At 41.3% G+C, this 109,231-nt stretch overlaps 3 protein-coding genes and 1 non-coding gene across 10 annotated transcripts; 2 read left to right on the top strand and 2 right to left on the bottom strand.

Annotated features, from left to right (window-relative positions):
- Positions 1-2,516: 2,516 nt before the first annotated feature.
- On the bottom strand, positions 2,517-15,424 carry GFI1 (growth factor independent 1 transcriptional repressor). Its single transcript, XM_071564950.1, has 7 exons — positions 15,167-15,424; positions 13,301-13,558; positions 12,862-13,068; positions 7,816-8,231; positions 7,589-7,726; positions 5,836-6,001; positions 2,517-3,868 (listed from the first exon to the last, which is right to left on the bottom strand). Exons 2-7 carry the CDS (start codon positions 13,413-13,415, stop codon positions 3,690-3,692), a joined length of 1,221 nt encoding a protein of 406 aa, XP_071421051.1. The 5' UTR covers positions 13,416-13,558; positions 15,167-15,424; the 3' UTR covers positions 2,517-3,689.
- Positions 15,425-22,655: 7,231 nt separating this feature from the next.
- On the bottom strand, positions 22,656-101,897 carry EVI5 (ecotropic viral integration site 5). Of its 7 annotated transcripts, XM_071565811.1 has the most exons (21): positions 98,808-98,851; positions 86,439-86,490; positions 85,957-86,186; positions 81,187-81,376; positions 78,073-78,297; positions 77,096-77,170; positions 76,328-76,453; positions 75,405-75,548; positions 74,323-74,412; positions 74,113-74,210; positions 72,696-72,756; positions 70,774-70,827; positions 68,421-68,453; positions 67,728-67,874; positions 61,528-61,662; positions 59,266-59,406; positions 58,572-58,730; positions 56,876-57,022; positions 54,043-54,138; positions 42,771-42,866; positions 22,656-23,927 (listed from the first exon to the last, which is right to left on the bottom strand). In XM_071565811.1, exons 2-21 carry the CDS (start codon positions 86,445-86,447, stop codon positions 23,622-23,624), a joined length of 2,562 nt encoding a protein of 853 aa, XP_071421912.1. In that variant the 5' UTR covers positions 86,448-86,490; positions 98,808-98,851; the 3' UTR covers positions 22,656-23,621. The 7 variants fall into 7 exon arrangements, with proteins under 7 accessions (XP_071421912.1, XP_071421913.1, XP_071421918.1 ...); XM_071565812.1 differs by lacking the exons at positions 86,439-86,490; positions 98,808-98,851 and adding an exon at positions 101,725-101,897; XM_071565817.1 differs by lacking the exon at positions 86,439-86,490 and having other exon boundaries at positions 98,808-98,913.
- Positions 101,898-101,989: 92 nt separating this feature from the next.
- Positions 101,990-108,891, top strand: RPL5 (ribosomal protein L5). The gene is made up of 8 exons (XM_071565820.1): positions 101,990-102,117; positions 102,882-102,951; positions 103,050-103,165; positions 104,616-104,750; positions 105,336-105,538; positions 106,417-106,594; positions 108,015-108,103; positions 108,730-108,891. The coding sequence occupies exons 1-8, from the start codon at positions 102,115-102,117 to the stop codon at positions 108,827-108,829; spliced, it is 894 nt and encodes a 297-aa protein (XP_071421921.1). The 5' UTR covers positions 101,990-102,114; the 3' UTR covers positions 108,830-108,891.
- On the top strand, positions 106,144-106,240 carry LOC139676692 (small nucleolar RNA SNORD21). The gene has a single exon (XR_011698700.1). It is a non-coding gene; the product is annotated as a small nucleolar RNA SNORD21 (small nucleolar RNA).
- Positions 108,892-109,231: the final 340 nt, after the last annotated feature.

Below are 109,231 nucleotides of genomic sequence, written 5' to 3'. Positions count from 1 at the left end.
GTTTGCATATTTTAATTTTAAACATTTCTACTTGGCAAAAGGATGGAACCTAATAAGTTGCTTTGTTTCTGCCTCATGAATTAATTCAGCTTGCTAACTGATTTGGATAAAGCATTTTGATTCCAACTGCTAAGTTTTTTTCTGGGCAGGCAAAACAACTTTTAGAAGCAAAGTAACAAGTTCATTAGCTTACCAGAAGAACTTTTATAATATCTTTAAGGAATAGACCTTTTTTTTTCTATAACCCATTTGTTCCACCCATGTCTTTTAAATCAATCAGATAAATTCACCTTGTTTTTCAATGCCCTGAATTCTGATAGCTCTGCACACTTGATAGGTAATTTAATCATTGTTGGCGTGGATGAACACAAGCTCAAATTAGCTTCTGAAAGGCTTAGTCGTCCTGTAGATAGCTCTGCCTCTCCACTTTTATGCAGGAACTGAGCTTCACCAACTGGTTAGCTAGAGGTGTCATTAAAAATTTACAGAAAGAAACAAAGGTGTGCTCCAGCGTCTCTCCTTACCCTTTCTACTGTTACTCTGGCAAACAAAAGGTATGGAACCTGCTTCATGAATGTAATGTAATATGCATAATGCATTTTTAATGGCACGCAGTAATAACGTTGAGAGAGATATTTCCAATCTTCAGACTTGCACCGCAGCCTCTCAGTAGCCTGTTCTGATTCTCCCCAGATAAATCTTCTTCTCCTCTTCTTCATTTCAATTCCACACCTTGAAGCCATGACTTTTCCCCACAGGTAGCTGCATTGCAGCTAAACCAGCAGGGGCACTGCTGCAGGAGGGGCTGGGGGCCCATCCTGTGCAGCCACACACGGGCATTTTGGGGGTTTGTGCCTGAACCATGGCCCGGCACTGCTGCCCCGAGACACACCAGTGAGCTGGAGGACACACTGAAACCACGGAAAACACCGGCGGGTTTCTTCCCATGAAGAGTATCCTTGCCATGCGGGCTGTGTCCATGCTGCCCCCCCAGCTGCCCACCACAGCCACCAGGGCAGCACAGGCTCAGACCACACCAGTGGCCCTGTTGGAAATGGGACACCCCGGGGGACAGACACACACTGCTGCTGTGGTTGTAAAGGCAAGTGCCAGCAACTGAGCCTGCCCGGGGCCTGCTGGAGGAAGGCCTGCCATGGAGAGGGATGCTGTGCCTGGCAGGAAAGGCCATCCTGAAGGCAGAGGGGCTGGGACCAGCTTCTGCACCCAGGCCACCTGTGCCCAGAATCCCTGGCCAGCACTCACTCCATCCACAACAGCAGCTTCCCTGTAAAACAAATACTGAGCATCACCCTGGGGCAGCCCCAAGCATACCTGTGCCACCTGACTCCTTGGAGCCTCCCTTGGCCCTGGCAGGGCCCAGGGCATCACGGCTACTCCCAATCACCACTCAGTCTCCTACACTGACCTTCTGCATTAATTAATCCAGCATAATGGGCATAATGTTGTTGTCAGAGCACCTGACACCTCCTGCGGTGCCCATACCACAGCCTCTAATGCTGACTGCCCTGACAGGTCCATCACAGCTGGGTTTGTGAAGCCAAGGTGTGAGCAGTGCAGCCCTGTGGGGCAATGGAGCCCAGCCCAGTGTGGGGCAGTGCAGCCCCGTGTGGGCAGTGCAGCTCTGTGGGGCAGTGCAGCCCTGCATGGGACAGTGCAGCCCCGTGGGGCAGTGAAGCCCTGCCCACACAAGTTTGCCCTGCAGGGACTCACTGCAGTCACATTCTGCGACCACAACCTGTGGGGAAGCAGTTGAGGTTCTCAGGGATAGCAGAGGCACAGAGGGACCTGGGTGCCACCATGGCGGGTACAGTACCACAGCCCTTGGGTGGGCAGGGTGTTGTGGGACTTGGCCAGCCCTGCAGGGCACAGGTGTCCTCTGCTCATTGGGTTTGTCCAGAATAAAAGCACAAAGCTGAAAAGAGTATATACTCATGTAGGCCCACGAGACTACATGCACATGTAAAAGCCCAGGCTACCATGCTGTGCTCTGCTGGGAAAGGGACAAGGGCCCCCTCTGTCCTCCTCCTGCTTCTCTTTTGTATGGACTGCAACTGCCAGATGGAGCCAGCCCTGCTGACAAGGCAGGCAAAAGGCAGTGCTGTGTCCCAACAGGCTTAAGTATAAATGATGCACCTGCTGCTCAGGTGTCCCTGCAAACTCCCAGGCACAGACATTTAATCTTGCAGGAGGACATTCAAGTTCCTCCTGGGCTAAGCAGGGGCTTCTGGCAGTCCACATTTCTAAAACAGACACTTTTCTCCTGTTCTCCTCTGTATACCCATCTTCAAAAGTGTGAGTGTTTACCTGAAATCAGTGGGAGCTGGACAAATAAACAGGGCAGTGGTGTTCTTCAGTCACTACAGTCCTTGTGCAAATTCTGCTGTGCCTGTATTCCCTCCTCAGATGCTGCATCCCTGACAATCTCTGTGGTGTCTTGTTGTAATGGCTGACATTCACAAATGTGCTGAAGTTACATATTAAATAAAATCACTCTGGACCATCCTCAATACTTTATTAACTTAAAACATTGTTCCAATAAATATGTGCCAAGAAACATAAGACACTCCATAAAATCTAAATAAGGACATTTACAAACCTGTCAACAAAGTAAAAACAGCTTTTGTTTTTTCTTGAACTGAGGTACATGCAGGGTTGTTAAGGCAAATTAAGTCAATTATACTTTTATATTAAGTCCTGCCCACCTCAGAAAGTTTCCTTCTAAAAATTAAATAACCCCAAACAAATATACAAATGATGCTATTGAGTAGGTACTTTCGAGTTACTAGAACAAGCCCAGAGTGTAGAAGCCAGTAATGGCTCTGGACAGAAAGTTTGTGCCTCCCTCATGCTCCTGCCCTTCTCAGGCAGAATCACTTGTTGAATTAAGTTTCTAATTCTAAGGCATAATTCTGTGCTTTGGCTTTTCCACTGGTCTTTCACAAACTTCTTCTCCCTAGTGGATGTAGGAAGAAGTAATGCCCCATACCTCAAACACCCAGGCAGTCAGGCCTTGCACAGACAGAGAGACAGTTCTGGGAGGATAGAAAGGGCCTCTCTGTAACTGTTAATGCAGCTCCTGATTTGCACCAGAACAAGTGAGAGCAGACTCAGACCCAAGCTGGTACTTTTGTTTAAAAACCAGCAAGATGTCCAAGTGCACAGTGCTGAACCTTCACATTTTCCTGACAAGAAATCATGCAAGAGTGAACCCATTCAGCACTGAACTCAACCAAGGCAAGTGCTGATGGCTCTCTGCCATTGCACCAAGTAAACAGTGTTATACCCATGTTTCCCTACAAGGTGATTCAAGCTGCTGAAAACTTGAGGCGGTTCATCATGGCCATGGGAGAAATATTTTCCAGCTTAACAGATATTTGGTAGCTTATCCATCTTTAGAATATCAGGCTTCATATCTAAAAGGCTTATTTTCCAGTGTTATTTCAGAGACAGGAGAAAAGAAAGAGAAATGCCAGCCTTTAATTTCCACTTTCACAATCATTCAGGCTGAGCTGTCAATGCATAGCTGTGACCTCTTCTTTCCTCTTCAAGGTCCTGTTCGGAAAGGTAATGCCAGGCTTTGTGTCCAGGAAAGGGCTTGGGTCCAGCAGGGAGGCCAAGGGAGTCTATTCTCATAGTGTTGTAGGCGCTTTCCATATTGCAGCTGGGACTCATTTCAGGCCATGCTGTGTCTCCCGGTGTCTCCGCAAATCCACCTTTCGTTGGAAACCTTTGCCACATAGATCACAGCCAAAGGGCTTGAAACCTGTGTGCTTCCGACTGTGGGTGATGAGGTTGGAGCTCTGACTGAAGGCTTTTCCACACACCTGGCACTTGTGAGGCTTCTCACCTGCAAGTAGAAGGTGGGAAAGTGAGAGAGGCTGTGAAAGAGGCAACATGTTGCTTATGTGGGACCACAGCAAACAGCAAATGAATGCACACTGGGCCTTTACAGCTTATCAGAGATTCCTGTGTGATTACCTAAGAATTCATTCTTACAAACACTCAGTTGGAAGCCTCAAAGCATTAGCTGAGCCTACACTGCAGCTGAGCAGGCCTGGACTTGGCTGCACCTCCATCGCCCTGGTGCAGTCCTGAGCACAGTCTGAAGCACAGAGCCCTCTCAGGACACCACCCCTTGTGAATACATTTGGCTGCATGGGCTCTGTACAATTTAAACTCACTTTGTGTCCCAGGGAACTCCTGGAAAGTGATGAATGCCTGCCATCTATTACTATACCATGAGCATGGGGACAGGGGGAATAGGTAGGTGGAGGTTGTTCAGACAAACCCAGTGAGCTGGGATCTGTCCCCACGGGAGGTATTGCAGCCATTAAGTGAGCCCTGAAGGGCAAGGTTTATCCAGACATCTGTTCTTCTCTCTGTTCCCCACACTGAAATGCTAGCAGCCACAGCCTTGAAGTTCTCCTGCAGGCAAATAATGTAAATGGGAATAAATGCAGTCAGTGGCAAAACTCCACTGGCTTCTGTGAGGGCAGGATCTCAGTGTATTTTCATAGTGTTTATTATCAAATAACGAATAAAAGGGCACCCAACCACAACACCAAGCCGGATTTTCAGAGTGGCTTTGCACCTGCAGAGCCCACTGACTTCAGCTGGAGCAACAAACTCTCTGCCTGTTTGAAGATCAGATTCTTAGAATTATAAAATAACACAAAATTTGCTGAAGGCTCAGTTCACAAGTATATGCTGCATACAAAAAGAATCCCTGATTCAGTTAAGGAACTGGCTCTATAGTAGCAGTTTAAAAGCCCAGGCACAGTTTCTGATCTCACAACAAAATAATGGGTTTGACTGATTCAGAATATGGCTGAAATTGTACTTAGTCAAGTCTCTTTTGAAAAAGTTACTATAGAAACACTTGTATTTACTTTCTAAATAGTTCATTGTCATTCAGTAACCACCTGATGAAAAATCTTCATAAGTAACATTTATTGTTCACTGCCTTTTCACCTAGAAAAGTCATAGCCAAGCAGTGCTACATATAGTGATATCTTTCTACATATTTGCCATTTTTAGACTTCACCGTTGATATCTGCTCACGGTTACCATCAGGAAAAAAGGATTTTGGTTATCTGAACCTCGGGTTTGGCCAGTAGAGCTGTTATTTCATGTCTACAAATTCTTCTGTATCTCACACATCATTCATTTCCCTCTACCTCAAGTGAATGGTGCAGGTCTGAAAGGCAAGATTTTTTTCTTAGTGATTTCTGATAAACCTGCCTTCTCAGTCAATGGTATTTTTAAAACAATTTCCTTTGGTGATTCACCTGCACTTTATTAGTTTCCATGTTTATTACTAACAGTGAAACTTGAGAACTCCGCACCTCTCCTTCCATTCTGTATCAAACTGCAGCCATTTCTCAGAAAGTCCGGGTGGAAGTGCAATCTCTGAACAAATATTTAGACTAAGAGCTGGATCCTCAGTTTAGTGTTTGATCTAGAGAAGGAGACTCCTGTTGTTCCTATTGTAAATTGGTAGATCCTGCAAAAAGCAATGCTGCCCTCAAATTCACCTGTCATTTTCCAGGAACTCAGCTGTAAATCAAGGCTACACGAATATAATACTCTACAAATCATCTTACACAAAAGCTCTTTGAATAAACATTGGTGGATCCTATTAAGGGAACACTGATTGGATTGAGAGGATTTGGGTTATTTTGCAGCTGCTCTTCATTAAACCACATTCACAGGAGATGTGTGTGTGCTGTTCCAGCTGAGGAGGAATGGACTGTTGCAGAGAAAGCTCTGCCCTCACTCATGCTGGGGCTGAACACCAGCAGCTGCAGGGCTGACCTGTGTGAATGAAGGTGTGTTTCTTCATATCAGATTTCTGGTGGAACCGCTTCCCACAGTACTGGCATGGATAGGGTCGGGTGTCCGAGTGGATGAGCAGGTGGGTGGACAGAGTAGAAGATCTCTTAAAACTCTTGCCACAAATCTTACAATCAAAGCTGCGTTCCTGCAGAGAGATGAGCACAAACACACATTACAGCACACCAATTATCCCATTAGCAACAAACTGCCCCGCAGCACATCAGTGCTGCCCCGTCTGCCTTAGCACACACTTACACTTCTCCACAGAGCTGAACTGGCCTGCAGAGACACTAACACTGGCCTCATACCACCATGTAATAAAAAGTATAATACATCCTCTCCCAGTGCTGTGCCCTGCTCCTCACAGAAATTCAGTTGAACAGCTCTTCCTGCTGGCAGGAATGAATGGCCAGGTGGGAGCAGCCCTGATGGACCAGGCAGTCTGCCGGCACATTTCAACAGGGGCCCGAGATGCAATTACTGTACTGGGAAGCCCAACAGCTGCACTGCTTCCAGAGACCATCTCTTCACTGTACACAGGAAAGTAGGTGCTGAGGTCTGCTTGGCTCTCCCAGGAAATCTCTGTGGCAGACTAAGTTCTGCTGATAAGGCAACAACTATCTACTTATCTGTATTCCATTAAAATTCAAATGAAAGGTATGTAGAGCACCTGGGAAAAACAGCATTTGAGGTTACTACTTTAACATATAGAACCAAATGCATTAAGACCTTACTATCTCTCACCTATCCCTCTCACACTCCTTCCTCTCCACCACTTTTCTTCCACCACAAATCATCTCTTCTTTCCATCCCTTACCCTCCATTGCACCTTCTTCTTCTTTCTATGCTTTCACACAATCACTTTCTTTATTGGGCTTTTAGGGCACTCTCCCTGAAATCCTGTCACCTCTATGGACACAGTATGCAATGCTGCTCTTTTCACCATTGTTTAATGGATGATGAGGTATCTCCCTTCATTGTGTGCTCTGCTGGTTTCACACTCATGAAATTATAAATAAAACAGTTAGCAAAAAAAACATTGTTGTAACTCTATCCTCCAAAAGCCAGTCTGAAGAAGGAAGATTTGCCAGGTCAGGTGGGTGGGGAGGGGAAATATGGCATAGTATCAGCAGGTGGAAAATCTTACTAGTCCTCCTACCAAAATTAACTACCATATTCTTTTGGTGTGTGACTCAGAGCATGTCGAGACGGGTAAAGTCTGTGCCCTATACCTGACTGGTCATTCAGATGTTCCCTGCACAGACACAATGACTACAAACAAGGGAAACCTCCCTTCTTTGGGGGAGCGAAGAGAAAGAATGAGGAGAGCTGCATCCAAAGAAAGCATAGCTGTTGAAGGGAAGTCTACATCTGCATTACAGTTTCCAGCTCTGAGAATGAAAGTTTATTATCTGTTACCTCTGGAGTGACAAAAGCACCCATTGCTTAATACAGACACATGCAAGATCTGAGGAATGGAAGCCAGGCCTGTGTTCTTTAGTTTGCTGATTAGCTCCTTTGCTCACTAGCTGCCCACCCTTTCCTCTGCTTGTCACCATATTCTTCATCTACAACTGCCCAGCTGCAACCCTACCGTGTTCTTCTCGCCTCCTCAGTTTAGATCCCCACCTCCTGCCCTCCAACTGCCTTCCTGCCCTCCCCAGAGCCAGCTCCACAAAGCAGCTGGCCCTGGCCCCCAGCCCTCCACTCTGGCAGCCTGTCCCACTCTCACCTGCGAGTGCACGGCCTTGTGCTGCTCCAAGCTGACTGCATGGCCGAAGGTCTTGCCACACATGTCACAGGCAAAGGGCCTCGTGCCGCTGTGTGAGCGGCGCACGTGCACCTCAAGGCCATGCGGTGTGGAGAAGACCTGAGGGAAGAGGGTACACAGGGTCAGGCTCACCAGGCAGAAGGGTGTGGGAAAGAGTCATAACCAGTGGGGGAGGAAAGGATCCCTACCTTGCTGCACTTGACACACTTGTAAGAGCCAGTGCTGATGAGCAAGGGGCGGCACAAGAGGTCTGACTCTACTTTGATGCCACCTGGCCCCTTCTCCTGCTGCAGCCCAGGCTGTGTTTCGGCATAGAGTCCAGGAGCTGCTGCCGACGAGCGCTCGAACAGCCCCGTGCCTGCAGTGCTGAAGTCACCGTACAGTCCCAGGGCAGAGCTACACTCAGCACCATAGAGGGCAGGCTCGGAGCCTCGGTCACAGAAGAGACCCAGGGTCGAGCTGCGCTCCAGCGCTGGGCAGGGCCTGTAGCTTTGCACGAGGTGCCTCAGCTCGGAGCCACCCAGGCTGTTCCACATGTACGGTTTGAAGGGCACTGAGAAGGGGGATGCTTCATCCAGGGACGGGCACACAGATCTCTCCGAGGCTGTGGAAACACAAGGGCATGGGCATTAGTGTGGTTCACAATCCAAACATTATCACTGGGGAGAACAGTCTCAGCACTCAGCTGATGTCCAGAGCCAACCCCTGTACTGCACACTGAGGCTACACTTTCATCTCTAATGGGAGGAAATTTTATATTGCACATCAGGGTCTGAGCATCCAGTACTACCTACTTACTAGATGTCCCAGCCACATTATTTAAAGAAGACACCAATTTTCAGTGTCTCCCTCTCTGGGTGTCCAGGTGTATACACACTGACCTGACTGTTGAGACTCTGAACAACTCAGTCTGCAACTTCCTACAGTTTTATCTGCAGCTTCTCAGAAATGTGTATCTACTACGTCCCAAGAGGGACATCAAAGCTGACAGTCCACATTTAACCTCTGAGGGAGATCCTACACACCCACATAGCAAATATGACGTTACAGAGGTGCCAGAGAGGGCAAATGTGCTGAGATTTAAGTGTTCAACAAAATTAAAACCAGCTTGTTGCACAATTTTATGTGCAAAGATTGTCTCTCAAATCCATGCCACAACTGACCAGAACTATTCTAAAACATAAGTGAAATAAGTAACAGCTTCTAAGCCGCTTGCATATTATGCCTCACTTTTTCAGAAAAAAAACCTCAAACAACTAAAATCAAACTTCATCTGAAAGGAAACCATGGTTGTTTCAGATTGCTCTGAGGCTCTCCATGTAAAGAAACTGAGTCCACCCAAAACACAGAGCTTTGTAAAGTCATCAGGATAGACACAAAAACATTTTCCTAGCAGGCATAATCAAAGCAAACTTCCACCAAGACAAGCTCAGATGGCTTCAGTTGACTCTAACAGGCTCACCTTTGGCGAGGGCAACTGACCAAGGCTGTGGGCACCACAAAATGAATCACACTTGGAGGCCCATAGCAGAGTCTGATACAATGGCAGGAGCACAGCCTTTAAGATGAGGCACAAATGCTCAAGGAGCCTTGCATGGAGGAAAGCAGCTGGGCATGGCACATGAGGTACCAGACCCCAACCGTGTCTGCCAGAGATGCTGATTGATGCCAGAGATGCACTGTCTTCACTCCTCATCACAACAAGGAGCACCACTGGGACAGTCAAATGTCTCCACTGGACAAGCGTTTTAGTGAACCAAGGAAAAGATTAATCAATTAACTGCTGAAACACCAACGCCTTCATAGAGATAATGGCTACACTTACAGCTTGGGCTTCCAGAATAACCTCCCTTTAACCAAAAACTTGTCCACCCATAATTGCTCTCTTACTTTTCCCCCTCCTGTCAGCTTCACAGCTTCCATTCCTTTGGCAAACCAAAATAACCAGGGATGGACTAAGGAAGCAAGGCATGATGTATTAGGCTATCCATTTGGATAGGCAAATGGTTACAGAAGCGAGTGGGATATGAGGTGAAAATTGAGCTTCGACTGACTTGACTGTTTCCTATATTCTACGTAATTTCAGATGTTAACAGTATCAAATTCTTCCATTGAAATAAGCAGTCTTTAGGTTGGATGTATATGCACACATACCAACTGGAACATTTGAATACAGCAATGAAATCAAATTAGCTGACATGCTGCTGAGAATGATTTTTCCTGTTCTGCACTGACTGCAAAGCTGTGGTCAGTGTCACCTATCTTATGTCTTTGCAACCAGTTTCAGTGTTGCCATCTCTCACGATTTTATCACAGAATTTAACACTATCTTAAAGTCCCAGCTCTTAAAACTGCATGATTTCATCAGGCCCTCAGTTTTCCTTTTGTTTGCTTGTTCTTGTTTTAACTTCTTTTTTCTCCCCCCTTAGAGTCAATTCCTAGCCTGAGCTGTAAACTATGAAAATATAAACCCTCAATATCCTAACACTAGAACCAAATATCCATAAGGTATTACTTACAATCTTGATTTCTAAGCCTGTTCGTTGAGTGAGAGGAGAGGGAGGGTTGACCTGATTTTTGAGCCCTTGGAACGGGCAATACAGTACACGGTGAACACTGCACCACAGATCAGTTTGCGTGCAATTTTTCTTCCCTCACCTCACATGCTTTGGAGCCCTCCCAAGCACAAGAGCAGGAGAGTCACTCATGTTATACTGAAACCATCCAAGCCTTGTACCCAGGCAACCCAGCTCTGCCACCGTGCAGGGCACTTCTGTGTCTGCCTCTCCCCCACTCCACAGCATCTAGGGGGGACTGGGGAGGGAGAGAAAGATTCTCTCTCATTTTCCTAGAAATTCTGTGCAGCTTTTATACAGACTACTTCTGGGAGAAAAAAAATCAGTGCTCTTTTTTGAAGGCAAGACAAACTCAACCTTAAATGGTTGGGAACAGATTGATATGCACAGCAAAGAAAGATTTAAGTGTCCTCTTAAACAGACCATGAAACACCACACTCCCTGCACAACTCCATTTCACCCAATACAAGTCTCCTTCCAAGACTGCAGCATCGACAGCTCATCAGGAGACACTAATCCACTGCTGCACTGAGCTCCCATGCACCTTGTGTATATGCAAACGTGTGTGATTACAGACACACACAGAAAGTGAGGTTAAACAGCAAAGGGATTTGCACTGATAGAGTCAACAGTGTATTAGCGTGTTAAAAGGTAGTGTGTCTGTATGCTGTATACCCGCCTAGATCAGTGGCACAGCACTCAATAACAAAAGTGAAATATGGCTTTCACTGCATACTGAAGTCCAATCTGCACCTGTGCTCACTTCTAGAGATAAGGGGGTGATAGCACTAGTCACCACACCTGTCCTGAGCATGATTTAGAAACATCATTTCTCATCAGCTCTGCCTGGCAAAACACAAAAACTGTGCCTCATCCAAACACAATCACAGAAATACAGTCTCTCACCAGAGCATCTTGCAGAAGTGACCTAGACACGAATGTCAGCTTTCCACGGAATCTGACAATGCAGCTGGAAGGCAGAGGGCTATGGGGGGGAGCTGTGGGAGGAAGCCAAACTAACTAATCCTGCTCCTGCGACCTTCATTATTAACATAACAGCACCTCTCTCAATGCACTGAGATTCATTTAATAAAGCTCGTACAGTACTTGGGAGCTAGTTTCCTTCCCGGTCCTCTTGTGAATGGGATCAGACAATTCCAGAATTGCACCTCACCCACACCTCAAAAAAAACTGATTTGGGAAAAATCTTCATTTGGAGATGTCACTTTCATTTTGTAAAATTACCTTCCCTGCGTAATGAGCATCTGGATAGCTGGATGATTGCCTGGGAGCTAAGGAATCCCACAGTGAGGGAAGAAATTAGCAAGGAGGAGGAAGAGGCATTTTACATCTGCCTTTTTGACACCTCGTAAAACAGTCTGCTTCCTATGCAGAAATTCTAATTTTTTGGGAAAGGAGGAGCAGGACAATTCGTTAGAACAAAAATTAACACGTTGCTACACCTTGTGCAGAAATATTATCAGAAGAGAGACTGCTGCATTCCTGCATTTGGTCTGGTCTGTCATTTGCACAGACTAAAACTACCCTGTGGCTGGCTGTGATGGTGCTGGGCAGCAGTTTGAGTATTCCTTCAAAGGTGTTTAGGAGTCTTGAAAGAAGATGAAGCTTTAAAAATGCAAATACACATCATTACAATCAGCAGTGATATGCAAAGACACTATAAAGAAAATCGGTGGCGAACTGGGACTAAGTATTCGTTTGCTGGTGTCTGCTGTCAGTCGGTAAAACTGACACAATCTTTCCTTCATCGGGGCAGAAATAGCTCTTTTTTTCCAGCTGTCACTTTTTAATTGAGGCAATAAAAGGTGGTTTTATGTATATACATATTTTTGTTATAAAACTACAACACTGTATTTTTAAACGAGATAAGTATTTGCGCCAGGCTGGGGACACCATCTCCCACTGCTCCGACCACATCAAAGGCAGGACGAGGGAGCCAGAGACAGGCACTGCAGCCATAAGTGTGAGCTTCCTGGATTTGGGGTGTTTAAATCCGACCGTCATTATTTTCCTCTGGTTTTTTTTACAAATGCGTTTTTAGAAAAGAAAAACAAAGAAACAAAAAAAACCCCGACCCTCCCCAAAAAACAACGAAAGAGATGGGGGGCAGGAAGAGGGAGAGACAGATGATTTTTATAGGCAAGAGAAAAGAAATAACCTGAAAGGGAGTTGGGGAAAACGTCTAGTAGGTAGGACAAAACAAAAAAATCAACCCTGTTTACCACAGATATATACATTGTCTAGTAGAAATTTGTACAGTCTTAAAAAACTTATAAATTCCGTGTAGGCAGGACGCTGTAGGAAAATGCTGGGACCTCTTACACGTAACCAGCTTGGTTTTAACAATCACAAACCAAAAAATCAACACCCGATGTCATGACAACTTCCCTACAGCCTGTCACCCGCTGCTCCCTTAGCAGCGGGACACGGTTTGGAAAAACAACACAAAAGAGGTAACCCCAAAACGAGTACCAGATTCTGGCAAATCTGGCGAGGGGAATAGTAACAAAAAAAGGCAGATCTGTCCCTTCCACTCGTTTTCGGCGGCGGCGCCCAGTCATGAGACCCACGCTCCACTGCCCCACGGCGCGGACATGCAGCCAGACGCCCGCGGAGCGCCGCCCGCCCCGGTCCTACCTGGCGAGACAGAGGGCGAGGGAGGTCTCCAGAAATCCTCGAACTCGGACACCCTGTCACAGACGCTGCCCTCGCAGCTGGGCACTGACTCGGAGGTCCCATCGGCAGCCTCAGTAAGGTGGGATTCCGGGGAGAAGCGCCCCTGGGAAGTCTCAGGATCGGGCAGGGCGGTGCGGCACAGCTCCGTATCCTCGGGAATCTTGCTGTCTGCAGGGCAAAGGGAGCGAAGGGGGTCCTCAGTGGGGTCCGTGATGGGAGCCAGCCATCTCCTGCGGCGGCCCCGCTCCCACCAGCGTTTGATGCCGGACTCCCTCCAACCTCGCATCAGCCCCTCCGGCGTCCCGCGGGGGCTGCACAGCGACCGCCCGATGCGGGTGCCGCGAGCAATGCGGTGCGGACGGGCTGTGTCCGAGCGTGGCCGCGACCGAGGGACTCCTACCTGCACAGATCTGGGCTAGCACCGTCTCCAGGCGCAGGCTGTAGTCCTCGTCGGCAGAGCGGGGCTGGTGGTAGCTGTGCGCTTTCTTGCTCTTCACCAGGAAGGACCTCGGCATGGTGGGGTGCTGCCACGGCCCGCACGGCCGGACTCCCTCTCCAAGCGCCGGGCACGGCGGCGGCGGCGGCGGCGGCGGCGACGACGACGACGACGACGACCGTCACCCCCGAGTCTCCTGCGGGGCAGCGGCGGGGAGGCGACCTGCGGGGAGGCGCCGAGCTCGCCGGTGAGGGCCGGGGGCGCCGGCCGGGAGGGGCCGCTCGCCGGGGGCGGCGCGCCAGGTGGCAGCGCGCAGGTGGCTCCGGCCGCCGCCCCCGGCCCCGCTCGCCTCGCCCCCCCTTTTCGGAGCACAGCTAACTCAGCCTCCCACCGCCCCAGCCAACGCCTTTCCACCCTCCTCTTCCAGTGGCCTCGGGGGCCGCCCCGGCCACGCTCCGGCAACCAGACGGCCGCTGCCGGCTGGCGGGGCACAGGCAGCAGCCGCAGCCGGGCACCGCTCGTCGGCTGAGCGGGGCTGAGGGAGCTGCGGGCGCGGTCAGGGGGACCCCCGTCCCCGCGGGAGCGCGTCCGCACTGGGCGCACCGCGCTCCGTGCTGGGCCCCGCGCCGGCAGCCGCGGCGCCAACAGATTTCTCCCCCCGGAACAGCTTATCAGCCCCTGCCACCCTGAACGGGGCAGGTCGGCGCGGGTTGCTACCGGGACAAGCGGGAGGGACGTTACAAACCCGACAGCGTAAACCTGGCGCCTGAGAGGCTGTTGCTGTCGGAGGGACTGATTCACTCATCCCGCGCGAAGCACGCTAACGCGAAAACGAACAAAACGGAACCTCTCTTGCAGCCCGCAGCTGTCGGCGCCGCGACACCTTGCAGCTGTGGGCACTGAAAGCCGGGGCGGGAGAGGCGACGAGCTGGGAAACCTCTGGGGAACCCTGCCGGGAGTCGTGGGGTCGAGAGGGGCCGGGGACAGGCTTAAAGAGAGCTGCCCTGAGCCGGCTCCTCGGAGGAAGGCAGGAGAGGTTCACTCGAACCCGTCCAGTGCCGGGCCGTCTCTGCCTTTACATTTGACACCTTGCAAACAGCGACTTTAATCCACGTTCGTTTGGTTCTTAGGGGGATCTCGGGAGGCTGCGTCACTTTTTTTGCACCCTCTCATCACCGGCCTCGGGTTTGCGAACGGCGAAAAGAGGGAACGGAGCCAGCCCGTCGGAGGGGGCTCAAGAACTGCCCCGCAGGTGCCCGCCCTGACTGCGCCGCGAAGCACCGGCCTGTCCCTGCCCGGCGGGGGGAGGTACCGCCCACGGGCACGGCGCCTGCAGGCCCGGTGGGAGTATTGCTGCCCAGACCCACCTGCGCCTGGGTTCATCCTTGAGCCGGAGCTGGCAGCGAGCGGGCCTACGCAGAGGGGGGCGAGATATCAAAGCGGCCAGATAAAGTGTCGGGCCCCGCGACAGCAACCTTTGGGGGCTCCGGGCACCGGCGCCACCTCTGCCGAGTGTTTTCGTCCCCAGCGCGGCGCTTTTCCCTCCAAAAGCCACGCTGCGGAGGCGTCGCCGGCCTCCCAAGGCCGGAGCCGCCCAGGCAGGGGCCGGGCGCGGGCCCGTGGGAAGTCGAGTTCCGTAGCCCACCTGTCCGCCGCGGGCACCGACCCCCGTTTACCCCCGCTCCTGCTGGCCCGACGGTCGTGCCCGCCCGATGGCCGCCGCTGCGGGGGCCGGAGCGGCGCGGGCGTCCGGCCGAGAGGGGTCTCTGCTGCCCCGAACCGCCCCACCGGCGGCTGCCCACTGGAGGCAAGAGAAGCGAGAGCGCTTACCCATTTGGAGGGGCGAAGGAAGCTGGGCTGCGGGACGGGGTATGCGCGGCAGCCTGCTAGTTTGGGTGACTTTAAATTTAGCCTCCCTTTAAGGAGCAATGGTGCTTGAGCTGGGTTTTTTTCTATTCTGTCTCTCTCAACTCCTTCAGAGCTCGGCCCCCTAAACCACAAATTCCACTTCCTGAGCGTTAGTTAGGAGCTTCTGCAAAAAAAAAAAAAAAAGTTTTAAAAAAAGCCAGAGCCTCACAAATCAGTACTGTTCCCCTCCTCTCTTTCTCAGTTTTCCTTACATGAAAATGTCTTACCGTATTCCACCTCACATAGGGCTCGCTGAAGTGACATCGAAGTGTCTTTCTGGAATTGGACGTTTCATTTCTCTCGGGGTTCTGCTCTAGAAATTACACAAATCTATCTGAACTATTCTTGGATCCCCTTCGACTTCCGCAACGAGAACAAGTCACAGATTCAAAACACAGATTGACTCGGGCGGGCAGAGACAGAGGGCAGGAGACGGGGCAGCCGGCGCCCGCCCCGCCGAGCCCGCTCCTCTCCGCGTCCCTGCCCCGGTCCGGCAGCTGGGGACGCACCTCCCGTCGCCATCGGGACGCGTGTGGCGCTGTAATCGGGGTTAGGGCCGGGCCTTGGGCGACGGAGACCTCCCCTACACTAGAAATAACTTGTTGTGGAAAACTCTTTTGGGATAAATACGCCCAACGGCGCTGAAAATACCTTAAGACCCAAGCCTAGAGGTTTGCTCATTTCCCCTCGGATTTAGGTAATGGTTAAATATGGAAGGGGTAGGCGAGATCCCCTACCACCTCACCTCACCCCACCCCACCCTCCCCGCTACCGTTGCTTGACAGGGATTCAAACACGAAGGCGAAAGCGGAGTGGAGCCAGGCAGGAGGGAAGCGATTGCCCTCCTCGCCTGCGTGCCAGTGTTCAGGTGCTACCTCAGGGAGGATCCCTGGGCCAGGCACCGGCGGCAAGACAAAAAGGCTCGCCTTGCTTTACATACACACACACACACGATCCCAAAACATAGTTTTCTAGGTCTAGTCTCAGATTCTTAATGCAGCTAGGAAATCTAGCTCGGGTCTCCTGTATCTGCCTGTGGTGGTTCTGGGCTTCGCTATCAGACATCTCAAGCCACCAGCATCGTTTCGATGGCTATAGGGCCGCCCAGAGTGCGGCTCTGCAGTAAGCCAATCGAGGTTTAACACCATTTTCCGTTCAAAAACGACGGAGACTGAAGTCGGACATGACAGAAGCAAGCTTCAGCCTCCGTCATACCCTGGAGCATGCTGGCTTTGCGAGCAGATGTTTTTTTTCGCCACCACCCTCGAAGCATTCACTGAAAAATTAGTCATTTGATGTCACTGAGCCCGTGTGGAACATAGGATTAACCTGACTTCCCAAAATCTAACTAAGCAAGCAAACACCACTACGAGAAAAACTGTCCAATCTTTTGCTGATGCTTTAATGTGACACAAAAGGAAGCTGAACAACACGACTGACACATCGCTCTTAACATCTTCATTATTGCCGGAAAGTTCCTGGTGCTGGGCACAGCAGTTTTACTTGCGGTATCTGTTTACCGCGGTCTCCTTGATGCAGCTTTGGTTGATTACTCTGAAAATCATTCACGCCTCAACTTCAAAAATCAGTGCTGGAATCAGTAGAAATAACCAGATGAGAACAACTCGGTCTAATTTCGTGTATGCATCTTCGTTGACTCACTGTGACCTTTTGTGAAACAGTCTGTCTTTCTCGTTTGCCTCTGAAATGGGATGATAAACTCATACCCTTTTGCTAAGGTGCTTTGACTGGGTGTAATGAAAACAACAGAAAACATTCCGTTAGTATTAGCACTCGTAAATAATTGTGACCTGGTTACAAGAAGATACACAGTCGTCGTTAAACATGTAAAATCAGAATATATATAGGTGCTGCAGCGCGCTGTAAGGCGTGGTCATCTTCGTGCGGAAGGTGCTCGCAGCCTTGCGGGCAGCGGGATGGGCTGTCGAGCGCTGCGCTCGGGGCTGTTCTGCGGGAGGCACCGCGCTGAACACCTTCTGCTCGGCATACCTGCGGCCGGACCCTTTTTTATTTGGAAATAAAGAAACCAAACGAGCGAACCAAGCCAATGCTTCATCCAGCAACATCATCTCTCGTGTGAGCGTGGGTGCTGCACGGGCATAGGGAACGGACCTCTGGCTCCTGGGGCGTCAGCTTTCTCAAAGGATTAGTGGGGAAATGGTACAAACCCGGCTGTATGTAGTGATTTGTAAAACCAGTTCGTGCCTGAGATGCACCCGCCTTCCCGGGGTCCCGGCTGGACGGGCCACTTGTTTCAAACGCCGGTGAGGAGGGGAAAGCGGAACGCGGGCGCTGCCCACAGAGCGGTGCCGAGGATGACCTGCGACTGCCAGCGGAGTCGTCGGGAGGTGTGCGGGGCAGGAGCCTCGGCTGGTTCGCAGCAGGCTGCGGATCCCGGCGCGGGCCCGCAGTACCGGGGGCCGGGAGCACTCACACAATCCGCGGGTCCCGGTGGTACCGGGAACACTCGCACACCCGCACAGCCCGCGGGTCCCGGTGGTACCGGGAACACTCGCACACCCGCACAGCCCGCGGGTCCCGGTGGTACCGGGAACACTCGCACACCCGCACAGCCCGCGGGTCCCGGTGGTACCGGGAACACTCGCACACCCGCACAGCCCGCGGGTCCCGGTGGTACCGGGAACACTCGCACACCCGCACAGCCCGCGGGTCCCGGTGGTGCCGGGAACACTCGCACACCCGCACAGCCCGCGGGTCCGGCGGTTCCGAGCGCCGGACGCGCGGCCGCCTCGTGCGCGCGGGCCGCTGTGCCACGTGCCCGTGGGCGGCGGCGCGAGGCCGGGGAGGCCGGAGAGGCGGGAAGCGGCGGCGCGCGCTCAGCCCCGAGGGGAGCCCTGAGGGGAGCGCTGAGCGGAGCCCCCGCAGCCATCGTCCTCCACGGCGCTTCCTCCCCCGGCAGGAACTGCTCTCCGCAGTAACAGCACGCCGAGTTGTCAGGACGTCTTGACTTCACACGGACACCGAACAGAGGTGAAAGGGCTCAGCTCTTACTCTTGTTTTACGATATGATCTATGTGCTGCAGCTCAGTAATCTTTGAGATGGTCTTGGGTGTGCAGTGGTCATCATGTGACGTGCAAGAGCTCCGTGACAATGCCAGGTGTTCTGTGTCCCAGCGTGGAAAAGCCACCAGCCAGGCCTTGACTTGGTGGAGGGATGCAATTCATGGGAAGCAACGGAGCTACTCTCAGGCATCCCCCAAAGGGAGTGTGATATTCCAAGTCAAACATAAAAATTTGGTAAGATGTAGTTGAATGCAGTGGTAAGTTTAGGATTGCTGCTCGATAGTGGCAAAAGAGGGGGAGAAATCAATAAAAGGGGTTTAAAGTAGGGTGGGATTATGTTGCAGTCATGCTTAAGACTGAAGAGCTAGTCAGGGTAATTCACTGCGCTGTTCACAGGAGCTGCCTGGGGTCACCCACCGGCAGAGCGAAGACGTCAGATAAGGCACCAAACATGAAGGGCTGCAGAGCAGATCTTCGCCATCAGAAGTTATGAGACACTGCCACCGGAGGATTTGAAGAACAGGATTTGACAGGTTAGCTGCTTGGTACGTAGGGGAGGAGAAGAGAAGTAGTTTCTTGTGTGTGGAAGTCAGGATTGGCAGAAGGCAGCAAAGAGGGTGATACTGCAGGGAATTTATGCCTACCTTGAAGTGATAAAACTTAGCACAGTTACACAGAACAGTTGCACTATGAGAAGCTGCTAGAACTTGTAGCAGTTATTTCATTCTGTTGGAAAGTGTGGTTTTTTTAAACTTAGTAACATGATGCTTATTGTTTACTTTTTGCTTCCAGCATCTTGTCACTACCTTCTTTATGGTTCTCCTTGTGGCATAAACACATGCTGTAAATATGTAAGAAACCAATCAGTGATTTTGATTGCAATTCTTTGATTGCTGGGGAAATCAAAGTAACTCTCAGAGCAGATTAGAAAAATAATGATCACTGTGACTCCAGACTGGGGAGGGGAAGTGGGAGTATGCTGTGGTGTTGAAGGCTGGGATGAAAAGAGGGATTCTGGCTTTGGTAAGGAGTGGACCCAGAACTTAACTCCATTATAAGAAAGCTGAATCTGCGGGTTATAGAACATAGAGCATGCAAAATGGTCTCATAGGAATTACAGTTCTCCTAGTGAGACAGTAGAGATTTTAGTCACTTATGCAGTAGTATACAATCCTAAGAGTATGCCACACTGCTTTTCTTTTTCATAATTGTGAAATAAGGTATTAAGTCCTGGAAAGGCAGAGTGTTAAGCTGTTGTACCTTGGATCTAGCAGATGTATCTTAGTGTCCAGGGATGCATAGGTTAGCATGTTTCCACCACTTCGAAGCTGAAACTCCATGCTATATCAAAGTTATGTTGAAAGTCAATTTACTGGGTACTTTATTATTCAGAATTTCTGGTTCTTTTGCCTACTTACTGTGTAAATGTACTTCACTGATTTTTCTTATGTCTTGGAATAGTTTGTAAAAAAAACCCAACCAAAAGCAGACCCCACACCAAAAGACTCCATCATCAACCAAAACGCTCAGAGAACTACAGAAAATATATTGATGTAATTATAATGATAAAAGTTTTTCACAGAACAAAAATGCACTTAACTGAATCCAGAAATCTGCTGGTGATACATAGCTTTCCTCTTCTCTTTGAATACACAGTTAGTAGCTGGTGCATGACTGAACATAACACCGTAGTTTCCATGTAGATTGTCCTAACCTTTAGGTTGATTTTTCATTTTAGTGTCCAGGACTAGCCTAATGGCTTTGCTAGGAGATTTGCATTCTTCTCTACCTTACCCCAAAATAAGTTACATTATTTGGAGCCTCTACAGGTAAGGGCATTAGCAGCACATCCCATATAAAATGTGGATATTTTTATGCTAACGTATCTTTAGGTCATTCTAGCTTAAAATAGAAATATATGAGCATCAAGTTTCACAAAGTCACTAACATAGTCTCTGATACAGAACAGTGATTACAATAAATAGCCCAGAAGAACATGCAATTCCTCCTGTGCTGCAGTTTCGCAAAAGGGTTGAGCACCAATCCAGTTCAAGAGTACAGAATTTACAAAGTGGTTTTGTTAAATTTATGCAAACTCCTTTGTGAATGCTTCTTTTACTCACTTTCATAGCAATTTATGTTAGTTAATATAGGACATTGGAATTTAGTGGAAAACAGTACTTTGTGGATGTGTATGTAGATGGGGCCTGCGCTTTGTAAAACAGAAAGTGACCAGCATGAACAAAGAGTTGAGCCATGAGTGTGATATGCCACTTCTCATCTTCACAGATGTACTTTCTCCCAAATTGTCATTTCAAATGCTCCACAAATGTTACAAAACTTCTAACATATGAAATGACTTAAGTGAAAAAAGGTCTAACTGTGAATGCTGTTATGATCTGAAACATTTACTCCTCTAGCGTAGAGAAGTTAGAAAATGTCAATGCTGAGGCTTCTCTAATTAGTGAAGACATTTGATTATCAGATCAGAACCATTTTCACTCCCAAACATAACATGTAATTTACACAGAAAGCCCAGATATAGCAGGGCATCCCCCTTCCCTGTTTCACCTGTCTTCTCAGCTGCAGCCCTTACATAGTCAAGACTCTCGAGGTTTCATGTTCATGAGGGTTTTTTGACCATATCCTTTTAAGCATTCTCATTGAGCTTTTACAGTCTGCATTTAAGAACAAATCTGAGCAAACAGCAATGTTTATTAAAAGGTCATGCAAGCAAGGTCATGGTACATAGCACAATTAGTATGTTTTATTTATTGACTAATATTGTCTGTGCTGTTAATGACTTGACATTATTCTGATGCATATTCAGAATACATTCAGAATTATAATACACATAGCAAAGAGATTAGGGTCATTTTTTTGCTAGAAGAGTTGCAGAAAAAACAGGATGATCCTGAACAGCCTCTCTTGGGCTGTCTTCTGAGGATAATCTCTGTATGGCCAGGTCTTCTGAAACTGCAGCATGTCCAGTGACTCATTTTTATCAATATAAGACATGTAGCTAGTTGATTTTTGTGTTTTTCCTTGATATTTTTATTTATGCTGTTATTCAGTGTCACTATTTATTCTATTAGTATACTTTAAAACCACAAAAGTTCAGGAAATAACTCTTGCCCAACTAATCTAATTTGCTATCACCCGAACAGTAAGGCAGTTATTGCAAAATCATAACACTTCACTGTTCAAACAGAGAGGATTTTTATGGCTCTTCAGCTGAATTTTGTGCTTGCCACTATTACAGAACATTACCTTTAAGAGAGGTTTGCAGCTGGTATTGATGACAGGCAACAAGACATTTGTCACCTCTCCTCTCGGGCAACAATGATCCAGGTGCAAACATAAGCCAGCAGATGCTCATGGGAAGGAAAAAAGGCAATTATTACTCATTTATGAACAAAAGTGGTCCTGATTAGGTTTTGCATGAATGAAATTTTCAACAGGGATAAGAATCAGTCAGCTAATCCACGTCAGAGATGGCATTTTGCACAGACTACGTGGGAACTACATATTCACTGGGAGGATGTGGGGAAATTTTGCAGAAATAGTGATGCAAGTTAGGAGCTGCAGAAATCAGTAATTTGGAATTGGTCACTCACCTGCTTTAAGATTAAATTAGATTGCACCTGTGCAGATAATAGTGTTGAGAGGCCCAGAATGGGCTACTCCATTCAGCCTTCTCTCTCATTCTTTGAACATTTGTTACCTCCCCATTGTGCTGTTTCTTTCTGAAAGCACATTGAAAATAAAGGGAAAGGAAATGCCTGATGGGACCAGCAGATGCTTTCAGCAGTTTGCTTCCACACTTGCAATTTTAAACACTACACTGCCTCTCCTGGGCAGCAAGGCAGTGAACATACATGCTGCCTGTCAGTACCTACTTGTGCTTGGCTGGATTTTTACTGAATAGAACAGTTGCAAACATTGTTAAAAAGTCTTAAGGATTGCTTAATTACATAAGATGGCAGTATTAAGAATATTCTTGACTAGAAGGTGTCTGAGAGGGCAAGTAAGTGTTCGTATGACAATAGCAGAATAACTTGTTCTGTTCAAGAAGGTAAGGCCATTTTACTGGATCTCAGTTTTCAGGAGACTGGAGGCAGAACGCTCAGCTCACCTCTTACTGCTTTGCTCAATCACAGCTATTTGATGACAGCACCAACAGCTCATTTCCTACACAGGTCTGCAGTATGAACTGAACATACATACTATCACTGCATTGACCATATTTCATTGGAACTAAGATGAATAATTTTTCACCTTATTTGAACCCATCTACAGACTACAAGTAACTATGTGGTCACCAAGGACTGTACCTTGCAATTGACTAAACAGTAAATGCTGCAACCTTGTTAAATCATGAAAAATTTATTTTCATTACATATACATGAAGGTAAAAGATTTCAGTCAATAGTGTTTGGAACAAGCATTTCTGACATGAGCTTGTTAGTGTAGCTAGGCTGAAACTTAATGTAAAGTTAGTGTTTTGCCTTTATTTAGTAATTCACTTCTAGTGTGTATGTACAGAATTCATTTTCCTGTTAGAATACCAGAGACAGTAATATTGCAACATTTACATTCCTCTTATAAAATGGTGTAATGTACATTTTCAGCTTGGTGTAGATATATAAATATGTACAAAATAAACATTATTGTAATTAATATATTCGGACCAGTTATTATTTAGCAACATCAAAAGCAGATGCACACAGATTTAAGTGAAGATGGTGAAAAACACCTTTACAACATTAGTGACCATTATTTGCATATATGAAGTACTACAGATAAAGGCTTCTCTTTCCAGCCTTCTGTGGGCATCCAGTAACTTTAGTAAAAAAACAGAAGTAGTTGAGAAGCATAAGATAATTTTATATATATGTGTGTCATGATCAGACGGTTTACAAGGATCCATCTTGATCACAAAAGGATAACAATGTAAAACATACACTTTTGTTCAGAGCATAAAATATTGCACAAAAGCAATTTCTGTTGAGGAAAATAATTCCTGTGTGAACAGCAAAAATGGTTCTTATGCACTAAAGAAACAATATATTTGCAGTTTCTAAACCAAAGAACATTCAGTAATACTGTCAGAACTGTCATCCATCAGCTTCTTCTGAGCCTGCTTTATGGCAATGGTATGTCATTAACAAGATTTGGCAAAGAGAGAAGGCAGATAGACAGTATATTATGTGTTTGTCACAGGCCAGACCAGATCCAGTAGTTGCCTAAGCTAATGGGTCGATGGTTTCGGTTACTTGACAATTTCAGCCTTAAAGAAATATGAAATTTTCAGTGCTTGTCACAGTGATAATCACACAGTAGTAGAGTAAGATTCCATTCTTCTCTGCTTAGAAACCATCTTGTCCGAATTCCCAGTGGGAAGGGCACTTTCCTCAGTATCACTGTCACTGCTGTCTACAAGTGTGTGATCCAAAGCCATCTGACCAGTCCTCCTGGGTAGATGAAAGTTCACCCCACTCTCCTGTATGGAGTTAGTTATAAAATCTTCATCAGAAGAATGAAATGATTCATCGTCTCCTGTGAAATGGTTGACAATGTGAATCCCATCAAAAGTGGGTTGGTCTGAGAAGTCTCTCTGGCCTTTTAGACATTTGATCTGTTAGAAAAAGTGGGAGTTGACAGTTAATCAGAGATCAAGAGTCCAGTACTAAAAAACCCCAAACAACCAAAACCAAACCAAAACCCCAAGCACATTTTCAAGAAATGTATCCTTGAACTCTTAGCGGATAAAATTAAATTCTAGATCTGAAAGTAGCACATTTGATGATCACTTCAAGTACTACAGTTTTAAGGCTTAATAATCAAGGTACCTAGAATCAGTAATGACAGTTTCCTCTATTTCCTGCATCTTTAATATCCCCACAAGGATGTTTTCTATTTTCTAGAGTGGCCTCTTTGTTTTGACAGGACTTTTGGCTTCCACATCTTACTTTTACAGCTCCATTCTTTCCTGTATCATCTGACTTCTCACTTGAGACGAGAAAGTCTTTCTCCTTTTCCAAAGAGCAGGGTCACAAGTGAATAGTGCCAGTTTCACACAGGCACAGAAGAAAATCCCAGAGAATTTGTTTGGTTCTGTCTACATTGCAAGATTATCTTAATTATCTAGTTCAGATCCAATGCAATTTCAGATCAAGTAGTATGAGAGAAACATCTTTTTTACAGCACAAATAGATTGTAGTTGCAATTTTAAGAGAACATCAAACAAGACAAAAAGGATTGTCAGACCACAGACAGAAAATATTTTAATTCAATGCACTATTTGGGACACTATTACAACCATGCATCCAAGCTATTCAAAACTAAAACCTAAAGTGCTGAAGTCTGCTGTTAATTTAATAAAAAATAACTGCAGCTCAGGGAAGACATTCCAGAGGTGGGTTGGTTTTGTGGTGTTTTTGTTTGTTTTAGAATTTCACTTTTATTAGCTTCTAATAGCAACTATCTCAGGGTCAGTTTGACAGACTAAGAGTATTATGATAAAAAATCCTGAGGATGCAGAAAGGCATTAAAATGGATTACAGAACCTTCCTAATGTCACTCTAAAAGCTTAAAACAGCAGATGCACCAAGTGCTACTTTGTAAGCAACTTTTCACAGTAAGAGACCTGGAGAATAGGCAGAATAAAATGCCTGAAGAGTTTCTTTACAGAAATCTATTTGGTGTTTCAGAAATCTGAAGCAGTGTTCATTTTAGTAAATAACAAGTGCACGTGTGTCCTCAGTATTGACACCAATGGCGGATTTTTACCTGTCCATTTGGGCAAGAAGGAATCTCTGTACTTACCATGGGCTTGTGCAGAAGATGAGAAAGAGAAAGGAGTTGAAAAAAGATCACAAGAGTCATGATCATGCTAGAAGCCATTAAATCACATGTTAACAGCATGTAAAAGCTCCAGCTTTTCATGTTATATCAGAATATCCCTGTTAGGAATATGGGTGCATGCTATAGATCTAAATCTTGTTTACCTTGTGTACTAACATTAGTTTTTTGCATTTTCTTCACATACACATTGGCTGCAGTTGTTTCATGAGGATTTCACATGTGTAAAGGCAAACAAAACAGAGTTCCACACATGCACAGCATAACTCATAATGTAAGCAAAATCAGCTTATGCCAAATATTAGATACTGGACAGTAACATGTACATAATTTTTACTAGCTTATATACACCTCGATAGAGAAAACCTGATACAGACAATTCTTGTGTTACTTAGAAATATTATCCCTGAAAATATCCTGTAATATGATCAGATTAGCTGCCACATGAATTTTCCAAAACAGCTATCAATTTTAGTCACTAAGAAAATAAAACAGAGAAACCCAACAATTTCTCTCCACCCTCACCACAGGAAAAAAAAAAGATTCACTGTACAAGTGACTATAAACTTCATATTAGAGTAAGAAATTATATGCTTTTAGGTCTGCAGAGTTAAGCCATTGGTACACCTGAAATTATAAAGCCGATACTCAATGTTAGCTGTTTTGAACACTCAGAAAGCCAAGCCAATGACCTCAACTGTTTTCCTGGAGACTTAAACACGATACCTTTAGATGAATATTAGTTAGGTAACTTGACAAAATCATGGTTTCACAGGTTTAGGCAGTAACCTTTCCAAATGAGTCTGTGGCAAATGCTGTTGGTGAAAAAATTGTGAATAGACAAAGCCTTTGGCAGTTCCTAAAGGAAGCCTGGGAAAACATTGTTTTGTTATCTTTGTGCATCCTTTCATTAGAACAACAAATCTGTAACCTTCCAGAAACACTTCTCATCTACAGCTTTATACTTGCCTGCCTTTTCTCTCAAGTACTCCTCGCATCCAAGGAAAAACAGATTGTTAGGAAGAAACGTGAACATACTGCAGAGAATACACATGACATGTCTGTCAGGGGTCACAGAGTGCAGTAACTTCTGTCTGCTTGAGACAGGGCTGCCTAGCCAGAAGCACAAACACTGTAGAATTTGTTTGTATTATGAGGATCAACAGGCTGAAGAGCACCAGTGCTGCAGAGGGCACTGGCGGCCTGACAGACAGGAGGCTGAACATGAATCCACACTGTCCCTGGGCAGTGGGGAAGGCCAACAGCACACTGGGCTGCACTTCCAAGGGTACAGGCAGGGCCTCATGGGAATGGATTCGTATGTGGCTCTTGTTAGACTGCACGTGTCCTCTGCTGCACCTGCTGCCTTATGCCTTCCTCAGTACAAGACATTAATGATCGGCACAAAGACAGGTAAGGAGCAGAAGCTTGTACTTTAAGCTAACAGAGAGCTGGTTCTTCACTGAAATGCATGGTGGAAGAGGAGACATTGACCATAACACAAAACACAAAGTTGTGTTTGAATATGAAGGGAGAATATTTGCTACATGGCTAGCTAAGAATTAGAATAGGTTGTTTAGAGACTCTGGACTCTTCATGTCAGTAAGTTTCAACACCCAACTGACAAGGCCCTAAGCAACCTGCTTTGAATTCAGTGTTGGTCCTGTTTTGAGCAGGCAGTTGGACTGGAGACCTCCTGGGGTCCCTTCCAACCCAGTTCTGTGAGATGTGTGAAAAGCACAGGCAGTGGGATGGATATCACTGCTCCTTATGGCACCCATTTGAGCTTGAGAAGTTGAAATACTTTGTCCCTGTCAAAGTTGTTGCACTTCTTAAAGATCCAAATGCTGTCATTTGATTCCAAATGCTTTTATATTAAATGCCAGTACTAAATGTCTGTATTCATCACAAAACTTAGTCTTCAACAGAATCTTACTAATTAGAAGTATGTAATTTGCATCTTGAAAATACTTGAGTTGTTTTTCAATTGAAGGTAGAATCTGTTTTGCATTGACTTTTTTAAACTGCAGTGTTGATGAAAGCAACTCATCTTCAAGGAATTAAAGTTACACAACAGAATAGTTGAGAACAGCTGTGCACTATTTCCAACTTTGTGTAGTTTCAGAGTTGAAGATAGTTCAGGGGCACCTCAATCCAATATTGTTCAGGAGCATTTCTGAAGGAGCCTGATTATTTGCGATTTCTGTTGCAAGACTTCTCAAAGCATTTGAAACAACTTGCAGACAATGAGATTGCAGTGGTCAATGCCACCAGCATAACGCTCTAAAATGAAGTTTTGCTCTCTGATGTAACTTTACAGTCTGGCAAGTGAAGCTCTGGACTTCTAACAGAGAAAGCACTACCTTTTTTCAAGGCAGGAACATTACTGTCCTGTTGGTCCACCAGTCCAATATCGTATCTCCAACAGTGACAACAGGACTTTGATATTACCAAGCCCCCATCCACTTGTACAGAAGCAGTTGTAGCAAATACGAGTGCAATCTTTCTGGCTGGTTCAGCATATCCTTATAGACCAGATAGCTGTCCATGACTGATTATTTTATTTACTCTACCTCCACAGCTTCCTGTGGCAGTAAGTTCCAGAAATTCCTTTATTTGTTTTAAACTAATCTACTTGTTTTGGTAACTGCTCCCAAATTCTAATAATGTAGGAACAAATGGTGAAAAGCAGTTCTTTGGTCAGGATTCTGAAAGTCACATCACAATGCCTCCCTTATATCTCTGTCTAAAACAGATGAGTTCCAAACCTTTTTAGCCTTGTGAGCAGGCAGTGATCAAGACAACTGATCATTTCAGTTGCCTTTTAACTTCCCTGCAGACATTCTTTAAACTCTCTACATCCATCTAGAAACCCAGTGGCAATACAACCCCCTTTATTTGCTTTTTAATATACTTCCTATTGATGCCCAACATTGCCTAGTCCAATTGGTTGCTACTCTATGCTAAGCCAGTGCTGTCACAGGACTCTCAATACTAACTTGAAAATACCTTTCCCAGTTTGTAACTACCAATTTTGTGCTTGCCATTGTGTAGGTAATGGCTTTGATTTTGCAAGTGATGAACCACCTTATTCACACTGAAGCTCATCTGTCACTTTTCTAAGACAGACTTGAGATTCCTGCTGTCAGTGTTTCACTTGAACATGGAAAAAGAGCTTAAAGTAGGAACTGAAGCATTAAGCCAAGATTTGCCATTCCTGTAGCCAAGCATATCAAGACAATGTGAAATCCGACAAAGGACTTGGAATGCAGAATGTCTGGCCCTGACCTGAACATACACGCCCACACCCCGGTTCTACTCTGTCTTTTTCCCTGAAGGAAAAACAACCCTTTTTCTTGTAGCCATGTTGAACAGAGTATGGACTTATAACCCAGGGTCTGTTACTTCTGTTCTCTTTTGTACAAAGAGTCAAAATTGGTGTAAAGGCTTTCAGTTTTGGGTCTGGCCCTCCTTCATGTGAAGGGAATCACATCTCTGTCACTCCAATAAGTGACATTTAAACAAACTTGTTTCTTACTCTTTCAGTTTTGCAAGAATCTCAAATCTGATCACATCTATTAAAAAGGCAATCAATAAAAAACGAGGTCTGTTAAACCCATGTGTGTTGCTTTTAATTCTCAAATCCACATCATATTGTTGACTGCAGCTTCCAATCCAGTTTTCACTACAGCACATTCACATGGTCTTTAGGGGATTTCAAAGAGTTAATAACATTATGTGACCAAAATGTATGTCATCATTATCCCTTCAAAATCCAGCTCAATCAAGAACAGAATCTTAGTAATATGTGCATTTATATACCTTCTTGTGCCTAAAGAATTCAGCATTTCAAAGACAAACGTTAGTTGTACATACTCTTAACAGCTAACATTTGTATTTCCACAAATTCAGAAGAGCTGAAAAAAGGCTAACAATGAGATCCTTGAACCTCAGAATAAACTTTCTTACCTGATGCTGACTGCCTCATCAAGCCAGGCATGAAGGAGAAACAGTAGAGAGAAATTTAGAAGTTTTAAAACAATGCAAAAGGTCTTCTACATTATAGGATCGTAGTTTGTAGGGTGCTAGTCAGTTGCAAACAAGTTATACTTCTAAGTACCTTTGTTTTTTTTAACTAGAGAACATATGTCAGATTTTCAAGTGGGACTCTGTGAAAGAGGTCTACTTAAGCTCTGGAAGAGATTTTTATGTTATAACCTGCAAGGTTTTTTAAAGCTATGAGTTCAGCAGTGAAAACTCATCAAACTAGAATGCTACTGTCTGCTGTCTTTGAAAGGCTTCAGTAATAATTCTTGAAATTAACTCAATTCTGAAGTAGTAAAGACAAGGTTTAACAAAGCTTGCCAATACATATTTAATATAATCACAGCAGAATAACTAAGCAATACACAAGTGAGTTCAAAATAGCATAAAAATATGACCACTGCCTTGGGTGAATAAAATTGGGTTTGGCAGAAAGCAAGATGTTAAATTTTTATTTAAGAATAAAGATACTGAATTTTCAGTGATTTTACTTATAGCAAGAGGAATCTAAAATTCTTTATTTTTCTTTACCTTAGTAACGGTTGGAACTCTTCATAAGATTTCCTACTTAAAAACCAAACTTGATTCAAAAGAAAACTAGAATGTTGCTGAAACTATGTTCTAGCTGAAGAAAAAAGCGTCATAAGCATTTTCAAATATCTGTCCTATAATTCATAAAAACATTTGTCAACTTAGCAAGATGAAAATAGAGATTTGGAAGTCAAAACCTAATTACAAGCCAATAAAAAAAATTAAGTACTTAGAGCACCCTCAGCTGAATTAATGGAAAATAACTTGTCATTTGTGAAACATGCCAGTCCAGACAAGTAGCAGCACAGCAGGTACTACAATGCAGAAACATTTCTGCACATGCACACAAGGGAAATGAACAGTGTTATGGTTGCAGGCCTCTCCATGCTACTTTCTCACTTCCATGAACACAGGCAGCTCCTTAGATACCTTAAACTCTCTGAAGGCCATTTTTAAGCACATGGTTGAGCCACATTCATACTGAAACCATCACAACATGAACACTGCACAGTGGAGACAACGTGAGCTGAACGAAGGGTTGCAGAAACTAATACTAGCAATTGTCTAAAGCGATTCTTAACAAGTGGAATGGCTGTACAGCTACAGTGCAAATGGGACTTCTAAACTTTCCCAACACAATCAGCTTCCCTACACGAAATGGACTGCTAGGCATGTATTGTGACAGAATTGTATCAGAGCATTGTAATGAAAGCCACTGCTTATTGATCTTTGAATAGTCTTGATACTTAAAAAAAGATATTAAGTGTGGTTTAATCAGTCCTGCAAGAAAGAAAAAGTTTAAAGCAAAAACCAGACCAGCTTTAAAAGATACTCTTCGTTTTCCTCAACCGTGAGGCAGTTTTTCCCCAAACATACAGACTGTACACAAGAGACACAGGATAATCTTTTGAGAACTTCCTGACAATTTGTGTAGCTCCAGATTACATGTAAAATAAGATTATGGGTAAAAATCAACAACATACACTGCATAAAATACAATATTCTTTGTTTAGAAGTAGTGACACATTCTCTAACAAAAAACTTTTAAAAATTATGATAAATTAGCAATGTGTTATCTTAATAACAAAGACAAAGCTCAAAGTTGTGGCTTTTATTTCAGTGTCAGTGAGTTTCCTGTTTCACTTCAGTTAGCATTAAGGGCTTTTTTCTAAAGCCATCGCTATAAATGCAGCCATGATTAGGATTAACAGCTTCTAAATAACAGCCACGGTCAGTGCCAGACAAGGGTCATTCTTGGAAATTACTGATGATTCAAGAAGACCAAACCAACCAGATGGAGAATCCAGGAACTCCCATTTACTCTATTTGCTCCCACTACCCAATCACTGTTGTCCCTCCTGAGGAAGGGACACACCCTGGACTCATGGAAAGGTACCAGCTGGAAGGAAGTGTATGGGCTTCTCTTCCTTGATATTCATATGAAAGATGCAGTGATGGGCCTTCCCCACAGTCTCTCACCAAAGCCATTCTGGATTCTCCAATGCTGTATCTACCTCTAGAGATTTAAAAACTGAAATGTAGACCTCAAAATATGTTTGTAAGACCTGAAAATATATCCAGAGAATATGTTAAAAAGGAGGAGCAAGGGAAAGAGAAATCATGATGAATCCTTTTTTTCCTTTTGCTGTGAGGCAAACAAGTAAGATCAGCAACAATCTTAGTACAGAAATTCAGGAAATAGGTCACATCTTCATTTATTGCTTTCACATATTTGTCTTTTTATTTTCTTTTCAATTTAAAATATCTAAACTCTTCCAGAACAACTGAGTCTTCTCAGATTCCCTAAAGATGTTCTTCTTCATTGTAAAATCTGAATAATTTTGAAATTGCTACAATAGACAATTACATTCTCAAATAGGAAGTGTTACTACACAGTTCTCTTTACAGCTCCTTTCCTTAAGATTTATTTTGTATCAAAAGGTAAACAAAACTCGAGCAAATTAGCTAAATTTTGCTGAAATGAAGTTGTTCAACACACTCTAACGGATGTTGAAGAATCACGGACATAGGAGGAAAGTGAAGGCATTTCAAAAGGCATTTTAAAACTCTGGAAAACTATTTCAAGGAGGTTTTACAACACTGCTAACATGGACAAGAATACTTGTCCCCCTTGTAGTTCACCTAAACTAAAAATATTAAAGTTAGCCTGAAGTGTTTGTGGTGGGAGTTTGACATAAATTTGGGGTTTAGCGGACTGGAGCCACCACTACATAGTTCTATGGTTTGTCTTTGCTTTTGCTTTCCCCTCACCCCTAAAGGGTATTTGTAAGGCAGCACTGTTAAAAGTTAAACACCCTAAAGACTCTCTGGACTAACTTGGGGTTTTTTTCCATCTATTGTAGGCTTAAAGGCAACAGTCATGAGGTACTACAACATTAGATGGATCTGCCCCACTCGTCATTAACTCTCTGGAATCCAAGATTAGGTAAGTGATGAATTACTAGTGTCCTGTTTAAGGAAATTACCTTTGTTTTTGAAACTTGTACTTTTAAAAGGATGACCAGGAATAACCCACTGGTATACAACCTGAAATATTTATCTCAAAGGAGCTTTGCAGACCACATCACTAAACAGAGTTCAAACCACTGCAGTCTGTTCTAAGTGAAACACGTAAGAGCAGCAAAAAATTTCCAAGACTGAGTAATTTCAGGTTTCTGGTTTTTTTTTTTATAGCATTTAAATATTTGGCCTCTGTTTTAAATTGTCAGCTTCTGTAAGTCATATATAGTCTTACAGTAACACAATAAGCATTACAAAATCCCTAATGATGTCAGGAAGTTTAAATAAAGTCTATGAAACAGTTTTAATGCATTAAAAGAAAGCTCATCTCCAGTTTTCCAGCTGTTTATTTTATGGTGCTCTGAACGTACTCCTACATTCCTTAAGTTTTATAAAAAAGCACTTTTTCAACATTATCATTTGGAGAGCACTTGAGCCAAAAGGAAATATGATGTTAAATATATGTTGTATATCAGTTTTACCAGAGATGAGACTGCTGTATTGTAAACGTGACAAAGATTAAAAACCAGCAACAAGTGTTCAGACCAGAAGGTTTCCAGTGAATCAGAACAGGAAACCAGTAAAGCGATCAATGGGAGGTCACGACTTTTTGATCCCTGCACTGCATGGTTAAAGAATCTGGTTTTGATCTAGTGCTGTGTAATCAAGTTAAACTTTGAAGTTTAGTATCAAATATGCAACTGAAATAGCAACAGTGCTAAGGAATACCCAACTCTTACACTATTCTCAGAAGAAGTCAGTATTTGGTAACTGTAAGTCAGGTTTTATTTCTTGAGGGAATTTTTCTAAGATCCGACAGGTTTGTTGTAATGAGATTGCATGCAGTTCCAAAGAAAGTGCCAAGCTACAGGCCAACAAATTTTCCTTCCACCTACCAACTAGTTATTTATAGAAAGTTCCCAGAAACTCTTTCTACAAGAAGCTCTGACAGAAATGTTTATTTGGAGTGAGGACATGACGACAAAATATTTTAAAAGAGCAGTATAATCACAGTGAATGTGCAGCAATCATTATATCCAAGGAAATACTTAAGTCTCAATGTTCCTTTGCACTGTATGCATCTGTAAACACAAACAGTACTGAAACCTCAAGCATTAACTAGAATGGACTGGCTGATAGAGAGACTGAAAATATACCCATTCCAGGCAACAGTTACAGGAAATGATCATTTCACACTTTTACTCTGTCCTTTTAAAGCACAGGTTAAACTCAGAATTTTTAAATGTAGTAAGTAAAACTTTTGACACTACTTTCATCTGTGCTGACTGCCCCCACTTTTCCACTGCTTGCCCTACTTATATTCAGATAAGTTTACAGACACCTATTACAAAATAATACATAGCAGTCCTCTCCTGAACTTGTTTGTCACATAGCAGGCATCTCTGCATGGCTGCTAGCACTCAATATTTGCACTCAGATAAACCAGTAGAACCTTGATTCCTCCACTTTTCAATCCCCAAAACTTGATTTACAGGAAGAAACACACAACAGACCCTGACACAGCTCTAATTAGTACAGCAAGACAGGTCACAGAGCTTCAACAATCAAGAACAGTATTCCCAAGTCAATGATAACTGTATCTATAATCAGTTTACTTGCTTTGGCCATCCAGACAAACTCTAAAGAAGGACACAGGATAGCTAGTTATATTAATTTTTAATGCTGCAATCAAGAAATATTATATTGCTCAGCAAGACAGGTCTGAGTTTTGATACAGTTGAATACAGTTGGGGGAAAAATAGGGGGAAAATGTTTGTAAAAATAATCACCAATCTTCATTTTGTTAATCACTGAATCTGATCTGTCACCAGTGGCAGTGAAACAGTTAAGATTCATACCTAAAACCATTGCCCTCATCCAAGTAAACAAAGACATACCTGTTCCATTTGAGGACAGATTACATCACTGTCCTGGTTACACTCTTCACATTTAGAGATTTCCTTCACCCTCTCAAGAGATGAAAATTACTTTGTTGATGATGTTGTTACTGGTGGGGAAGGGAGAGGAATCAACCTTACCTGGTGCAAAAACGAAGATGGACTTTGTGGCCAGAGATTCATGGAATGAAGTACCATCATTAAGGAATCAAGCCTATGATTTTGGGCAAGTGTAACAGGTCTATGTTGATAACACTCTGACCATCCAAAGTTAATCAAATTAAACAAACAATGTTCATAAAATACACAGAGATTCCACTGTGCCTTCCTTCTGCCTGTTGATTGCTTTGTTTAACCAGACAGTTTCTAAAACTAGTTGCTTTATTAAGAGCAACTAAACTGGAGAAAGTTACTGGATAATTAAGACTCCCAATCTGATCAGTCTTCCACTTGTGTAACAATCTGGTCATTGTCAAGCCAGTTTAACATCTCTGACTCTTAAGGACAAGCTGAGCTAAAGGAATAAAGCAATTCACTTTTCTAAAGCATAGAGTATATATTTAACTATCCTTTGCAGACAAAGCTGCTACATTAGATTGGGTGTTTGCAAACCACATGACCTCACAAGCGCTATCTTATCACATCACAGGTTCCTCAGACTGACCACAACCACTTAAATCAGACCCTGTCAGCACGGAGGCTCTGTAACTTTGGCACATACTAGTACAGCAACTACATTTTTAGCTGTCCAGCAGCCTTGCAAGAACTTTACTTGTGGGGAGGGAAAAATCTGATCATCTCTTGTCCAACTGTGCTTGCAAGATATGGTAAAAGAAAAGCACATGATTTATTGTGCTATAAACCTCCACCACAAGTTGAAATGCTTACTCTGTAAATCTGAGGGCTAACATATTTCCTTTCAGGGACATTTCTCATCAAGAAAGAAAACATCTACAGAGAGCCATGTATTTTGAAAGCATTTGTCTAGCAAAACAAACTATTACAAGATGTTATTGTGATTCTGTTCTGTATTGAGAATCAAGTGCTTTGCAAGAGTTAATACATGACTTATAACCAACATTACAACTTTACTAAGAACTATGAAGGAAAAACAATGTAAAAATTAACTGAAATAAATCCCACAAAGCTTAGTTGGTTTTATGGAAGCAAACAAGTAAAATGACAATTTCCAAGAGACAAATATACATGTGCTTGTACTATATGAAAAGCAAATAGTACGCTCCTTCAAGAAAAAAGCAGGGGGAAAATAAGTTGTTAAGAGATTGAGTGAAAGAGCATTGTATCTAATAAAAATATTACAGGGAGATTACTAGGGCTTTTTGGTCTTGATATTCTTGCCTTAGTTCTAGTGAAAGAAACGTTACCTGTTTCTGAGGTACCTAAACAGTGATAAACCTGATCTCTTGTTCACTGATATGACCTGATCCACCACTATCCATCACCCTCTGTCTTCAGAGACCTTGAAAAAAATTCTAGTAGGCTGAACTTTAACTAGGATTCACTTTCCCCACTTAATCCTCCTACTCCCTTACTCAAAGCTATGTTATTCACCCCCAAGTTATTTACTGTGCTTCTGAATGCAGTCTAGTGGTGCATCAGGTAAGAGACTATATGATTGGTAAGCACTGGATTTGACTCAAAGAAGCTGAGGAATAAAATTAACAGAGAAAAGGAATAATGCTTCCCACTGGTATTTCATCATCAAGCTCAGATATTATTGCAAGAGAAATAAGAGCTAGGAATGCTGCTGCAAGTGGACATTCCATCTGGGGCTATTCCAGTGGGCCACAAGCAGCATCACAATTTTGTGCTCACCTATGACTGAGGCAGGAGTCATAATTTAGCTCCTTTTAAAGATATTCCCTCATCTCCTTAGTGGACAACCTGAACCAAACTGTGCTGGGGACCAGAACCACTCACTGTACCACACTGATTTAAGATAATTAGCGAATAATAAAACAAGGAGGACATAATTTGACAGCTCTGGAACACAGCCTGCCTACCATATACGTTTATGATATTTAAGATTAAAGGGACTGTTAATGTGGTTTAATCTTTTAACCTGTGTACTATAGTGCATTGCATTTCATTTAGGTATTTTATTATGTAGCCCATATAGATGTTTGGTTTTTTTAATCCTTCACACTGATGGGTTACAGTTGACTTTGCCATCTCCATTTTAGATTCAGCAGTGAAAGCCTAAAAAGCTAAAGCAAGTTGCAAGATATATCCTTAATTCAGCCATATTACCAAGTACTCCTTTGGTCACAACTTATGCATTATTTATCCTCAAAGTCATTACTTAAAGTGTCTTGAATTTTATTTACACAAGCGAAATCTTTTAAAAGCATAGTATTGAATCTCCAACTTTTATATCTCTTTTCATTAAGACAATCTTAAAATGTTAGCTCACCAGGAGCCAAGATCAGACCATGAGATAACACCTATATCAGAATCTTACTGACTGCATTAGGTTCTTAAAACATAATATCACATCCATTCCTAGATAAAACTATGTGTATGTGGGAATGGAAGAGTAGTAAACTAATGGTCACTACTACTTTGAACAGCCATCAAGTTTTCAGATATTGAAATAGGAAATAGCTTTAAAAATCCCCTTTCCTGCATTGTCAATATGCAAGAATTTAATCACTAGAATTTCACTTAAAGGTACAATTATAAAGCCTTCTAAATGCCTCAAAAATTATTTTGGCACCCCAGTCATTTGCCGTCTTTTCCATCAGGCATGCTGAAATATTGTTAACTGGACTAGTTGCAGAGGGTTTTCTAACTGTTGGAACAGCATGCCACACTAACATCAGTATTTCGTTTTTCATTCAAATACCAAACACACATGCATAAGATTTGCACATTAGAAAACAATCTCATCCCCCCTTCCTCTCAAAATATCACAACTAGTTATTTGTCAAGAGCGTATCTCAGTACAGAGAAATAGCTGGGAGAAAACTAGCTCTGTATTCTATCTCTGACATTGGTCAAAAGCAGATGCCTGCAGAAAAAAAAGGCAAGATACAAACTTTCCCAGAATGTTCTTCCCAAACTCCAGCAATTAGCTGTCACCCTGTGGGGTGGGAGGTGGAAGAGTCCCCACAGATGCCACAGTGTAATTGAAAAATGGGCTATCTTAAACACCCATATTCCTAAGTAAAAATGTGCAAAGTGAAGGAGGTGCTGTTTCTCTCCATAAAGCTGTCTCTGCCACAGGTGGCTGATACACAGATGAATCACAGCTCCGTGGAGTAAGGCTCTGCAATCTGCAGTGGTACAGGCTACTGCCTTTTGTGGACTTCAATACAAAAGCGAGGCAGAATTCAGCCTTTAATATGAAAACTGTCGTAAGCTTAAAACAAATCCATATTTGAAATACTGTAGTAGTATAAATAAAAGAAACTGCAATTCAACAGCAAAACAAACTCATTAAAGGATTGTGAGACACAAAAATCAGCTAACAGTATGACAAACTTTGTGAAGTTTCATGCTAAACAAACTTAAGCACTTCAGTCCTAAATCACAAAGTCTGAAAGACTGGAAACCACTTGCTTTTGTCTCCAAAGGTGTCTTGTGGTCTGCCAGTGTAGTTTGTGGGTAAGCACGTCAATTCTAATCTTTTGTACCACTCCTGTAATCTAGGTAACACACACAAGCCTTGCAACATCCAACAGGAAGCAGAGGCAGCTGCTGGTAATATATATAAAGTGACTGCACATATAGAGGGGTAGTGCATGAAATGCAGAACTTCAGTAGTTTATAAATCATTTAATTCCACTCAGTTTGAATTAAAATGAAAAAGTACAAACAAGCTCCTCCTTGTTTCCCCAGTATGTGATTTGTGTTGAAAAAAGTAACAACTTGTTCAAGATTCATCTTAGCTTTTCTGAAACCTTCTTAAACATTTACTTAATGGAAACTTATAACAGTCCAAACTTGCAATCTATTCATTTCCACACTGGTTAACAGCTTTACTCCAGTACTACCCACTGAGTGGGATACGCTCTTGAACAGTAAAAACGTTCCACAAAAGTTGCTTTCACTTACCATTTTGGTGTCTAATCAAAGGCAACTTGTGTGAACTACCAGCACTCCTTGTGCAGCCTGAGAGTTTATAACCACATTACAAATCTTGCAGCATCTGTATACTCATGCCATTTATGTTACATCAGTTAAAGCACATTAACTGGAAGGTCAAGTGACAGAATACAGAGCTCACTAGACCTTATTTCTCCTGTGCCAAAGACAGGGCAGCCAAGCTTCTGTACTTACTGACAAAAGTAACATAAGTTGCTTCACAGAAGCTGCAGCCTGTTGGGGCTGCACAATGGGAAAGCATTTTACTTTAAAATCCCATGAAGCCAGAAGTCAACAATACTGTAGAGACAGCTTTAAGCACAGAAGGGAAATGGAGGAAGAAAGAAAATGCAGGTGGAAGTATTTCAACTAACAAAAAGAACAAATGGCAATCGGACACAAATTTCTGAAAAGGCAAACAGGGTATCCAAGTCTAGTGCATACTAAAAACTCTCAAATAAGTTTACATCATGACTTCCTGTTTGTGATGATCCTCAGCATTTCAGGTTTTCACACTAGTTTCAGCCTTCAACAATAAAGTCATAAGTCACAACCACCTAACAACTTTGTGCCCAACAAAGCAAGAAAGGAAGTACAGCATTAAATATACACAACCTATCACAGGATTAGCTACTGGCTAACTAACATACTGCAGTCTGAGTATCCTTTCATTATGCATCAGCTGATCTTTGAATGTTGACAGGTTGTGTAAAAGATGAAAGGATAGCTGTCAGTAACTTTCTAGGGAATGAATATAAAACCTGATGTGTATTAACTAAAGTTAAAAATGCAAGTTAATAATAATTGATTTACATGTGTTTGATCTCTGAGGAAAGTTATGGTTTGAATTTAAGAATTAATTCACTATTTTACATAACATTGTAAATGACACTCAGTATTTAGATTCTAACCCATGTTTGGTTGTTCAAGTTACTGCAAATAAAGAGATGCACTAAGTAGATTGAGGATAATGTGCATGGAATCATGGAATTGTTAAGGTTGGAAAAGACCTCTAAGACTGGAGTCCAACTGTTACCCTAACACTGCTGCATTCACCACTAGCCCAGAAGCTTACAGGAGTCTAGAGTTCAGAGCACAAGTCTACAACAACTTGGTACAGTGTTCGCAAAGCTCCACGTTTTGCCTGTTTGCTCTTCTGAAGAGAAGGTCATAAAATACAAATTTAAGACCTACTGTGAAGTAGTCAATATACAATTCAGTGTACCATGCTACAGAAGTCCTCTGGTTAGGTATAAAAGGAATCAGGCAAGGCAGCTTGTTAGAACAAGTCAAAAATCCAATTTAGTAATTCCATTTATAGTTATTTTACTTTATTTGAAAGGTAAGAAAAAAGGCATAGTCTTTTTTTATTTGTTCTTTTTTATGTTGTACATTTAATAGCTCTGTGCCTCTTTGGTTCAGTTTTGGGTGCCATACTACCAATTTTCAGCATGTGCAGTTTAATTCAGTAACAGAAACACAACTTGAATTTAGTACAAATAAGTCTTCTTATATTATTTGAAGACTGACTGTACCATTACTATTCCTGGACAAGTAAAAAAAGCAGCTGAAACTTATCCTTTAGGCTGCAAGCTGCACTATATTTAAGACACATGCAAAATTTTGAGCTCAGAAAAAATGACCAAAAATAATTTTATTTTTAAAGAATTTTGTTTATACTTTTGAAAATGTCCAGCCCATTACCCTTTGTAATTTGAGTCCATTGATTAATCATCTGAACCTACATGCAGAGTTCCTATATGTAGCTGACACAGATTACCACTGGAACGGGTGAGAGAAACACCTGAACTCTGAACTTTGCCCTGTCCCTGGCTACTGCCCTGGCTTCACACACTGAGGAACAGCAAACCTTTCACCAGAACCCTGCAGTTAGGATGGATTGTGCTGTGGCCACATCTTGGTACCATTGCCATGAGATGGACCATATCACAGGGTAGAGTTAAAGTAATGTCGCTTCTCCAGGTTCCACTGACACAGAAACACACACATTCAGATTATACACAGACAGAATATGGACTCGGTCTGCAGTTATTTGAATTCAGTATAGGTTTGGTCATTATTTTGCTTCCTCCTTCAGATGGAGAACCTACAATTCTTCTGGTGTAAACATCTGTAAATACACAACACTAGAGAGAAAAAAAGAGGTTAAATAAGCAGAATCAACTCTGATGGCCATGCCGAGACATGTAATCTTGTTTCACATGTACCTGTCCAACTACTACCTTAAATTATAACTTTTGCATTAGTTAACATTTGCATTTATGTCCAGTTTATACACAGTTACAATATATTAGAGGGTAACCATACAGTCACCAAGAGCTCTGTTCCTTTTCCAGTGCCTTCTACATGCTAACCAGTTGGGAGGTTGTGGTCAGCATGTCACATACACCATCACCCTATCTTCAGGAAGATGAATTTGCAAACGTGTAACGTTTCTTTTAGCTTTTGCAGAAGTAGAATAAAAAATCAGCCAGCCAAAAAAGCAAAGAACATAGTCATTAATGAATGTATACATGAAGGCACTACAGTGCAATATACAGATTTTGCTTTTTAAGGAAACGCTGCAGGAAACACAACTTTCCCCTCTTAATTTTTTATTTAAAAACTAGACAAATAGATATATAACAGTAAGGGAGGAAGGAAAAAAAAGTCATTCATAAACAAAGGCTTACATAAGGCTTTAAGAAAGTCTGTGTAAGGAAACATTCAGAATGCTACCAGGGTAGAACATGTCTACTACATACAGAGTTTCATAAAATTGTGGAATCACTAAGGTCAGAAAAGACCTGCAAGATTATCAAGTCAGATAGTTTTTTCTTAATGTTTCTATGTATCCTAGAATGACTTTGTTCCTATAGTGTTTACCTAGTTTGGAAATCAAAAATTAAGCCACCCCCCCCCAAACATCTGGAAGAGAAGTGGTCTTTGACATGGAATTATTCAAACTCTGCTGTTGTTGAAATTCACGATCTTCATAGCTGGTATTTTCTTCCAGTCAAATTGAAATGCTAATAAAGATTTGTCTAGACTGAACTGTTTAAGAATCACTGGTAGGACTGAGAATTGTCATTGTTCTGTGAGCTAACAAACCCTGTCTTCATTCCAACTTGTTCACATTAACTGACACACATTAAACACGTACAATATTGTCTGCCGTCATGACAGTAGTTACTCAGACAGGCATGTAACAAATGATTGTATTGAGAAAATTATGCAACAGCTTTCCAACACCAATTCTACTTTCCCTCCAAAGCAGTTTGTCTTACCTTTTCAACCTACACTGAGCGGAGGAAAATGCCAGAACAGTGCCTTATTTATTCATAGTGCAAAAACACACTAAATAACGGGCTTTCTGTGAATTCTACAAACAACTTTCTTTCTCATAAGGAACAAAGCAAGCTAGTTAGAGTGCTTTAATGGAAAAAGCCAGGTTATTGATTTTTTAATCTGTTTTAAGGTGAGCTTAGTGATTGGTAAAGGTGCTGGACTGATGGCCTGAGAGACTAATCTTCAATCTATAGCACAGCAATCTGTAGCATATGACAGCATTCTAAGATCCTTGATTGTATTATAACTTCCAAGCATTGACCCTAAAAGGTTGAATGTACTAAGATTGTTATGAAAACACTATCTACACTTAAAGAAAGGATGTATTTATTTAACAAAAGCAAAAAGGTAACAAAAAAGTAATTAGGGGGAATTGCTCTGTGCTACTATGGTTTTAAGCAACACTCTCAGAGCTGTGTATTAAAAGACTATTGAAACAAAAGCAGACTATAATGCCAAGATGACTGGGCATTTTGCACACACTTGTATTAGGTAAAGACATTTCTTCACAATGCAGGATGAACTGAAATGAGCCAGTGAGCATGGCAGTTACATAAGCCATCTCAGTTTCAAGACCTTCTGATGTTTTTAACAGAAAGTTACTACAACTATTAGAGCAAGGAAGTTTGAAGACAGAAATTTCATAGGTTGAAGGTTTTGGCCGTTTAAAACTTAAAAATCTGTTAACTGATATTAAGCAAGCATCCCTTTTTTTTTTTTTTTAAGCAATCTCAGTATACTACCACATAAAATTCATCCTTGCAACAGCAAGAACTAGAAAATCTGCATATGGACTCTTCTACTTGAACAAATGCCATTTAGTTTCTAACTGTAGTAGTCTTAATAGTTGTAGCAAATAAAGACATAAAGGGGCAGTAGATGCAACACAAATATGATCGACTCATGAAATTAAGAAAAAATCCCAAGATGGAACATAAATGCTGATCTCATTTAATGGCAGATCATGTAACTAACCAGTTTTTTATTCTTTTACATCCCAGGATAAAGGAAAGATTCATGTATAAGGGTATTATTACATTAATTTAAAATAATGTACTTTGGCAAAATCAGGTACTGCAGATGTAATAACTATTAAATAAGCAAAACCTGCTACAGGTGAAAGGACAAAAGGTACAAGTGATCAGAGATTGCAGTACTTTATCACTTACCTCATGATGCAGCTCAGCTATCTGATCTTTCAGTTCTCTGATGTACTGGTTAGAATCAGATTTATTAAGCTGTCCTTGAAATTTTCCTTCTTCTTTCTGTTTTGGTTTAACAAAGGAATCATATTCAAATTATTCAGAGATACAGTATATTAAAAAATCTTAATTATCTGCATATTTTTGTCCAAACAGAAGCTAGTTCCTTGAAGAAAGCAAATAGTTAACTTCAACAACAGCCAAGTTGGAAATCATTTGCAAACAGAAGTTAAATATCTTTTAGAATGAAAGGTGTTAACTGTTCCTCAAATTCCAAGACAAAAAACTTTAGTTGAGAGGTTCCTTCAAAACACCCCTCTGAAATATCAACCCCAGGACAGAACTGTGAGGAGGGACAGTTTGCCGCCTTCCAAACTCTTTGGCTGAGTGAAGAGAACAACCCAGAGCACTCTTAGTGTTGACAATATTAAAGCAGTATCTCTATTTTCAGGCTTTGTTTTTCTTGCAGCAAGGTATGCATTACTATATTACTTGAAAAATAAGTTTTCCATATTCACTATTCACATAATCTGTAACAAGAATGCACAAGATCCTTTAACGCATAATTCCATATTGAGCCTAGTTTCCAAAGTAACCTATGGCCAAATTCACGCCCACACAATACTAATATTCACAATATTACTAAGAATTCCTGTCCTATATAATTAAAATTACTCTTTATTACTCTAAATTACTCTGACACCATATACTACAATATCAAAAAGCAAGAGTAAAGCGAGGTTTTAGCACATCTAGAACAAAGGTGTCATTGCCCTTCTAAAACAGAAGTGTAACAAACAGCTGAGCTTACACTGAAATGGGTGCACCGGGGACATGAAACAGGTGCTCCCAAGGTAAGGCAGTACAAACCAACAGCACGAGCAGCAACGAGCAGGTTGGGTTTGGCACTCCACAAACAGCTGCAAGCTGTCTGTGTAAACCATATGGGGGGGGGAATGACACACTTTTGTTACATTTAAGTGGTTTTATTGTTACTTTTTATTCCAAAAATAACACCGTAAAGTTTAATGCAGATATCACAGAATAATTTGACAAGTATATTTATTTGTTAATGAAGAACTGACTCTAGCTACAGTCAGTTGGAGCTGCACACAGGGCATAAACCTGGTTTGCAAGATCCCCATTTTTAGTGAAAGGCAAGTAAGTTTCAGTTTTCCTTTCAGAACTACAGATTTTGTAGAGCTGACAATTCATAAAAATGCATTTAGCACAAAAAAAAGGAACCCTGTAATGTGATTTTCTACAAAGATACTTTTAAAAAGGTCATGCTGTAACTTCCTCTTGCAGCATTCAAAATGCTAGAGATCAGAGGCTGATATTTTTAACTGGCTGCAACAGAAATCATATATTTCTAATTAAATAAGTTCATGTTCTAAAAGCTGCGAAGTCCATCTGCAGTGGATAAATTGGAAGGACAACATAGAAAAAAATTAAGGACAAGGTGTCAGAGTCTTCTTCACAGCTGCTGTTCATCTCTGAGCAATAGAAAAGATAGTCTTTTTTTTTTAAATAAACCAAGTTGATCCTGCCATTATCTTTTAAAGACAATCATGTAGGTGCAGTAGCAAACAACTGGAAAACATGCAGGGGTCAGACACTATAGCATTAAAACATATTTTCATTTTTAACCAAATCATCTAATTTAGAGAATAAATACCACGTAGACAGCTTTACGAAAGCTTACATATTTCAGATGAACAAAAAAAAATTAATTTTTTTCTGTCAGATTATGATTTTTAAGTTGTCCAACATACTTTAAAAGTGTGAAAAGAGATTAATATTTCTCATCAATACATACATTTCCATACAAGTACAAAGTACTACTATGATCTGATAAATTGTTTCACTTTCCAGTGAAATCAGAGGCAAATTTTAATGTGAGGAACTTAAATTTGGTGATAATATTGTTTAACAGTAGTTTCTCATTAGGGTGGCTTGACAAAATTCAAACAGTAGAATTGTTGGCAGGAAAAAACATGGCAGTTCCTTTTAATGTGACCAGAAGCAATTTTAACAGCTTTCCCTACTATCTGTTGGTGTGTGTCACAGAGACAGAAACCTTCCTCCCCAGAATTCTGCAGTTCTCGATTTGCTTCTCAAGCCACCCTAGATTGTACATTATCTATTACTTCCTGATTATCATAAAAACTTACTGCTTACATTTTTATCAAATGATATCATCCTAGAGTCTCTTTTAACGAGAGTGTGGTATCTGTTATGGTCAGTAGGTGTGCATCTTGAGATCATGAGGACTTCCACCAATGCAAAACAAACCCCATATTCTGTCCCCGTGCAGATTAGACTCGCACTCGTACGTCACAATTCGAGATGCCACTCGATTAGTGCCAAAACACAGCTAATACATCACTGTGAATGGTCAAAGCCCCCGCACAGCAGGCACACTCATGATCCAAACAATTATCTGCTCACATGGGAACTGTGCAAATAATTTTATGCTCATGTTTCAGGAGTAGCTTAAAGCTCAGGCAGCTTCAGGTTGGATTTTGCTGTTTCAAATATAACACCATGTTACATAATTCTTAACTCTTGAGACTGATCTAGACATGAGGCAACTGACACTAATGTTAGAGTTACCATTTGTTCTTTGTTCAGAATCCAAATTAAACTTGGCCAAGAAAGAGGGACATGGAGTTAGCTCGGTTGTAAGTGACATGAAAGCAGGACAGAACTGAGAAGTGAAACTGCAACAGGTACTGAATGGAACTGGAAAAAAAAATAAGGACCTTAGACAATAACACTGATGGATTCTTTCAGATTTCATCTTCAGCCCACTGTCTGCAGGATATGGCTGTTGGATTTATTTAGCTGATATACTGCAGGGCAACTAAGAAAATGATCTTCCAGGAATAACTACTAGCCTTCTGTTATTCATTTCCTTCTCTGAAGATGAGTGGTTTTCATTCTTCCCGTTCTACTGCTGCCATCATTTTGGAAACACTCTAAAGAACAGATAATTCATTTCTCCTCCTAAGGGTCCATCAGAATACGTTCAAAGGGTTGTAGGCTCAGCCAAGAAGAAATCAGACTTTTATGGATTAAGCCTTGTCCAGCCTCAGCCTAAGAACCAGCTATTGCAGATGGAAGCCCAACTTAGCAAGATCAAAGGATAACTTAAGTAAGGGAACAGAGGGCTACTTGCCCAAAGGACTCGCCATGGTACAACCCCAGCAGCTGGGAAGGACAGAGCCCAAATTCACAACATTTTTTAGAACCTTCTTTTTTGTCAATCCTAATATTATTATCACTAGTTTCTTGCTTCAAGTGTTAAGCCATGCAGACATTCTGGAAAACACATGCCATTAGGATGGATTCATTTGGCAAGTCTTTCACAGCTAAACTAAATTAATCTCAACTTTCTTAAATGATAAGGGTACTCAAGGGCATAAGACATAAACCCCATCTTCTGCAAAACCATCAAGACAGAAAGGGAGCTGACAGCCCTGCTAAAGGCTCTTTGATATTCTTAACCTGGCTTTAATTTGCAAATTTTTTTCTTAGTACCTAAAAATCAAAGTGTTTGTTTCCATTAAATTGCATTTTCTTATGTTCTGGCTCCAAACTGATCTGACTTCCTCACAATAGCATGGACTATTTCGGTTGGAAGGAACATACAGTGACCATCTAATCCAACAGCCTGACCAATTCAGGGCTGGTCAAGCTAAAGCCTGTTAGGGGCATTGTCCAAATGTCTCAAACACTGACAGGCTCGGGGCATCGACTAGCTCTAGACAGCCTGTTCCAGTGTTTGACCACACTCTCTGTAAAGAAATGCTTCCTAAAGTCCAGTCTGAACCTCTCGTGGTGCAACTTTGAACCATTCCCACATGTGCTATCACTGGATACCAGGGATAAGAGGTCAGCACTTCCCTCCACTCTTCCCCTCCTCAGGAAGTTATATTCGGCACTGAAGGCACCTCAGCCTCCTTTTCTCCATACTAAACAAGCCCAGCTTCCTCAGCCACTCCTCGCAGGACCTTCTTTCCAGCCCTTTCATCAGCTTTATTGCCCTTGCCTGGACACATTCAAGGGCCTTCATGTCCTTCTGAAACCGTGGGGCCCAGAACTGCACACAGTCTCAAGGTGAGGCCATACCACTAGTTACTAGACAGTCCCACCAACACAGGAAAAATTAAATTGACTTCCCGTGGCTTATTTTCATTTAATGCTTCCTATTGTAGCATTTAGTAGGAAGTGAACATTTCACTCTGCATTGCCTTTATACTGTACTTGAATAGTTTTGTACTACTGAGCAACTTTGTACTTCTGGGGAAATAACTCAGACCAACTGTACAGGTTCAAAACTTAATGTTAAGACTTCACTTACAATTTAGAAGTCTTTAAGGTATGAACATTGCACCTTCAGAGGAAATAGCATAAGCAGTAAAATTTTTTTCATGCTTTATTTTTTAAATCTAGAATTATGCACATAGGATGTGGGTTGCCGGTTTCGTTTGGGTTATTTTGAGAGGGAGCACTATTAGAGAAAATCTGTGGTAACTGGAGAGGCCATGACACAAAGAATAGCTGGTGTCTAGGCAATTAATAGCCATTTTACATCTAAAATTAATATATACAGAAAAAGTCAGATAAAATAGCAATAAGCAAAGTGTATTATCAGAATTGCAAAATAATGAAAGCTGGCCCATTCTAGAATCTAGGAATTTGATTAAAACACCCTGCAGTCACATGTGAACAAACCCCTCTACCTACACATCCCTGGGATGCTGCTTCTGCATATTGGCACAACTGCAGTGCCCATCTCCTCTTCCCAAAGGGTTTTAGAAAAGAAATGCTAATTGGTGTTACATTGTAATAAAGATGCTTCATTACAATTTCACTGCTTTTGAAGATTAAGGACTCCTCCCAGTCTTCGAGTCTCTCCAACAGAGCAGCTCCATCAGCAGTACCAGGGTTAGAAACCCCTGTAACAGGGAAACAAACAGCCTGGTGGCAAAGTATCACCTGCACTCAAGGGACTGGTGCCTGTAACAGTGCACACAGCCAGAACACGATCCAGTCCCCTGCCCCAGAGGTTGTGTGTGTACATTAGTGGGAGTAGCAAGGGCAGTGAAGCAGGAAATGAGCGCTATAGATCAAAAAAACCTGCTGCTAAACAGAACTCACTTAGGCCCCTTCACAGTTTTGGAAGCTCTCACCTCCCTTATCCTGCTGTGAAGTACTGGAGTGACTGTACTTCTGCACATACAAGAGTTACACTGAGAGTTCCTGAGAAGAAAAATCTATATCCCAAAAATTTGCTCATTAGAATGAGGAAAAATTCTGCCCATCAACAAGTATCAGCTGAGACTCATGGTTTTGATCTCATACTTCAGTCCTCCTTTGTCTGGCTTTCCAGGAGAAGAACATCTTCCAAAGCAGCCGCAGTCTCAGGAAACACCTGATGCCTACTGAGAACTACTGAGCACAAGGAGACTTTCAAACTCAATCCGCATCAGCCCAGGATGTCCAGCTGGCAACACAAGAGTGCAGGGACAGACTCCTTCACAGAATGCTGTTTTAAAATACCTGAAATCATCACTACTGTATAATGCCCTCCCCAAATCAGTTCAGTATTCACAATAAAAAAGGTTTTAGACAACAAACACTGGAGGCCTTAAGCCTGCTTTTGCTGCTCAACCAAAGATACAGAAGATCAGTGTAATCAAATTTCAATTGCAGGTGTTTCATCCCAAGAGGAGTACAAGCATAAAGTTTCCTAAAACACTAAATTATCACATCAGAGTAGGAAAAGAAATACACATCAACAAGAAAATAAGCCATTTTAAATAATAAGAAAACATCTAGGATTGTTTTCACTTTCGTAACTGTAAACCTAAAAACAAAAAACGGGTTTGTAGGCAGCCAAAATTCAGGCACACTAGAGAGTTGCTGTTCCTTAGATAACAGTGTATCATCTTTACTAAAATTGACTGAAGACAGGATGTTTCCCTGACATCCGTGATTTGATTTTTTCTGAACTTAGAAATATTTACTTGGTAACAACTTGTCTTAGCCTCTTTTCAGGGGAGACTTTAAAATTCTTACCCTGTGGCAAAAGATACTGCATTAAAAATGTAAATGAAGTATATTCAGAAGGGTAAATGTGGTAACTAGTGTCCTTTCAGTGACTTTACAGTGACTCATTCTAGACTTTCAAAAAACACATCACTAACATCACACACCACTATTGATAAGAGTGAAAAAAGGTTTCCTGTAATTTGAAAAAATGGAAACAATTTCTTTACTCAACAGTCAGTACTTGGAAAAGTTATTAAACAGAGGTCATAGAAAGGCTTCAGTCTAACGAAATAGTGCTAAAAGTTTAAACTGTGGGGGAGATTACTAGCACAATCATGGATTTCCTTTGCAGGTGCTCTCAAAGCAGCTTTGACATAGAGATAGGGTAAATGTGACAAAATTCTCTGAATATGCCAGGAAACACAGCAGGAGGAAGTGATGTTACTGCCTGTCCAGATCAACCTAACAAAAAGAAGAATGAATTCTTACGGATATTCTTTAATTTAAGAGTGCTCAGATACAAAACCAGTTTTTTATATTTACAAGTATGCTCTATACCTCCCAACCCAAACCAGCCACGGATAATTTTAAGAGGACAGTGCCAGCTACAAGCCTGAAAGGCAATGGGGGAAGAGGGATTAAGCTGCCAAGCAGAGACTACAGCTGCCCTGCTCTGCTCCCTCAGTCTGCCTACGCTTCCACTGGCCTAAGCGCTCCTTACCATAGCCAGCTGAGTGACTGTAGCTTGTGACTGATTGAACCTTGCCTGAAGTTTTCTATTCTTCTTTCAACTGCTCCAGGGAAAGCCTTAAAAACCAAACAAACAGAACAAGTGCAAACCCAAACCAACACCCGTGGACCAAGAGGACTGGCCATATTGCAATCAGAAGGAACACTTGCTAAGTAATAGGCCAGAAATATTTGCTTGCTGCAGTTTGAAGCTATCAGACCAGCTCAGCTGAAAACAAGACTAACTTCCTGAGGAAACAAACCTGAAGCTTCGCCGATTGACTAGTCAGAGACAATATCCATTCCTTAGCTCTGGCTGTTTACATCTTAGAAAAGGATGAGACAAATAGGATCAGAGTGCATGCAACCTGACCAGGAAAAGCCATTTAGTTACAGGGTGTGATGCTCTAACCTTTGAAGGAAAAGTGAGCCGAGCCTGCACCCTGAATACTGTATTCAGTTTTGGGATGCTCAATACAATACAGACATTGAGGTGCTGGAGCATGTCCACAGAAGGGCAGCAGAGCTAGTGAAGGGAGTGGAGTGTAAGTCTTATGAGGAGCAGCTGAGGGAGTTGGGGTTTAATCTGGAGAAAAGGAGGCTGGGGGGAGACCTTATTGCTCTCTACAAGTACCTGAAAGAAGGTTGTTGCAAGGTGGGGGTCAGAAAGCCAACCCTGTCCTTGGGCTGCATCAAAAGCTGCACGGGCAGCAGGTTGAGGGAAGGGATTCTGCCCCTCTACTCCACTCTGGTGAACCCCACCTGGGGTATCGTGTCCAGCTCTGGCGTCCCCAACACTGGAAGGACATCAAGTTGGTGTAGCAAATCCAGAGGAGGGTCACAAAGATGATCAGAGAGCAGGAGCACCTCTCCTGTGCAGACAGCCTGAAGGAGTTAGGGCTGTTCAGCCTGGAGAAGACTCCGGGGAGACCTTAGAGTCCTTTCCAGTTACAGGAGAGCTTTTGACAAGAGCATGTGGTGACAGGACAAGGGGGAATGGCTTTAAACTGAAAGGGAGTAGGTTCAGATTGGGTATTAGGAAGTTCTTTACTGAGGGTGGTGAAGTGACCTGGTTTAGGGGAGTGCGTCCCTGCCCACAGGAGTTTGGAAATAGATGATCATCAAGGTCCTTTCCCATTCAAGCCATTCTGTGATTCTGTTTTCTTCCCAAGGGTTTTATAAGCTGAACCAGCAAGAGAGAAAACCAGAGATGATAGAGGAACAAACAAATGCTGACAAAGTAAACCTTTGTTTCCACATAACATTTTTATTTGTTACTTCTGGGGCTTCGGTATGTGAACTGTAAGTTAAACTTCAGTTATGCTTCAATTACATGTTATTTCTGTGAAGGAATGATTCAGAATATCCGTCGTGCATTGGACAACTCATTGCACTTCAGTGTGCTTACACAGAAGTTTAAAAGCTCAGCATTGTGAACTGAATGCTGAACGAAGACAAACAGCATTTAGAATATATTAAAAAATAACTTCCTAACATCATAGGAAACTGACAACTTGCTGCAGAATTACATCTACTATGGAATGATAAGAATTCTCTTTCTCCTTCTCTATCATTATTACTAACCAAAACTAAGAGTGACCCAGAAACTGTGATTTAAATCTAGCATTTGTGTGTGTAATGTCAGATCAGTTCTTATGTGGGAGTAGTGATACTCTGTGTTGCAAATTTAACACCAGTGTCTTGCACCTACACCTACATGAACATTTAAAAGAAAACCACACAACTTAGGTTAAGCCTTGCTATGGACCATGTGGACCTGGCAATGAACCCCCAGAGCTTCTTAGAAAAGCCCTGTGCCCCTCAAAAAAACAGGGAAGGTTATGTGGTAGGTTTACTTCCTCCCTTCACTTTATCAGCTTTGAAATAACATGACAGACCTATACATGATGCTCTGTGCATCTGTACTTTAAGACTGACATCTATGCTCCAAAACTGGCATTTATGGTATTAAATATTGCATTTCAAGTCATTAAGGCAAGTCCTTATTAAAAGGCCTTCTGCTCCTCCCATCAGGTCACAACAATTGTAGCAACAAGCTGAACAGAATGAGAATGGGAAGCAGCTCTTCCTCCAATGAGGAAACAGTTAACTAGATTTGCAATTTCCTTAAAATTGGCTTTGTTTAAGCTCTTAGCAATTGCATGTTTATGGTTTACAAGCCTTGGGAGTTCAGGCTTTCCAACTCCATTATTACTTTTTTTGTTGCAGGTGTTTCAAAAGCTTTTGAGCATGAGCACCCAAAAAGGAAGTTTTGATTTGCTGGCAAAACACACTGGTCAAAAATATCTGCTTAGACTCCTAAAAAAAGTAAATCTATCACAGTCCAATAAAAGCATTTCAAGTCATGTCTACAGTGTCAAAAATGAGTAAATTAACATTAGAGGAACTTATTTCTACTACATCATTTTTGTTTTAAATATGATAAAGGTCACATTCAAAGGCCATATGTCACAACTGAAGAGGTTATCTTTCATGCTGCTGTAAGTTTGAGATCCATAGTTCACCAAAAACCTAACAGGGCAAGCTCATCAAATCAGAAACACGAACCCCAGCCACAGAATGACCTCATGCTCCGCACTGTGTGCAAAGAAAGCACAGCCACCCTCATTTGTGAAGAAAATCAAGAATTTAACTAAGATCAAGAAATCATTAACAGATGATAATCTGAGAACATCATAAAGACTAATACTTGAAATGCACTTTAGTAGGAAACAAAAAACCTACAATAATAAAAACATAACTAAAAATTGTGTCCTACAAAGTTGTAATTGTGAAAAGGAAGGAGAGATGATGCAGACAACCAACTGAACAGGAGGCAGTGCAATACCATGACAAAACAGGGACAGTGGGATCTTTGTATTTATTAGCCAGAACCATGAAACAGGTTACGTTCCTGCACCTCTTTATGTCTCATGGCAAGGTGGTGTGAAAATCTGCATGACATTCTTAAGCAGAAATATGGAAAGGGAATAGGAGAGATCTATAAAATGATGGAACATGGATGGTTTCATCAGTCAAACAACAGAAAACCAAGTTAGATGTATTTACATGAAAAAATGAATACCATTCAATTTGTGTGACAGCAACCAGAAAAAACCAACTGCTCATTAGGGGGTTCACCATTTGATAATGCTAATTGCTCCTGACTACTTTTTGGGAGACCTGTATCAGTCAAATAAGGGAAGCACAATGGCACTTGAAGTCTCTGCTGAAGTAAAACAATGCAAAATGACTGCTGACTTCTCACCTACAAAATCACATTGTTTGAAGCAACCTTCACACTTCCCCCTCTATTTTTGGTTTTTTTTTTTTAGTAAAATGTTAACATGAGTGGAAGATTGATCTAAACTCAGCTACTCTGGTTATCTTACAAGATGATAACTTACTGGTATCCAATGCTTACTGTACTTATCTAAGTATTTCTAATGTACTGATCACAGCATTATCTAAGCATTATATGATTAAAATAAATTATTGCTTTTTCCTTTACTAAATTTAGTGCCTGTTGCACTAGAAAAACACAACAAATATTCTTTACGCAAGCTCAATGAAAAGTATTTGTGCATTCCATATGTGAAGAGATGAAAGGTATGACTGGTTGAGAAATCATTGGACAAAGGTGGTTTGACATAATACAATAAAATCATGATCTCAAAGGAAAGATTTCAGAGGGAGGAAAGACAACAATACCAGTTTTTAAAAGAGTAAACTAGAGAGTAACTAGCTTATAACTTAGGAATAACCAAGAAAAGCCGTGCAGCAGAATTCAGACAGGACAACAGTATATGAGTACAGAAAGGTCAGACTACAGGAAGACAACATGACTTCTCCAAGCCAAGACAATACAAAGAACAGTAATTTCTGGTTTTCTTGTCAAGGGAGCAGCAAGTTCATGGGACAGTAAAGCTCCAAAAGGAACTGAAAGTGGAAGGAACAACAGAGAGGCCAAAGAATGCATCTTCAGATCCTACAGTGATGTGGTAGCAGTAAACATTTCCAGTTTCAAGATTTACATAAAGGGAATAAGAGTTTTACAATAAACCCTCCAATACTGGTCATAGCAGCAGAGTAAGCATGGGAAAAAAATAGTTGCTGGAAACAAAATGTAAGCATCTTTTTTTGAATACAGGATGTTTTCAATTTCATCTATTAATTAGTAAAAGTACCAATTCCAAGTCAGAGTTAAAACAGTGTTGTCCTTCGCATGGCACTCGTATAGAGGCAATTAACAGTTCACATATATGCACAAACAATAGATTTAAGGCTTTGCTTTTAAGGAATTCAACAAAATAGCATTGTCCCACTTGGCAAAGCAGTGCCTCGTATTCACAGTAGGTTAATAAGGAAAGGAAGCAGAGGAAGAAAAACCCCCATAAAGTACAGAAACCAATCAGTATCAAGTTACACATTTAATGCCATCACTTGTTACCTGGATTTCCAATTCAGCAATGTGCTGCTGGAGCTCTGCCACAGCTGCAATGCGGTCTGCCTCACGGAGACGGACTGCCATCACTTCTTCTTTGCTCTGAAAGAAGTCACAGATAGAAACTAACAAATACCAGTTTCAGCTGATTAACGACTGTGCACTGCTTTTACCCAAAACTGTAGAGAAATCTGCTCTGCACTGCTGTGCGAACCAACACTATCTCAAAGAACTCAAATTTCATTTTAACTCATAGAATTGTGTAATCATCTCAAGACTTCAGAGCACAGAACAATTAATATTATATTTTCACCAGCCTGGTACAACCACAGAGAGAAAGCAGTGCTAGATACTGAGTGAGCACTACCATCAGCTGGAGAGCAAATAACTGCGGAAGAGACAGACTAGGCTCAGGTACACCTACTTCTATGGGAGACTGGTGTAACTAAACTGCAGTTACTGTAAATCAGTTCCAGTATTTCAGTTATTTTAATGTGTGCTTCAAACTAACAATACTCAACCACTCTTCATTAGACAGTATGGCTGAGAACAAACTGAACATATCAAAGCCATTATACATTGTCTATAGTAGCTACTCAAAGGCATGCTGTTTGAGTGCCTTAAAAAGATTCCTGTAACTGAGGCATATCACCTACAGGATCCAATTAACAGTATTTATAATCAGGAGAGTCCATTTCAGAGAAATCCATCATGTGCTAGCCAAAGTTTAGCCATTCTTGCTAAATTCTGTTGCATGATTGCTCAAATGAAGGCAAACCGACAAGTCCACAGGATTGCATGTATTTAACTGAAAGCTGAAGGACAGACCGGCTTGGTCTGACTCTGGTATCCGAGATGAGTCAATAGTGTTGCTCTGGATGACACTGATGCTTTATCTCTGAAACAGAGCATGCTCTCAATTACCACAGAACTTGATATGGTAGGAAAGACACGGCTGGGATGGGGGCACAGATCTTAAGTTGTAAATTCTTTACCAAAACTGATTAGAAAGATCAGTGATGAGTTTCAAGGAACAATTTGAAATTGAGTGCTTGCTGTAGAAGCAGGAGTACGATAAGAAGGGAAAAACGTAACAATACACACCAGTGACAGAAAACAGTTGCCCTTACAGGTGGTATGAGATGCAACTTGCTACAAAAAATTTTAATTTCTGCTTATGCATTTCAAGTTATCTTCTGAAAGAAAAATACAAGCTCCTGAAACAATGTACCAGTTCTTGATACATAGAACAACTGGGGAGTTGCAAATCTAGATCTGTACTTTTTTGAGACACCTCCTGATGTAGAAATATCACTACCTAGCCAGGATGTACTGACACAAATAAAACTAGAGCATGATTTCAGAGTACTTGAAACAACAGGAAGAGGAAAAATAATCAAACATCAGCTACTAATGGAATTTGGAATAACAAACTTACTAGATTTAAGAATATGGGACATGGAACTTACAAAAATATTTAGTGCTACAAAAGCTTAATACTTGTCATATTGCTCCATGACATTATCTGAAATATTACTGAAACTTTCTTCATTGATTCTCAACAGGAAGTTGTTATATCAGCAACATATTAAATAGCTTTATTCCCTGTATTTGCACAGGAGTACTGTCATTTCAATTTGGGGTGTGTGTTATAATCTGCCTTCCACAAAATCCCCAAAGGGCTGGGGTTGGAAGGGACCTCTGGAGATCACCTAGTCCAAGCCCTGCTGGAGAAGGTTCACCTGGAGCAGGTTGCACAGAATTGCATCCTGGGGGGTTGTGAATATCTCCAGAGAAGGAGACCCCACAGCCTCTCTGGGCAGCTTGTATTTCAGGCCAGATCTAAGGTGGCAGCAATAATACCTTTAGTAAAGGTACAGATACTGAACCTACTTCTAGAAGAGCTGTAGGTACAAGTCTGCTGTTCCTGCTGGAGGCCAGCCCTTCACACCTGTGATACATTCCTTACATCATAGCCACAGGACACACCAGCCTCCTGCACACCTAGCTAGTATTAAAAAAAACAGTGATACTGCAAAGTTTTTGCCTGAGAAGCATAACTATGTTTCTCTTTCTACTTTAAAGTTCAGCTTTTTTTAACTTTTAATTCACTTTAACATCAAAATTTCATTTTTGTCACATAGTGAAATAACCCAAGCATGAATTGTCTTCATTCAGTGTGGTACACAAGTTTAATGAGCACCTTCAGTATCAAAACCCAATCAAAGGAAGAAGTTATGGGTTACAGGAAACAGACATATCACCAAGATTGTGAATATTAAAAAACCCCACAAAACAGTAAGCTTTAAAAAAATAGCACTTCAGAAACCAATGGTTACGGAGGAGACTAATGATTATGGCAGAGAAGAAAATTAACAGAAGCCATTTCTTCTTGTTAAGATTCGGTGGCTTTTTCCTAAAAGCTCATGATGGAGTTTGATGAGTCAGTAGAAGTAACCTCTTCACCACACTTTAGATTCAGGTTCCACTAACAAATTCCAGAAACAAATGAAACTGGCAAGAGAGCAAGAATAATGAAAACCTAAAAGAGTCTGTTGTATAAGAGTGTCTTTTTGTATTACACACAGACACTTTTCTGAGCAGAACCACACTTTAAAATTTATCTTTGTGGGACCACAAAGAAGCAGTTCTGTCAAAACCTCAAGCAATTTTTGTGAGATAGTAAATTCAAGATGATGTTGTCAATATCAGTAAGGGGAATTTTTGGTTTATGATTTATGTTTCTCAGTTAAGACACAATTCTATCCAACTACAGCAGACAAGACTATGATATACACATACATTAGCACCCAAGTAGTCTATCCAGGATGTTGCTTACCTTGCATTCAATCTCTGCTTGTCTACGTTTTGCTTCATTCAGCTGAGCCAGAAGTCCTTTGTTCTGCGCAGAAAGATACTGCACCTTCTCCTGTAGGTTGTTAACCTCTTGCTCTGCCCTTCGTAAATGATTACAGTTGATCTGATTCTGAAATTTATGGGAAAAAAAAAAAGGAAAGAAAATGCATGTTAAAGAAAGATTTTGGATGTTAATTTAACTCTCCAAAGTCTGACAAAACAGACTTACAGATCATTTACCATAAAACACTTTTGATGAAAAAGCATTCGGAGTTTTCTAAGTATAATCAGAAAAGTTTGCATGTTTATGACCAGGATATTCAAATTGCTCCTTAACTACAGATGACTCATTGTAAGAACATTATTTCAAAGCTCCTGTACATCTGTTTTTCCTGATTGCTTGCTTAGGTAAGGCAAGGATTTTGTGAACTTGTATCCCAAGTACAACATGTATCCAAGAAACATCAGGTATGTCAGAAATATGATGTGCACATTTCTCGGTCCAGTGAACTCCTGAAAGCAACACGGCACCTTAATGGAGGCCAGTGCAGCTGTACAAGTCACAGCATTTGTATGGGAAGCTGTGCAGAGCTGCACACAACAGGAGAAGTGCATTTCTCTCAACTGACAGCTAAACAGCATCAGCACATAGAGGGACTGAAATGAGAAGTACCTAAAAGAGATTGCGCCTTTAACACATGTAAGCCAGACAGCAGGATCCCTGTGCCCCCTGCTGACCAAAATACACAAATGGGGAAAAGGTGTCAACATAAAAGCTCATCAACTGTAGTGCAACACTACTAACACTTCAATGAAAATTGTAAAACTTAAGGCAAAAGGAAAATTTTATTTAGCTGGTATAGAAAAAGCAGTGTGTCTGTCAGAAATAAACCACCATGGGCCTTGCAGTTAGCTAATCTCTTTTCAATAGCACATCCTTACGTGCTCTCCTCATTTCTAGAATTATTTAACTTTGCCTTGTCAAGTAAAGCTATTGTTTGTTTAGCCTTTTGGATGCACAAGTCTCTTCAAAAAACCAGTAACATTCAGCAGGTATTTCATGGGAGGATTTCTCAAAAGTCTATTACGAATCCTCATCAACAGCACATTGTGCTTACTGGCTTGAGAGAATGTTCACTAATATCATATGAACTCAGCGCTTTCATTTCAGATTTGTCTCCTTACCAAGGTATTCCCTAGTTATATGAGAAGAATCTTAGCAGTCAAGCTATGCTTGTCGTTTCTGCACAAACCTCAGCAAGCGTAGCCCATGCTTTTCTGTTCTGGCACACAGAAGACAAAGTGTCTGCTAAAAAACCCTGACAAATGCACCCCTGCTTTGCTGAGGCCACAGCTTAGTAACCAGATTCATGACCTCAGCAGAAAATCTAGTATCACCAATTTCACCAGAAGAAAGCAAACACTGCCATTTAAACTATTAGAATTATTATTATCAGATTTGCCAATTAGACTTGTGAAATTTAAAACACCTTACTCATACTTTTTTGTTATACCAGTTACAATTTAATGAGTTTAGATTCACATGCATTCAGAGAAAGCATAAGTCTGGAAGACTAAACAGACATTAAAGCAAGCTGGACTGAACGCACCAGATTCTCCTATCCTAGTCCAACAGCAGCATCCAGCTCCATTCACACATACGAGTGTCCAAAACATACCTGTGTTTCCATCTCCATCATTCTTTGTTTGGTCTCTTTTAGCTCAGCTTGAGTTTCAGCTTCTCTCAACCGGACTGTCATCAGCTCATCCTGTAGCTCATTCACCGCATTTTTTTTGGGAGGATCTTTCCATCTTCCAGTGGTACGAGCCAGGTGGCGCTGGAAAAACAGCATGGTTTTGCTTAGAATGCCTGATCTTTCCTGGTGTTCCCACATTTCATGTAAGGTCTCAGAGTTACATGAGGACAAGTAGCTATAGTTCTGTTGGTCCTTAAAAGCTAGAAAACCATGGAAATTTACTGCTTTTAAGAGCTGAAGACAGTCATTCCCAAGTCAGTGGGAACTGCAAGTGTAAGTCAGTGAGTCAGTGAATTGCAAGTGTATCTTGAGACTTTTGTCTATTTCTAGACCTTATTGCCATGTAGAAAAGCAGTGGTACTGATCAGATACTTCCCTCCTACCACAATGGTTGGCTGAAACCATGGGCCCTTTGCCACCCATAATAACCAGGGACCAACTTCTATCACCCTTTCAAAGGTAAGTTTCTTGTGGCAGCTGCATATAAAGATTTTCTCACCTCATCGGCAGCTTGATCCACAATCATTAGTTTCTACTTCATCTCAAAATTTCATAGTCTTGCTTTATCATCATTCATTGAAAATAAAAATTAATAAAAGTGTATTGCTACCCATACCTGCCAGTGTTCCTCCAAATCTTTGACTTGCTGCCTTAGTTCTTTGAGACCCATTGAAGCTTCTGCTTCTCTTAATTTTACTGCAATCAGTTCTTCTTGTAGTCTGGCAACATTTTCCTCATCAGGGAGGGAGCTGTTCCTCTGCAACAAGGACCACCTTCTTATATATGTATTTGAATAAAATTGTGCTTGGTGAAACCCAACCCAAGAATATAGGCATGGAACAGTAACTCTTATTACTAACTAAGCTCTAAGTACATGTCCTTTGCAAAATAAAATCCCTCAAAAAAAAAAAAGAAAAAACCTCTAATTTTCTGGATATAGTGACTGTGTATAAATAAGAAATGAAAGAAATGAAAAGGCAGTAGTTTTAGGTATTCTGACTTCAAGATTTCCCTAGATGGTATCGCCCTAACAAAACATTATGTTTAAAATAGTTGAACACAGCTTCAAAAATATGGAGAGAAATCAAAGATTCTGCTAGTCAATAAAAAGTAAAGCAAAAAAGGAACTAAAACTACACCTTAAAGCTACAACTTTTACTTAGGTTTACAGGAAAAATAATAAATGGAAATATATTTTTATGAAGTAGGTCATCAACCTTTGTCAACATATCTGTTCTCGTTTTCAAAGGAATTATGCATTAATATTTATAAACAACAAGAAGTCAACAAGAGGTCTTAGAGATGAGAGTGCAAGACACATGAGGAAAAAAGACTAGAGAAAGCTGAACAGAACACAGGAAAACACTGGGGAAAGCAACAGAGATGAAATAATAATAATGGAAATCTGGGAAAAAAACAGAGATGAAGAAAACAGACTGTCTGTCCAGCTACACTATCCCTACAGCAAATTATTGGACACCAAGTATTCAAGGTTGAACTGTGCTTCATCACTCTCTACTGTATTTCTCAGAAGTCATTTTCAGCAAAATCCAGTGTTTTTGTAGATATGTAATACTGTGACAGTTGCCAGGTTTTCTTGAGAGATGAGAGTAAAGCACATGATTAACACTAACAGAACACAGCACAACAGCCATTGATTAGCATTTCATGTTTCAAAATCATGGGGTCTGAGTATTGGCAAATACAGGAAGTATGAGGGTGTGTCTGTGCATGTTTACAGCACTCAGAGTAGCCATGCAAGTCTCGGGTTATTCAGCAGAAGTCCTCCAGGTTACACGGCACATCACTAACAGCAGTAAAGAGCTGTCTGGTGGCAGTGTGAAGGAATTTGCTTCAGCCACTTTCTCATGTGCCTCTTATGTTCAATATAACTGACTGAAATACTGCTGTACATCTGAGTTTGCCTGGTACACTGGAATTGACTCCACTACTCCAGTTTTTCCTCACAGATAAGTTTTCAGTGCATGCTGTCTCCAAGTTAAGTAGTCTTCTTTTGAATTTTAAAAAATACCATATATTATGAATTCTTACCAATGGTCATTAAAGTCAAAACTACCACACACTACTAACCCATCAAGCCCCTCAGATAATTTAAAAAGTAAATCTTTACTCCAGTGTGTTAATCTGATTAGCTAATAAGTTCTGGACAAAATCTGGGTAAATAGCTCTTTAAAATTTCCTAAGGAAACTATTTCCAAGGCTAATACAGTAGGATCTGAAAAGCATGCTCTATGTCAGGTCAATTTATTGGTGTTTTTTAGTTTCCTTCTTTTTTATTTTGCTATTTTATCTTGCAGTTAAGTTTTGCTTCAAAGAAAGGTAATGTTTGACAGTTGGTTTGAGTACAGCTTGAGCTCTGGCATCAGTAAGTTCACAAGCTACCACGGCACCCAAAAAGCAGTAGAGATTTTGATACTCAGCAGTGAAGGGATTCTTTGCCTGCCCATAACAGGACAAAGTGAAAGATACTGAAGAGTTAGGAATGGTAATGAACTCTTTCCTCCTCCCCTTCCAAACTATTTGGTTTCATATCACCTCAAAGCTCACTCTTAGCCCACTGGTCTTGTTGCAGGATATAATTTCAAAATAATTGGCATTTCCTGTAAAGACTTCATCAGAATCCAAGTTTTCCACAACAGTAGACTTCAGGAACAGGAGAAAAGGGATCTGTTATTCACAAACCTTTCCCAGCGCAAACATGTCTTAGTTTCATTGCTGTTCTTTCAGGTTTGAAAAGCCTCTTGCAGTCATGAAAGCAAAGAAGAGAAAGTTCTAGAGCAGAGTTATGCAAAGAATTACAGGGACTTGTATTCTGTTTCTAGTGCTGTTCTATACAGAGGGTCCTAGTTTGATTTACCTTTTCCATCTCTAGAACTTTATCTTGCATCTCCTTCAGGGCACAATGGGATTCTGCTTCACTCAGCCTGGCTTGGACCAACTCTTTTTCCAGCTGTAGCACAAAGTCTTCACTGTATCGTGAACTGCATTTATGCTACAAAGTTTGCAGAAATATGTTTAGTATGAAGCACAGATGGTTTGAAAGGGCTTTTATATACCAGACCTGATGCGAAAAGTACATTCAAATGTGTAAGGTCAGGAATACTGCCTTCAGTGCTTACCTTATACAAGTCTATTAATGTGTCCGTCCAACTGCTGACAAAAATATCACTAATGCTCTGCCTCTCAAACAACTGCAAATGTGTCTGACTAAACTGAGACCCTTGTTAATACTGACAAGCAACAACTCACACTTTTGTCTCACTGTTAATCAGACTGAAAGAATCTCAAATAATGCAAGCATCTCTCAATTCCGCCTCAAACTCTTGATTCAACAGTATCCTTCTGTAATTCTGGATTTAAAACAAGGCCATGTATGCTTCAATATACAATGACTTTGGTTTGCTCCTTTTTTCACTCCAGCTCTTGGCTCTCATTTGCTTACAAAATGCATATTCCTTCTGAGATTCAGAAATAGCCAACTGAAGCATTTATATTCAAAAGCCTCACTTAACTTTTCCCCCCAGTCAATAGTTTAAAAAACACACTCTATTTCTTTCTTGGGTCACTTTAAAATGACTTGGCAGTTTGACAGATTGTCAGACTTGTCTAATAGGCAATGCCAACCTAAATCAGCATTTCAATTTCTGCTTTAGGAAAAAAGTGGGTGTTGACATCCTCAAAGCACAGTTGTTTAGTTCCTGTGTTTACACAGTTACCCTTAAAATTAAGTTTAGAGGAAAATAATTCAATACATTTTTTGCCTCACTAACTACATTAGGAAATATAAATACTATACTTGGATCAATACAGTAAGTTTTAATTAATTAAAAATTCAACACTAAAATCCACAGATTATTCATTATACTAAAGATACAACTGTGTCTTGTCTTATGTTTGCATCAAAAAATATAGTTTTCTGCATCTAGAAACAGTGACCCGATAAACAGAAGAGCCTTCAGTTCCACATGCTTTTGTTTGGGTGTGGCATTCCCTGACCTTCAATGCCCAAACCAAAGACGAACAGGACACAACAAGGATTTAGATGAAACTACACGGTCAGGGAAATTACTTTTTCACTTACTTTTATACTTCTGCATGCCAGCTAAGCCTTTTGTCATGACTTACAGTGCAATCCAAATTCAGAACCAGCACTAACCTTACTGTTACACTGTATTTTATTTCTTGTATAAATGTGCCTCCAGGAAGCTGGGACAGGGGGATTTATGCAAAGCATTACAAGGCAAGCAGAACTCAGGCAGTGTTTAGTGTCATCGAGACCATTCTCTTAAGTGCTCTGCCTGCCTTACTGTGCAGCTGAACACACATGGAACACATACATATTATGATCCTTGTACATTAATATTAATTGTCCCTTATACAATACTAATTTAATTCATATTATTTTCACCCCCACGGTGTCTTCACCTCAGCCAGCAGCCGAGGCAGACCTGACTGGAGTACAAGGAAAGGACGGGTGGACAATGCTGAGATTCATTTCTTCAATCACTTCACATGATGTAGGAACACAAATATCACAGGTAAACAACATGCAGATGGAGAGAAGAGGCAACAGCTCCTGCATATTCCCTGGCTGCTTGTACAAGTTCATCACATCCTACACAGCAACTGCGTTTCTTGTTCCAGATCCTGCTTATGGTTCATGAGGAACAAGAAGGACTGCAGTGTTCTTCCCTCAGGTAAAAAGTCCTCTTGCAGTTTCCAGGAGATTGTGAGAAAACATCAGAGCTGAATACATTTTTGCAATAATGTGTAAGTGCATTCTATAAAAATCTAATTGATATTTGTCAAATATTTAGTAATGGAAAGTGTCGGGAAAGTTATTAATCCAGTTTCAGGCACAAGTCATGCCTTCTTTGTATCAGTCTTTAGATTTTGCCTGCCTAAGGAATATGCTAAGAGTACTTATTTAGCCACAACAAACTTTAAATCTTAAAGTCTTGATAGGCTGGCAAAACCAGCCAAGAAGAGAACAGATTTTTAAAAAAGCAATATTCACCATTTTAAAGGTGTGATTTTTGCTCCTTAAAAACACAAAGCACAATTTCGATAATTTAGTATATGAAGGTAACACAAGTTTAGAGTCAAAACAATGTTTGAAAACTACTTTAAATGTAGCAAACCCACCCGTTTTTATATATTTGCCTTAAGCCATAGAATGTGACAAAAGCCGCAATGCAAATTCTGATTTCCAGGCACCAGCCAAACATTTTAACCACACTAACACTTTCTTGACTATGTTGAAAAGCCATATATAATATAAAGCACTAAAATTGTAGCTCTACAGCCACTTAATTCTGAAAGAAACAAATCCTTGCTTGGTTTCACACAACAGTATTTATTTCCCCCCAACTCTGCTTAAACACAACCATTCTTGATGTTGTTTTGGCTGGTGACAGGTAATTACAGAATGTTTCTCCAGTATGCTGCACTGAAGAGAAATTCACAGATTGTTCAGCAGCTGCCCAGCTAACTTTGTTTACACACCTAAAGCACTAACTATAGTGCTTCATTAAATACAGTATTTTTAATTTCTGCTTTGTGGTTGTAAATCAGTACACAGTATTAGAAAAGCCTTCCATAAGGTTCCAACATTCATTTACAAGTATATATTCACTATATCAATTATTATGCTTTTAAGTATTATCAATCATTTTAGAATGAGTTCCTGAAAGTATGATGTTGCTGTAACAATAACCAAATACATGGCTGTAAATTACCTTGCAAAATGCATATGCTTCCATCTGAATGCTTAGTCAATTAAAATTCTATCTTCCCATAATACAGTTGAAGACCCTATTTAAAAATAAGATGTGAACCACTTTTAGCTTGATCTGCCTCTTGCTTCTCAGATTCAATTTTAAAACATTCAGACTGATGAACTGGGTAATCACTGACAATTAGAGTATCACTCAGAAAGATGAGATTTGCATTCTGGAAGCATTTACATCCAGCAGAAGCCACCTTCTTCATTTAGAAACAAAAGGGGGGAAGCACAGAGAATAAAACCTGCAGCAGAATTACACAAAACAGGCTGATCACCCCTGCCTCTAACTCCTCAAGTACCACTGCTCTCAGCATGCCTCAAAAGAAAACTGTATTTGGTTGAAGTCAGGCACAACTTCCTCTCTGCAGTTGTTGATTTATCAGCAGTATGAGGAAGAAGCCACTTTCCTCTTAACTGTTTGATTACCCACCACAACTTGCCCTGGCCATTCACCAGTACAATTATAACAACCTCTTTAAGCAGACTCCACACTTCATAATGAAGTCATTCTAGTTCAACTGAAAACTCACTATAAATACTCCAGCACGGGAAGAAATAAACCTGTGTGTCATTTGGGCTTCTGGTGTTGGACTTTGGTCAAAAGAATAGTCCTCTACTCGAGTCTGCATTCAGAAGTGCTGCAGTGGACAACTTCTTTGTAGACACACACTTTCAGTAGCACCTTCAGTGCTTACCCTGAGACAATGCAACCTATGCTATGCAATCTCCCAGAGCAGACAGCATAAGCCCTCAGTAATACTGAAATACAAAACACAACCTTTTTACACATGGACATGTTAAACTTCTTAGAAACACTATGGTTTAGGCATTATTTTTGCTACCAACAAAACCACATTTTGTTGGGTTTTTTTAATCCCAGTGTTGTTCAGACAAGGCAGTTGCAAGTATCCTTCTTTTTATACATTCCCAATCAGAAATTCATATCCAAACATCACAGTCCCTGTCGTGCTGGAACAGACAATTCAAGACTGGAAAAGACGTAGATAATAAAATATGTAGGATCAATGCTGTTTCTTTAAATGAGCACAGATAAACTACGTGGCCATTTACAAGTTTACAGTGCAATCATTTCTGCCAATCATAAAGAAAGCTGAAATAATTGGAGGAAAAAACCCATTAAAGCAGATATTCACAAAACAATACTGAAAGGGAGTATTGCTGAGCACAAAGCCACTGCCACTAGCACGTGGCAAAATATTTCCTAGTGTAAAGTAAAATGCCAAAATTCCAAATAAAGCCACGCATTCCCACCAGGTGGCGGCCTAAACAAACGCAGCTGCTTATACGTTTGTTGTTCCCGTTTCCATGCTTGGAAACAAGTTAGAAGCCTGTTACAGTTCAAACGTTACTGATGCAGTACAACGTAGGGAGCTCCTACTTGAAGCCATTTTAGCCCTTTCCCCACTTGCCCAGTTCCGATGGTTCTCAAAACCACAGTACTATTCCTTACACTTCAGAATTAGCCAGCTATTAGGCACAAATCTGTGTATAATCACATGGATTTACAGTCTCAGTTCCACACACGGACTACTTCCTATAGTCATGCTCATGTTTAAGTGGAGGAAAACAATGCTGCAATCATGAAAAATACGAAGTATGGCTCTTAATTAAACTGCTCATTCTACTTTACTTGCTCTCCACTCCCACAGTACCTGTCCAGTCTTCTGCCCTTACAGATCCAATCCAGGAATTTTACAATCCTGTTACATACAGTTTTGCTCAGGATCAGTTCTCATGCCCAGCCAACCTGTCAGGCCTCCTCATTATTTCTACTCAATAAGGATCCCAGCATAATTAAAGGCATTAGCTTTAACAGTCATATTACCCATCAATTAACTAATAAATAAATATACTATCTTAGTTCCTTTTAATAACTTTTAACTGCATACAGGTCATTACTGTGGATGCCTCTAAAAAACACATTCCAAGGGCATGTGTACTACTTTAATCAGACAATAAACAGTCAGATACCTAAAAGTCTATAAACATTCCCCACTGCTTTTCATTTGAAAGATTACAATATATTTAATGGAGAGCATCACGAGATCATCCCCATCTTCCCAACTGTTCCTTCTTCATGGTTTTTCCTTCCCCCCTAAAGAAATTGCTCATGTATAAAAAAGCAGCATTTCACATGACAGGGTAACAGCTCATCAGTCACTCCTTGCAACTGTTCTAGAATACATACCTTATTTACATTGAAATGCATTAAACAGATAGAATAAATGCAACACTCTAGAACTAGTCTAAGTTATGATTTCCCATCAGTCTAATCATAAATCTCACCTTTTCCTTCCAATATGATATACAAGTATTTCTAGAGCTTTGATGGAAGATGTGCAAAACTAACTGCTGTGCTGACCTCCAGGGGCCTGGGAAGCAGCTGCAGTATGTCCTATGTTTAATGCCCAAGGCTCCAGACAAGTACTTGGATACCACCTTCTTCATACACTGTGAGGAGTCACACCAACACTAGTAGTGTGCAGTTTAGTCAGCAAGTGAAGATGCTGAAATGGCATCCCCTCACTCCCCAGGAGAAGATACCAAGCACTTCAAATGACTTAGAGGAGGTAACAACAGTCTGAAGTTCTGCACATTTTACTGCCTAAAACACAGGGTGCACACAAACCAGTACTATACAGGGCTGCTAAAAATTATTTTTCTTCTTCATATCCACATAAATCCACACTTTTTAATCAAGTCCTGTAGTTCCAAACTCAGGGACAACACCCTTCCACTTCAGCAAGCAGTAAATTTTAGCATACTAGGAAAAAAACAAATACAGATACACAGAAGAAATGTTAACATTAAAGAGACTGACTTGAATGATACACAAGATAACAGAATCAACTCAAGTGTGAGTATTCAGAGCGCTACGATTTGCAATGGCTATATTCTTAGCAGTAAGAGCTACCAAAGGTTGTAGGTGTGTATTTTGATAGTATTTCTTTGGTGGTGTGGGGAGGGGGGTTGGGGTTTTTATTGTTGTTGAGTTTTCTGCTTGGTGTGTTTCACTGTGGGTATGTTGGTTTGTTGGTTTTTTTTAATAAACCAATAACTAACATTATCCAGGATTATAGATCTCAGCTATCAGGAGAAACAGACCAAAACTTCATTTAGTCCAATCTGTGTAATTTTAAGAATGCAAATCAAAATGAACAAGGGTTTACAAGGACAGCACAGAGACCATGTCATGATGAGAAAAAATAAACACGAGTGAAGATGAGATGATGTGCTGTCAGGCTCCTTACCCATTGCTGCTGCTGTTGGAGCTCCCTGATGGTATTCTCAGCTTGCTCCAGTTTAGTAATGGCCTCATCACTCTGCTGTTTGATGGTGGCCAGCTCCCGTTTTATGAGGTAGTTTTCCTCAGCCTCCTGGGCCCTTGTCACTTGTCCCTTAGGACATAATTTATTTTTTTAAGTACTTGATGACAAATCCAAGCAAGACTGCCTTTGTGATGCTTAGCTGCTTATTTCATCAGATTGGTTTTGCAAACAGCACAGAGTACAATTGGTAGAAATTTTAGGACAAGGTAGTACTAAACAGCTGCTTTAGCACTTTATTACAGAGTCAGCATCCATTTAGCAAGCACAGTATTGTACTTGCATTCAATAAAATTCCTTTCATGCATTATTACTCAGTTGTACATGCACAGATTGAAGTTCACAATATTCAATTTCAGTGTTAATACAGTGTCACAGAATCCATTTGTCATAGGAATTACATTAGGTTAGGAAAATTACTATAACGTGCAAGCATTGGGTTTATATATTTTTAGTAAACAAAATTAAATAAGTTTCTAGCAAGATATTAGCTCTGTATTTATTCCAAATCAGCAAAGCAGGGAGAGAATACAGCATGCAAGTATGCATGCATTAAAGCAGTTGGGGCTTTTTAAGAATAGGAGGAAAGTTATACAGTAAAAGACTAAAAGACTATACCTGTATCAATCTATCTGCCAAGGAAGCACTTTCCTACAAAGGAAAAATTCAGATAGGAATAAGGAAAAGGAAAATCAAAAAACAAGGGGCTGATAATAGTGACAAAAAAGACCAAGAGCTAATAGAAAGAAAATGCCCAAATTCTACCCATTTTCTGTGCAAATCATTTTGCAAAATTAACAACTCTTCATATAAATTAAGGTATCAGCCTGAAAGTCCCAGGAAGCAGCCTTTTCTGCAACAGATTTAACACAGTCCACCTTTGATACAAGGTTTCAAAGCCAGATTTCCGTAACACTTAAAATTCACCTACAGGAGACTGAGTATTTTTATCGGAATGGCTTGCTTCCCTAATTAATAAAAGTTACTGATGCACTAACAGATATGATCTAGTAGATAGATGTAGGCCTGTGGTCCACCCACAACATGAAACAAAGGCATAATTTGAGCACAGAGGAAACTCCACTAAGCACCAAGGCACTCATGCAGAGCCACAGCTTCAAGTGAGATGAAGCAGGAAAATTACACGGTGCAAACTGACAGACAAGTAGGGAATGTCAACTATGACAGCCAGCAATTTGTTTTACTGAACTCCTGCAGTAACTCATCAAGCAGTTCAGATTCTCCTTCCTTGCCAAACTTCTGCAAGAAAGAAATGGTTTTTTTCTACACTGAAAAGCACCAGCCCCCAGCAGTTGCATTTAGTTAATTCCTACTTGATCACTCCTGAAAGCACTCAATTTTTTGCACATTCTACAACATAGAAACACATCTACATACAGACTTTCTTTGTCCTTTGAATTATTATTAAAGCTGAAGTTCAAACTAGTTGACAAAAGCTATTACTTTGAAGTTAAGATACACTAAAAAAATCACAACTAAATCATATGGGTTTCGATGAGGGAAAAAGTCTGTTTAAAGTAAGTTTTCAAGAGAGGAAATGAAAGTGTTTGTTCACATTTTGTGATCTATTTTTCAAATGTTGGGATGATAATGATTGTCAGAAATTCTTATTAAAAGATAGTATTTTCCCATTTTGAAATTCTTTAAATTCCAATCAGATTGGGATACTCTGAAAGTGAATTCTGAAATTCTAAGAACAGAATTTGCAAAAGCACCAGTATCTGGCAGTTCATCATGAACTTCATAATTTAAAAGATGATTTCAAACCTCTACAAGTTAAGTATAAAACAGGATTATTTACTATTTTATATTTGCCAAGGGCATTGAAATTGACCACTACAGCTTCAAGCTTCTTCAAGAGAGCCCTCTCTTTTCCATTAATTTTATGAATGCTTCAATATTAGAAACAAAAATACTCATGAAATTGTATTTTTGTTCACAACTTTCACAATGTGTCCTTATGTGCATTTTCCAAACTAAATTCAGAAATCAATTATGACACAGAAATCATAATGGATTTAACACTTGAAGTGTGACATCTTCCAATTATGTCACTCTGCACTGAAACTTTACCGTTTTTTTCCCTTTGAAACACAACTGTTTGCAACTCAGAAGAGCACTCAATTCCATTGGTTGAAAGATGGTCCCTGTTTGTGGTTAGGATGGACAAGAAGTTCTCATTGTAGAGCAGAGCAGCTGAGGTGCAATGTGCCACAGAAAGCACGACACAAGGGTACAGGAGGCCACTGGAGGACAATGCCTGCATATTGGCAAAGCATCCACAGCAGTTGCCACGCTTACTTTTGAAGTTTTATCCGGTTACAAAGAAGCCTAACAAAACTCTATACAGACTAAATCTATGAGCGATAAATCTTCAGGTATTTTCCCCACCATGTACCCCAAATTGCCACACAGATTAAAAGCTACACAGAACAAATTACTGGCAGTGTTCCTATGAATGCTGCAACAACACCCTCTACTGCTGTATTCTAGTAATGAAGTGATCTGTCTTCATCTCCATCTCTCTCATCACTGGTAGGTCTGTCATTTTGCTCCTACATAAAAACACCAAGCAACTTCAGGTTTTCAAAACTGAGGATTCTCTCACAATAATCTCTTTTCCACCCAAGCAGTCCACTATTTCATGCAGTCTTCTTGACTTTGAACAGATGCTTCTAATTCAGAAAGAAAACAGTACAACAGAGGTTGAGTATGTCAAAATGTTTGATTTGATAATCACTAAGAGTCAGGCATAACTTTACACATTTAAAGCAGTGACCCTAATTGCTTGGTTATTGCCATGCTATTTGGCTAAGAACTGTTAGTAAACACCACAGATTAGAAGGAAAACAGTAAACTATAAATCTGAAATTTGCCTTTCATAAAATAAAATTGCAATCAATTTAAGTATAAATCAACACAGATTAAATCTAATCCCCAACATACTTACTTTTTCTAGTGTTTCAATGCGCTGCTTTAGGAGTCTGTTTTCAGTTCGTAACCTCTGGAAGGCAAACAGTTCAGAAATGCATCTCTCTAGTTAGGAACTGAACATCTAATAAAAGCCAGGCAAGCTAACAACATTTTTATCTCATCACATCTACGAAAACCAATATAAATACAAAAATAATTAGTGACCTGAATTCCTTTAATGTGATGTACTAGCTCAAAAGAGGAGTTTAACAACTTGGTACAGCAAAGATGAGATGACATTTCATGTTGTTCAAAAGCGTCTGTGTTGCAGAGGTTGAAAGCAGCACGTCTGCAGGTGAGCCACAGGGCTCAACCCCACGCTAGACTTGACAGCCTCCCCTTCATAAACAGAGCCAAAGTCTTCATGGTTAAGGGACACAAAAGTGCACTCCCTGCACTAGGACAACCTAGTAAGATAGATGCAAGGTTTCCTTCCTTCCAATAGTTTGTGTTAATGTGTAAGGTTATACTGAGAATCGTTTACCTCAGATGCCACATAAGTAAGAAGGAATTGTACTGAATTATACACTTCACCAGTACACTTCCTGTGTCAGCATTCAGATAGAAGAGACCTGTATCCCTAGGAACAGAGCCCTGGGTATCAGTTCAGGTTTATTCTGCCAGGCTGAAAGACAAACTGAAAATGTGTTTGTTTTTCTACCTCCCTCAAATAGTCTCTTCCGCTAAGAAGCTCTGCTAAATCAGAAATTATTTACATAAGTCCCAAAGTAGGGCCTAGAAAGGGACAGCTTTGGATTGTTGGGGTTGGTTGGTTGGGTCTTTTTTGGTTTCTTTGTTGGGGTGAGGTTGTTGGTTTTTTGTTGGCTTTTTGCAGCAGGGAGCAGGGGGAGAAGCAGAGAAGGATTTGAAATTAGTTAAAATACTGCAACTTAAAGTTGCAGTTGTCTTTCATATGGCTTTATTCTGTCCTGTCCTGCAGAGAGCTGTCATTTGAGCCCTGCAAATCTCCCAGTTTCAGATGCAACTACAGTATTACACCATAATGCCTCACTGCCTGGTACAACAATAATAAACTGCCTGAAAAGGCTCAGACACCTTTGTGCTCCCAGGAGTGTGTCACAGTATTTTTCTGAAGAACTGATGCCTTCAAAGCTGATGTTGAGAAGCAAAATGACGAGCAGTGCACAGGAAGAAGGAATGCTGTGCCTCATTCCCCCTACTAAGCTTTATTTAATACATTAGTCCATTATTTCTCCCAGTGCCTTTTCTCACAGAACTGTCTAAAAACACAAGAAAGAAAACTCAGATCAAACAACATGCTGCGGAAAAAAAATGTGAAAAAGGAAGAAAAGCATCAAAAAGCCTATTTATGTCACAAAAGCAAAAAGATGCAGTGATTAAGTACATATAGGAAGTAGGTCAGCTAGTGAAAGGGAAAAATAAACTGCAGTTGCTGATTGGCTTCCCCCCCCAAGTCTGTATTAACTGCAAAAGCTCCAAAAGAAAAGGTGACTGCAGACAGAAGATACTCCATCTTGGGTCCAATGCATAAGAAAAATCAAGATCTCAAAATCAATGACAAACCACTCAAGTGCATTCTGACAACCTATCTGAACATGTGTGAAATACCTACATCTTAATCAGCATGTCTGGAATCCCTTATAAATGAGGCCATCTGTCATCAAGCTTTAGTCAGCAAGAAATAATAAAAAATACGTACAGCAGGTCTCCAAAGATTTTTTTTTCTTTTTAATGTCCACCAGAAGTCTCAATAATTTCACTGTAGGCATCCTTTATGAACAGACATCCCAAACAGAAATGCTACGAGAAAAGAATCTGGGGACCTTAACTACATGTCCTGCTACATATACAGATCAAACATGTAACCCCTCTAACTAGGAATTAAACTGATTCATAAATTTATTGAGGCTTTCTTACTTTAATTTCAACTTGCTCTTCCATTTCTTTTGTCTTTATTGTAGTGTATTCTTTTTCTAACCTAAAAATTAAAAAGAGTAAATTATTATTAGAAAAATTGTGAATAATTTACTTGTTGATCTAACAAATAACAGTAGAACAGAGATACAAATTGCAGATATTTCCTCTGAAATGCACTTCTGTAAATACTTAGCCTGGACATTAAATTTCAGCCCTGACTGGGTAGGTATGAGCAGACTGTGAGCCAGCACTCTGAAGTGCAGGAGGTTGCTTGTGTCCAGTGCAGTGGCTATGACCCGGAGCTACAGTGTAATACAGTAATCAAGACAATAAATTCAGCCAAAGGAAAACAGAGCTTGGAAAGCCTGGAAGAAAGATTCAAAGAGATTTTAGAAAAATATCTTAAATATGGAACAATTTTAGCCTCTCTCCAGCAAACCACAAAGTTGTCCCAATGAAACAGGGTGGCACAAAAACCCACAGGCTGAGATAACAAAGCCTCTGCAGAAGGCAGCCAAGGAAGTTTAGACTCAGAATGGTAGGATTTTCAACTACATACACTTGTACTGGTTTTCAGAGGAAATATTCTTCCTGAAAGCTTTGTTACTACTACTGCTTTAGAGAAGACTGATCACTCTACTGATCAGAGGCTGCTGACAGAAGGATCAGCAAATTCAACATGGAACACCCTGGCACAACCTGCAGTGCGACATCAGTGAATGTAGAGTACATTAACCAAAGGGTGAACCACCAAACTCAGCTCTGGCAAACCACAGTATGTGCAGCTTGGCTTATCCCAACACAATTTAGCAAAGGCAGGAGAAATATGCAACTAACCTTAACAACAACAACAACGAAAAGTAGTGGCATTCCCAAGACTTCAGAACCCAAATGGAAGTTATTTTACCATTATCAATGGTATTACAAGTTTTATTGTTATATTGTAAGCAGGAACTAATTGTGACCATACATACACTCTTTAGCACTGTGAATACTGTTCCAGCTCCTGAGAACTGAAGTCTTTGGGATTTAGGCCAAGATCATATCGTTTAATCTCCTTTCCCTGGCTCACCCTGACAAAAAGCAAACAATCCACCTCCCCTACAAAAGCACCCCTCAGCCAGCTTTCCCATTCAGTTCCTACTCACAGAAGTGCTGCAATTCCCCATAACCTGCAGTTTTCTTCAAAGCTTTGTTTGGTTATTTTTATAAATGAGATATAATTTTATCAAAATTAAGAAAAATAGGAAATACTGTTTTAAAATAATTTTCTTGCAGACAGAACTTCAGTTTTAATTATTTCTATAGGATAAAAAAAAGATGGAAAATTCAAAATTAAATACTGAATAATTGTTTTAAAGATAAACAGCAGCTCTTAGCAATGGTATAATCTATTTTCTCAAAATGTTATACCTACTTTTTCATCTTTTTTGCATTGTATTTGACTTGGTAAGATGCTTGGATTAATTTGTCTGGACCACTGTCAAACTGATGTGGAATGACCTTTTGAAAGTGCTAAAAGCAATCAGAGAACAAGATTACATATAATTAATAGCTGTGAGAAAATACATACAACACACACTACACATTTCAGACACATCTTAAAATTATTGCAACTGTAACTGACCTGTAACATTCCTTCCATGTCAAGCTGCAGTAATTCTGCCTGGTTCATCTGAAGTAGTGCTAAACCTACTCGAAATACTATCTCTAGACCCTGAAAATGTAAGTGAAAAAACAGCCAACAATTATTCATGGCATTGTCAATAGCACAGATTGATTCTACTCTTTACTAAAATGATGGAAATCTCACCCAGATTCTCAGGCAAGCAAAAAGGCTACAAAAAATAATGTCTCAACAACTGGTTCTGGATTTCTTTGTTGCAGGGACAAGCAGTCTGGCTGTTTGTCGTGATGTCAGACAACCCCCTCAGAGAGACTAATGATGAGGTAAAGACTCACAGGAGTTCTCTAGGTCAGCTCTGTCTAACATTTTAATTATATCTAGCAGAAAAACACCCAAGCAATTCTGGAAACCATTTTAATTTCAGCCATGGTACAATGCAGTTAAGCTACTGAAACAGACACAAGGAAATGTCTCACTGTACTATCTCGGACATTCTTGAGGTGAAGCTGCTGCAAGGACCCACCTCTTTGACTTACTACTTTCTACAAGCCTACTGCAGAGCATAAATGGACCACAGGCTCTGATTTGTTTCTAGTTACAGTGATGCAAAGCTCTAACCCTAAACACAAGACAACATAGGTGTCTTTGTGATAGTGACACTGAAAAATTCCATAAATTCCTTTGGTTACTGTTCAGTATCTGGACAATAAAAGTTACTCACACTCCCTCTTCTTGGCTTGCATATCCCCATGGAACCTGAACTTTGCCCTGAAAGCAGCATTAGTTTCCATTGTAAACACTTCCTAACTACTGAGAAACTGATGTCCCTGCTGCATGCAAGAACAGGTTTATAAGCCTTCAGCAGGCGTAGAGCACAAAGTTACACAGAGTATCCATGTTCAGAGACTTAGTTGCTCTTCCTTGACAAATTACTCAATACACAGACAATAAAATAACCTGATTGGCATAAGAACTGAAAAGCAAATGAAATTTGCCTATCATAATGGGATTGCTACCACTAGCTAAGTAACTGTTTTGAACAGCTAGTCTTAAAATACACCATGTGAGCATTCAGTAGTTACCTCAGACATAAAGATATCAAATATTCTCGTTGCAACTGGCAGTGGAAAAGTTGTTAGGAATATAGTTAAAAACCACGACGATGCATACATAGAAGTGTGAAAACTCTGAGACTGAAAGTGCACATAAAGCTCTGGAAGATGCTCCTGGAAAAGAAGACGAATCAAACACACAAGTACATTAAATCTCTGCTTGTAGTTTTAGTGCAGACAAGTTTTTGACAAATTTTGAATAAAAGAAGAAAATAATTGATATTTACTACAGACTGCACCTTAGCAATACAGGAATGATATTACTTATTATCAAGAACTATGCAGCAAAGTCCCAATACACTTCCAACCTGCCAAGCACAGGTTACAAAAGTACTTCCCCATCCTAATAGGAAGTCACAAGCTTGTAAATCCCTGAGCAACATCTAGACTGGAACAAAAGGAGTTGGAAATATCTAAGGCTATGTAATATCCCACCCCTGATCACCATGTTATAATCTGGATCCCAAAACACAAACCTATTTTTCTCCATCAACCTGACCAGGAAGAAAGTGCTTTGTGTTCCAACTCTGCAAACACATTTCAATTCTACATAATGAAGATATATCCCAATTTCCATCTTTTAAAATAGCTACAAATTGACTATGAAGACTTTGCCTTCCAGAGTATTCAATCCAAACAAAAATTAGACTTTCATAAGCCTAAATTGCAGCAATACAAATCCTCATGCTTTAGCGTTTAAAGCCAGTCACAGTCTGCCAAAGGTTAAAAAAACTAACCCACAGAACCACATGCATTTACTTCTGAAGTTCTGAAACTAGCTACTGTCAAGAGTGCAGCCTACTAGCCAACAGACATGCCTGCTCTAGAACTGTAATTCCCAAGCTTCTTATTGATGGTAACTGAAGAGAAGGTTTGATAGATTTTGTATGTACCTGTATCATGCATTCAAACTGGTACATACAAAGGCCCAGTTCAGCCATGCTTGGTTTAAAGAGTTCTCGTAGTCTGTAATCTTGCATTAATTTAACAAACACACAGAATGCCTCTTCTTCTGGCATCTATATTAAAAATAAAAAAGCACAGTAAAAACTCTGGACGATACATCAATGATACATCAGAGTAAGTGCCTGGAGGGCTTAGGGGTGGGGTTTGTGTGCAGTGGAGTTTTTTTGGTTGTTGGTTGGTTTGTTTGTTTGTTTCAAGGGTTTGGTTTTGTTTAAGGGATTTACAACAAGGTAGTCAAATGAACTTTGTATATACTAAATGCCAGCAAATTATTTTTAAACTGAAATGGAGGTGTACAAGTTTCTTACTGTGTACTGTACTTTGTCATAAAACAAACACCAATAATACAAATGCAGCTTTAAGATAATCAAATAAAGTGTGAAGTTCCATTTCAACTCTGAGGAGATTCAATGTAATAGAAGTGAAAGGAGAAGTTCATTAACAATTGAAACATCCCTCACCAAAGTAGCTTGCAAGCCTGCAGTCCTACCTTAGCTCTGAGAAATGAATGTATTCTCCCACTCCAATACTGTATCTTGGCGAACAGAACAACAAAAAGTAAATCTCATTTCATTTTCAGAGTAAATAGCTACCCTTCACAACTCCATTTTATCAAAATGATGAAGGAAGACTGTAGTAAAAATTCCCACTATGCATTCTAGCAGAGATTTTAAAGGTTCACATATTATGTTTACCTGCATTAGCAGTAATCCAACTATAAAAGCGCTTCCTTGACAGTATCCAACCTCTCGATCCACCAAAGAATAAGCCTGGGAAATAAAGTTAAGACTCAACAATTAAATCATCATTATCAATAAAAAGTAATCATAGTTCATCCTGCCATCTTGCTAATAACTCGCTCTTCCTCTCCCCAAATCCAGCAAGGTCAGACATTCTATTCAGAAGTTTTAGCTGGATATTGTAGTTGCCACCTGCTGCTACAAAGGGGTGTGAACAGCTGGCATACAAACCACACAGGGTTACTCTTCTATAACAGACAGACCAGACAAAGAAACAAGTTTTTCTTCAGAAAACATACGTGCTGCAGTTTTATTTATGGGTGGATGGAAGGTGGCCTCCATGCATGTGGCATCTTCACTTTAGAGCTAGGGAAGTTGCCATGACCTGGAAACCTGCTAACTTCTGTGTTGAAAATTTTTCAAAATTTAAGCCCTAGTACAGTGAAGACAAAATAATACAATCAATTTCCTGTTGGCATTTCTTCTTTTGTGTTTGGGCACTGGAACAACTGATCTGCCATTTGCTGCTACCACTTTCAGGTTCAGAAATACTTGAAAACTGAATACTAGTTCTGATTGCCAATGTTCTTGTCTTGGTCAGTGTTGTTTCCTTTCCTTCATGGCACACTCCATTCCATTATACTATCAGCAGTTTGCATGTGACTTTGCTTTAATGACAACTTAATGGTTTTACCTTACAAGAGATTTGACAAACTTATTATAACAGATTTAAAAAGCTTCGAGGAACACTGTTGGAAGCTCTCTTTGAAACTGGAATGTGATTTGTTAAACCATTCCAGTGTCAGTGGTTTAAAAGTGTAAGTTGAAAAAAAAAAGACATCAGACTGGTGTAAGTTCTCCATATACAAGGCAATCCAAACTTTTTGTGAGTTCTTGCTAATATATTTTCAAGGGCTGAAATGCTGACTCACCTTCATTACATTGAACAAGACCTCCTGCCCAAGGCTATCCTTTTCTTTGAAAAAATCATGTTCAGGATATGTTCTAGCAATGTCCCTTCTTATTAATTTTTCACAAGGAGATGTCATTTTCAAAAGCTCTGAATACTGATCCTTGATTGGCATGCTTTGAGCACTGCATAACAGCTGCCAGACAATTGCTCTGAAGTGATGAGGTATCCCTTTTCGAACCAGCTCCTAAAGCACAACAAGACAAATGAACTTTTATTTCCTGAAAATGTAAACATAAGCCTAAAGAACAAAACACTTCAAATTGAGTTCCTCATAACGTGAGAAAAAATTTACATCATGGCATAAACTAATCATACAGTTTATAACATGTAAATCTTAATTTTAGTGTGATAGATTATGTTGACAAAAGTAAGCAGTCTCTGAATCATTTTTAGTTGCTACATTAGCTAATGAAAGTAGCACCCTATCCATGGTAAGTTTCTCGAAAAACTGATTATTCAGATAATTTTATACAAGAACTTCCATTAACCAGAATTTAATAAAATTATTTCTGTATTTCACAAAAGATGACTAAACTTAACACCCTTACTAAAATTCGTAGTAATTGAGATTTACGCCAACTAAAAGTTACTTCCAAGATCGGTAAATGACAAACCCCGAAATTAACTGTAGCACAGCCAACTGCAACAATAAAATATGCAGAGAACAACTATCAGAACTCATTTAACAAACTTGACAAGTTGTTTCTAATTTCTCTGGTGTGCCAGTATTTCCAAGTTGTCTTCTAAGAAAATATTTAAACACAGTTTCAGGCACTGGACCAAGAAAATATTAATTTTCATCTATTAAATTAACTAATTTGCCTTATCTAAAAAAAAATCATCAGCTAGATACTATATAATTCAAACATGCCCAGATCAGTAGATCTAAGAACCTTGTGTTTTAAGAAATCACAAGGACAAGTTCTTGCTTGATCTGAAAAATGAGGAAGAATTATTATTCAGGAATTTTACAGACTGTCTTGGTCCTTTCTGCAACTAGAATCAGTCTGGTCTAAGAGATTGTCTCCAAGACTTTTGCTTTCGTCATTTTTGTACCTTAAGAACTGTTATCGAGCATTGTGACTCCTAAAGAATAATTTCTTTTACTGTTATTTATTCTAAAGCCAGAGTAATCTATTCTGCAAAGCTTCCTCTTCTTCCTGTTTGTTTCAGATACTTCTGCTACTTCTCCAACAATAACATTAATTAACGCAACAGTGATAGCTTTCAAAGAGACCCTTGCTTTCAAGTTTGGTTTTGTTAAGCTTGAACTCCACTTCAGGACTTCTGCATCACTGACTTCAGTTCTAATATCCCTAACTCTCCATCCATCCTTCTTCAGAACCAGCATGGTAATGCCACTATAACACCCCCCTGTGTTATTTCCTAAGAGATTTCCAATTCCAAGACAAGAACCTTAACAAATGAGCTTTACACACCTGTGTCCAGCTATCCTTTGTCAGCAATGCACTATCAGACTGTACCTCAGTCATCTGAAGCTTCAAGGGCTACTAATAAAGCAAGAAAATACTTGCTCATGTTTTGTTAAGTTACCATGTACCTGCTGGATGGAATAATAGGGTTAACCCTCCAGCTTTCCTAAAAGGAACAGCAGAAAACACACCTACGAGGCAGCACTGAAATGATGTTACTGTCCACAGTATTGTGTGAACTGAACAGCAGGACTTGAGCCATCCCTCAGAGTCCCCCAGAAACAGGAAGCGAGTTCTGAAGGGCATTGAGAGACGTTAAGGATGGAACACACCACCTATGCCTAAAACTTAAAACACTTACCAGATTTGTAACAACCTAAGACCAGCTTTTACAGCCAAGACAAAAAGACACCTATGTTGCTACCCGTGTACCTACCGGCACAATCAGGAAATAGGTATGGATGTTCTGATATTCCATCGTAAATGCAGACTGACAGAGTTTAGGCTGACTTTGGACAAAAAAATACTGAGAATTACTTAACCAGCAATGGAAAACTTGGCTAATTTTCAATATAATATTAACTAGCAATATAATTAAATATTCCCTGAAAGTTAGTCAAATGCTCCCCAAATTGTACTTGGCCAGCTGTAAAAACAAGTGAAACTTGTGACATTTGAAAGGGTTCAAACAAATTCTAACCAACCAGATCTACTTATTACCATCTCACTTCTCCTTTCTCTTGCCAGGTTCATGTGGCCTTCTTTTCATGGCCTTTTGGAACACCTTTCCAGAAACTGCCTTTCCTATGCAAGTAGGAAGTCCTCAGTTCATTTTCTTCCTTTGTTTCCTCTCTCAAGCCATGTTCACTCTTCACAACTGCTTCACATAAAAGATACTTTCCTTTAGCCCACTGTTCTGCCTTCCCACAATCTATTCATAGACACACATTTCAAACTGTTCAAAAGACCCTGACATTTGTATTCTGTACATAAAACTACAGACTACAGCCCAATGAAGAATTGAAGCAGAACAGGCATGCCTACAAACAAAATCCCACGCTGCTGTACTTGCTGCCCCTGAGACATGGATACATTCAAGTGCACTAGATGCTTTTTACCTTGAATTTAAACTGTAATTGAACTCCTGTGCATGCCCACAACAAACCCAGACTGGACACACTGATCAAAGTTTGCCCTGGGCTCAACATACTTGGCATGCACAAAAAAAACAAACTCATGGGAGCCTCATGCAGCAGAATTATGAGCTCTCCTCTTAAGAATGCTTTAAAAAGAGAGCTGCTCAGTGGGAAAATAATCACAGCATCAAGCTATCAGATGCCCTTAAGTTGATTTTTGGAAACATGAATCAGCTAATCATCCTTATACTCATGGAAATCTCTCTTTAGAGGTCACCTGAAAGCTTTAGCATTCCAAATACAGTAAATGCATTTCGTTTTCAGCAGGAGACATTTGCTGGGTGACAGTTATATAGTGAGCACTGAAGGCCTAGGGATGGAACAGATTCAACTGGAAGCTTCTATTATGTATTTATTTTTAAAAAATAAGCCCAACAGAAGATAAAACAGTCTCACTTATATCATATGACAAATATATCCAAAAAATCAGTGTCCAACCACTACCTTAACTTGCTTTTCTTTCTTCTTCCGTACATCTTCCCATTCGTTCACAATCCTCCCCCACAGGATCCATGAGTCTTCTTCAAGATGGCTGAGATTGCTAGAAGCTGATGAACTAGACACAAGAGAAGATCCACTATTTCTTCTTGACCCATTTACTGATCGTAAGGATTTGCTATCTGTTTCCAAGAGTCTGCAAAGAAAGGCACACACAAATACACAAAAATCAAGTTCTTCTAATCAAAGGATCATACTATTAATTGTTTATAAGTCAGTTCTACCAATCCCTCAACAAAGAATGCACCCAGAGGTTCAGTGGGTTGTACTAAATTTGAAGAGAACTGTTCCACATTAGTGTTTTCTCTTGACATCTCAAGTAACACTGCAGATAGAACAGCTCACACTGCAGCATTTTAAGAAAGGATACAGATGTCACGCACAGCTGTCATGCATCAGACTGACAAAGAACCCAAGGAGGTTAAACATCCTCAATGAGTGTCAAATGTCTAAGTACCTCAAAAAATACAGTAATTAGAAGGACAAAGAAAATTGGGCTCCTAAAATTCTACCTGATTACACTTTTTAAAAAACCGACTGTGTAAATACAGACAGAATAACTGAGACCTGAAGCCATTTTGAAATACCCAACACTTGCTGACAATTGTTCACAAATCAACATGGTGTTTTATAAAAGCAAGGGAGAAATCTCAGACCCAAAGACTGAGGACCAGACAACAGAAGTGATTAGTATAGCTAATGAATGTTTAATTAAAGCATGGAATTCAAGCACGAGAACCTCTGGGGTTATCAGGTAGCAGAGTATACATAAAGATGTGCCAAGTGCCAGACAAGTTCCTGAAGGGTTCCCAGTTGGCTGGTTGCTATGGCCATCAACCTGGCAAAGGGCTGGGATTCTGGGCAAAAAGACATGCTTTGTTTATCCTAAACTAATACTGAGCCCCACAAGCAGGGGGAGATTGTTTTAGACCACGTGCTAGGCAAGAGCAAGAATTCAGACTAACTTGGAAGTGTTTTGCTATAACCAAGAGTTTCAATTTTGCTTTAACTTCCAAAAATTCCAACATCAATATATCGGAGCCACATGATTGAATAATTTCTCAATGCACCTGCACAAAAGCTGTTCCCCCTCCCAGCATTTCAGCAAGGTCAGGTTACGTTTTAGATATTTAATAAATTATAACCTGAGGTATATTGTAGCTGAGATGGCACACAAAGCTCAGCATACCTACAATTTTTAAGCTCTCTGCTACAATAGAGATATTTATACTAGTTTTCTGAGTCTTCCCCTATGGGTCTTTATGAAGGTCAGGGAAAAATTTAATTTGATAATTTAATTTAAAAATTCAATTTAATTCATGAAGACAACAAGTACAGTTTGCAGCAGTATTTTGTTTGGAAAAGCATTAAAGGGTAACGTCTTCAGAAAAAAAAAAGCAAAGCCTTTTCAAGATGGACTTTTACTTAGTCTGTATTAATGGAATGAAAAAAACCTAGTTTTGAAGAAAATATTTTAAAAATCCATTTAAAATGTTTATAAACCTGGCTTACACTGATACATAATGAAAATTTAGTCTGGAACTCCTTCTCTCAATCCAAGACAATGCCTAAACATCACATTCAAAGTAATCAAAGAGGAAAAACAAGCACAGAATAAACACTGAGATTATTAAAACAAGGTTCTAGCAAGTGACTTCCAGTTTTCACAGCTTTCTATAGAAATTATCCGAAGTTTCTTTAATTTGACCTTACCTGGATAAACTCATTGTCCATAGATTTGAAAATGGTAAGTTCCTTTTACAGTAAGTAGCAAGTTCTGTTACATTTAGTCACTGTTTTCCTTCATTTAAAACTTTATAAATGATTTACTAATGCCAAGCAGCTCCACCAGGACTCTGGACTGAGCTACCTCGTTATTTGGAGGGGACTTGCAGTATAATTAGATTACAGAATGCTAGGAGACAGAGCTTGATACAATTTGAGTTCTTCCCTTTTCTAGCTGTTGAACTAATTTATATTCTTCTTATTGACATAAAAGCCAACAATGAAAAAAAACCTTGAAAAACACCCATCATCATCAGTTCTTCCAGCAAGCAGAAACAAGAATGGTTCCCTCTGAATGGAGTACAGTTCCTTGTCAACAAAGTGCCACTGTGCAAAACTGCAGATGCAAACTGTTCTGAAACAACAGTGAACCCAGCACAGGAGCATCACATTTCAGTATTAAAGGACAGTATCTCATGAGGAAAGGTACACTTGATAAGGTAGCCTCCAATTACAATTCACACACAAGAGTAGTGTGGGACTGAACAACAGGTCTCGCTAAAATGAAATAAAACCTGACAAGATTTGCTAGTTTATTTACCAAATTAAGAAAGCAGAGTTGAAAAAGAAAGCCCAAGCTCACATGCTTTTTTCAGCAAGCCAGCCAGTCCAACTGCGGGACTTAATGAGACAACTCTGGATGTAAAGGCATGACGCTTCAACACAGATAAGCAGTCCAAAGAACAGTTTGCTTTTCCAGTAAAAGACACTTTGCCATGAACAGTGTAGAAAGCCTCAGATTAAATGCAAATCAGCTTTCTTAAAAGCACTATTTAACTCTTTTTTACTTCTTTTGATAATTTTTCATTTGCACAGCAAAAATTACATATACTTCATCTTCAAAGAGAGAGAATCTCATAAACCAGATGGAAGACAGGATGAGGCAGTTCTAGAAGCTTCCTTTGATTCTCAATCAAGAACTAGACAGATATATCAAATTCCCTGCACACTGTACTGCTATTAGGCTGCAGAATAGCAACGTGAGAGAAGACTTGCCCCTCCTCCCCCCAGTCACTCCCTTCCTCCACTGGAAGTTACTGCTCTCGTAACTGAATCAGTGGACAAAAAAAAAACAACAAAAAAACCCCACACCAACCGAAAACAGGGTACCTGAACTGCCTCAGTGCAAAGACCAGCACGCTCACAGAAGCTGGAACAGAAGCCAGTTTGAGCTAATTTATCAAATCCTGTATTTCATTGCAGTACAGGGATAGCCATCCTCTGTAGGTACCAAAGCCCTGCAGACACCTGCTAAGTATAACATCTGTTTAGAGCTCACATTCTTTGCAGTCAACTTCTCAAAAACTACTGAAAAATATTTGTCAAATATAACCAAATTTTGCAAGAGGACAGATGGCTTGTGTTATACACCAGGTCAGTTATTACTGGGTCAGAACCAGCATGTGGGGTGAGTCTCTGTGAGTGTGTGCAGGGGAAGGGCTGGCTGGGCCTGCAGGCACATGGTAAGGCCTGCTGAGAGCACAGGGGCTGCAGCCACATGGCCATGGGAGCCACATGGCTGGGCTGGCAGGCAGGGAGGGCCTGCCTAGGAATGCACCCACAGCCCCTGGAGCCCCTGGCTGGCTGTGGCACCCCTTGCTTTGGTAAGGGGACAGCGAGTGGTCAGTGAACCAAAGGTCCCACTTGGAGGGGGCAGCCACAGTGGCCAGAGCAGATAAGCAGTGCAGGTTCTGGCCTGTTCTCTTCAAAGCAGTCAACATGTGACCTTCTGAGGGGTAACTATGTTCTTTCTCCCCTCTTTTTCTCTCTTTTCTCTTAATCCCTCTTCCTTTATTCTTTTCTTCCTCTTGTGGGTGACCTAACTAAGTTGCACAGAGTTTGTGTTTGCTGAGGGTAGCAAAGGTTTCTTACTATAGCAGTGCTTGCTAATCCTGGTAATTTGTTGTAATGCTTTACAAAGTTGCATGTTCATCTCTGTAAAACCCATTTTGCCAAAATGCGTATATTCTCAAAAATTAAAAGAAATCTCTTAGAGAAAAATGTGTTGTCTTTCTCCAGACATTAACTCGGTACCAAAGAACCAAGGGCTTTACAAGGGTTTGTGTAAGCAAAATCTCTTGAAGCCTCAAATTGAGATGTAACACCTGATAAAGTCCAACCAGGGTGTAACAACTGAGAAGTCCTGCTTCAAAATTGCAAAGGAGTACAAGTTCTAAAAATGCAGCATTAAAAATTACAGTCCAATCCCATTTTTTAGTGAGACTGAATCTGCAATCACTGTGAACATCAAGAGCAACTGACCAACCTGAAAGTTGTACCTTGAATTGTACACGGTGCAAATAAATATGCGTTTGTGGAAAGGCTGCAAAGAAAATGGTTACTCACTATAAAAAAAAAAGGCAAGATGAACAGAAAGGACTAATTAGGAATTTACTTTTTGTTAATTTAAGACATTATGCATCTGTCACCACTAGTGTAAAAGCAGGAGGGTAGCTGAACACTGTTCTATCTCTGTACATAGCAGGGTAGGTAGTTAAAAGCAAGAACTGGGTAAAATAGAAAAACAGAGAAAATGGAATTGAGAAATACTTAAGACTTCAAGAAGCTAATATAAATAATAGTTTTGACCTTAGAAGGTAAGGTTATATACAAGTCTCATCCCTGAGATACTCTGTTTTAAACTGGATACTGAAAATCACATAGACTCAGTGTAATTTCTTACTATTAAAAGCAGCTATAAATGCTCTTGTAAAACTAGGAGAGAAAAACACCTTTTAGAGTTCCATGAAAACAGAACATGTAAAAACATAACGCAAGCACACAAGTTCTTAAGCCTTGGTGCCTTCAAACTAAAGTGCTGTGCCACAAAGTTTTATCTAACCCCTCTTTCAGAGTCTCCATGCTGCAATTGCAATAGGACAATTTCAGTCTCACTGCTGTATTTTGGAGAGCAAAAAGTTTTCCATTCACCTGTTCTGTTCCTCAAGTTTTGCAAGTAGTTCCAGGTCGTCTGGGCTGAGCTGTGTGGGTGAGGATGGCGACAAGGCGGGCGTGGACAGCGTGGTGGAGGAGGAGGTGGTGTGCAGGGAGGCAGATGGACTCGCCACCTGACTGGCCATTTGACTGACGGTGTGCGACACGGTGTTCTTCACCCATGAGAGAGTAGAGCTCAGCTTTCCTGCAACCTTGTCTGTCGCCACCTGTTATGACAAAGAGAAGAGGATGCAAAAGTTGTCCTTTTTTTAATCCTTTTTTTCAGCAAACCTGCTGCACCAAACAAAGGAAGAAATATACAATATGCACAAAATGACACTGAGATTATTTCTGCAGAACCCCAAGGCTGTCAGAAGTCACACAAGCATCAACAGCAATACAATATTATAAAAATAACATGCAAGTAAGGCTGCTCATCCACAAAGACAGACTCAGAGAAATTCCTGATGCATACTCACAGAGCTCATCTCTGCAGTACAGAAATACCACAGGATCCAGGATCAGCTCCGACTTCCCATTACAAAAATAAATAGAAATAAAAGCTTATTTTAAAACATCTTGATAAACTAACATATCAACTAATAATGGCACAGAAATGGTAGAAAAATAGATATAGAAACAGTCAACTACTTTACTGAAAGACACTGAAGCAGTAGAAGTAAATCAGTGTAAACCCTCCAGGCCATCCACTGCTCACCTTCGCTAATCCCTGCAGCAGCAGGCACCACATTTCTAATCCACACCAAAGCAAAAGATCCTCTAACATCTGCCAGTGTGCAGAAAACAGTCATAAAGCATTTATGCCCATGAATCTACAACAGCTCCTGAATGTCTGACAGGAAGCCAGCTCTTCTCTTTCCTTGTTTTCTCTACAGGTCACCCCTCCACCAACTGTCCTTGATCCCAAATCCCACTGCAAGAACCTGGATGGGCCCAGGGTTTTGGAGGAAGAGCAAGAGGTCCTACTTGAGCAGTCAGGGAAACAGTGGGTCTGGGAAAGTGAAGGTTAACTGGCACAGATCATTAACTGCTGCTATTTCTTGGCCAGTGTTCTGGGGTAATGCAGCCCAAAAGAGCCACAGCTCACTTAGGAAGAAAGAACAGCAGCCCTTTGGGGTACTTTCTACTGAACCCCTCACTAGAACTTCTTTCAGCATCCAAAAATGTAAGAGGCTTTGACCTATAGTGACTCAGATTTTAATATTTCCCCAGTTCAGCTCAGAGAGAATTGAGATGCACCTCAGAGGAAGGACCAGCTGTCTAGCAAAGATTAAAAGTTGGCAAAATTGAGGCTGAAGAGGAACTGTCAAAGTGGTGCTGCTGGTAGCTCCTTATTTTGACCTTTGCTGATTTCCCCAAAACACTGAATTCCTCAGTGGTTGCCACAAACAATTCTGCAGTGCAGCCTATAAATAATTACTAAGATACTAAAGACACTGAGCTACAGGGAAAAACCCCCTCTCTTCTCAAGATCCTCCAACAGTCTAATTAAAGCAAAATTTCAGCTGGAACTCCATCTCATCACACTGTGCATTTCTCTGAAGCACAATATATAGACTGACTGACTGATTGCTAAAGCAGCAACTTTTATTTAGATGCAACACTACAAGGAACTTTTTTGTCAATTGAATCCAGCAGTATTTTATTTTCACTTGGTATCAAAAGGAAGACACACTGAATGCCTTCAGAAAACAAGACCATCACCAGAGGCCAAACAAACCAGTGGTACTCAACCTCCCCACTTCTCTCCACCAACACCATGACACTGAAGAGCTCCCCTAGAAGGCTGCAAAGGGGCTTCCCATTTCCATATGACCAGCATTCCTGCTGAAAATGGTATCACATTTGGCTAGAAACCTTAAGAGGCAGGAATGCAAACCACAGGTGGGAATAGTAAGGCCTCAATCAAAAAGGTTCTAGTTGGCTCTTAGGTCACTGTTGAACAGAAAACCTCAGGTATACCCAGTACAGGAAAAAAAACAAAACCCAAACACAAAAATTGCAACATAGATCATTTAAATATAATCTTGGAAAAAAGTTACTTTCAACACTAGCAATTGACACCATTTTTATACAAGAAGGAATAAAAATTACTAGATGTTTCAAAATCCTAACTTTAATACATTAATCTTTTATTCTCAGTCTACATCCTTTGTTCACTACTGCTATGAAATGATGAATTATTGCTGTTTCACTTTGATAAAATTGTGTTATAATGAAGGTAACTCATACATCTCACTTAAGAATGATTATTTTCTCAAAGGCTTTAAACTGCTTAAAATATCACAAGTAATGCAACTATTCCAAAAATAAATGCTGGCAGAAACAGGGCCAATCTTAACAACACAGCAAAACTGACTGCCATACACAGCAGGCTTTAACAGTCACCCATTCTAAGAGCCTTAGGTATAAAGATTAGGAAAGCAGTGATTTTGAGCAATACCCTGTCGTGCAAACAGGAAAGGAAAATACACATTCTATTTTTCTCTCTTCACAAAGTAACTGGGAAAACTTAAGTCAAAAAAGTAAATTTCAAGGTCAGTCTGGCTTATAAATATGAGGCTCACAGTGCCCAGCAGGAGAGCTGAGGTAGGGGGTGGCAGAGGGGACAGAAATCAAGAATCTTGCTAACACTCATTCACCAGCATTTCATCAGGCATTTAAAAAAATAAAAGGTTTGTAGAAGCCAATTATGTGAAGAATACCAAGAAACAGTATGGTCAAGAAAACCATACAGAACAGCAGTCAAATCAGTCAGAACAGTGTATCTAACACCATTCATTAGAAGGCATCAGAGAATTAGTACCCCCAAAACATTCCTAGCCTGCTGTACCAAAGCACTGACACACAGGGCAAGCAAAGTGCACAGTCTCCCAAAGCAAACATTAGAGATCAAAAGGCTCCCAGTGAAGTTTGCATCAAAAACACATGAAGAATTTGTTTGGGGAAAAACAACTATGGCAGTCATCTAGGGCCAAGCTAAATTAGGAAAAATACAGTTCTGGTATAACAGCTAACTGGTCACAACTACATCCTTTTTTACCCAGGGTTTCCTAAAAATCTAAAGCCAACACTTTTAAATTGTCAGCATCAGTGAAGGCTTCTGGACCAGGCATTTAACTATCAGTTCATTATCCATTTCCCTACATAGGACAGAGTAACAGGATTATTCATATTTCATCATTTCACCTGTGTTAATTTCAACATTTATAACAGTGGCAGATTTCATAGGATTATTCTTTGACAAGTGACTTAAGACCTTCCAGAAAATAGGTCACTGAAATTTGAAAATGAGAAAACCTTAGCTGTGTCCCAAGAAACCTGATCTGAACATATGGACACCTCACATCTATGATTCCAGTAAATTGCCTCCAGAACCCAATAAACATCAGAACAATAATTGTAAAATAAGACACATGCACAGTTTTTAACCTTCCTTTCAGCTGTGTGGTTTTACTCTAATCTGAAGACAGATCAGTATTTTGATGAGAAGTGGAAATAAAATACTCTGGTTTGGAATTACAACGTTCTGGAAGTCAGATTTAAAATACCAGGATTTTTGAAAGTGAGTATACATTGTAATTAGTAATTTTAGGGGTTTGGTTTTGCTCATTTCTTTTTAGTGTGTCTTTTCTTTTGATTCCCTTTAAATACTAACACGCAAATAGAACTTAGTCTAAATTGTAATAGAAAAATCATTGTCAATAAAGCAAATTATTTTCCTATTAATTTACTAGTGACATTGATCCTCTTCAGGAAAGCATTGAAATAGCAGTTATATTTGTTCAGCTGATTTTAGTGATGTGGAGAACACAGAATAGCAATGTTAACATGTAAAGATCCAGTTGCTTGAATTATTTTACCAAATTTAAGCTGCAAATCTATATAGTTTAATTATTTTTTTCCTCCTGTATGGAGCAACATACCAGCATTCCTATGGATTCACACTGAATGCTCCTGTACTTGCCTTTCCAACTCTTTACACTCCTCCTAAGGAAGACTGAAAAGCCCTACTACATGTCAGAAGCTTTCCAACTCCATGTACACCATTCCATCCAACAAGGTAGTTGTACTTGGCCATCACTAAACCACAAACCACTGCTACCTCCCACCCTTCTGCTGACAACCCCTGCAACAAGAACTCTGTGTCATTTTACTAAAATAATGCATATACACAGTACACAAGAGAATCCTACTGATTCCTAAGAGATCTGTCCCTCTTGTCTCTGACAGGAAAGAGCTAAAGGTTTCACTCTAGCCCTGTCCACGAAACTGGGGCTTCCTCAATTAAAAATCACAGTGACAGCAATGAGAATATATTCACCATGAATGGTTTCACTGGATATCATCAACTACAGGAAAGGCAGGAAAATCTGTATGAGCATTTCGTTTAACTTCCCACTTTAAAGATGTGGTTTTGCCTAACGCAGCATTCTAGAAAGACTCAAGAAAGCAAATCTCATTAAACCTTTAATCTTCGTATTTTTGGACAGCGTCCTCAGGCTTTCCTAAATAAATGTTTCTTTAAAAACCTGGTTATTGTTTAAAGTGACAGATCTCCAGGCCTGCAGCAGCGTCTCTCTTTTGCCGATAACAATGCTCGGCACTCCAGTTACAAACTGTCCTTCCCTTTGCTACTCAATTGCTGGGGAGAAGCGATCATAGTCACCTGCTCAGCTGTTTGTAGCAGTAATAAGGACAGCCAGATAACCACAGTGCCCGTCCTGAGATCTTGGCTGGGTCACAGTGACAAATCTAACTTGGCCAGACAGGGCCTGTGCCTTCGCCATCACCCTGTGGCACCTCAGTCCTGCCGCTCCCAGCCGGTGAAGCTGCTCCACCTGGTGCCCTCGGCAGCTACACAGGCTCAAACCCAGACTCTGCTCCCAGAGTCCCAACACCTCCCTAGGCAAGCTCCCCACCCCTACAGCTAAACCAGCCCAGCCTGGACACCCCCAGTTAACAGCATTCTTCACTCAACTCACTTCAGCCAGTTTTCCATCTTTGCAAGGAGAATTGGTTTCCTTGTTATTTCCACCCAGCATTTTTCAGATGCTGAAATTTAAGTTACATTTGAAGAGTCCAAAGGTAGCCTACATTGGCTGGGAAGCATGCCAAATCATCCAGAGCACCATCAGGATGCTCAAGCCATTATTAATTATTATTAATGTGTGATCAAAAGTAGGATCAACCCATTTTAAAAATGTGCTTCTTCCTCAGAGGGCTCACTCAAGACCCTGCCAATTTATCAGAGATCTTGAACACAAATGCCACGTCCAGTCTGCCCCTGAGGACACCAACACTTCCCACTGAAGACGGCTGGTCTGGAGACCAGCAGGCAGGGACACACCTGCACACGTGGAGCTCAGCAGGCATCACCCAGCTCCAAGGCAGGGTCACTCGTGCAGGCTCCAAGCCACACTGACAGCTACACCGCTCCTGCTTTGCCAACACACCCAGGAAGGCTCATTTGCATCTGCCTGCCTAAGGCCATGCAGACACCTCCCAAAGAAAGGTGTGAATTTTGAGTCTGAACATACTGATCTTTAAACAGATGGGGGCACAGGAGACTTAACTGCTAGACTTTGTACTCTGATGCAGTTTCCAGCGGGCAAAACAGAACTAGCAGAAATTCTCAGCCACCTGATCAATCAGGCAAGGCACAGTCCCGTCTGCTCCATCCTCTACGTTACTGCAACGATAATCAATGCTTACATTGATATCATACACAGATGCATATGATATGCAGCATATATATGCCAATTATACATAAAATTTAGTATCTCAACTTTATGTTTAGTATCTTTAATTATGTGATGATTACAGGGCTAGAGGAACTACAATACTGTGTTTGAGTTTCCAAGTTGCTCAAAGGAGTACTGCAGTGGAGCAGCATCCAAAATATTTTAAATAAGGTTAGCTGAAGGTAGACTGCAACATCCCACATTACATACAATTGTATAATCCTCTTTCACTATGAATCCTAAGGTAAAATGCAGAACCTTACAGTAAGCCCAAATGTGTTAGCACCATAGGTATTTGCAATGCTAGACATTTTTTTCTAAAAAAAGTCTATTTAGATTTAAAAAAACCACAAAAGTTTGTTCACTGTACACATCGAATTACCTTACTACCTATACCCTGCATTTCCCTGAAGAAAATTTGTATTAGAGAGTTACAGATATCCTGATTACCCCAAATCCTGTCTCAACTATTCTTATCACATGCCAAAGTAAAAATAACTGCATGCCTTACACAAACATTACTGTATATGTTATATGCTCTAAACTATTTCTTCTCTTCCTGAAAAGAGAAAGAAATGTGAACTTCCAGAATACAGGAACTAATCATCATACTAGTCTACATATAAAAAGAAGTCTGACATAATTGGGGCTGAAATTGTATATGTGGTTTTCAAGCCAATCATACAGCATTCCACATAACCAGTCTCCTCTCCTTGCTTCAAAGTTAACAGCATTCTAATATCTGAAGAATAAATTAAACTGACTTAGTCAATGACACATGCAGGTGAGGTAGCTGGTGAATCAGGCTGCTCTCATGCTCCCTGACAAGCTAAACCCCCAACTTAGGGCTCAAACATGGTTTCACTATAAGCATATTCTGTGTTTTTACACTATAAATTCATATAACTGATTTCTGCTGACAGGTGAGGAAGAAGTCCTGACTTACTGTCATATTCCTGATTTTTCTTGTAGTATCACCTAACAGCAGTCAGGAATATCACGGCTAGCATTCCCCAGTTTCCATTTCACTTGATACTCACTAACACTCCAAGTCCTTTTGATATAAAAAAATAAAGCAGTCTAACATTTTAGATGGTGTAAAACTTATGCTACCAGAATGCTTTGTCTAGCATCATTCTTTAAAAGGCATCACCAGACTAGTATGTCATGGGGTTTTGGGTAGCCCAGAGAAACTTAAAGTGGAAGTTCACAAACAAAACTAATACATGAGGTGTTTTAAGGAGGAACTTCATTAGAAATGTTGTAGCAACCCACTAAAAGTCGAAACCATTGCTCAAAGTCCCATGATTAACATTTCTATCACTGACCAAGTCAAACAATTCCCTTTATTTCCAAGAAAAATTTCAGGTTTTTAGTTACCTCTGAAGTCCAGCATGGTTTACAGTCTGTCAAGCATTGCCCCAGCATGCTGAGAAGAAAAACCACTGTTGTTGCAGACACCATCTCCTGTTCATCTAAAGATGGCCCTCTATCAAAAAGTTTCAACTCTGTATAGGGATGGAACAACCTCCTGAAAACCACAGAGCTCTTCTTTTCTTTCAAGGGGAAAAGAATTAAATACAGTGATTTTGTAGATACAATGGCTGAGAGCTCCTCAGAGCTGCAAGAAAAAGTACTGACTTGACTACAGTAAAAACTTTTAACGGGGAACTTCCTTTGTTCTCTTAGACCTCGGTCTGGAAAACTTCTTTACATTTGAGGCTCAGCATGCCAAGTGATGCACACATAGACTCAAAGGGCCATTCCCTTGGCTAACAAAACAGTAGGAAGAATCAGGTTAATCAGCTAAAATAAAGAACTGCAAAGTCAGGGTTTTTATGCACTAGATTGGAAGTTTTAGAGATTTTTTTTTCTTTTCAGCAAAATGCAACTTCATCATTTCACTGGCGTTCAAGTATCATCGGGCATTTACAAAACTGTAGCACACTCTGAAGGTCGCATGTTTATAATTGTAGGGTGATGGCCCTGATAAGGCCTGATGGGTTGAGGGAAATGCCTCAGCCCCCCTGGAGAGATGCTCCAAGCAGAGGACAAAGGGCTTTCAAACTGATAAGATTAACAAAAGATGGAGTGTTAAGACATAGCACGGCCTTCTTTTGTGATGTCTTCAAGGGCCCACCTCACCTCAGGGCATCACCATCAACCTCCCAATAGATTGACTTGGCCACACAAACCACATGGAAGAAAAAAATGGTATAAAAAGTGTTTGGAGAGATAATAGAAATTTACGTCACAATGTGCAGGTTAGAACCAAAATGCTCATCTTTCGTTTACCAAGTTGTGCACCGTTCCCTTTTGAAAGGGATGCATGAAAAGAGACTTGATGGAGAAACCAAAGAACATACACCCTGAGATTAGCTCAGTTGGTTAAAATTTGGTTGTAACAATGCCAAGGTCATGGGTTCAACCCTGTGTGGGCCATTGACTTAAGAGTTGGACTCGATGATCCTTGTGGGTCCCTTCCAACTCAGAATAGTCTGCGATAGGCATGGCCCTTATGCAATATGGTAACACTTAATTAATTACTTTAAACAAACCACATGACTGGTGAGAACCCACTTCAGGATATTACTCTTCTTTCCTTTAAATGATCAGCCAGAAGTCCAGCTTTCTATCAGTTACACTCAAATTCAAAACAGTAGAACAGTTTCCAAATGACTGAATGGTAACCAGCCTTTCTTGTGAACTACAACTCACTGCAACCTGCGGCTGCTGACAGCCAACGAGAAATGAAAAGCAAAGATTTTAGCAGAGAGAAGCATAACCAAGTTAGTAATTTCCACAGAGAAAAGTTGCCCAAGCTATGCAGTAAACAGAGCCGATATAAACACAGCTGCACTCATCAATAGTCAATTCTTTAACCACAATCCATGCCTACATTCATGGCCTTGCAGTAATATTGCATTTTGCCCACTAATTTTCTTAGCATAGCCACAACTTGCCTTCACAAGCACTGACAGTGTAACTTGAAACAAGTGTATTTTTGTGGCTATGCAAGGGTCTTCCTCCGTGCTATTCCAGTAACAGTGCTCCTGCAGCCTTCTATGAGCACAGCACTTAGAAATCTAATTTTCCTTAGATAATCAATAAAGAAAAGGGAAATGGCTCTTCACAGAAATGTGTATCTGCTCACCATCAAAGGAAGTTTGTTATTTTCTGATTAGCTGGCCACTGACTTTTGCACTTCCATTTGGAAGTAAGGGTCTATTTACTTCTTTCAAAATGGCCTACTAGGGGAAAAATGCAAGGAAGATCAATGAGAGAGATGATTTTTAAGTGTCAGTCTAACACCAAATAATTTATGTCAAAACCCCAAGCCCTTTTTAACATAATGTGTCTTATTATGGATTTTTAACTTGCTTTTGCAATTTTGTTTTCAGAAAGATCAATCACAATTCTTTTTCAAAAGGGCTGAGAAACACTTACTAAGGTCTCAGTCAAACCTCTGAAGTTCCACCAGTAATGCAATCCAATGGAGAAAAAAATGACTTTGCTTAATGAATATTGGGCTTTAGCTCTCCTGTTTCAGAGAGCATGGAAGCTGGAATTTGTTTTTACTATGCCTGAAAGTAGTACACTGTTTGAACTACATATAATCAAGAAGAATACAGGAAAAATGGGAGATCTAAAACTAACTTCTATACAGTATCATTCCATATAGTTATGTGGACAGTATATGTTCACGTCAGGATTTGGCTACCTACTAATTTTTTATGTCCATTTTAAATGACATTTGATAATCTTCCTATAAGAAAAATAACAGTAAGCCCCTTCTAGCATCCTCTTAGCTACAAGTGCATGGTTAACTTATGGCAACAACAACCCATTACTGAAAGACTGGCTCCACCTGCCATCTGATGAAACCAAAGAAAAAATAATTAATACAGTATCATCACAATATAATTACTTTCTTTTAATTTAGAAAAGCATCAAGAATATGTAATGATGTCATCAAACAGGTATTTAATGCTTTGCTAAGAATCACTAAAATTAGTCATGACAGGGCGTAAGAACACAAAGGAGTTGGGAAGTTCAATGGCTACATGTAGCAGAACATGTTATAGTAACTATTACCAAAATACTAAGTTAGGGTTTGTTTTTCTTTTTTTAAAAGGATTAAATTGTGGAAGTAAAGGCAACACAGGTCAGGCAAGTTGACCAACTCCAGTAACACAGCCCAGGTAAAGTTTGTTCAGACAAAAGAACACAGAGATATTTGGTGATGGCTTTCAGCTGCTTTCCAAGTTGGAAATTAATACAAAAAGGTTAAGTGTCCACAGTCATTCTGTCACATGACCTTACTTCTTGTCCAGAATAAAGACCAACCCCAGCACTGCACTTCAACCCCAAATATGCAACTTCCTCGCTGGGACTGGGAAGGATTACTCTTGCAGACCGTGAGCAAACACAGCTGACAATCACCCACCCTGAAATAAGACAAGGACCACAGCACCATCCCTATCATCACAACTGAAGGGAGATCCTTCATTGCTTGAGCCCTGCAGTAGGCTCAGCATGTCCCAGGTTCTACCCAAAACTCCACTTCATGGCTAAACTGAATAGTTTCCAGAGTTCACAGGAAAATAGACAACATTAAGAGTAATTACGGGAAAGCGAGCATTCAGTAAATCACTTCTCTGCCACCTTTGAGAGCAGTTTCTGTGTACACCCATACAACAAAACCACTTTACAGCTGGGTACAGAACAGGCAAAGCAAGAGCAAAGGCGCTGCACTGTCACTGACGAACCACCCATTTGGTGCAATCACCTCTGGCTAGAGAAGGAAAGGATGTGCTGCAATCCACACTTAAGCAGATGACTGCCATGAAAGACAGTAATACCCAAATCAAAGGAATCAAAGCTTTGCGTTCAGCTGGTGTTGATACTCACCAATACAGAAGACACAAGGCTCTAACTCAGCATGCTACCTACAAGGTTCAGTGACATAGTCAAGAACTTCAGAGAATGCATCTAACAATTCAAAATTACATACTCTTATAATATTTACTATTTACCTTTTTAAAAACCATAACTATTTTAATTGGATCTGGGAAAAAAAGTTAATTAAGAGACTGCAATGAAGGCAAGTGTAGGTTAGTTTAGAAAATAACATTCATAAACTCAGGGTTTGCTTTAATTTTTGTTTCTCTTCTTGGACCACCAGCAAAGAGATTTCTTTTAAACTATGCATTTGATGCTTAAAATTATATCCAAAATATTCAATTCTACTGTATCTCTCCCTTAAACATTAGAGTTTCTTTTTTCTACAAGTTAAGGAAACAACTCAGGAAGAGTAAGATGTAAACACAACCTTAAGTATGCAGAACCCCAACTCAGCTGTTTTCCCCCTTCTAAATTGTGATGCTAGACCCTTGAATTAGCAAGGTAAATATTTTTGTTTTCCAAAATTAACTGACAAAGGACTTGTCTTCCCATTTTTACTACCTCTCTGTTTACTATCAATCCTACCCAGAGAACAAACTGTCACTGTTTAGGCATGTCACTTTCTCCATCTCTTCTCCCATAAATTTAGAAAGGCTTTTCTCCCATCTCTTCCATTAACACGATTTCAGCCATTCCACTCTCCAACCACCTCCTGCTTGCTTGTTCAACACCAGTTAAACAAATCTACAGGAGACAAACATATGGAGGGCAATAGGAAAAAAAACCAACACCCCAACCAACATCACCAAAACAAAAAATCTAAGCCACCAGGTGCAGCTCAGAAAGTCTTTAAGCCTCAACCTGCAAGAATCTTGGAAGAGATATAAGGAGGAAGTAAGGCTGTTCTGTTAAAGCTTCTTTCATCCAAACATCTGTTCGTCTTCGAGGTATTGTTGGGCTGGATGAACATTCAGTGACAATCACTACAGTTGCTCTCACCCCACTTTAGCAGATTCAAGCAATGCTGATTCATAATAGCGAGTGGTTTCCTCCTGATCACACCCCTCTTCCCCAACTGCCTTTATTTCCTCTCCTAATCCTTATTTTAAAAAGAACTCATAGCTATGTATTTCAAAATAAGCCTTAAATCTTTATAAAAATAAATAGAGCTGTATAATCATGATCAAAGCTGACACCGCACACTGGAGAAAGAGAAATAAACAGACACGTTTGTACAAAACACTTTAATGCCATCTACCAGTAAACCAAACCAGATCCAGCTACCATCTTCTTTAGGCATATGAAGTAAAGCAAATTAAAAATAAATAGGGAAAAATATAGAATTTTTTGACAAATACTTTTGGAGATAAAAAAGACATATCTGCTCTTCTCTGTTAGCATTTGTCTCCTTTCTACATCTTTTGCATGTGACCTTTGGAAAAGACAAAGTTGTCCGAGACTGATGTGGCATGCTATGTTTGGATACAGGCAATGTTAATGGTAGCTCACGCTGGAGATTGAAAATGGTATGAACCAACTTATGGTTTGCCATGAAATCGCTCCGATTATCAATGCTGACGATTAGCAGGCATTACACGGAACCACAGCAAAATGGCACTAATAACTACAGCTGTAAAATATAACAAGTAGCCAGAACATCAATACCGACTTTTTACCCTCATTATATAACCACGTTCATGCAGATGCAGCAGGAGATAGCAGATTTCCGAAGCAGCATTTGCAAACTCTCTCTTTCGGGAATGACAGACCCGCGGGTTCCCGGCTCAGCGTCACTCCCACCAGCCAAGGGACACTCGCCCTTCGCAGACAGACCCGCCGGTGTGCCCGGGCCGGGCCCCTCCCTCAGGGCGCCTCCCCCCCGGGGCTCCCGCTGCCCACCCGCGTCCCGCCGGCCCTGCAGCCCCGCGCCGGGCAGGGCCGCGCAGCGCGGCCTCCTCTCGCCTGCCCGGCGGAGCCCCGCGCCGCCCACCCCGCCAGTGCGGCCCGGGCGGGGGCGGGCGGCGACGCCCCGACACTGCCCGGCCGGGCCCCGCCGCGGGCCCCACGGCACGGCACCGTACCGTGGGGCCGGGGTCGCGGCGCTCCGCCCGGGCTGGGCCCGGCCGGTCTCGGGCGCTGCGCGGGGTCCCGGCGCGCCTCACCCCGGGAGCGCCTCACCTTGGGAGCGCTGCCCGCGGCGGGAGCAGCGGCCGCGCGGGCATCGGCGTCCGCCCCGCTGTGCCGCCCCGCGCCCCGACACGGCCCGCCGCGCCGCGCGCAGGCGCACTGGGCGCGCAGCCGCCGCCAGGGGCAGCGCGGCCCCCGCAGCCCCCGGGCCGCCAGGAGCGGACCTGAACCCAAGCGCCGCACCGGGGCCGCGTCGGACCGCCCGCGGAGAGCGGGGAACGGGGAACGAACCGCCACCGCGCTCGGGGGCTGCCACGGCCCTCCGGTGCCCGACGGCCTCGGCGCTGTGTGCTGGAAGGCCGGGAGGCGCCCCTGCAGCCCGCCGGTGGCACCGCTGCCGGGAGCCGAGCCCCCCCCGGCACCGCCATCGCCCCTCACGGCAGCGCCGGGGCGAGAAGCTGCCGCCGCCACAAGAGGCGAGGACGCGAAGAGCTGGCATTTTTAATATAATCAGGGCATCTGCCCTGGAATTTTCATAACGCGTTCCCTGCGCTGGAAGCGCCCCGGGAGCGGCACCGCCGCGGGCCACGCGCGCCCTCCCCACGCACACTGGTCTGACACGGCTCAGCACATGCCGATCGGGTTACACAAACAGTGAGACACCGTCTGCCCGCGCCGCCTCCCAGCTAATCATTAGCCCATTTGCCATTGTCCTTCTACAATGAATAGAGACTCCTAGACAAAACCGTACAGAGATTTTCCCTTGGAAGAATTCTAATAAAAAAAAATTCATTAAAAATAATTATAAAAGTAATTCCAGGACACATACTGAAGTCTGCAATACTGCTTTATAGCCAAATATGCAAAGAATACACTCTAAAAAAAAAGCAGCAGTAGCAGGAAGAGATTACAGCTGGGCCTTCAGCATATTTGTCTGGCACTGAAATAAGGCTGTCACTGCTGCAAGCACAGGAAAAAAGGTACAGTTCCTATAAGTGACCACATCGGGCAGTCCAGTCACAGACAACAGCTCTACTGCTTTGAGCCCTCTGCAGACAAACAGGGAGAGGGGCCTTGCTTGCAGGAGATGTTGTTAAAGTACCAATTTTGTCAGTCAAAGAGACTTATAAATACAAGACACCGCTCTAAAAGGGCTGCCTGATACCTTGCTCTCCAGAACACACCTAAAAAGTAAAAAAGTAAAAATAATACATACAATATGACAGAAATTGAGAAATAGCATTGGGGGGGGGGGGGAGCATATACTTTTCTCCTATCAATAAAAATTAGTTCATTCAAGCACTGAAAATACTGGCTTTTACCTCAACACATTCAGAGCCTCTATGAATAGCAGTATCCCTTTGAACAAACATTGTAACTGAAGGGCAGAGGAGCCATTCACTCTGAATTTGTGAGATTCTGGGGTGGAGCCAATAAGCTCAGCTGGAGCCTTTGTTTTGCAGGATAACAACGAGCAAGAAAGTGTGTGGGTGTGATGGGTTAACAGGCTGATTTTTGTCATGGTGAACTATTTTAGGGGTAAAAAGTCTTCTTACAGAGAACAAGAGTTTGATTTTGTTTTCCTTGTTTAACAACAAGTCCAAGGGAGTCTTGCTTATGATACCATTAACTGTGAGGCACTGGTCATTGAAGCAATTGCCCAGCAGTAGCCAGCAGACCCTCACTGGATAGCATGGATTTATTTGTCAGAGAGTAGCTAAGACAATGTGCTCCATTAGAGGTACTTTATGTACAAATTGAAAAGCAAATAGAATTCTGAGATTTCTAAAATTCATTCTTAGATTACAGAATTATTTTTCATAAATGACCTCCAAGACCATCAAGTCCAACCTTTGACTGAGCAGCACGTTGTCAACTGGACTATGTCTTGTCATCCAGTCATTTCTTGAACACCTCAAGGGATAGTGGCTCCATTTCTTGTAGGAACTATACCTGATGTAGGAAATATTTATTATTTCTTTAATTCTCCTGGTTATTTATATAAAATTAATAACTTTTTAAAATATTGGTCTGTGTATAACTAGTGAGGTGGATTCTTGGGAGTTTTTAGTAAAATCAGTGACAATTAACCAGAAAAATATATCAGGAAGAAAGATGCATTATTGTCTGACAATGTCAAGAAATCGGATGCCACTTAATCTGTTTCATCCAGTATGTGTGTCTAAATATATGTATATATGCATATACAAGCCTATATTCTTGCTTTGATTCATCAAATCTCAATAATTTCAAGCATCTGTAATTTATTATAAGAACAGCATTTGATTGGGCTTTTGGTTGGTTTGATGTTTTTAATTACTATTTTATCAGTTGTGACAATTTTCCCTAGAAAATGAAGGGAATTAAAATCCTATAATACTTCCATAATTGCCGATTTTTTAAGATCAAATTTGTGGATTTTTTTTCTTTTTACAAACCCCTTTGTCTTGACATATCCCTAGCTAACAACTGCTTGGGTAGTTAACAAAAGGAGACTTGGAAGTGATCCTGCATTACATGTAGGTGTTAGATGACAGCAATTATTATTATTTTCCTTAGAATTGTATTTCTGTGATACCACAGAATCATAGAATCAATTAGGTTGGAAAAGAACTCTGAGACCATCGAGTCCAACCTCTGACTGAACATCACCTTGTCAACTAGACCATGGCATGGAGCATCACATCCAGTCTTTCCTTGAACACCTTCAGTGACGATGACTCCAGCATTGGGACAGCCCATTCCAATGTCTAATTACCCTTTCTGTGAAGAAATTCTTCCTAAGTTAAACCCAAACCTCTCCTGGCCCAGCCTAAGACCGTGTCCTCTAGTCCTGTCTCTGGTTGTCAGGGAGAAGAGGTCGACTCTCACCTGGCTACAACCTCCTGTCAGGGAGTTGTAGAGAGCAATAAGGTCTCCCTTTCTCCAGGGTACACTTTCCCAGCTCTCTCAGCCACTCCTCACTTACCCTCCGGACCCTTCAGCAGCTCCGGTGCCCATCTCTGGACCCGCTCAGCACCTCGATGTCTTTCTCGGAGAGCGGGGCGCGGGACCGGTCGCAGCAGCGGCTGCGCGGCCACGGCCGTGCGAGCAGAGGGGGATGCGCCGCCAGGGCTGCCGCGGGCGCGGCGGGAGCGCGCGGGGGGCGCGGCGGGAGCGCGCGCGGGCACCGCCCCGGTCCGCCCGCAGCGGGTCCGCCGGGCCGGCAGGGGGCAGCACGGGGGCGCGCGGCGCAGGCCCGCGGGCAGGGCAGGAGCTGCGCCTGCGCGGTGCGCGCGGCCTTTCCCCCGTAGCTGCGGAGCGCAGTTGTTGTGCGGAGCGGGCCCCGGCCTGGGAGGACCGGACAGTGCCTGGCACGATGGTCGGTACCGGCCCCGCGGGGCTCGGGGGGGTCGGGAGGGACTGCGCCCGCCGCTCCGCGCCCGCCACGCCGCACCGGCCGCGCAGATGGAGCCCGATTGCCGCGGGCCCGGAGCGGCTGCCCGGCGCCGGCGTGGCAATGGCTGCCACTGCGCCGCGGGCGGCTGCGAGGGGCTGCTGTGCGGGGCCCGGCCCGGCACGGGGCGGCCCCGGTACCGCCTGCGCTGCCGCCCTGGGACGCGGTGCTGCCGGGCCCTGCTGGCCCGGGCGAGGGCGGCGGCGGCGGGGCCGGGTCCGAGCCTTGGGGCGGCGGCGGCGGCGCTGACAGAGCGCGCCGGGCCCGGGGCTGCGGGTATCGGGCCGGCTGGGACGGGGTCTGCAGGGGACACGCTCCATGGCAGAACGTGCCAGAGGAGTCACTGGTTGCGCGCGAGTGACAGGAAATGACCACCGTCACTGCTCTGGTCCGTGCAGACAGAGCTCCAGTTGACAAACATACGCTGTTTGGTTTTCTCCCGAAACTGCGAAGTTGTGGGGATAAGTGTGCGTTAGTTCCTGTGGGAGGGGTAGAATCTGGGGGGGTTGATGTATTGTTGGGGTTTTTTCCCCATTTCGTTTTTATGATTTTTTTTTAAATCCAAATGTATAGGAAACCCCATTTTATTCTTGAATGCATCACAGTTTTATTCACAGTACGTTTAGTTAGAATGGCCTTGGCTTACATGGTTATATGTTAATAACATTTAGTTATGTTTCTTATCCAAGGGGTTTGTGAAAGTTGTCAAGAATAAGGCGTACTTCAAGAGATACCAAGTGAAATTCAGGAGAAGGAGAGGTATTACAAAATTCCCTGTAACATATAATTAAATGTCATTGATGAATATTCCTGCTTTGTTCACACATTTTTCCACACTGCAACTCTTGCTTTTTCAGAGGGAAAAACTGATTACTATGCTCGCAAACGTTTGGTAATTCAAGATAAAAACAAGTACAACACTCCTAAATACAGGATGATTGTGCGTGTTACCAACAGAGACATCATTTGCCAGGTAAGACCTGATGCTTGCTCCTCGCTCACCAGCCTTCCCTGGGTGCAGTGAACAGGGATGGGGAATGCTTGGGGCAGCTGGGGATTTTTAGGCTGGATCTGAGCAGTTTTTGTGTTGTAAAATAGTTCCTTAGAGAGGAACAGTCTTTAATGTTGTTGGAACGTCAGTAATAAACCACGTTCGTCATAGAATAGAAGTTTCACTGGTGTTACCATTGTTCTGCAAGGCTGTTTGCAATATTAGATGGTACTGCTTTAATGATGCTGGGATAAGTAGAAAATTTTAGGGAGAGGAAATATTTCTTGGTGTTATGTAAAGGGCTTCAAAAAGGGGTCTTTTTGCTTGGCTGAAGACAACCAAGTTGACAGTGTGACTTGTCAACCTGCACTGGCTATTGGTTTGTATCTAAAGGTGCCTTCTCTTTTGAGAGTTTTATTTCTGTGATGTGGGTTACGTGAAGCAGCGAGACTGTATGGTGGCTTTCCTGGAGTATTAAAGGGGACTGGTAAATAAGAACCGTATGCATTTTTTCATGTTTATTAAGTATGTGGTCCTGTCTTGCATCATATGCAGTTTCTCACCATGGCTCACTTCTTTTATTTTCAGAGTATTTTGACTAATTTTGAAGTTATTTTAGGCACGTTTGTTGTATCATAAATACATGTTGTTAAGCTCAAAAAAGAAGCACCTGGAAAAGTTTGTGTTGTTCCTTCATAGAATGATTGTCTGTTGATGTCAGTCTGTTCGGTCATTGACAAGGTTATTCTATCTTGGACACTCAAAAATCAGTGGTGGCGGGTGCTTTCATCTGACTGACTAGTGCCTTTCCAGTATGTAATAATCCTGCAAAAAGGGGACAACTTTTGAATGTAGACAGGAGGTGTGGGAGTCAGAAGGTTCCACAGATGAACAGCAGAAAATTATATGATAGCACTGGTGTCTCACAGGAGACCCCTGAGATGATGATATGTCTCAGACCATTAATAAAATCATTCCAAAAGGTTAGTAACAATGTTGTCACAAACTGTATCACATGCTTTTTGCAGTTTTCTGAGGTGTGCCAGGAAGTGGGACAGAATTCACCCACATCCATAATGATTCTTTGAAATGTTGATTTTGTAGGCAGTTTCCTGGCCTCTTGATTATGGGGAAAGGTAATTACAAGTTGTTGCTGACATACACTTTCACTGGCCTAATAGAGAGATGGATTCTTCAGTTCTTTACTTGAGTTGATCATTCTTTTAACAAAGAAATGAAACAAAACAAAAACAAACGTAAGCGGGGAAACCCCAAAGCTGCAACAGACCAGAACACACGCCCTGAGCTTGCATGCAGAGGTTGGCACTTCCCTGCACGCTCCTTGCAGTATTCCCATTGGTGTAAGGAGATGTCAGAGCAACAATAAATGAGTCCAGAACTGTGAGCACACTGACGTTTGTTTTGTTGTCAGATTGCCTATGCCAGGATTGAAGGTGACATGATTGTCTGTGCTGCTTATGCCCACGAGCTGCCCAAGTACGGAGTGAAGGTTGGCCTGACCAACTACGCGGCCGCGTACTGCACGGGGCTGCTCCTGGCGCGCAGGGTACGTACCGCCCCCGGTACCGCCCCCGCTGGCTACGCCGGCCTGTCTGGGGCCCTCACCAGCGGGAGAGCTCACTCCTGTGGTGCTGTGTCAGCTCACCTCAGTCTGGGGCGTTCTCAACGTTTTAACTTTGCCTCTTTACCACAGAGATTTGCTGGCCTCTTGTGACTGTCCGGTCACAGAAGTGTGATGACAGCACACAGTGTCAGCTCCACCAGCCCACTTTTAAGTCTCAACGCTTAAGTTTGGTGGAGGGAGGGAGTCAGGATGAAAATATAACAAGTGTACCTTGAACAGTTTGAACATGGGTAAACAGCATCCATCCATGGGCTCATGAATAATCTTAAGTTCACTGTTGGAATTTAATCTTAAATTACCTGTTGGAACTGAAGGTTGAAACTTAACAGACATGCTTACAGTGGTGGTTGTTAAAAAGCTTTGCTATTAGTATAAGGTGCATAATTTTTGTAAAGAAATTAGTTAAAAACATGATTCTTCTCCAGTTTCATGTTTTAGGGTGGTGGTGGTTCTGCATTTTGTCAAAAAATGGAAAGAATTTCAGAGGTATGTTTTCTTTTCCCACAGCTTCTGAATAAATTTGGCCTCGATAAGATCTATGAAGGCCAAGTTGAAGTCACTGGTGATGAATACAATGTGGAAAGCGTGGATGGCAAGCCTGGTGCTTTTACATGCTACCTGGATGCAGGCCTTGCCAGAACTACCACTGGAAACAAAGTCTTTGGTGCTCTGAAGGGTGCAGTGGATGGGGGTCTGTCCATCCCTCACAGGTAATCTGTGTTTGGAAAAATTTCTTTAGGGTTAACCAAAGGTGTGTCTGTATGTGACAGTCTGCTTATACTAATCACTTCATGTTAATAATTTTGTTCTGACCCAGTAATGATCATGTAGCCAGCGTTGGTGGGTTTTTGCTTGGTTGTATTTTAATCCACAAGTGCAATTCTGGTAGTTCTGCTGGGAATCTTAGAACTGTTAAAATGCTATGAAATTTTTAGATACTGTTGCTTTTATTAAAAATCAAGGGATTGAATGCACTCAAGTAAATACCCTTTAGAGTTCTGTTAAGTCTGTGTGTGTAGGTATTAATTTCACTGTGAAAATGTGTACATACCAGGTATGAACACACTGATATTTGCTGCAATTGTCAGTACAATAGTAAGTCTGAGCAGTTTGCCTGCATTTAAAATTTCCACATGGAAGTTTTGGTAGTTCCCATGAAAGGCTGTGAATGATTAAATTAAGGTTTTGGCAGTGTTATCTAACATGTCTGCTAGCAGCAGTGGAGGAAAGAAAATCTTGAGATCTGTTGTGTATTTTCCTACCTTCTCCCATGCTGTCCTGTTTCTGACTATTGTCCAGTTTTTCTGACTTGGCTGCTACATGATGACACTCGCAATGACTGAACACTCTGTAGTTGGTCCGTGGTGTGTATGTGATGCACTGCAGTGTTTCAAGACGGGACTGATGGCAGCTGAGATGAACTTGAAACTTCTTTGTTTTTTAACTTTTTTATTTTTAGTTAGAGAGTCCTATCCCTCTGTTATCTGTGGGAGAATCTGATGTATCAGTCCCTTCTGTGTGGATCTTTGCCTCTGAATTAGAGCATTTGGCAATATGTGTTAATTTGAGTGTAACTGCTGTTCCACAGTACCAAGCGTTTCCCTGGCTATGACTCGGAAAGCAAGGAGTTCAATGCGGAGGTCCACCGCAAGCACATCATGGGCCAGAACGTTGCAGATTATATGCGTTACCTGATGGAGGAGGATGAAGATGCTTACAAGAAACAGTTCTCCCAGTACATAAAGAACAACATAACACCGGACGGGGTAAGATTTATCTGGCTCGATCTTGAATATTAACAGAGATGCTGCTAAGTCTTGTGTAGTGACTTCTGTAGTAATGCAAGTAAGTTTGGTATCTAAAATTATGTGACTCATGTTGTATGTTATCCATGTGAAGAAAATACTGTTTTCCTTCATGAAGGGCTCTGTAGTATATCATAGAACTTTCGGAAGTGGGACCTTTTTTCCTTCTGTGAAGCTTAATATTCTACCTATAACTCCAAGTTTACAGGACTGCATTCTGTGCTGGACCACTGCCCCTCCTTCCCAGTAAAGAAATTACCTTGGAAGTTTCTATACATACTATCCTCTCAAACCTTATCATGCATCACAGCCTGTCATTTCTGTAGCTGTAGCAGTTGCACTTGTGAGCACGTGGTTCTGTGTAAAATCTGTGTTAGGATTTTTATGACTCTGTAGGTAGTTTTTCATTCCAGGTGAGCATAGAATAGCCCAAGCTGGCTCTATTGTAAAAGGTGGCATTTCATAAAACTACAGAGTATAATACATTTTATTTTAGCACTGCTTTTAGTATTTTGTGCAAAGCACTAGAAGGTATGTAGGAATACAGATCTGCTTCTTCCACTTTTTCCAAGTATTAAACTCCTTTCAGATGATTGTCCTGCTTCCTGTAATATTCTTGCTTGGTTTTCCTAGTAAGTGGTCCTAGAGATTTAAAACATACATTCCTAAAAGGTTTTTCATAGCTGAAACCACCAGCAAAGGTATCCTTGAAATACATGCCATTATGGAGCCAGAGTTATCTCTGGGACAGCAGCATTATCGCATCCCTCAGGATGACGCAGGTGCTGCCGTGGTTCTTGCAGAACTTGTAAAAGCAGCTTCAGATTCACAACTTCTGCCTTTTTTTTTACTAAGCAGGTTCATAATGTGTATGCAGTAGGGTCTGAAAAGGGGTTAGGTTATGTGTCTGATACCAGAGTTTGTGTGAAATAATTTTTGTTTAATAAATAAACATGGAAGTGTCTTATTCTAGGTAGCATAACTTTCTGGATTGCCTTTCAGTTGAAATCTAGGGAAGCTGCAGTACTGAAAGAAAATAGGATATGGCAATTGCAAGATGCCAGCCTGTAGTTATGAGCATAGTCTGTAGGGAGCTAAGGCCCTAGAGTAACTAACTGTAAAATAAGGATAAAACTACTTTCGCCATTTAGTGCCTAAGTTGGGTGTTTGGATATTTTAACATAATGACAGTAGGAATTTCTTCATGCTGTGGCAGTTGTTTTCTGTATGAAGGAAATGTTTTAAAGGCAGCCATGCAAAATTACAAGCTGTATTGTGATGAAACTGGTTTCTAGTGCATGCTCAGGTAAGGGTATCTTGGATTTTTGATGTCCTACAACTGGATCACTATGGTGACGTTAAATGTTACTGATTTTTTTAGATGGAAGAAATGTATAAAAAAGCCCATGCTGCTATACGGGATAATCCAGTCCATGAAAAGAAACCCAAGAGAGAAGTCAAGAAAAAGAGGTAAAACACTCATTCTCTTTGACATCCATGTGACTTCTCTGTTAAAGATATTTTAGTCACAGTAAAACAAGTAATGCAATTCACATTGCAGTTGGGTCAAATTCACATGATTTAGATCAGATTAAGATACAAGCAGTTCTGTGTAACTTGAGAGTTTACTTTTGCAGTTAATAATCTAAAATTCAAGAGCTATTAACTATAGGAAAAAAATTCAAGTGAAGCATGCTTGTGCCAGAACAGCTGGAACTGAGGTGTGCATCTTCAGGCCTTATCAGTGGCAAAGCTGCTTCTCTTCAGCTGAAAGGAAGTTCACTGCTTCACCAGTACTAAACTTACTGATTTTTCAGGAGCGTGGGAGAAAAGCAATCAAGGCCCAGCTGTTGCATGGGGCTGCCTGTCCATACTTCAGTTACAAAAGAGTACAGTTTACCTCTTGAGAAATTAAATTGTCCAAGTTTTTGTGGTGCCCCAGCTAAGTCAGTATTAGAAAATAAAGCACATTAGAGAAATGCGAATACATTTTCCCATCACACTCTTAATCAGAGTAGTGGTGCATTGCAGGCTTCTTGACCACCTTTTTGCTTATTTTGGCTTTGGATATATTGTGCACTGTGCTCATATTGCAGGTGGAACTGTCCCAAGATGTCACTCGCCCAGAAGAAAGATCGTGTTGCTCAGAAGAAGGCCAGCTTTCTCAGGGCCCAGGAACGCAGAACTGAGAGTTAAGACAACTTCCACAGTTTTCTGTGAAGCTTTGGAAAGTGGCAATAAATTTATTGAGGAAGCAATGGTGTAAGACTGGCTTGTTTATTAAAATAGAGAATTTTTTTCTCTGATCCAGGTATTCTGTACCTGACAGGCTGCTTTTCTCCTTTCAAGGTACTCTATGAATTGAACTTTCACAGCTAAGAGAGGTGGTAAAACTTCAAAGACCCAAAGTTGCTGCATTAGAATTCTATAAGAAGGGGAATTCAATTTCATTAATTTTTGGCATGGCAAGTATCAAAGACTAGGTGTAAGAGCTTGCTGCTTCTAACTAGAAAAAGATTTTGAATTTTTAAAAAGGGCTTTACATGTTCTTCACAATTTTTCTTACTCCTGTTAGGGGGCAGTGTGGCTGCAGCTTTG

The sequence above is a fragment of the Pithys albifrons genome, chromosome 10 (assembly GCF_047495875.1).
Source record: "Pithys albifrons albifrons isolate INPA30051 chromosome 10, PitAlb_v1, whole genome shotgun sequence".
NCBI lineage: Eukaryota > Metazoa > Chordata > Aves > Passeriformes > Thamnophilidae > Pithys > Pithys albifrons.
The sequence above is the reverse complement of the archived record's forward strand: the minus strand, read 5'-3'. Positions and strand labels throughout refer to the sequence as shown.

Coding starts and splice junctions, on each gene's coding strand:
- GFI1 (XM_071564950.1), bottom strand. CDS start 13,415: ATGCCGAGGTCCTTCCTGGTGAAGAGCAAGAAAGCGCACAGCTACCAC. Junction 13,069..13,300: donor GCTAGCCCAGATCTGTGCAG/GTAGGAGTCCCT, acceptor TTTGCCCTGCAG/ACAGCAAGATTCCCGAGGAT. Junction 8,232..12,861: donor CTCGCCCTCTGTCTCGCCAG/GTAGGACCGGGG, acceptor GTGTTTCCACAG/CCTCGGAGAGATCTGTGTGC.
- EVI5 (XM_071565811.1), bottom strand. Junction 68,454..70,773: donor GCATTGAAACACTAGAAAAA/GTAAGTATGTTG, acceptor TTTCCTTTGTAG/GAAAGTGCTTCCTTGGCAGA. Junction 67,875..68,420: donor TGGCAGATAGATTGATACAG/GTATAGTCTTTT, acceptor TTATGTCCTAAG/GGACAAGTGACAAGGGCCCA.
- RPL5 (XM_071565820.1), top strand. Junction 105,539..106,416: donor GGTCTGTCCATCCCTCACAG/GTAATCTGTGTT, acceptor GCTGTTCCACAG/TACCAAGCGTTTCCCTGGCT. Junction 106,595..108,014: donor ACAACATAACACCGGACGGG/GTAAGATTTATC, acceptor TGATTTTTTTAG/ATGGAAGAAATGTATAAAAA.